Genomic DNA, 144,179 nt, shown 5'->3' on the forward strand with positions numbered 1-144,179 from the left:
CATGCTACCCAAGTCTCTCAGATTAATTACAATACGTTACTTTGAAGTACTAGCACTGCTTTGGTGGACATGCCATTTTGTACACAGCCTCTTCAGTCGTGCCTGCAGAGATGTGACCTCATGACTGGACTTACTATGGCAGAGAGGAAAGTACTGCTTCGCAATTCACCTGTCTCACAATGTTAGGGTAGAAGTGACATGTCCAGTGAGTAAGACTTGGATAGGAATCAGTATTGTTATGAGTCCAGAATTCTCTCTGAGTCCTCGTTCCATGACTTAGCAGGCGTGTGAACTTTGATCACATTACAGAACCTTTCCTGGTCTCAGCTTCTGTACGTGAAATGTGAGATGTGTATAGATAATATATATACATCACTATATATATATAAACTATGCAGACTATAGATGAAATATATATGAGAGAGGTAAGAATTAGTTCATTCTTGGAATTTTAGGTTTTAACCTGAGTGTTAGAGTTGAAATAAATGACAAACTAACATAGAATATGTCCCAAAGAGTATGAATGGGATTGTGAGGGAAACAAAAGTTTATGTATGTGACACTAACACCAAAATATCAGAAATATCAGAAAAGGAAATTAAGGAAACAACCCCACTTACTATCACATCAAAAAGAATAAAATACTTAGGAATAAACCTACTTAGGGAGGCAAAAGACTTGTCCTCCAAAAACCATAAGACACTGATGAAAGAAACTGCAGAGGACACAAACAGATGGAAAAATACGCCACATTCTTGGATTGGAAGAATCAGTATTGTTAAAATGGCCGTACCACACAAGGCAACTACAATTCAGTGCAATCTCTATCAAATTATCAATGGCATTTTTCACAGAAGTAAAACAATTTTAAAGTTTGTATGGAAACACAAAAAACCACAAATAGCCAAAACAAACTTGAAAAAGAAGAATGGAGCTGGAGGACTAACATTCCCTGACTTCAGACTATACTATAAAGCTTCAGTAATCAAAACAGTTTGGGGGGGCGGGTTGGGGATTCCTCAGCGGCAGAGCACGTTCTTAGCATGCACAAGGTCCTGGGTTCAATCCCCAGTACCTCCATTAAAAAAAAATTAATAAAATAAACAAGATGAGCAAAACAATATGATACTGGCATAAAAACAGACACACAGATCAGTGGAACGAGATAGAAAGCCCAGAAATAAATCCACATACTTGTGGTCAATTAATCTATGAAAAAGGAGGTAAGACTATACAACGGAGAAAAAACAGTCTCCTCAACAAGTCGTGCTGGGAAAACTGGACAGCTACACGTAAGAGAGTAAATTAGAACATTCTCCAACGCTCTATACAAAAATAATTTCAAAATGGGTTAAAGACCCAAATGTAAGACTGGATACTATAAAACTCCTAGAGGAAACCAAAGGCAGAGCACTCTTTGCGTTATAAATCACAACAATGTATTTTTCTCAAACCAGCTCCTAGAGTAATGGAAATAAAAGCAAAAATAAACAAATGAGATCTAGTTAAACTTAAAAGCTTTGGCATAACTAAGGATACCAGTGACCAAATGAAAAGACAACCTACAGAATGGGAGAAAATATTTTCAAATGAGGAGACAAACAAGGGATTAATTTCCAACATACGCAAACAGCTCATACAGCTCATACATGGGCAGAAGACCTAAGTAGACATTTTTCCAAAGAAGACATACGGACGGCCTACAGGTATATGAGAAGATTCTCAATATTGCTAACTATTAGAGAAATGCAAATCAAAACTACAATGAGGTATCACCTCACACCAGTCAGAATGGCCATCGTTAAAGTCTACAAATAATAAACGCTGGAGAGGATGTGGATAAAGGAACCTCCTACAGTGTTGGCAGGAATGAGCGTTGTTGCAGACACTATGGAGAACAGCATGGAGGTTCCTTAAAAAATGAAAAATACAGTCACCATATGATTCAGCAATCCCACTCCTGGGCACATATCCAGAGGAAACTCTAACTCAAAAAAGTACATGCACTTCAGTGTTCGTAGCAGCAGTATTTTCAATAGCCAAGACATGGAAGTAATCTAAATATCCATCAACAGATGAATGGACAAAGATAAATATAATGAATACTACCCAGTCATAAAAGAGAATGAAATATTACCATTTGTAAAAACATGGATGATCCTAGAGATTATCATATTAAGTGAAGTAAGTCAGACAGAGAAAGACAAATATTGTATGATATCACTTATATAAACCTAAAAAAATGACACAAATGAACTTATTTACAAACTGGAAATAGACTCACAGACATAGAAAACAAACTATAGTTGCCAAACTATGAGGGGAGGGATAAATTAGGAGTTTGGGATTAACATATACATACCACTATATATAAAATAGCTAAGCAACAAGAATTTACTGTCTAGCACAGGGAATAATATTTGATATCTTGTAATAAACTATAATGAAAAGAATTTGAAAAAGAATATATACATATATGTATATGCATAACTGAATCACTTCGCTGTACACCTGAAAATACCACAACATTGTAAATCAGCTATACTTCAATAAAATATTTTTTAAAACTTTATGTATTTGAAATGAACTTTGCCTGTTGAGGACAAGAATTAGGGGAGGGGGCCTAATCTTTAACTAATCAAAAGGACACTCCTGTAAGAAGAATTAAGTGTATAGAATAAAATCCCAGATGAGAGAATTAAAAATAATGCATAGAAATTATAGTGAGGAAGATTGTTTATCAAGATGATAATATGCTAAAAACAACTACAGAAAAAAAAAACAGGCTGAAATTCCTCTGGAATGCCTTTATTCTCACCTCTGTGGACATATTTAAGCAGAGAGGGATGGGCATTTGCCCAATATGTTGAACAAATTTATGCACCTTAGGGGGTCAGGACAATTAATGCTAGGTAATTAATTCTGATTATGAGATCCTAGCCCCATGATAAGTTATAATTAATTCATGATTATATTTAATAGAGTATTCAGGAACTGGATTAATATACATAATATGTGTATTAGCAGACATTAATATGCATAATATGCATTTCTTTATAATAATGATTTGTACCATAATACATATAAAACTTTCATTTAGGGAAAAACAAATAATTACTGACAAATTCAAAATAGCCTAGAGGTATGGATTCATTTATAAAATTATGTATGAAGTGTTAACAGTACTTTCTTATACTCAGTGCTGCTAAAAGTCAAGGCTAAGATATTTCATTTTACCTTTTATTTATTATGTGCTTATTTTTCTACTGCTATTAATCAATGTTAATGTAACTTAAACTAAACCAGCATTATTCATTTTGCTCCGCCTTTGTGAAACTTGGCTTTGCTAGGTATATCAGCGATTAAAGTTTTATGGGCAGTCCAGTTTCCCCTTGATAATCAGGATCAAAATCCCACTCAGTCCATCAGGCCTCTTCCTTGCCTCATTTAGAGGCACGAGGTGGTCAAAGTGAACAGTGGCTGTTGTAACCTCTCATCAGTGGAATCATTTTGTCTCCTGAAGGAAGCATTCGTCCCTTTGGAAGCCTCTAAACCAGGAGAGCCGAAGGTCACGAGCATAGGAAGCAAATGCTCTGCTAGTGGGTCACAGCATCACTGTACGTTACTACTCCCATTCTCACCCTTGATTCCTGAACTTATCAATCCTGGCTTTGGGAAAAACAGCAACATATTTGGACACTGGTATGGAAACTTGATGAACATGTCCCTGGCCCCACCAGGTATTACCCCTTAGCTGGCACTAAGAATCTTCAAAAGGCCATTGTGTCCCTCTGTCAAGCCAGTTGGACTAGCGAATTTCACGTGCACGGCTCCACAGATGCACTTTACTTACTGTGCAGTGAGTTTCACGATATGTCAGATTAAGTCTGCCATTTTATTATTTGTTTCTATTTCATTGAAGAGGAAATAAGAAAAAAAGAAGAAAGAAACAAAGTTCATGCCCAAGAAAATAATCTGCTTCTGTGAAAACATGTTGAGACTATTTCAAAGAAATCCTCTATAAAAAGTCAGACAACATTCTTACAATAACGTAATATTTTTTAAAAACGCAAGGTTAAGAGGATGAATATTCTTTCAAAGCAATCTGAGGTCCAGGTCTCAGATTTTTTGTGCTTAACAAAATTTGCTTCAAAAGGACACAATCCACATAATGGAAAATCTAATCATAAATCAATCTTTGTGTAAAACTAATTGCATATTAGAGAAGATGAGTTTGGCTGCATACTGAGTGATGCCTCATACAGTGTTGTAAATCTGATTTGTTTTATGAATTTTGTCATTTTTGCCAGGCTTTTTAAAATTATAAAAACAATATAAAGGAATGATGGGAACCCAAACCTATTAAGTCCTCAAAAAACATTTTCGAATGGCTGACTATCTGAATGAACAAGTAGAGATCACAAGTTTTATAATAAAATTACATGTTCTTTGACATGCTTATTGATAAAATTATTTTTATTACTCTCTTTTTCTTCTAATAATTACTTAGAAACATGTTGAATTATCTATAACAATTTTTCTTGGACAATTTTTATAATTTCTGAATTTTTAGAATTGAAGAAATTGGAAAATATTAAGAGTAAGTATTTAGAAATTTTAAAATCTAAAATATTTACATATGTTATTAATTCACAAAAACATAAAGTACCATAAAAAATGAATGAAGTAATTCTGAAAAAATGAAATAAAAATTACAATATGGAATAATTATACTTATGCTGAAAATAATTATTTTGAAAATTAAAATTGAGATGAATAAACTGGACAAACCCTAGCTAATCTAATACTCAACAAAAGGTTAAAAGTAGGAATATCAAATAAAGGTCAAGGAAAGCTCACAGAACAAAGAGAAACAAAACCTCTCTCTCTGTAGAAATCTGAAAATGCAGGTAAACTGAATGCTTTGGGGGAACTGCAGTATATAGAACCTGCAACCAGGAAAGACAGTATCAACAAGTCTTAAAAGTAGAAAACAATTTAAAAGAACTTCCCAGAAAAATTCAAAAGCCTCATAATTTTTTCTGAGGGGATTTTTAGCAGATCTTTAAAGATCGGAGAGTAAAATGAAACCTGAACTGTTTCACAGAATAGAAAAGAAAGGAAATTTTCCAATTTGTATAGGAGCATACTGAAGTGTAATTAAAGCAATGAAAAAATAATGCCATTTATGAATATTAGTGAAAATTATTATCAAGCAATCCCACAGAATATTAAAGATAACACATTATGACTAATGACACTTTTGAAATTCAATACTTGTACAGATTAAGAAATTCTTTACTATGATGCACTATATTTATAGAACTTAAAAGTAACATATAATCATTTTCATATAGACAAAAGTATATTTTTAAGAATTGAACTTCTTTGTCAAGTATCTGAGATGATGTCCATTTTACATGTGAAAAAATTGAGGTTCAGATGGTTTAAGGATTTTGTTGGAGATCACACAGCTAGCACGTGGGGGATGTGGGATTCCAGTCCTCATGTCCCTGATTCTTAATGTCACTTGTAACCCAGCTCTCACCTGTGCGCAAGGTCACATTCACATGCTGGGCATTTGCAGAAACCATTATTTCTCCTGCAGTGGCTTCAGGCATCAGCCCGGACACTGGCAGACATGAAGTATGTAACCCTCCTGGTTGTTCCCCTCAAATTTCCCCATCTGCTCTTATAGGCGGTGCTGTTATTGCCTGAAATTTTCTTGTATTTCTGCAAGTTACTGATTTTCTAAAATCTAAGACTGAGGTTGAGAGTTAGTAATTTTCCAGGCCTTGACTCTCCCAGCATTCTAACAGAATTTTAAGGATATTATTTCTTGTATTAAATACCTATCAGCAGGAAAGAGAGGTTTCTGTTTTTCTGTCTGACTCTGACCAAACTGCGCTTGATGTGAGAAATGGACTGAACCTCCCCGCAACCTGCATTATTTCTGTTTTAACTCTACTGATGAGAAGTACTTGTATGAGATCTGGAAAATGAAAAAGAAAAATTAAGGCAATTATTCTGGGAGTGGTGGGCAGGACCCATGGGCTTCTGTGGAAGTAATACATTGTGGCTCCCCTGGCTTTTTTTTTTTTTTCCTGCAAATTTCCTGTCCTTTGCTATAGGCATCTGGGATCATTGGCATTTTCCTAGTAGTTTGATAACTCTATTTCCTGAAACCACTCCTAGGAAAGGTTCTCCAATACTTTTGGAAATCAAATCTTTCAATAATTCTTATGCATTTGATTCTTCAATTACTTATTATCTCTTTGACTTATGCATAGTGATAAAAATCAAACTTTAATAGTTACATCACTCAGTCCTATAAATTATATCTTGCAATTACAAGATTAGGATATAGAATCAGAAAATGATGCCTCTGGATTTTAACAACAACAAAGTTGACAGTGTTTTTTATGATATTTTACTGATACTTCTCAATAGTGTGAATTCTGTGACTGTTTTTAGAAGACAAATACATGTTAATGAAAGTATCTAACCAGACTTCACCAGTTGATATCTTAAAGTGTAATAATAATAATCTTTTGTAGATTAACATTGAAACTTTAGCTTTCGAAATGTTTGTCCGTCAATTAAAACGTGGAAGACGTTTTATTATATTATCCGACACAATAAAGCTGAGAGATTGAAAGAATAAACTGCCTACTGCTGAAAATTACCTTTGCCTTGTGAATGTAGCCAGTTTACCACTTAAGTTTATTTGAACCTGTCAAACCCAAACCTTCAATTTATAAGAAGTCACGGGTGATCTTTCACCTGCTTGGCACTTTTTCCCATGTTCGCCGTTAAGACTCTATAAAAATAATGTTGGTGTAAATTCATGCAATATAAATGCATGGTGGCATGCAGGCTGTAGCAGTTCATTTAATTTTTACTGACTTGAAATAGGAAGCAACTATGACCCCCAAAGAGCAGTCATCTCTCTCAGCCCAGTATTAACTATTCCTCTTTTTGGATAAGTAAGTTTTGTAAGGATAATTTATACCTATCTTAAGAGCCTAATTTATGACTTCACTGATGACCTGTTAAGCACTCAGCTCTGTACTATGCCCAGTGATTATTAAAGAGATAACTTTTTGGCATGATAAATTAGGATCAATTCCGAAAGGAGCAACAGATAAGGATTTTTAAGTCTAAGCTAACTAGTGATAAAAAGATAAGAGACCACTCTATCTTCCTATGTCATGTAGAGTGTCACTATGGGACTTTGCAAATGAAGTCACTTGCATTTAATTCCTTTTCTAACTGCGCTTCCTTATGCATTTACAAGTTTCTCAAAAATGAAATTAGTTGGAGATAGTGCTTTAAAACTCTTTCAGAATATGCTCTGCTGGTGTTCATTCTGAAATCAAGAAGACTGATTCACACTGGACTATGTTTCAAAATAAAACTGCCCATAAAGCTACTTTAGTTCCATCCTGACAAATTCATGTTTTAGAGAAGTTTCCATAATTCTTTAGTAAAGCATTAAACCCACTTCACTGTTAAATTATACAAGGAAAAAAAAATGATCTACAGGCTTTTGCTTTAAAGAAATGACAGGGATGGCCACTACTTAAACAAGATCTGTATCTTATGAGAAGTGCTGTATATGATAATCGCTCTACCAAGAGTGTCCATTCAAAGGAATGGCTGTATTGGGAGAAATTATGAATGAAATGTGGAGTTACAGGCTGAAAATCTAGGTTATTTCAAAGTCATACAATCTTCTCTGAACCATGCCAGGTTAAAACAAAGCCAAACGACAAAAACCATGCTACAGAAGCATCTCCTTTAAGGGATCAAAATACCAGAGAACCAGGGATGAAAAAGCAACTGCTGATCAATTGGTTAATGATTGAATAGTGTATCAATTCACTGGAATATGTCCAATTGGAAGCTAAGATAATATGTATCTGGATATAAAGGACAGAATCTATTTCGTATTTGTTACTACAGTAACCCTTAGGTATCAAGTGTATCATTTACCAGATGTTTTCAGAGACATTTTCTAGTTTGATCTTCAAAAACAGGCCAAGTGTATAAATCAGGCATGTTTAATGAATTCCTACAAAGAACTATAACAGGCACAGGGAAGTTACGAGAATTTGTTTTCCTCAATTCTGTCCTCTTCTCTCGAAGAGATATTACTAGATTTGATTTTTCACATGAATAAACTGAAGTAGGGAATTTTAATTACTTGCCCATATCTGATAGAATTCATACTAAAACCTGTTCTTCAAGCATAATCCAGACAAATTCCACACCAGACTGTTTAACTCTCAGGAGATTAAAAAATATAATTATTTAAAGCTCTAAGGTACTAAAATATAGCTATAAGTGTACTGAATTTCCAAAGAACAACTTAAAACAAGGGTTAGAAAACTGACCTGTGAACCAGCTGCCTGATTTTACAAACAATGTTTTATTGGAACAGAGCCACGCCACTAACTTATGTATTGTCTACGGCTGTTTTATACTGTAAGAGTGAACACTGAAAACTGGCAATAAAGACTATGTGCACCACAGGCTAAAATATTTACTATCAGATCTTTTAAGGTAAGATTTGCTGACCACTGGCTGGAATTCACAAGGGCCACAAACAGTTTCCAATCACAACACAACGGTACAGAGAAGCACAGCCCATGATCAGGAGAAAAGTCAAAGCCTGAGCTCCTCTTGGAGGAGCCAACGGGTCTGACCCCACATTGAGCACCCCAGTTTGCTCAGTGGGTTGTTCACCCATTGAGACACCTGAGAAATGAGCCCCCAAAACATCCAACTCTAAAAACCAACGTGGCTCGCAAACATGACTCACGGCTCGAGACCACAATGCCTGGTAGGGAACTGAGAAACCGCTCTTAGAGAGCTTGCCCCGGAGTCCAGCGCATAAACAATCCTTTGAAAAGCACCCGAAATTTATACGAAAGAAGTGAATTTACTAACCTTAAGGCGCTGGTCTGAGGGTCAGGGGCCGCTGGGATACACTCCAGGGACAGAGGCTGGCAGGCGTCATCTTTTTGTTTTCTTCTCTCCAGACAGTTCCACCAGCTAGTGGACTCTATCTTCATGCTTTCTGCTTTCCCTCTGCCTTGCTTAAATTTTGAGAAAAGACTTCTGGCATAAGTAACAAAGGTAGGGAACCTGGAAGATGTCACCCCCATTCTTACAATAACAACAGCGAAAACTGAGCAAACTGCAATTCAAAGACTTTCCTTAAACCCATCAGAGAACTGACATGGCCGCTGATTATTGCAGGGCAAACTGCCACGCTGACTCCAGAAAGACAGGTGAATCCAGTTAATCTCAGCTCCTGGAGCAATTAACTGGTAGTTTGAATAACTGGCTGGGGACTGAGTGTGGACTAGCATGAGAGTGGGAAACTCCGGGAGCTGCAGTCTTTTGTGGATTTCCCCTCTGGAATGCTAGCAGGTTTTTATTAAGAAGAGCCCCCTAAAAGGAAAGGCAATGGAGAGAGGAGTGAAGAAGAAAAGAAAGGAGAATGGAAAGAGAAGGAAATAAAGAAAGGTTTCCTGTGTTTTCAGCAGTGGGAAAAGACAAATAACCATTGTGTGTCAAAGCAGGCCCAGAGGGTGTTTTGGTGGTTCTGCAGAACAGCTTGTCTCCACAGCCTGCTCTCCAGGGGAAAAGGCCTTACCAGAGACATACCCACCTAGAGGCAAGCGCATTTAGCTAAGTCTAGCTCCCACCAGCCTTCTGTCTCACTTAAGGGGTGGCAGGAGCTAAGAAATGTTTGTGAAGGTCACAGCACGGGGACAGAGGGCCACTAAAAGAAATTAATCGTAAGCTGGGACTTAATTATAACATTATTGAATGCTTCCCCTCCCCCACACCCTATTATCACATCATCAGAGCTCCAGTAAATAAGAGGGGGTTATAAATGAAATAACCACAAGGCATGGGCTTTATGTAAGGAGACAAAAAGAAGGACACCAGGGGAATTGGAAGCAAGAAATAGAAAATAACTACTAATATGATAGATATTACTCATATATATTAGTAACCACTTGAAATATGAATGGTATAATCATTGAGAACAGGATCATAAAAGTGGATATAAAAATCAGGCATTATATGTTGAATATATGAAGTCCATTTTAAATTTAAAGATTCAAATTAAGTTAAAGGTAAAGGGAAGGGAAAATGCACCATGTTAATACCAATTTAAAAAATCTTGAATTGGTGTATAAATTTCAGAAAAAAAAGTGGACTTCAGGACAGAGAAAATTATCAGGTATAAAGAGAGATATAGATGATACACATACAGATGCAGATAAAGAAGTCAGTTCTCCATGAAAATATGTCAGTCCTTAACATGTATGCATCCAACAAAAGAGCACCAACACAGGAGGTGAAAACTTATAGAACCTAAAGGATAAATAAATAAATCCATCATTCAGTTTGAGACTTCAACACCCTCTTTTAGTAACTGACAGCTCAAGCAAGCAGAAAATCAGTAACAACATAACTGACCTGAGCAACATTATCATTCAATTGAATTGATATTTATAGAATGCCCCATCTAACCACAGCAAAACACGTATTCCTCTCAAGCTCCGACAGAACATTCACTAAGACAGACAACATTCTCGGCCAGCAGGACATCTTGACAAATTTTAAGGAACAGAAATCCTACGAAGTATATTCTCTTACCTAAAAGGAATTAAAAGAGAAGTCGATAAAGGAAGATATCTGGAAAATTCCCAAGTATTTATTCCCAAATAAAGTTTCCACTTTAGGAAACTAAAGAAAAAACAATTTAAGACTAAGGCAAGCCAAGGAAAAAAAGTCACAAAAGTCAGATCAAAAATTGATGCAGCTGAAAAACATAAAAACAATAGACAAGATCAGTAGAACCAAAAGGTGAATGGATCAATATAATCATTAAACCTCTAGGCTGGACAACCAAGGAAAAACACAACTTATTAATATTAGAAATGAAAGAGGGGTGATCTGTATTAATTTGTGAACATTGAAAGAATAATTAGCAAACACTGCAAACAACTCTTTGACCACAAATTTGATAAATTATGTAACAAAGCAATTCATTGAGAGATACAACTGCCAAATTCATGCAAGGAAGAATAGATAATTTGCGTAGATTTATATTTATTAAAGACACTGAATCAGTAATTTTAACTTTACCGAAAAGAAAACAACAAGCCCAGATGGTTTCACTTGTGAATTTTACCATAAATTTAAAGAAGAAATGATACCAATTCTCTAATATCTCTTCTAAAAATCAGAAGCAGAGGGACACTTCCTAACTTATTCTACGCTCATTCTAGGAGGTCACTTTTACCCTATTATCAAAAACCAGATTAAACATGAAAGGAATGCTACCAACAAATATTGTTCATGAACCTGGATGCAAAATTTCTTGAACACAGTATCAGTAAATGAATGTGTAAGAACAAACATTAGCAGAACTATATTAAAAAGAATTATACACCATGACCATGGAGGATTTATTCTAGGAATACAAGCCTGGCTCAATGCTTGAAAATCAATAAACGCAACCCACCATATCAACAAGTTAAAGAAGAAAAATCAAACAATTATATAAATTATTGCTTAAAAAATAAGTGGCAAAATCCAAAACTCATTCATGATTTAAAAAAAAAAAAACAAACCTCAGCAAACCAAGACTAGAGGAGAAATTCATCACCTTGATAAAATACACCCACAAAAATCTTACAGCTAACATCACATGTAATGTGAGAACTAGGACTTTTTCACCCTAATTAGGAAAAGGCACTTTTATTCAATATCATATTGAAATTCCTGTCAATTGCAATATACAAGAAAACTAAAGGTATACAGTTTGGGAAGGAAGAAATAAAAATGTCTTTGCTTACTGATGACATGATTGCCTGTGCAGAAAATGCCAAGCAATTAGAAACAAACAAACAAACCCAGAACTAATAAACACATTTAGCAAGGTTGCAGAATACACAATGAACATAAACAGTCAACTGCTTTCCTATATACCAGTACCAAACAATTCGAATTTGAAATTAAAATGTATTACTATTTATATTGGCACCCCTCTCAAAATCCTTATGTATAAAATCTTGTAAAATATGTAGAAATCTACAAAACTCTGATAAAAAGAAATCAAAGATCTATATAAACAGATGTTCCCTGGGAGTTCAAGGAAAGAAGTCAGTTCTTCCCAGCTTGATCTATAGAATTAAGGCAATTTCAATACTAATTCAAGCAAGCTATTTGTATATATATAGGAGCCTAAGCTTTATATGAGAAACAAAATATTTAGAAAAGTCAAAATATACATAAGAAAAATAACTAAGCTGGAGAACTCACATTATAAATTTCAAGGCTTGCTTTAAAGTTTTAGTAATCAAGACAGCATGGTATTGTCACAGACTGGTGGAACAGAACAGGGAGCTCAGAAACAAAGCCATACACATAAAGTCAACTGATAGTTGGAAAAGGAGCAAGGGAAATTCAGCGAAGAAAGAATAGCCTTCTCAACAAATGGTATCAAAACAATTGGACATACATGTGCAAAAAAAGGACCTTGGACATAGACATCACTCCTTTCACAAAATTTACCCCTAAATGGATCAAAGACATTAATGATAAATGTGGAATCAAAAAATATAAAACTTCTAGAAGAGAACATAACTGGGCATGATTAACTAGTGAGTGGCTCCTCCAATTTCTGTATTTACCTCCAATAGCATCTGGGTTGTGATAAACGTACTGTTGCACACCTGTCTCTTGCGTAGAGCATATTTTTGGTGTTAAGAGACCGTGCATTATTCTCCTCGATTTTCTCAGCATCTACTGAATTTCTTGGCTTGTAATCGGTGTTCAATAAATATTTATTGATAAGGGTTTAAAAGTGAAAGTTGAATAAATATACTGGCTACATGTCATTAGAAAGAACCTAGGTTCTCACTATCCTATGGTGTGACTTCTGTCCCTTATGATATATGTTACTATGAGTTGTTATATACACATAATGGTATTTTTCATCACACAACTGTGTGGGTACTTAGGGTAAGTGTGTGTGTACACGTGTGTGTATCACTTAGTAAACTAGAACCAAATCATCCTAAAAATGCAACAATATAGGGATCTTGCAGCTATTGCATTTTAAAGATGTTTAACAAATTATTCAAAAGGATCTTTTGAAGAAAAGAATTGCTTAGGTAACAAAATATCTTTTAAAATTGGCATTTTCACCTCTTCTTGCTACTTTTAGTACTTGAAGGACCCTTTAGGGACATTTTGTCTTACAAGTAGTTTAACCACGATTTAGCTGTATGAGATTTAACTTTTGAAAAAGATTAGCAATGCTAACTACACACTGTATTTCCCCAAAGAATATCTACTAAATACTTGAGTATTCCAAACCAGTACTGCTTGGGTCTCATTATTAATGCAAAGCAGGATAGGTATGTTATTTTAAAATTCATCGTTATTCTGGTCTCCTCTCATCTGGGGCAATGTCTTAAGGCAAAAGCTAATTGTAAAAGCCACATCTCAGATCATTTCCATGTGAATTAAGGAACTGCCTGGAACAAGAGAAGCATCCTGAACTGCTTTATAAAGGTGTGATGTTGTTGAGATTCCTACTTCTCTCAGTGGGACTGTTGCCATGTTTAACATATTTGATACATTCAAGTAGCCCCCTAACTTTCAGAAAAGCAATTAGAGGTCATAACGGACTACTCTGATTTACTTCATTATATACAGTATGAAAATAAATGGAAGTGATGAGCGAAGGGCATGTTCGGGCTGAAACGTGCCTCACGGATTAGCGTACATGCCGCAGAAAGTGGCATTTGGCTTTTAGAAGTGTATGGCACGTGGTAAAACAGGATCAGCCTGAAAGGGAATAGCTCTGCCCCCACTAGGCTTTCTGAGTTCAAATCCCAAGGTTCCACAAGCTTTGTGCAACCAATGTAATTAGAAAAAAGCACATATTATAAAGTAGCAGTTGATTTACAAGGGCAGAAACCCTTCCGCAATCTGGAATGTTAAATACGCCAAGATGATTCACTTGTAAAAAGCCTAAGCTGTGACTGTCAGCTTCTGTTATTTCTATATATTTTAATACATCTATTAATTTTTATTAGTGTTGAAAACCAAAGCTGTATAAATGCTGAAAATGATAAGAAATTTAGGATTTTAATGTAATACAAAATTCCGTGTGTGTTGGTGCTACTTCCTTATACATACTCATTTTTATTCTCTTCCTCTGAGCTGATAATGGTAATGTTTGCTTTGGCACAAAACACAGAAGGGCCCACAGTCTTCCATCCAAGTAAAAATGGGTAGAATGCACCCTCTCCTGGGGCAGATTTACAGATGACTTGTGTACCCTGACTTTGCCAGATCAGAGTCAAGCTTGATTTCATCCCTAGAAATAAGGCATTGTAATCACTTGGTTAGAAACACGGTAATGATTCAATGCTAATAACTGCCCCGAGTTCTAGTAGTTCCTCTATAAATACTGGGAGGAAGGATTCTGGTTACTTTCTTCCCACAGGGAGAGTACAGAGAGAGCGGGGAGGACAGTCACTTCAATACGTTTGTCCTTTGAAAAAGGTCCTGAGTTATTCTCTCTCTTTCTTGTTTTCACCCTTTCCATGTTTATTATTTTAAAGATTTGCACATTTTTGGCCCTAAATTTAACTAGAAGACATTTTCAAAGAAAGACTTCCAAATTGAAAACTTGAAAAAATTTTAAAGCCAACTTAAATCAATTTGTTTCATTTTACATTGACCACCTTAAAACTCAGTACCACATTTGAGCGTGTATGTAGAAAGGTCAAAAATAAAAACAATTACAGGTCAGATGTGCAGAAAATCAGGTGGTTGATACGCTTCCTAGTGTGTTCATTTTATACAATGACCATTTATCCTAATATAAAATCACATATTGCTATGAATGAAATGGAGATTTCTTTTTTGTTTTCATCCTGAGTGAAGTGGACCCTGGCTAGAGAAATCAGTGGATGACCTGGTGCTCAATAGTAATGGTGCCTCTTATCTTGGCATTTAAGGTCGTCTATTGGTCAGGTACTGTCCCCTTTAATTGAGGAGTACTGCCTTCTTTGATATGATACAGACCATGAAGAGGAAAGATAAAGGAATATGTCAGGCTTATTATCTTGCTTTTGTTGCTAGAGCAGAGCTCATTGCTGAAAAATACATCAGGGGATCCTGTCTGTTCATGTGAATTCACTCTGTGCTACCCACAACTGCAGCAGAATAATTCAACAATTATGTGAGTCTTGATGTTCTTTGTCTCTATGAATCTCAAAGGTCATGGCTTCAAAACTGCTAATACTTGTCTCTGGTTGAGGATTAAATTATGCAAAAAATGAAGCACATTCCATTGTAAGTATTATATGATAAAGAAAATGCTGATATAGAAAAAAAAAAAAGCAAAGAAAGAAGTAGGGGGAGATAGCAAAAACAATGCAAATGCATGGTAGTTGCTCAAAATTCCCCAATGTGATGTTAATGTTTTTTTTCATATTCTTGACTAATCTTTCTTTCTTTTGCTCATGATTTATTTATAATTTACAACAGCAAACACACACATTTATTTGTATGCTCTTTATGGGGGAATTATTACTATGGAGAGGGAAAATATGTCATGTTAAGCAAATTAATATACCAGACTTACATGCCATTGTCTAATATAACAATAATTTAAGAATGCGTACCCTTAAATAATCAACTTTATTTCTGTTCCCACATGTGTTCTGAGTGTGTCATTTCTATGGCTGATTAGTAGCAATAATGAATGATACATAAAAATAATGGGGAAAGAAAAATATTTGTCATTCAATTTTGATAGAAAGCTCAGTTTCAGTAGTGATAATATAAAAATGGATAAATATGTTTTGAAAAAAGAATGCTAATCAACTCTTTATTCTATCCATGTGTACACATAATTTATATGCTACTGTAACATCTAAAGTAACAAAAAATCATTGGCAACCAAATAAAACAGAATCCCTAGATTAACAACCTAAGGAGGTGATGTACATTAGAAGCCAGTATGGTATGATGGGTAGCCTGGAATCTAGAACGAACTTGCCTAGGTTTACATTATCACCACTTATGTACATGACTTCAGATAAATTACTCAGTCTTTGTCCCAGTTACCTTATTGTATGATGGGAATAACATCAGTACCTTCCTTATATAATAGACATTTAAATGCAGTAACACTTTAAAATAAAAAAGTAGAATAAGATCTGGAAATATAACTGCTTAAAAAAAAAAGAGTAGAGAGAAATTTAGAGTTACAGCTTTGTTTGACATATCCACAAACATCTGAGAGAACACAAATCTTCTCACCATGAATAATTTCCTCTTTTTGGCCAGTAGCATAACTCAATGAGATCAGTAAGAGAGGGTGGCGCCTTCATGATGCACGGAGGGGAACAGAACTCAGCACTGAGTCTCCTCTTAGTGCCAACCGGTCACCCTGGTCACATTCCGTCCCTTCACCTCCACCTGTTCCTCACCATTACTTTTCAGGCTAGGACAGCATTCATTAAGATTCCACTCAGTGTTCATTATGCAACACTCAACTTGGAGATGCTCAGTAGATGCTACCAGTGGATAAAATCTTTGATGTTTGTTATTTATGTATTGAGGATGAGTGAACACAAGTGTGAGAAGTACTTAGGATTTTCAGAGTTGACACATTTTCCTAGCATGTCCTTTGGTATAGATTTCATTTTCAAGTATTTATGTGAAAAGTAAAGTAACATGACTATACTATTCTATAAAGAGAGGATATTTTTGCTCTTAAAAACTGTGTTGTTGGGACAAATTGTTTTAACAATGTATGACAATGCTAAATTACTATGAGTAAATATACTGTGTGATTTATCAACTTCTAATTTCATTTATACAATCACTAAAACTTAGAACATTTTCAAACAATTGGGTGATATTCTATGTAAATTGAATTTGTCAAGTGCAGGTATGTGTGAAGTTTTAAACAGAGTTAAAATTAGATAATTAGCTCTACAGAGGAAGCTTCCAGAATAATGCAGAGGTCATCTGGGATGAGGAAGAAGTTTCTGAAAACACAGGTGTCAGCAGGAGTTGGATAACTGCCTAGAACTTGACTGAGCCCTAAAATTGGATAAAAGGAAAAGAGATGATAAAAACTTATTTATCAGAGAACATATGGCAACGTGTCCCTAATTTTTGTTTTTAAAAAGAGAGAGGACAGGGAACTACAGATAGAAGCCAAGGGTGCAGCTTTGCATTTTGTATTGTCAGCGGTAATGAGAACAATCTGCTTTGTAATTTAAGTTCTTAATATAAAGTTAGAGCTGTGGGCATCCAATGGTAGATATTGACAGGTATGAAAGCTTTCTCGTGAGCTGTTAGCATGTGTCATTTATGTCTTCCACGTAGTTCTAACGGAACATAGAGATAACTCATTTCTCCACTAGTTACAAAAGTGAGCAAAACTAATCCTCTCTTTTTGATACTTTTGTTTTTCTAAAACATATACACCTAGAGAAAGTTGCCACAAACTGTGGTTACTACTTAACTTAGCCGTTTTTTCCCCTAAATAAATGTCATAGAGGAGTGACTTTCAATCAGAACATCTCATACGTAATGTATAACTTGAGCAAGTAATTTTTCCTTTGGTGATAATGGCATGTTACCATGGAAGGGTCAAGGTGGGCAGACAGGAAGGAACAGCGAGCTAATTACTGTCTTGCATTAATTCATTTTTTTCTTTCCTTTTTTTGTATTATTAACTATAGTCAACATACATTGTATCTCCAGGACTTATTTATTTTACAACTGGAAGTTTGTACCTTTTGACCATCTTCAGCCCATCTCCACTTCATTTTCTTTTTGGTCATATTATTTCTAGAATAAAGAGATCAGTCTATGAGCATTCCTAAAGATAAACTTAATATAATAATAATAATTATTATTTTTACAGTTGTAACAGGTAAAAATGTCATGTTTACTATACATTACACCCAGGTAATTCTTTATATGCATTTTTTCAGTTAATTCCTCCATTAGGATGATGAGGTATGTGTCCTTAATATTCCCATTTTACAGATGAAGCTACCAAAAGACAACATTTTAAATAACTTGACGAATTACATGAGAAAGAAATGTTAGCAACTGGAAAATAATTTAAAATGTACTACATAGACCACTTAATTTTTCTAGCATGTGAGACAACATTATAGAAACATGTGAATACTACATGTCATCTCTACTCCCTTTTCTAGGACAAAACGTTCTATAGAATTGTAACTTTATGTATCATGAATACGTGGTCGTTTCCATGTCCAGCCTTACTTGTAGCTGAAATAAATCACTTAGCACTGCAGAACTCAAAAGAATATATCACATTTTAAATATTAAAATGAATAAGAACAAAGAAACAGCATGAAATAAAGTTGTGTAAACTATTTTAATATGCTATCAAATGTCTTAAGAACACTATAAATTATATTCACTTTTTTTTGTATTTTGCTAACGGTTTATACTAGAAAGTTGAAAATTCAATTATTTTCAATAATTTTCAATTATTCAAACTCTATGAAATGCCAAATTTATTTGCTATGTTAATGTACCCACTTTATTGGCTAGTTTGTAACTTGAAAGAAACATCATCAAAATGTTTTATTTCATTCAGTTTTTAAGATACATTTCCATTAACCTTTCTTATGCCCACCTTGGCCAAATCTCAGACATTTGACAGCTCCTGGTCATTGGGAAATACTACTTTTAAAAATCTCTTCTCCTGGTACCAGAAGACTAATTTCACAAGCAATGTAAGGTTCTCCCTCTAGTTTCTGGGGAGGGATGGAGAGACGAGAGGTAAAGGACACATAACCAAGATGGGCACTATCATAATTTCAGAGTTCTGTGTGACGGCAGGCATCTGACTGCTGGCACTCTATCCTGGAGCTCATGCATGGGGTATTCAGAGATATTTTGAAGACTCGAGGTCCCTGTTTTTCCTTACCCTTTGGAATATATTCTTTGGATGACTGATTTAAGTACCCTCTCATCTCCTACGTTCTGTGGAACATTTCTAGAGCTGAAACCACTTGACCTATGGGACATACACGCAGCTTTGCTTTGTCAAAGGCTGGGAACTGCATTTTGCCAAGCTTCGGCCCTTTCTCCTCCCCTGTAGTTTCAAACAAAGCAGATTCCCATTCTCAGAGCACTCTAGGGAAAAAAGACAGCAACAAAAACTAACATGTCCCAAGGATCTCCTTTGTGATTGAGATGCTAGGATAGATAATTGATAGGTAAACAGATATATGGATAAGTGGATGGATGAATGGATGGATGGATGGATGGATAGATGGATGTACAGATGGATGGATGGATGGATGGATACATAGATGTTTAAGATAGACATAATTGGATATGTAAGAAGTCACATACTCATTTCCTACATTTATCTCTCTAATGTGGCTCTAATATGTCCGATTTTAGTGGATTTGATATCTAATGCCCATTTATATCATATAAAAGAACATGAAGCTACCTTGTAGGTTTTGTGTAGCCCTGTAAGCTTAAACAATGCATTTGTACCAAACTGTATTGTCAAATATGAAGCAGAATTCTTATGCATTGCAAAGGCTTTCCTATTCATCACACTTCATGGAATCTTATGCATATGAGAATTTTTACAGCAATCATCAAAGGATGTGTTTTGACTGAACAGTTTAACTTCATTACCTTTTCTCCCAACTGGAGATAATATCAATAAGTCCAAACAAGTTAAAATGCCAAACTCATATAATTTCTAGACAGATTTTGGAAAATTCCTATTGTATCCTAGAACTAACTGGTTTGAAAGTTGATTTGAAAAATATATCCATTCCATATTAATATTAATATGGAATGAATATTATGGAATTAATATTTAACAAAGTTAATATGGCTTCTATATATGACCCAGTAAAGTAGATTGGGATTCATTATTATATTCATTTAAGAAATATTTATTGGTCACATATTATGTTCTAGAAACAATTTCAGACAAGAATAAATGAACAAGGCAGACAATTCCTTGCCCAATTAGGGTTTACAGTCTAATAAGGGATATAAAGACAATAACAAGTGAAATGTATACAACGGAATACCAGGTAGCTGAGTGACTGGTGGAAAGAGACGCTGAGCAAGGGACATGGTGGGGGACAGTGGTCAGGAAGGCCTTTCTAAGGAAGTTGCAATTGATCACAGACCTGAATGGAGTGAGGGAGTGAAAAAGAGAAATGTTTGGAGGAAGACTGTTTCAGGGCAAGAGCATGACATTGGAAGAGTTCAGAGCACGCAGAAATAAGCTGGCCCAGGATAATACAGGACCTTCCATGTCAGATCAGCAAGTTGATTTACAGTTTGTATGTGCTGTGGGGCCCTCGGGATCACCCAGTGCTGGAAAAGACAGGGATCTGTGCCCTCCAGCAGAATGGCGTCAGCTGGGTGGTCGTACGGGCTGTTGTTAATTATTGAGTCCTTGCGTTTGGCCAGGTACTGCGTGTGCTTCCTGTTTACTTACTCTTCGTAACAATCATGTTTTAGTAGATGGGACCTCGTTTTACAGATTGCAATCTCAGACCTGGAACGATTAGACAGTTGGACAAAATTCACAGAGTTATTTAAATAAAAATGAACTAATTCAAACTCAGAACTGATAGGCTCAGGCCCATGTGCTTAGTGAAAAACTCATTGCTCATAGTTTCTGAACCCTCTAAAATTTTTCAGTGTTTTCCTGTTTCAGCCACTAGTAATTTAAGACTTACACATGAACCTGGGTGTTACTGAAGGGTGATATTTAAGCAGTGCAGGTTTAATATGAAGCTGTGCTATTTCCTAAACACCTGCATTAGTTTACCTTTGTTAAAACTTACAAAAATGAGATCTTAATGTCACGTTTTTAGTTTAGGATACAGCTGTGTTCTTGCAATATCCATGTGACCAGAAAAAGGTTACAATAGTTATTGAAATATTATCCAGTCTGATTTCTAGAAAACTGCAACTTCTCTACTAAAGTCAGGTAACATTTTTTGATATAGTTTACAAGGACACTTTTTAGACTAGCAAATAGATATCTAGCCCTGAATCTCTTTTCCTAGGTACCTTATGATTGACAGTCTCATCATTAACTAAACCAGAATTTATGTAACACATCTGCTTAATGTCACTAGACTCAAACGTCAAACCCTGTCAATGCAGATGTTCCATCAATGTGCATTTTTAAGAGGTGTTCATCCAAGTTGATGAACTGTTTATAAGGCATTCATCCCTCACACAACTGGCTGGGATCCCCAGAAGACCCTATTTCTTTTTTTCTAATCTATTTTCCATAGTATGCTTCATCTGCTGTTGGTCATACTTTCCAGTTCTTCAACCAAGATTACATAGCAATATTTTTTAAATACAGGGAACAATCATTCATGGAATAATTCATGAAAATTTCCCTAATTATACTTTTTCAATTTTTATCTCAATATGATAGGAATATAAATGTTGTCTCACCCCTTGTATTTCTATTTTACTTGCAAATTTTTGTTTTTGAAATTTTCTTTTGTTTATCATTTTAAGTAAATGATAGTGTTTAAGTAAATAATGTCATGTAAATAATGATATGAATGTATAAGGATCTACTACAGTTTATGTCCTCTCCACTACTTTTAATATCTTCCTAAATTGTATTTCAGGTCTGATTTTCTCAGGCTTTTGTAAAGTGATGATGTCTGTGTCGCCAACATAATGGTTCCTGATTGATATTGATTAAAAAATTGCCTTCTATTACATGGTATGGGTGCTTGTTTCAAAGTACAGAGAAGAAATATTGTAGCCATTTCATTCAACTACTCCAATTTTAGCTCAACATTATTTAAAAATATTTGATTTGAACATATGTGGTCAATTTGGTTCAGCTCAGTTTCACGTGCTATTAATAAAAAATGAACACAGAAAGCAATTTTGAGGACACAGTATTCACTCTTTCTGTTCAACCTATGAATTTCAAATTCCACTTCGATTTGAACAGAATAATAAGAATCATTCTTATAAGGATGATTAAAATTAAAGTGTTTTACTATCTTACTTACATTATCTTATAATGTTACCTTAAGGCTTTATGTCCAGCAGCTTAGCACACTTTCCTCATAATGTTACAAAAAAAGTAACTATTGCACCTAATTTTATATTCTGTAATAAAAAAAAAAATGACAGGGAAGAATCGGTTATAGTCTAAGGTCTTAAAAAAAAGAAAATGCTGAAAATTTTATCACGTTTTATTTTACTCATGGTAAGAGTATTGGAGTCGATAATAATATCTAGGATGAATATTAACTCCAGTCTGAATCCAATACTCCTTCCATTTATTTCTATCATGTTTTGTAGCAATGAAAAATTACTGAAAAAATTGTCATGCTTGCCATCATTTACATAAAGTTTAAATTTAATGTTGAGTAAATGTTGACACATATTTTGTCATTGTTCTGTAACATGACAAAATGTATTTTGGTTACATGTGAAAATATATGAAAAGCTCCTAAACATAGCTTGTGCCCCCTTTTTTATAGAAACCTGTAATATCAAAGGCAGTGCCAATGTGTACTCTGTCTTTGATTAATTAACATTTGCCACGCATCTAAATTTGAAATCAGTTTTAAAATGTGGTCTTTACAACAATTTTAAAATATCAAACTAGAATGAATCGTAGACTCTCAGTCAGAAACTTGTTTATTCTCAGAAAAGAAATAGTTTTTAAAAGTTTTATATAACTGCCCATCTTCTCTTAGGTGTTTGTCTCTGTGGAGGATCGGGAACTGAACACACATGAACAGTTTACTCTTCGTAATAGTTTAAAAAATGGATAAATGAAACACTATTAAGACAATCTAGTTCAGTGCCTTTTTCATATAAAACATTCAAAAATTTTGAGAATTTGTATTGGATTGTATTGGAAAAGATGCTGGAGGAGCATTTCAGGGGCTGCTGGAACTGACTTCCGCTGGCACCTGAGAGCTGATTGTGAGCTTCACGTCCGCTGTCTGCAGGCGGGACCTGCGGGGACCTTGAAATAATCATGGGGTATTCGCTCCAAGAAAACCAGAAAACATTATGAAGTGGACCTTTTTCTTTTCCCAAAGAACTGGAGTACACAGCTCTTTACCAAGAGACTACCAGTTTGCCCAAACGCACAGTAGCATTAAAAAAAAAAATCAATAAAACCCCCCCTAATTATTTGACTGCACAGCAGAACCAAACATGCACGCTAATCTTTTAAAGCGAGGTCCCAGTTCATTAAGGAAATCGTAATTTTCCTCCTGATCAGAGGCCGCTGATTCTAAGGAGCTCAGGGACCCAGCTAAGGACCCTGTTCCCTCGAAGGCGTAGGTCTGGAGGGAGTCGAAGGGCGGGGCACAGGGATCGGTGTCGGCTTCCTCCAGCTTTTCGAGGATGAACCTCCTGAACACGGCGCTGTCGGGGCCGACCTGCCAAGACCGCCCGCGCAGGCTCCGAGCCTCGGCGCCGCCGCTGCGCCGGGCCTTGCGCTCCCGCCTGACGGCGCGGCCCCTCAGCTCCGCCACGTCGAAGGCCTCCGTGTCCTCCTCCCCCCCGCCTTCGTCGTCGTACCGGAATATGTTCTCCCTCAAGTCCTCGCTCTTCTCAGGGAACAGGGTCTGCTTCCGTCGTTGCTTCAGCCCTAGGATCAAAAAAATAAACCCTGTCAAAGAAAGCACACCAGAACATTAATTAACACAGATACAATACAACGCTATGTATGATAAATATATACTTAATACTATGTAATACTGCTACTACATTATAAATAAATAACAAATAACAAATATTATTTTATCATAATGTGCTATTATATATTTACATTAAAATATATTAAATGTTATACGTTCACAATATTACTATATAAATTTATAATATTTATACTAAAATATTAAATATTTTGATATTTTATATGTTCAAATATTAATATATTATGTACAAATTATATGTAATAAATGTCAATAATACATTGTTATATTTATATTATGAAATGTTTATTTATATTATGAAATGTACAATTCTTGCTTTTGTTACAAGCTTAAGACATGTTTAAATGTTTCTGATAAGACAAAAAGATATATTTGCTACTGAAAATTTACAAATGGGACTTGCAGAATGACAAGGAAGTAAAACAATCTTCCCACCTGCTGATTTAGAGTAGAAAAGCATAAAAGTATAGTGAACAGTTTTTGATAATAATTTAAACTTTAAACATTTTCTTCATACTGCAAATAGAACAAAGTAGAATGAGGGGACATTTTCCAATCTATACACATTTGTCAATCTTAGTAACCAATGATCCATATTAGTGGAAGTTAATCACAACAAACTGGTTTGATTTTCAACATTGAGGCAAATTCTGTGGCATAATTGTTTTCTATGTTAAGATTTACTGATTACAAAAAATATGTGCCAGTCATTTTTCTAAAAGCTTTACATTTGTTCATTGATTTGTTATGGTACCCACATTTTATTATAATTCTCCCATTAAAGGTGAGGAAACTGAAATGTAGAAAGATTAAATCACATACCCAGAGTCACACAGCTAGGAAACAAAAAGCTGGCATTCAAAACCAGAAACCTGGTTCAGAATCTACGCTTTGTGATACCATGTTAACTTCAGAAACTCCAAGCCTATCAGGTTTTTGAATCATAACACTAATATGTCCACATCAATTAATTACATAAGATAATTTTAACACTGTGTACAAATGGAACACTTTCAGAATGCTGTTTTCTTTTTTTTTAATTTTAAAGAAAAGTGTGTGTATATGTGTGTGTGTTTCATGGCTAGCCAACCCATACACAATCTTGGGTCTTATGTAGCTGTTTAGAATTTTATCCAATAGAATTGAAGCAAGCAGGAAGTTATTAATATTATCACAAAGAGAAATATATTAGGCAATATTTTATATAAATCTTACATTGAAAGAAATTGAAATAGTGTTCTTGAAATGAGGTCATCCTGCTTTAATCCAGGCACTGTACTTTAATATAGCTGAGATATATGGTTGAAATAGAAAGGAATCTAATAAATAATTTTTCAATCTTCAAATTGGGAGAGTGTATTCATGGAACTTTCACAGGAAACTGCTATTGGTTGACCGCAACTTCTCACCTCCTAAATATTACTTATGCCCTTGACTGTGAGCTGCCCTTGGTTTTCTTGCAGGGTTTCAGGACCAGGTTTAAGTCTGTACCTGTGAGTAATTTAGTACTTGCCATCCTGCAAACATTATAATGTTTTTACTGCTTTTTGCTTCTGATCTCTAGCTATGTAGCTCTAAATTCAGCTTTATGATCAAAGATCATTAAAATTAATTTGAAAACCTGAATCTAGGTAGAAAAGAAGGGTGATGTTGAATGGAGAGAGGAACGCATGGTTTTTGAAGCTTTGGGAAAGATGAGAAGAGTGAAGGCAAAGCAAATCCTGAAACATTTTGTATGTCAGTTTGAGCTGTGAGCTTGGAATTCCAGAACTGTGGCTGATACATTTGCTGTCAACACTCACTAAAGGTGTGTTGGGTTTGATATGAAGTTATGGAAGCCAGAGAAGGGCTTAGATCACATGTACTGGTACGTTAAAGAAAGGGAAAAAGTTACGCTAGATGAATGATTAGTAGTTTTAACTAAAACATTTGGGGGCTCATTTGCCTCATCTGTAAAATGAGTATAACCTATTTTCTTGTGAAAACAACAGCAACAATAACAAACAAACAAACAAAATCAATTGGAACTATTTTACTGAGACTTCTTCTGTGTTTAGCACTTTTAAATAAGACTCTCTCTTTAACCTTTTTTTCATCCTAACATTTACTTTCTTAATGCTCCTGGGCTCTCGTGAGCTGCAGTTATCGGGTGAATAGAAGCTGTTACAGTTGTGGAATCTCAGTATTTCAGTTACTGGCAGCATGACCCCTTGTAAACTGAGTAACTCTTTTGAGTTTCACTTTCTTCATCTATACAATGCAGAGGATAATAGTTGCTACTTCTTAAGGTTATTTTGAGGATCAAATTGTATAATTTCTGTAAAGCACTTTAGACAGTCTCCTGGAGTGCAATAAGCACTTGACAGAAGGTCACTATTATTATTATTATTACTATTATTATTATTATTATTATTAAATTTTTATATAACTATGTATGTTGCAATGCATGTATCAAAAACAATTCCAAATAGACGTGCAGATGTGTACCCATATACTCACAGAATTCAAGGATCATTGATTTTCAACTTGAAATGCATATTCACTCTATTTTTCATTTACTTTACTTGGTTTCAGAATTGTAATACATTCAGAAGAGCAATTAAACACATGCATGTGCACACACACACACAAGCCCACACTACACTGCTATAACGGAATTAACTATTTTCTATTTGCATCATGTTTTTGTAAATGAATGAAGATGTGCTCGGTTCACACTACTTACCAAATATTACCATAATACATATCAGAACAGCAACGACGACTTCTGTCCTGAAGCCCATGGAAAGCATAGGGTCCCTGTCACTGCAGGTCTGCGTGCCGCCACTGCTGTCACAGTCGCAGACGTGGATGGTAAGGGTGTTTGTACTTGTCAGTGACGGGATTCCATTGTCAGCAATCAGGATGGAGACGTAGAAGACAGGCTCTTCTTGAAGGCTAAAGCCGTTTCTATTAGTCAAAATTACAGCTGTGTTATCTAAAACAAAAATCCATGTGCATAATTTTTTCAATAGTATAAAAGAAACTCATACCAGTTCAAGTACTAGAGGCAGCAGTACAGGGACCAAATTAAGTTCAAAAAAGGAAGAGCAATTTTCTGATAAAAAAGACAATTAAAAGATCAGCTGAAAAATTCATTATTGATCTTGATGTTGCCTGAATCCCAGTTACACAATTAAATGAATGATATGAATGAGTTCCAAGATGATTTTTTGATAAAGATAGGAAACATACATGTGGAACATAGAGAAGAAAACAGCTTTTTAATCAGGTATCAATATTTTATAGGGGCTACCAGCACTGAATTTATAATGACGGTGTCAGTTTCATTTGGGTTAAATACACATAGTGCCTTTTCCAATAGAAACTCATTATTTCACAAATGCTATAAATACACAAGATTTTCAAAATCATCTACCTATTTCAGCAAGTGATCTCAAATAACGTATTTGCTAAAAAGACAAAAGGATTAATTTTACTTGGTGTAAAAGATTCTATTAGAACATTTCATTTCTCTTTGACATTATTAACCCATTTTCTATTTAAAATTCAGAGAATCATTAAACCTTAGTAGTACTGATTCATTCATCTAGACAGAACATTCAAAAATTGAACAGAAACAAACAACATATACTTCAACACATTTGAAATTGTTTTTCCCCAAATTCCCAAACATTTTAAATATTTGCCTTAGGACAATGATTCCCTCTTTTTTGTATTGACATCCCCCTAAACGTTTTCTGTAGCAATCAAACAAATTTAGAAGACACAACAGTAAAATGCAAATAAATGGGAGTCTTTTGAAATATATGCCTACTTACGACTTTTCCCAAACCACCTTTTAAAAAAACCAAATTCTCCCTCATGCTCTTGAAGTCTATATAACACTTGTAATTTTATTTAACAGGCAGATTGAAGATGTGGGAGTTTATATTTTTTTCAATATATAGTTCCTCAAATTATTTGTAACCACAAATATTAAACCAAATCAATTATTCTCTTTATGTTTCAATATACTTATTTTACCCTACTAACTTATTTTATATTAACGTAAACAAATCTAAGCTACAGCTTATTTCTTGTATTGATATTTGCATTTTTAAAAATCCTAAGTCTATCCCAGTTCCCGTTTTTGGAGAATCTGACAAGGGCAAAAGGGAAAGAACATGTCTGCATTTATTCTATCATAAAAGATCCCCTTAGATGGCAGCTTAAAGTCAGTGGTGAGGAAGGACATTTGGCGGGTGTTTGGTGATAGATGCTTGAGTCATGAATCTTCTGGTGTTTCATATCTTTGAGATATAAAGCAAAATTAGAATAGAAATCCAAATGATGACAAAAGATCTTTTGCTGAAGTGAAGGAGAAAAGAAACAGAGTGGCTTTGTATAGAGTTAATCCACTTCTATATGGAAGAAAAAGGAATTCTGTCTCTTCACACAAAATCCTTCAGAACATTTTGTTCTCAGGCTGATATAATCATTTCGTTTTGAAGGACAGAGAATAATCTTAAATTAATTCCAAATACTTATAGCTGCTAATTAATGACTCCAAATCTTTGAATCAATCAACCTAACATGACTATCAGTAGATATCATTGTCTTCCCTAGACATAGATTGAAGTTTGAGTTATACGTAGATGTGAAAAAAAAAACAAAACCCCATGCTGTCAGAACTGCAAATATATTTGCAGGGTCAGTCAGACTTTACAAGGCCTTATAGCTAATGATGACTTGAAAAAGTGCTTCTAATTTAAAGAAATCCAGTGGGCAGTGGGGCTAGTATTTTCAGAACTTCACCTTGGGTTTTGTTTTCCATTTTCATTGCTACTCCTTGCTTTATTCCTCAACATTGTCATATTGCAGAAGTAGTATAAAAAGTAATGCTATAAATGTCCTTAAACTTAAACAGAATTCTTGAAGAAGAATGGGTGGAAAGCCATGTGAGTGAATGGTGTTACCTTCATTATCTATGATTGTAAAACTTGAGTTCTTTTCTTCCACAGACAGATTAAAGCGAAAATGGTGATCTTCTATGGATTCATCTCTATCCACTGCACTGATGGTCTGAATCACCTAAGAAAAGTAGGGATAATTTAAAAAAAATTATTCAGGAAAATGAAAACTGTCATTATTACATTCTGCTTATTATTTTAAATTATTATTCACTTTTATTAAAATAGCTTTACCAAAATCTTTATAGATTTGGCAGAGGACAACTCAAATTGGTGGAGAACATTAAACTATTCTCTTGGGTTTAAAATATGCTTGCTTGCTCCTTTCAAAAGAAGGTTTTGATGTTACATAATAAATAAATTGTTGTTAATGAGTAAAATAATTTTCTAAGTTTGTTAGAAGACTTCCTCCCATTCTTCCTCCAAGATTCCTCCTTTCCTTCTCCCTTTCTTACCTGAACGCTGATGGTTTGCTCAAGTTATGAATTTCCTGCTTATAGTCAGACTATAACTGTGGTAAATTTATCGTCTTACTAGAGTATTTGCTAAAGTAATGAGTTTTTTAATTGATTTGAGGAAATAATGCATTTAAAGCTTATGGACAATGATTTCCTCTGACCCATAAAGATTATAGGAAAAGTGTTCCACATCAAATCAATCTATCTCAAATCATAAAAAAGTAAAGTAATATAGTTATGAACAAATCAGCTCACAATTAGTTCTTTGCTTTCAAGACATGAAAGTGTCAGTCAAATATTTATTGTCAAAAAAGAGAAATGCTATCAAGATCACACAGTGAGACTGTGATTAATTCTGGAAATTAAGTTGATTAGAGAAATTATTGTTTTGAATTTTCTAGCATTAAAGTGCTTTAAACAACGTGTCACACAAAAATATCCTTAGTTGCAAGATGACAGACCCATAATTTATAATGTTATACTTCAAAGGGTATCTCTCCACATGCTTAAAGAACCTTGTGAAACTAATACAATTTGTACATTATTTCCCTACATCGATTTATCTTTTACCTCATAACACATTCCTAATTAAATCATAATCATATAGTGTTAATTAAATAATCTAATAAAAGAAAACATTTTCATTCAATCCACGCCTACAATAATAAATGTACATCATATCAGGGTAACACTTTTATTTTTGATTGTAGTAAGATCTTGTACAGCCAGGGTGAAGGGCAGGGAGGCTTGGAAGTCTGATATTCTGAATCCTGGCTTTACCACTTGCTAGTTTTCTAAGATTGAAAAATGGAGATACTAATACTTAACTCTTAGAATTCATTTTTAGGATTGTTAAGTCTCAGCTTGTCAAAATGCTTGTTATACAATCAGTGCATGTATTTATGTGCTTTCCTCCTGAAAACATTGTCTTGGGATTAACATATAGAGAATGGTGTCCTGAATATTGTGAGTAATCTCAGTATGTGTATATTTGTCCAATTAAGAGTGATAGCAAACTGTAAAAATTGATGTTATCTTGTTGGCATAAGCAGCCTTGAGTTTTAGACAAGGAATAATTTCTCTTGCTATCTGATTTTCTGTTTTAAAAACATGCCTCTAACTAAATGTTGAAAATGTCTCCCTTTCATGTAGGTATTTGTTCCTTGCATCAAACTATAGATGCAAATTCGTTCTCCTGGTGTCAAGAAATCATTGTCAACAAATATGAAAAAGACTATCAGTTTTTATAGCACTCCTCTGAGAAAAGGATCCCCCAATTTTTTGTTTTGACAAAATAAATCTATAGGATTCAGACAGGTTGTGAGTATCTGTTCGAAAGGTTGAAGTACTAATACAATAATAGAGCCAACAAGAAAAATCTCGTCTGTAGTTCTTGTTTTCTTTCTTTGTTTAGCATATTTTCAGGGAAAAAATGTAAGGATGCTCATGATAGTCTAATATTTTGGTCCTAGACAAGCAGAGACACACTGTTTTTTTAAAATAACTTCACAAATTTATATTAGATGTATTTAAATGCCATAGTATTGTAATGTTTTGCCATTAACTTGTAGAAATCTACCTGTATTCTGTTAAAAATTACACCTTCTTAAATTTTTTTATCTCAATGTATATTTCCTAATTTTCTTTTGTAAAATTAACTTTTAAAACATTCTTTATAAAAATTCATATAAAATCATCATATATAAATTTTAAAAGTTAAATTATAAAAGTATCTGCTTAATATCCCAAATGCATCCATTTAACAAATATGTCATTGGCTCTTAGAAGACATCGGGCCATCTCAGGTTCTGGGTGTCCAATGGGAGCTGAAACCAAGAGTATCCTTGTCACCATTGTTTAATTCTAGTGGAGTAGAAGTGCAAGCAGAATTGCAAACTTAAAGAGTGTTGAGGAAATACATAGTACCTAAAGTGCAGAATAAAGGCATACTACAATAAAACACCTAAAGTACACAATATCTAAAATAAATTTTTTGGGGGTCAGAGAACCTGGCATCTAACCTAAAATTAGAAGATTTTACTGCAGAGCTGAGCAGTGGCTACATCATGAATGTTGAAGGAAGGCTTATTACAGTTTGGACTTCATACTGAAGGCATCTCACAATTCTAAACTGGGAGAGACACAATCATTTTACTTTTATTTAGGATTGCCAAGATTTCAAATTATTGGGGAAAGAGTTGTATTTTTAAATGCTCATTCTAAGGACATCCCTAGTGTGGGTCTGGAAATAGTAAGTCTATTTAGCAAGCCTGATGATCATGCTGCCATGATCCAGGGAGCAACTGGTTGGTAATCAAAACTCCCTGATGTGATATACAAAAAGACAACAGTCAAAATTATAGGATGTAAGTTATTTTAAATGAGAAGTTCCTGAATGTTTTCATAAACTGAAGATGGTACAACATGCTTGCAGATGGAGATACAGCATCCTGAGTCCCCAAAATTCCCTAAGTGTATGCTGATGTCCCACCAAAGTAAGGTCTTTTAACATTTCTCAGAGGGCATTTATTGTATTCTTCTGCCCATGGCCCCACCACTTAAAACTAACAAGGGAGACTGTCTACATGCCTCCAGGCTTATCTAACAAAATATCTGACAAACAACAACTGTGGTAAATCCCTGCATGTCAGCTATGAAATTGGATAATGCAAGGTTTGATTTTTACAAGGATATCTCCCAGCAGAACTAAGGTTCACTCTAGAAGTGATGTTGGTCCCTTTTAGCTTAGAAAGAGAGAGGATAAAGTAAGATTGACAAATTACAGAGACATTTAGGAGATGGAATCAAGAGAACTTAATTTTTGATTGGATATGGAGACTAAAAGACTGGAATGAATGAATGATGATGATCACATGTCTTTCTTGGTAAGTTACAGTAATTTTGCTTGGGATGCTGGAAAAAAGCAGGCTTGGGAGCAAATTTGGAATAACCATAGATCATCTAAGTAGAAATTTTCTCCAATTAGTTGGATGTATAGCTTAAATATAGGAGGAAGAACTGGCATAAAGATTTAGAAGTTATTTGAATATGAACTTTGAGACATATTGGTGGATGAAAGCAGAAAGAGTAAGTCTGAAGAAAATAAAAAGGACAAGACACAAGAAAGAAAGGAAGGTGAGAAGAAAACCAGGATCACACTGGGGGATCACAAAAATTTAGACAAGAGAGTAATTTTACACGGAGACAATATAAATGTCTTTACATTAGACAGTATACTGGTATGAAAGAATCTAAAAATCATTGTACTTCTGAAAAGATATTTAGTACCAGCCAAGATAATGAGAATCATTAATTTGAAAAATGATAACTATTTCCACCAAACAGAAAAGGCAAATGGCCCTAATGTCAGCTCATTTATTACATCCGTATTCTGCAAACCACTGGGAAGTTTTCTCCTTCTTTCCTCCCCATCCTGGCCACTTACACATTACGAACAAAAATAAAACTTCTGTTTACCCACATAGATCATTACAGAAATGTCTAATTTCCTCCAGAACAGAGAACAGCTATTCTGGCATTTTGATTTTTTGTAACAAATGTATTATCTATCCAAAGCAGGTAGATTTAGGAGACCTTTTAACCTGTCATTTTGTCCTAATGTTTGACCCTGTGGGATGTAAGACGAGAATAATTTTCATAGTATGAGAAAATACATAAAATTTTCCCTGATAATTTTTAATTTATTACATATAAAAATCATAATGCTCTATATATACTGTATCAAAAAACATTAAAATTACTTTCATCTGCTTCTCTGTGAATGTGACTTTAAGAAAAAATTCTATCATATTTATTTGTCAGCACTTCACTAGATAATCTTTTCAAATAAATTTTCTTCTTTTCAGTGCCTCTATCTAATACGCATTTTACATGTTAGTGCCTGGACCTAAGCTTCGGAGCATTATGAAATAGTAGTGTGGAAAGCAGGAATTCCTTTCTCATTACTATTTTATTAAAGTATGCTGCCACATGTTTCAGTATGGTGAGATTTTGACTATTGATTTGAGTAGTAGTTATTTCATTTTACCCTTATGATATTTATTATGTGTGTATTTTGTCTTGTTTTATTTATAATTCAAAATTTAACTTTATCAAAGGGCTTTCTTAGCATCAAAATGAAAATTTATCCATATCTTTATTTTACATTATATATATATATTATATCAGTATGTCACAGAAAAATAATAATAGATTTTAAAAATACTGTTTTGTTCATCTCCTAAAATACTTTTTTTCTTGATATAATCTTTGAATACATTCAGAAATTGCTTTTAATTATAATTAAGTGTTAATAGTCATATGTTTAATAACATTTTTATGGTTGAGTTTGTGTATAGGTGGTTTAATTTTATCATTCCTTTTTTGCTGTGAGTAAAGCTACTTAGAGTAATTTTGGGAGTTCCAATTTTGAATATTTTGGGGAAGTTTATATAGCATGGGAATTAGGTGTAATATGTTTGAAGTTACTCAAATTTGTAAATCTCTTGGCTTAAAATATACTTAATAATATTAATGAAAAATAAGATCTCCTTTCCTATTTTTTTATATGATTTCTTTTGTATTTTATTTCCTTTTATTCCAGCCTGATGATTTTTTTAAACTGTATTTTAAAATAGTTATAAGTTCTCAGTAAATTGCAAAAACAGTGCATAGAGTTTTATAAACACTGTACCTAGCAAAGTGAATGGTTACATCTTACATAATTGCAGTATATGTATTATATATTGTAATATATATTTTTTTACTTTCTGGTCACTTTGATGCCAAGAATGATAATTAGCTAGAAAGAAAATGGCTTGTTGTTTAGTTTTCTGAAATTCTAGCACCAATAAGCAATCTCCAGTATCCAAAATACTTCATCATTAACAAAGTTCCAATGTTTATAAATCAGATTCCTATTTAAAATAAAAAATATTGTATATATAATATAGCATGTTTTTCAGACATAGATATATTCGTTGAAATTCATTTGGAAAATATTCAACTATTTAAAAATGCTATTCTCTTGCTCTTCCTACTTATTTAAAGATTTACATTATAAAACAATGAACAAGCAAAGCTCATGGAAAATCTCATAAACTCTTACACAGATAGTCACATTATAAGCTTTAAAAAACAAGTTTCACAATTCAAAGCATTTTTGGCCTTAACTATTTGTGAACACAAGTTTTAAAAATTTCATAATCTTGATGTCAAAATAAAGGTAAGGGAAAATGTTGCTTTTATAGGATGACTTATTGATTGTCTGGAATCTAATTGTCTTAAATTGTGTTACTTCAAGACTCATTAGTCTGGTTGCTCTAATAATCTAGGAGCTAATTAGAAAGGCTGCTTTTATTTTTAGTGGTTTTATGGTACTTTGTTAGATAATTGGTATCCCAAAACATCCTTTACTTTGATTGTTATTCCTAAATTAAGTAATCTATATGCTTAAATTATATTTTATACTCATTTTTATATACTCACTTTGTTGGTATTCCTGACCTCATAAGTAATTTATCAAACATGCTTTCCATAAATCAATTTTTTAAAAAAAGCACACTTCCTATGAATATTAGTAGTAGAGTCTACTATAAAAGACTATATAGTATAATGTGTTTTCTGAACTCAATAAAAAATAAAAAATATATTAACTTACAGGAATACATATTATAGAAATTGATTTGGCTAAAATTCAATAGGATTGATATATTCTGAGGAAAACATTCACATTGACAAATAATCAAAATGTCATCTGAACGGATACAAAGCACTTGAATATTTATTTATTGACAGTACTTCCAAAAGACCAGTTACTAAATCAAAACCAAGGAACCAGCTTTTTTTTTTTTAAACATTTTTTATTGAGTTGTAATCATTTTACAATGTGTGTCAAATTCCAGTGAAGAGCACAATTTTTCAGTTATACATGAACATATATATATTCATTGTCACTTTTTTTCTCTGTGAGCTACCATAAGATCTTGGATATACTTCCCTGTGCTACACAGTATAATCTTATCAATTCTACATTTTGAAATCCCAATCTGTCCCTTCCCACCCCCTGCCCCCTTGGCAACCACACGTTTGTATTCTATGTCTATGAGTCTGTTTCTGTTTTGTATTTATGTTTTGTTTGTTTGTTTTTTTTTTTTTTAGATTCCACATATGAGTGACCTCATATGGTATTTTTCTTTCTCTTTCTGGCTTACTTCACTTAGAATGACATTCTCCAGGAACATCCATGTTGCTGTAAATGGCGTTATGTCGTTGGTTTTTATGGCTGAACAGTATTCCATTGTATAAATATACCACATCTTCTTTATCCAGTCATCTGTTGATGGACATTTAGGCTGTTTCCATGTCTTGGCTATTGTAAATAGTGCTGCTATGAACACTGGGGTGCAGGTGTCATTTTGAAGTAGGGTTCCTTCTGGATATATGCCCAGGAGCGGGACTCCTGGGTCATATGGTAAGTCTATTCCTAGTCTTTTGAGGAATCTCCATACTGTTTTCCACAGTGGCTGCACCAAACTGCATTCCCACCAGCAGTGTAGGAGAAGGAACTGGCTTTTAAACAAGATGATTTCTTATCAACAAGCAAGTCCGTTTATATATTAATAACAGAAGGATTTTCTTTCAGTTTTTGTGAATAATTATTTCCCCTCTATCTTTTATCTTTATTTTTATTTAAAATTTGAGTTACCAAAAGGTATAGGACTTGCAAATATATTTATTTGTAATAAAAACATTTACTAAATTTGACACTGCTTTCATTTTATTTTTTCATAGGATTTCCTTCATCTTCTGTCTTTTAAGTTTCTGAGAGGGTGTGATGGATAAAATATTTTTTTCTCTTTTTGGTATCATCACCTTTTAATATTCTCCATATTAATTCTATTACATTTAAGAACAGAGAGAGTCCTGTACTATCCTAGGATTCATGTCTCTATTAAATGTTTAGATAAGGTATTTTGGTCAGGAAGCCGCATTATTTGCCATAATTTTTCATAGCTTTATACAAATTCATATATACATATTTATAGCAGATCTACCCCAACTCATGCTAAAATATAAGTGGTGTTATCTTTTGCAATTTGAAGAAAAATTATTTACCTCTAAATATTTATAAATGTTCCAATTAAAGGAAAACCTCTGAAAATTATCATATCTACCTTTCTCTAAAGTATATTAATTGTACATAACTGAAGAAAACAAAGAAATTTACAAGGAAATAACAAAATGAGATGGCGTTTTCCGTAGAGTGATCTTCAATATTATTAAAAATATGAGAGAGAAAAAGAGGGCTAGATAGTGAAAGTGAGAGAGAGAGAGCAGGGTTTTTCTTGGTTTACTTGGACAGATACCCCAGTTTTATTTACTGACTATTGCATCTGTACTTTCTGCAGTTCTCCACTAAAAATATCACAGAATATTGGAAAAATAATTGATTTTACATCTGGAACAGGAAATATAAGAGATGAGTCTATGTATCAGTCTGGGTCCAGTCGAGAGATAGTAATTAAAATGAAGAAACTTTAATATAAAGAATCATTAAGCTGTAATAGGAGAGTGATACATAGATGTAGTGAGAATTCCAAAGGGTACCCCAGGGCTCAGTGGAATTATCCAAGGACAGACAAATTTGGAAGGGAGATCTTCTCCCCAGGACAAGCTTCAGCATCTCTTTGGAGGTGTGGCTGCCATATCTTGTACGCAGGGCACAGACGTTCACTGAGCCAGAGCTGTAGCCCACATTCTCCAGCCAAGCATGAACAGTCCTCTAGGGTACAAGCGGGCTGTTGGATGGAAATGCAGAGGCAACTGGGAGGCCACTGCAGGTGCAAGGCCTGGAGCACAATGACTACATTGGCAGGGCTGCAAGACCTCATCTGGCCTGGGCTGGAGAATGTACATTTGGGACTTTGGCTGGGAAAAGCAACACATAGATTTACACACATTCACTCAGCTGGTCAACTGCGCAGCACGAGAAAGGGAAATGCCTAAATGCTACACTCAGAGAACCAGTAAGAGAAGCCCTTTTCCTTCTGCAACATGCATCCAGCGCCCTCAACCTTGCACTCATGACAAAAGATATTCTCACAGGGCCAATCCATTATCATAGTATCACAAGTAGGAACTTTTTAAGTAGGTACTGAAGGATGACTGTGCAGCTAGGAAGCAATAAACTGGTAGGTAGCAGAGCCTAGAATATACTGCTGGACTAGAAGTGATGAAAGCAATCAAAGACTAATAGGTCATGTCTAAAGTACAGGTGAACTGATGTGAATGTCTGAAGATCTATTTTTCTAAATATTCTTCACCCATTTAAAAATCTTTCTGTGATGTCGATTGCTTACAGTCTTTTGTTTTTACTTGTGTGTATGTATGTGTACCCATGCGTTTGCACTTGTATGCGTTGTTTAAGCTATCGTGGTACTGGATTTTTTGGGTGTCAAAGAAGTCTGCTTTTTGTGTGTCTGGTATGGGAGGACAAAGGATGAAATTCACTTGGGGATTCTTAATATGAACAAATTCATACCAAGTCTGTCTTCCTTGGCACAGTCCCCCCTTACATTTTGCTATTAAGAAGTTTTGTGTTTCCTACCCTGGTATTTTCTAAATTATATATTCTTCATATTTTATTTCTCTCCACTCTTCCTTCTGGTAATTTACTTTAGGGAACCTGAGGCTGAGGAGTGGATCACGGAAGGTTCCTCTTTCTCTTCATTACTTTACATTCCCATTCTCAGTCTGCAGATGACAGGTGAGATTTTTTCCTCTCTGCTTTCACCCCCAAATTTCTTGTTTGCCCTCTTTGGAAGTATATGTTGTTTCTGTATCTTGGCTTATTCAAGAATTTACACTATGTGACATATTTTCCATTTTATGTTTTGATGGTGCAGCCAGTTCCTTATTTTATTGAGTGACTATTTATTTTTACTTTTTAAACAGAGTAAAATGCATTTCCTTTGAAAAATTCTAAACAGAATGCTCTTAATATTTCGCTTATCAGCACCATTGGGTTTTCCTGTCAAGATTATGGCAAACCTTAAATCAAGTAACTTTTACTACTCTCGTAATATTTTTTATAAAATGTATTTATATAGGTATACAATTTAAAATAATTATGGTTTCTCCATAAAAACCATTTCAGTTATATAAGGTATGCTTTATTATCTTTTAAAGCAAATATTTTTGAGAGCTTACTGCATTGAGTTTTAATGTTCTCACATTACTACCTAACTTTTAGGAATAAGTAAGGAAAATTAACAGCATGTTTTAAAGGTTTTATTGGCACTTTGGGAGGTATATATTAATATCAGGTGCTTGGTTTTAATTGTACTTGAAGGAAAACTACCCAGGAAGTTTCAGACCAGAAATCTGAGTCCAAGTTCATCTGATTCCATGTGCAGCATCTTAGGAAACGATGAAAACCATGACAACCCAGGAGCCGTGAAACGCCCACATTATTTTTTTTCCACGTTATTAAAATTGGGGCATTGCCATGTTCTAGGAAGAAAGTATCTGTGGTAATAATGTTGGATATATTGGCGGCACTCAAATCATCTGTCCATTGAATTGATTCAATTCATAAACCACAGTGTCCGTAGCAGTGCGAGTTCCCGCTTGAATTTGTGCTCCCCTTGAATTTGAGTGGAGGAACACGGTTGGTAGCCATGCTATGGATCATTTGTTCAGGTACTTACAGACCTGGGAAAAACTCCTAGGTAGGGCAGTAACATCTGTTAGTCCTCTAAGGGCCACTGTATGATTTCTGGCCTCCCTCTCTAAAGGAAACTGATTGTAAAGGAGGGCTGACCAGTATGACATTCTGAGTTTGAGCAGTGCATATCCCAGGAAGGAGGTGAGGTTCAAGTTGTATTGGCCTTATTTTGATTTTTGTCCTTTAAATTGTAAATATAATTATTTATGAGTACAGAAAGAGCAAAACCTTTTTTTTTCCTATTTCTTTTTGTGTTGTACAGGTAATCCCAGGATAGCAAGGCTCTATGGTTAGCGGGGCATAGCTAAAAATCAATCTTAAGAGGACTCCATGCCACTGATTCCAAAGGACGTTTCTCTTTCTCAGGACAACTTAACTCTCAATATACCTTTAGAGTTCATTGCATCAAAAATTAGTATTTGAGTTTCCTTTTGAGTAGTTCTATTTATTTGTAAACATTGGTATTTCATGTTTTTCATTCTTAGAAGTGTTCCAAGTAATAAATAAATATTAACTTACCTTTAAATAAACTAATCCTAACTTTAAGTACTGAATAGGCACATTGGATACTTTTATAAATCTAGGCTACATTATAGAAACTTAGTGTTATGATTCTTTTTGTGCCTATTTCATCATTGCACTGCACATTATTTCATCATTACTCATAAGGGTTTCCCAATGTGCTTTTCAAACCCTTTTATGATGAATGGTCTAGAAGAATGATAAAATGATAAGATAAATCTTCTCCATTTATCATTCTCTTCTTCCTCTTGTTTTTAAATGTATTGCTCAAAGTATTACATCATCTTTCAAAAAGGTATAAGAGAAAGATACGGTATTTTTTAGTCTGATATTATTTTCCATTTAAAAAAATGGTAGATAATTCAAAATTTAAAATTTTATATCCATAATGACAGAGAAAGTAAAATTGACAGAAGAAGATATTTCATAGTTCTTTGGTGAATCAGAAGACGAACACCAAAAGCAGAAACCAGCACTACAGATTCAGGATGATAGTGAAACTGATCAGGTAAGCAACGCTTCATTCAGACTATGAGTCTTTAGGTGAAGACAGGGCACACGAATATTCTCACAATCAAGAATTAACGAGTGAAAAATACGATTATAAGGATAAAAAGAAAATAGAGTAATCAACTTCCTAGTCACTCAACAGGAAGGACTTCATCACAGTATATTTTTTGATAAGATTTAGACTGCCCCATTTTTTGCCAGAAATAAACATGATGATGTTTTCTCACCTTTTATAAAAATTTTGCATCAAAATCTACTTAATTTGTCTTGCAAATTGGTGAAGCTAGAATGTATCAAAATGTAGCTGGCAGGAAAGGGATGCAATAGAATTTTTTTAAGTAGATTGATTATTCTATGTGCCATTTATAAATCTAAAGATTAAATGCTTTGCAGTCATGGAACAAAGAAGATAGTTATTCTTTCTCCAAGAAATATGAGCAGTAAAAGATTTTTTTTTAAATTTCTGAAAGTATTACATATTGGTAAATAACACACTTGCCATGTTTACATTTTATTAACGTCGATCAGGAGGGCCATAACATTCCCGTCAGCTTGACTCAGTTTCAGGCAGGTTTCTTCCTGACCAGAGGCTCCTGATCAATATTTTCTTAGAGCAATTGCAGTAGAAAACATCTAATTGCAAATTCCTTCTCTGCCCCTTTGGAAAAGAGATAAATGTAGCCTCTTCCCATTTTATAATGCTGAATGGTCTCTCTCAAGGACCTGGAAACCATCCCTTTGAAATGTCATCATCAAGAAAGACAGGGCCCCTAGCTGTGTAGCTGTGTCTCTATAGGAGATGGTGAGCCTAACAGCAAACATGGATGGTCTAAGCACACAGACCAACCTCCTTGCTGATGGCCCTCCAGGACTTTTTCACCAGCTCACCCCAGGGAGTAAAACTCTACTGCCTTTTGTTTCAATAGATTTCAGTTCCCCTCTCTCCCCCATCGCAATAGTCTCGACCATTTGCAATTATCTTGAATAACACCTTCCTTGCTATTCTTAACTAGTGTCTGGGGCAATTTCTCTTTGACACATTTTAATAAAGTTTTTTTGCATGGTCACTTTATTCATACAGCTGTGAGTGGCTCATAAAATTACATAATTTTTAAAAAAGTAAATTGGACCAAATGGTAAGACATGAGAGCTATCTTCCCCTTGGAATAGTGAGAATTGAGGCTGTTGACACTTTCTTCTTCAAAAACTATCACCTCTGTACATGTTCATGTCAAAAATCTTTTTTTTTTTGTTTCCTTCCTACCTCTCTGGTCACACCTACTTAATATCTTCTGCTGGCTTCTCTTCCTTTACATAATCCTTAAATATTGCCCTTTCCAAAGGCTCTGTCCTATTTTTTTTTTTTTTCATATTCTCACTTTATATTTTCTTTCTGGGTAACATTGTATGTTTTCTTACCTATAAATATTCTAGTAAGTCCAAGATAACTATTGTTAAATTTGAGTGGATCTTCCCTTTTCTGCTTTTACCTGACCTGTAAGCAACAAATAAAACAAGTAATAAGCCCTTCCTCCTTCGAACACTTTATTTGGTTTCTAGGTTACAACCCTCTCCTGGCTTGCTCCTTACGAATTTTCTTTTCTGGTGTCTCTCAACTCTCAACACGTGACATGGAGTATCCAGGTCTCCTCAGTCTTTAGACTTGTTTATTTCTCTGTCTACACTCTCTCCTCAAGGGATCTCATCAACCCAAAGTTTTAAATATCATGTATAAGGCTGATAAATTCAAATGTGTATCTATGGAGAACTGGAGAGAAAAGTACTCTATCATTGCTTTAAGAAACATAGTCTTCATGCTCTGTTCATTTGTTCATCTAATTATTATTATAAAGAATATCAAAAAAACCTCACTCATTTGTAAGTATTTTATAATCTAGAAAACATGCAAAAATATGCAAAATATGCAAATATAATCTAGAGACAGCTCATTTGACAAACATGCAAGATCTACTCAAACTAGGTACAGAGAGAGAGCAAAATATAATGGTTATAACATGCATGGATTCTGATGCCAGCACTTGGGATAAAATATCTCTCTGTCTTTACTTAGGAAGCAACAAATTCTCTGAGCCTCAGTTACTTCACCTGGAGAATGAGGCATGTAACATATCTTCCTCACGTATTTTTTTTTTTTGAGAATTAAATGGGTTAATGTTTATAATATTGCTAGAATCATGTGTAGGACATTGTAAAAAAATACTTATTTGTTTAAAAATGGTTTGATTGCTTATGCTAAATTTGAGTTCAGTTTTGCAATATAGTTAAAATTTAGATCAGACAGAGGCATTTCCAAATGAAGTTTTGATAAGAACAAAACTATATGGTAGAAAGTATAATTAATGTTTTGAAAAAACAAGCGTTCAGAGTGTGAACAATAAGTTTTTTTTTTTTTTTTTTTTTTTAAACCGAGGTAGATAAAGTTGTGACAAATCAAAGAGAGTGTTAAATACCAGGCCAGGGATTTTTGCACTTTTATGTGCTGGTATTGGGAAAATCATTGACGTTTTTTAACAATGAATTCAGAAACCTGTTTTGTAGGAAATTTCATCTGCTCTGCCCTCTACTATTAATTCATCTGTGCCTAATGCCCAAAGCCTGCTATGATCACGCTTTCTGGGTTGGTGAGCAGTGAATAGAAAAAACAAACACTCATAACTCAAAATAGCTGATTGTTCCACTATATTACGAATGTTCTGACTTCTGAGTTCTTACTTATGAGCCAGGATCTATGAAAAGAACGAACAGCCCACTCAGTCAGTAAAGATATGAATGGCTTCTGGTGCAATACTGAAGGGAGCTAGTTTCTACCAGAAATGTGTATTTCCATCTTGTCACATGATGCAAGAGTTGAAAAAGGTTATTTTAAATTATGATTGTTATTATAAACGACAATTGAGAAGTTAGAAGAAAAGGTCCCCTGTGGTCACTGGACACAGGTAGCATTCTCCTAGAAGCATTCATCACCCAGGGCTAGGGCTCTGGTTCCAGTCTCTTATTGTGTAAATTGTGTGGTATTCCCAGATCTGCTCAACTCAGGATGGCTCAGACCACTGAACATGCAATTTTTTTGGGTAAGGGGACTTACCACCCAGGACATTTACAAAAATAAATGTTTAAGTATGAAGTAAATTAAGCCTTTTTTTTTTTTAAAAGTTTTGGACTACATTGTCCAATCAATGGGTTAATCTGAATACATTCATTTTTATGTAAAGTATATAAAATAACATACCACCTAGTTTTATACTTTAAATTTGATATATACAACAACTATAACGTATACTTTTACTTATAATTATAAAAATATAATTCATGGGTAATATGCTAATATAATATGTATAGGTTAGAAATTTGTAAGATAAATTGATTCCAAAAATTATGTGAAGTTTAAGGAAACTGGTTTACTACAAAGTATCACTTATTATACTTACATGAATTATTTAAATGATTTTTTAAAAGTTGCTTATTTGGTGATGTGTCAGGTAACCAGATATGTTTGAAATATTTGAGAAAATCAGATATATTAAATTTCTAAGTATATGATCTATTTATAATACCAAGTTCAAAGAATAACTAAGCTCATTTTCTGTAGAAGCTATGGGTCCCACTTCATTTGTGTTCTTTTTTTGTGATTCTTTCCATCCTATGTTGTATGTTCACACGTTTCTGAATTAATTTGCTTTTGGATCCAGAGAACAGTGCTGCATTGTGTCTCAAAAAGTTTTATATTCATGTTTCACTTTATCAGAAACACTGAGTCTTAATCCATTCAAAATACGTAGCTTAAGTTTAAATTCACTTGTATATTTATAATCATTTAAAAATTGTTTTCAAAAATATCTTTAGGAAATACTTATAGGCAAGATTTGAGAATTATTTCCAGAATAAAATGGATCATAGCATAAACTTAGCTGAATAAATTTCACAAGACATATTAAGAACCATTGATGATTTCCAGTATGTCACAGTTGAATAATTCATGACAGTTAAGATATATTTATTTTTTAAGATATGACAATTTTTTTTTACCACATTAGGAAATTGAAAGGAAAATATAATGTTGGCTACTACTATTTATTGGTAGAAAATTATAATTTTCACTTCTGTAAAATTCAGTTTGCCTCCAACTAGCTTCCTTGATACATTCAAGTCTATTTAAAATAACTGATTTCATAGGATATATATATATATAATGTATGATATACTTATTCAGTATTTTGAAAACTAATTTATAATTTTTTAAAAATGTTTTATGATCTTTAATAGGGTACCTAAGAAAAATGTAAAGTTATTATGTACTGGAACTGAGACATTCAAAGAAGAATCTAATTTAAACTCTACATTTTACAAATGAAAAAAGTAAGCTCCACATGAATAAATGCGTGAAATAAATTGTGAAGTAATAATAATGTATTTTACAGTGAGCATGCTCTTATAAGTCTTCACATATTTAGTACTTCTTTTGAAGTTGAGTTTCATTTGTGTGGATGTCTGATAGGAAAAAATTCCAGCTCTTTCCTTTACGTGTTTATGCTTATCTATCCTTTCATCTTTATCTTCATGATGAATGGACAAATAAACATTAATTAAAATTATTTATTCTATGGAACCACAAAAAATATTCTTTTCTATATTACATTGAGAAAGTACAAAGGAGTTACTATTGAAACTTGAGTGTCAGCAGATTTTTCAAACATTTGAGGAATTTGGAAGTAGAAAACTTGAAGTTTCCATTGTTTTTTTTCAAAAAAGAAATTTAAATTAGGCAGAACTTACAGCATGTAATTAATATAGTTAAATAAAGCCTATTTTTACTATTTCAACATGTGAAGAATACATAACAAAAGTTATTCTATATAACTCATGGCAACATGTAGACATCAGCAATTAATTACGGGCTCTTACCTGACCAGAGCCTGCATTTTCACAAACATAAGGCTCATAGTATTCAGAGAGCTCAGGAGCATGATCGTTGATGTTCAGAACTTGCACATACACGGGGACTGAAGACATCTGTTCTGCATTGGCTGCAAGTTGAGTACAGAGAAATGAAAATAAAGAATGCTAATGCCGTTTTTAAAGGGAAATGGTCATGAAAACTACATTTGAGGCTACTTGGTATATTTTTATTTCACTTGAATAAAAGCTGTCTATTACAGTTAAAAAGTATAAAGCCAATTAGCAAACAAATGGTCACTCCAACTACCTAGTGAATTTAGGATGAACTGTGTGACAGAGGGTGGTGTTAAGTCCTCCTACTTTAAGGCTAGTAATTCTTTATCTTGAGAACACACCTGCAGTGGATCTCTTTCTGATTTGGCAATCTCTTAGTGATTTACTGTGATGCACATCAAATTCTAGTTTAATACTTTTTAACTATAAAACTGTTTCTATTCCACCTTGTGGAGAGGTTTCCAGGTTGAGATGCGATTTTGTTTGTAATTATTTTCCCCAATAAATAACAGTTGCAATTATGATAGAAACTGTAAGTTTCAATTAATTAAAATTAAAACGGCAAGTTTTATTGCATACAAAAGAAATCCATGGCCTTTAGGAAATACAAAAAGCATGAAGAATTATCATTTGAGACTCTTTTCTATTGTAGTACATTAAATAGGTTAAAAAGCATACACAACATTGTAAATCAACTATACTTCAATGAAAAAAATTACAATATGAAAATATACTTCTAGAAACTTCAAGATGAAATTATTCAAAACTTAAGGCTCATATTTTATGGTTTAAATAAATATCCCTATAGAACAACTTCCTGCTTCAGTAAGTAAAATGGAAAAAGGATTTCAGTTACAAATAAATTTCAGGAAAATGAGTAAGAAATTTATTTAAAATTTTTATCTTTTTTCTGAAAATCCTGTTTAAAATTAAGTTCAAATTAAACCTTTGGCATGACTACGCAAAGCATACATATATCTTCACAGCTTCATTTGAAAGTAGTTAGTCATTCTATTCACTTAGTTGGCATGTTGATAAATAGTTTGGTGCTTGATTTGGGAAGCTTTCCAGGAAAAAGACTAAGCACATTGAACTTCATTTGCTGGGAAAACAAATGTTAAAATGGAACATCTCTTTCCCATAATCAGCATAACTATTATGCTGCAAACTTCTAGGTAATTAACACATGCAACAAGTGCTTTTGTAAAAATTTTATGTGATGCCCTGTTTTACACTATTCAAGTGGTTTCTTTATATTATTATATCTTCAATGATTCAAATGATCAAATAATTATTTTTGGTATCAGTATTATGGTAATAAGAAATTAGCACTTACAATTATTTTCTCCAAAATTGTTCTAAAATTAGCTTAACAATGCGTATTGAAAAAAAATCAAGAGCCAGAGAAAAAAAATACATGAAAACTGGTTACTCTAAGTGACAAAGTTCTAAGCAGTTTCCCTTGAAAATGGAACATTTTCAAAGTTTATCTTCAAAGATGAGTTAAATGATATTAACCTTGTGAGTTTCTCAGAATATTTATCTAATTATACTTTATTTTGGAATTTTATTTCCCATCCTGTAACTTTTTAGCTTTATGATACAAATAATAATGGGATTTATGAACAAAAAATACTGCAAACCATATCAGTAAGCAAAGAATGCTGAAGCCATCAAGTCATCAGTGGCTGCCGCCACCCTCCAGGGAAGACAAGCCTGCAGCCCGGCCTCTGCAGCCACTCACAGTGGTGCACCCTGAGGGGACTCAGAATAAGAAAGGACAGGACACTGGTCCTAGATAGCTGGATGCTTGTCAAAGGAATGAATTCAATGAGCCCAAATGTTTACTTCCTCCCATACATAGAAAAGCACTAAATTCTTTTAACTTGAGATGCCTGGTTTTCTTTAGAGAACAAGTAATCTTTTATTGTTCCAACTACCTGGCCTTTTTTGTAAAGTTCCTGTATATCCTGCTCCTCCCCAACCTCTGCGAGCAGTCCCTCAGAGCGGTATGAGAGGCTGTCATCCTGGCTCGGGTCTTCCCGTCAAATAAAACGTAACTCTCAACTTTTAGGCTGCGCATTTATTTCAGACAGGTTATATCAAATCTCTATATAAAAGTATTTTTTTACTATAAGAAAACTGATTTATAGCAACAGGAGCATATCATCATGAACTGTATAATTTCTGTACTTGGTAACATTTCTAATCACTTATTTCTGAAACAGTGATTAACTTCTAAGTATTAAATTCCACATAAAATAAATATATACAAGTTATATGCAGTTTGCCTTTCACAGACATTTAAAATTTCCTCCTTGACTGTATTTTTAATCTTATTTATAGATTTTAATATAATATTCTATAATCCACAAAATTTCAAGTTTAAAAATTTAGTAAATAAATGGACATTTTAGCTTTAGGTGATCAATTTCAACAATGATCTAATTATATTTTATGAAATTCTGTATTTGAAATTACATATCTCCTTTTATTATATCACATGTTTTACTTTATTTCCCCCTGAATTTACTTTGAAGACTTATTTACTTGCTTTTCCTCCAGAGAATTAGTGTTTTCCATTAATTTATTTTTTAAAAGTTACATGTATTTTGTTATGCTGTCTTCAAAAATAAAATTATAATTGCAATGTAAATACAAAAGCAAATTTATTTAAAAACAAAAACAAACCCAAAAAACCTCCACATGTTTCTAACATACTTCAGAACACACCGTGTTCTTTAAAATCCATTTAAAAATGTAACCATCTCCCGAGCTCCCTTGAAATCACTGTAACATTACTAGCCACACATGCTTTCACTGACATATGAACATAGGCAAAGCAACAGCTTCTGAATGAGCTGATCCCATCTCAGAGCAGAGGCATTATAACACACTTGCAGATGTCAAGTGTTTGACCCTAAGCAATCATACAGTGTGAACCCTCTTTCAACCTGACATTTGAATCATTAATTAAAGTAACTTTGCAATTAAACTTCCTTGTCTTCTAGGAGTAAAAAATGGAAAAATAAATCTTGGTAAAGATTATTGTGCATATATTTAAACCAGAAAACCCTGGGTAAGAGCAAGTTCCATTTTTCATATTCTCAGGAAGAGACAGTGTGGCATAAGATTAAGAAATAAGCTTTGGAATCAGATGTAATTGTGATTGACCCCTGGCCCCATCACTGAGGAGTTGGGCGTGCAAGCTGCAGATGTTTCAGATTCATCTTCTGTGTAACTGGAATAATGTTTTTCTCAAATTTTTATTAAGAGCTTTAAAAATGTTCTTACATACAAAGTTTCTCATAATGTATATATATATATTTTATATTCATATTATATATATTTTTATATTCAAAAAATGTAAAAATATTTAATAAAATGTAATTCCTTAAAACTTACCAATACTCATAATCACCTTGCAAAATAGATATTTTATAAATAAATATCTAAACATACAACTAAGAATTAAAAAGACTAGTTTTTTTCCTGGTCAATCACAAATGATACCCAGTTTTTATTGTCATTTTATTGTTTATTTTCCCTGACATATACACCATTATAGTATCTATGATCTTTAGTGTAAATCTATGTAATGAGTAATCTTGTAAAAGATTAATTGAAATAGTTCTACTACCTGAATATTATATGTATATATATACACACACACATATTATCTATGGTTTCCTTAATACTGTAGGGAGTGTTGATCCGCTGCTAAGCAGTATATAGCTTTAAAAACTAAAGTCTCATCTAGTTATGAAATATTTGGGTATCACCTTTGAACACAATATAAAGTGACAATTATAATAATTATTAGATCATATACTTTGTTTATGGTATATATGTACATATGCATACATATATTTAATTAATAATTTTTATGGTCAGCAGCTAGTTTCAACCCAAAGATTTGTACTACTGTTTTTATTTCATGTTGTGATGCTAAAATTTACTTCCACTGTCTAAAGAAAAAAAAATGGGGCACCAAAAAATACTTCAATGTTTCTCTAGAAATCTTCATGACATCCCTCTGATAAAAAGTAATCATGTAATTAATGGAATAGGATATAATTAAATTACCTTGAAAACTTTTCATACCAATCATTCATTCATTCTTTTTTTTTCACATTTACTCATAAAAGATTAGAGCATTTTGTGTCTCAGAAAATACATGATGGATTTTAAAGATTCTGCTTTCTAAGAATTAAATTGTAGCATTTCTAATTTAACAGAAGTCAATGATACAGACTTATAAAAAATTCCTCTTATATATAAAGTGAAATTACAATGGATAATTATTTATCTAAATTAATTAAAACATGCTCTTTTAATAGCTGAAAGCTATTTTATGGAGAAACACATTTTTCAAAGATGTCCAGTCTTCCTTTGAACTGATTTGAATTCTTTTTTCAACAGATTTGTAAATTGTGATATTATAAATAATTTGTTCCCTGAAATATCCAGTGGATAAAAGCTCCTTGATTTTAGAATAAACATCTTTGTGTTTTCTGACACCAAAAGCCTTGGCATTTCTTCTGCAGCAGCAGACTTTTACTCCCTTGCAACATTTGCTCCCCATCATTTATTGTTTAGTTAAACAGAAAATTCAAAACCCAGACCCTGTCCTCCTGCAGTTTCCACTCAATGTGTGACAAAAAATTTGCAAGAGGTGTTTTCTACTCCATTATCTCACCAGTCAATGCTCAATTCACTGAGTAGAAAGATACATGTTTAAACACTTAAAGAACAAGCCAAGAAAGTAAACAAGGGTGTTAAAAGTCTATGTAAAATCATTTATGAAAGGATGCATTCTGAAACATTGCAAATTCACAAATTGAATCCTTAACTGTACTATATTAAATCCATCCACTAAATAATGGGGATGATTTTGATCATCTTTTCTACTGTGTTCTAACTATTCTTTGAGCTTAAATGTATATGACTCATTTAATAACTGATTAATTAATAATTATGAAGACACAATCTAAGGAGTAAATTGAGATGCTTGTATCTATTTTTTACAACCTGAAAATGGAATCACCTACCTATCTCTGAAAAAAAAACAACAACTGGTCATTACTGATTCTGGGAGATGTGACTATCAGCAGAACTGACACTATGAGTTTAATTTGAACATGTTTCACTGTTTTTGTGATGTTCAGACAACCAATGAATGTTTGTTGTTTGAATCCTTCATAGTCTTTCTCATAATTTCATTGAAATGACTATGTTTGAATCCTTCGTAGTCTTTCTCATAATTTCATTGAAATGACTATTTTTAAATGCCCAAGTTTCAAAAGGCTGCCTTGGAGTGTCATCTTGTCCCCAATAGGCAACACTATTGCTAACATTTTATCCTAGAAGTAAAACAAGACAAAGTCACTCTGCCTCTGACTTCTAGGAGAGTCCTCTCATGAAGTAATACAGTCAGTCCAATCTGATTATAGTTAAATAACATTACTGGTCAATTTTAAATTATTCCAAATTTAAAATGTAAAATTTTAATTCCAACACAATAGTTTTACTACTATTTTAAAAGTAAAACAATGTACAATATTAATTAAACATTTCTCTATATTAAAAACTTTGCTCCAAGGGAAAGAGCACCATGAAATAATTATTATACATTCTTTGCAGCCATAACTATGTTTTAAGGGTGGATTTTTTTTTTTTGGACAGTACACAAGACTTTCTCTTTTATTAAACTTTTAACTTAAAAAGGAACCTACAGAGAATATGCATAAAAATTGCCCAGTTTGAAAAAAAACTTGAAACATTTAAATTCAGTTTTTAAAAATTGACTTAAGACTGCGTCCATGAGAAATAGAACATATAACTATATAATAAAAAGGTTTTAGAATTTCAAGTGATTGTTTTATTTTGTGTGTTTTTTCTGAATTTTCCATGATTTATTTCTTGAATTAAACATTATTTATTGCCATAATAAAAATAAAGTTATTTAGTGGTAAGTATATAAATAAGCTGTAATAGGAATGATCAGACATTGTTAACTTAAAATAGTAAATTAAATGCACGTTTAAACTGACATATTAAAATATCTGTTGGCAGCCTTAAGTGAGTAGGTCATGGGACCCAGGTCAAAGTTCACAATAACTTGCACATGGTAGGAAGTAAATGTCCGTATGCGCTAGTAGCATGAGTCAGCATTATGAACAATACGCGTGTGCCACTAGCATTATAAAAGGGCAGTGCGTACACCTGGGGCGCGCCACCCGCTTGTACTGCAATGAAGTGCTGTTTTGTTCCATGTTGGCTCCACACACCTTCTTCCAGTTGGGCAGCTCACCTCCTCGAATGCCTCTCTAGCCTCCCGCGGCTGACAGTATCATTTGATTCTAATTTCAGCAACACCTGAAGCTAGCTTTTGCTCTATGTTTAGAGATGACTGAATGGTTTAAAAAATATGGTGACCCAATATATGGCTCCCAAATGAGCACTTACCTTTCTCTACAGCTGTAACAGTTAGGTTATACCAGGCACTAATCTCTCGATCAAGATTGTTCGTTGTGGTGATTGTGCCATTGTTATCAATACTGAACACTTTGCTTCTGGTAATAGAATACCTGCACCAAAAGAAAAATACCTTAATTTTATTATTTTCTCTGTATAACACTTTTTAAGCAATAAGACCTTATTAAATACGTACTCTACATAGCTAATGTGATGCTGAATACATTTCAAAAAGGTAAATCCACACATCTAAGATTCGACTCAGTGGAGATAGAAATACAAAACAAAAACCTAAAACAACCCTGGATTTAAATTGGCGTGTGCTAAATCTAGATACATGTCATTCATTCTCATTTCCAAGAAAGAATTTTAATAAGTGAATGATTTGGTTAAGAAAAAATGGCAAAATGTCATTTGCAAAATGAAGACAAATTCACATAAATGGGAGTAAAAATTAAAGCTTGTGAATCACTTTTTCTTTTTCCTTTGAAGCAACGTAAAACAAATTCCCGGTCGAGGCTGCTGAGTCTCCTTCCTGTACCACGTAGTTACTCGCTAAATCTGTATGTCATATTATAATTATTTGATTGCTAGCGTATGAGGAATGTTTGTTTTTGTTTGTTTAAAGGAAACAATTTGATAATACTTAATGAAAATAAAATGCATATTTATTACATGTATGTATATATATCCGTATGTATATATTTATCTCCTAAAAGTTAAGGATAATAATTCTAATGTGCTATAAGATCACATATGGGATGAAGCCAGATAAAATTCTCTCATGCAAAAGCCTGGAAAATAATCTCAAACTCCACAATGAAAGAAGCCTTTGAAGTACTCAGCATGCCTTGTCCACCTGCAAATGATTAATAATAAAAGTTAAAGAAGAGTAACAGCTAGGGTTCAGTGATGGCTTCTCACTGCACGTACATTCCAGAAGACTTAGATGAGACATCAGTGAGGTTTGCCATAATTACGCAGCAAAAGATGAGAATATTTTAATCTTGAACTGACAGGTCTCTAAAAATATCACACTAATTTGTAGGTTGGTGTTCAGGGGAAAATTAAAATAGAAACTACAGAGAATTAAGCTTTAAAGGAATTCAGTCTTAGCTCTACTCATTTTTAAACCTTTATAAGAAATTTACTTACATATCCACTAGTGGTCACATTTCCTACTTAGATTTGTTGACAAAATGAAACAGTAGTTTAAGTTAATATTTCGTAGTAAGCATACAGAATATCCTGTTTCTATGATACACAATTCCAAATAAAACCAACCAAAAAGTTTGAGATTATTTCCAAATAAATTTTTTAAAAAAATAGGACCTTGAACCATCAGTAACATTTAAATAATAGTCAATACACACCATTTAGGAAAGGCAAGAAATGTGCAATATGTATTAGAAAGAGCTGGAACTAAAAAGCCTACAATGTAAAGTTTTGATGTTTAGATTAATCTTTGGTTCATTTTGCAATTCCTTTTTTAGGGACTCATTCCTCTAAAAATACTGAATGAATAGAATGTGGCTGTGCAGTTTTCTCAATGCCAACAGCTCTTACTAGAATGACATAAACAAATGATCCTTCCATGCATATAAAGATATCTTTATATCATGTTATTAATTTTCACACACCTTTACAAAAGTACTAGTCTCACTTCCCAGAAGAACTGAGGCACGTAAAAACGAAGCCTATACACGATGGCTACATCTTCCCATCTTTCAGGATTTTAAAGCACTTTTTTATGCACAGGGAAAAGATGTTTAAAGGCAGCCTCTCCCACAGGTGACAGACATCCTTGTCATTCTTGAGCTAATCACAAAACTGCTTCTTGCTCATGAGCTGGGTTGTTTCTCACAAACCTGATTACTTAGATTATTTGTCTTTTTATGTGAATGTCGGTAGTTTCTCTCTTTCAGGGAATTCCAAGGAATTGGTCTGAATTCATAGGCACAAAGTTGTTCATAGTATTTCCTTATAATATTGTTTAATGGCTATGGATTCAATAGTTACGTGCCCTCTTTCATTTCTGATAGTGGTCATTTCTGTCTAGTCTCCCTCTTATTTTTCCCCTTGGTCATCTGGTTAGATTGATCACTTTCACTAGTATTTTGTATTTTCACTAGTATTTCTTTGTATTTTTTTTTAATTTCAGTGCTTCTGCTCTAATGTTTTATATATATATATATATATATATATATATATATATATTGCTTTCTTGTTTGGATTTAACTTGCTTTTCTTTTTCTAACAGAAAAGACTATACAGACTTTCTCCCCTATTTACAAAACATTACAAAATTTGACTATAAGTTTAGTTAAAAAGGAAACTGTAATGATGTCTAAAGAATAAATCATCCACAGTAGTGGCAAAAGATTATATTCCTTGCATCTGTAATTTAAACAATATGGTAATACAGAGAATGGGATAAAATGGAAATTTTAAGGAAACCTTCTTATGAAGTTGTAATTTTATGATGGGATTTTTATTACAGACAATTTCTAGGCTCTAATTCCTAACACACTAGGCTCCTTAAAACAACTGTATCGTCTCATTTCCAGGTCTAAATGTTGCATTCTTCCTTCATACCACCCCTGATTTTCATAAGCATTTATCATATAGCTTATTATAACAGTTTATGACAAGGCATATCTTACACTTTTTCAAGCTTTTCTGCCCTTGACAATGACAAGAGTACTTTGTTAAACCGGTTCATTTATCTCAACTAAGACTAGCTGAAAATGAGCCTGGAAATCTCCATGCTTCAAAGAAACAGGTGATTCTCACTCAAGAGGAAAAACTGAGAAATATGAGTTACTGGAATTAAGTAGACACTGTTTACTGTGTGTTAATCCCTTTTCCCCAAGCAGTGGAACATCCCTGAGGGGAAAATACACTGCCCTGTCATTTCCTTGGCTTTCTATATATTTTGCCATGGGGTGAGTATTAAGGAGGAGATATTATCAAATTAAAACTCAGATTGAAATTATTTGATATTTTCTGGATCTTTTGGTTCCAGAAAAGAAAACGGGGGGGGGGGGGGTCGGGGTGGGAGGGACACTCTCCTGAAATGTGTTCTTGTGGCTGTTTTAAATATACATTTAATTTTGTTTTCATGACATATTTTGAACATTTGCTAAATCAAACTACACCACATTGAAACAAAATCTGTGATCCTAACAAATATATGAAAACAATATTATTTAAAAGGTACTTCTAAATGAAAGAATGTCCATAAAAAACATTGAAAGATATTACTTTGGCAGGCTGTCACAAACTATTTTTAAGAGTAATTAATTTCAGTATAGAGATGAAAATTATTAATCAAAATATTTTTGGTAGAAAATAAAATAAGTAACCACCAGTAGTGATACTCTAAAATGCAACCTGTGTTAATATTTGGGTGTGGCTCACTTATTTTTCTCATATATTTTACATAATATTTTACTTGTAGTAAACATACAACTATAATAACTTTGTATAATTTAAAAAATCATGCATGTCTTTAGCTACGTTCATAAGCATCATTGTATGCATTCATCATTCATTGCCTTATTTACACCGCTAAGATTAGATATTTAAATTGTTTCCACCATTTATTATTATGAAGGATAATATAATGAACACTTTTAAACATAAAAGAATTTTTTAAACTATGTATTCTTTAGTATTCTTTAAAAAACAAATAAGTTAATAGATATACTATTTATAAAATCTCAATTAATTTACGGTTATAATTGTATATAAACACACATATATATATACTACACTTGTAATTGTATTCATTACTGAATTTGCTACTAATAAATAGGAACCATATCTACATATTAGAAGGCAGCATTTTGATAATTAGAAACTACATTGGAAAAGTGAGAGCATCGTCTGTGTCAAAAATTTAAAGACGCTCCTTCTTTGTATTGGTAGCCCTTCCAAAGAGCAAAGCAATACCTGCATCTTAATAAGTACATGGAAGTTCGTGTAATTCTCTGGACTGTGAGGTATGGAAATTGGATGAGTAAGGGAAGGTGGTAGAAGGAAACATGTAACAGGTTTTGTTTTTATGTCTATGCAGATCTACAATGTGAGTATTAAAAAATGCATAGTACCTGAATATGAGACTATTTTAATAGATGGTAAATATTGTTTAACTGTAACACAAAAATTTATTTCTAACCTGTTGGACTTATTTCATTTTTAAATCCTTTAGTGGTATCCTGTAAAACCTTAGTTAATTTTTTAAAGTCATTTTAATTAAATAGTGTTTAGATGAACCACATTGTGATCAGTGTGGTTTCCGCTCTGACTTGGCATAATCAAGGGTTTCATTTCCCGCCCCTCTCTGCCCCAGTTACCAGAGTTGATTGCATCAGCTGTTGCAATTTGGTGACTGCCCTATTCTTGTACATGTCTGCAAGTACTTATTTCACTGCATCTTAATAGTAAGACTTTGTTTTATCTTGTTTAAATTGTTGCAATTTTTTTAAGTACCATAGAGAGAAATATAGATATAGATATATTCTTGTTATATTTATATGAAATCTTATTTCAAGCTAATCTGTGTTCCCTCATTCATTAATGCAATGCAGACATACCCGATGGGAGATTGCCTCTGATCTGGATCTGTGGCAGAGACGGTGCCCACAGATGATCCGAGTGGGCTTCCTTCAAGGATTTCAAATATGTAATATGAGAATAGGAAAACAGGGGGTTCATCATCATCTTCCACCTGGACCTTGATCAAAGTGGTGTAAGGCTCAGTGTGGTATTCCCTGAGGTGCTCAGCAACATGGCGGTTTTTAACTTTTGCTCTAACACGATAGTAGTTCTGGTGCTCAAAATCCACTTTCTACAAAGAAATACAATGTATGCAGAAGAAATGGTGTCAGTAACCTGAGGCATTACTCAGGAAAAAAAAATTACCCATTAAATAAAATCTCAGTTGCTTTTCAGTCAGGTTTTACTATTTATGTCCTTGGATCCCTCTGATATTATCATTAAGTAGTAGACAGCAACTCTCTATGTATATTTTGTCATTTACATCTATAATAAAATGTTTTTGGTTAATAATAACTATTTTTTACTTAGGATTAAAATTATTCTTTTCTGAGCACAAATATTTTATGGAGTTCAGAATTAATTTCCTGTTACTTAATATATCTTCAAAAAGTTTGTCCTCTATATTAAAATCTTGAAAAAAAAATTCTACAATATAATTCAAGGATCTCTGTAATAACTTTCTTACCAGTTATATTTGAGATACATAGATATAAATATAAATGAGATTTTTTCCTTCATTTTTCAGAAGTAACCTGCATAAAAGTGATAAAGCACTAATCATTTGTAGATTATTACTTGTAATTTATGCTAAAACATAGACAATAACCACATACGGTAATATTTCAAAGAATGAAATATTTTCAAATTTAAAAAGAAGCACATATATTTTTTCCTTCGCTCCCTAAACTATAAATCACAGGCTCTTATTTTAATTACTTAATAAAGCAAAGACTAACTGGTTACACAAAATAAGTATATGCCTTTCTTATTTGATTTTACATTATTATGCAAAGCAAATAATTTAATGCATCTACCTTTTTTAATATAATTATTCCTTCTTGGGTCTCATTATTAGTAATGACGTCAAATGTTTCTGAATCATCTTCAATGCTGTAATCCATTTCGGCATTCTCTCCTATGTCATTATCATAGGCCATGATTTTTCCTATAGATGTCCCAATGGGTGCAGATTCAGAGACAGTCAAGCGGTATAAACCTTTAAAAACAAAATTCCACTTATTTTGCACAGATAATTAGCATAAGAAACTCCCAATTATAACACCCTCCTTTTATTTATGGAACATAGGAAAATCCATACTCACCTTTCTCACCAATTACTTGTTCTAAATAATTCTCTCTCTCTCCTTTTGCCCCTCCCCCACCATTTATATATACATATGGGTGTGTGTGTGTACTTTACCCCTTTATTTTTGCAATCTGAACATTTCTTTCACATCCTATTGGAGCATATATTGTTTTAATCTTAATATATCTTAGGAAGTTCTTTCACCAGTATATATAATTTCCAAATTTCTATTCATCTGCATACCTTCTCAATATTATGGATTTGTTTTTATATTACCTTTCTATCAGGCTAAAGTAAATGTGATAAAAAGAGTTTTTCAGTTTCACTCAAGCAGTCTCTGATACCTCAAATTACCAATAAAAAATGTTTGAATTAAAATCAGGGAATCTGAAAGCAATTAGTTTGGTTTTGAGAATCTGAGCTTGGATTGCATTAGCACAGTAGAATGAAAAAGAAAGGTGGATTCAAAAACGTTGGTTGGTAGCAGAAAAACCATGTTGGAGTCAGGTGACCCCATTGTTTTGGTCATGAGAAAATAATGGCAGTTATTTATAAATATAAATAACTAAGCCTTTTTTCTTTACTTTTCAGAAGTAATTTGCATGAAACTTATAAAGAACTAGTGATTCATAAATTATTTGTAATTTATGCTAAAAGGTACAAAATAATCACATATGTTAATATCCCAAAGAACAAATCTTCTTATAATTAAAAAAGGAGCATGTTCAATATAATTTTTCTTTAAAGGGCTTCTTGATTTACTTGGAAGCTTACATCATGTCACTCCATGGACTGCCTTGCGAGATTTTCCTCTTTTTTTTTTTTAATGTGGGAGAAATGTTACATTAATGTTGCTAATATTTTGCTATTTTCAGGAAGTAACAGTTTGTGCTGCCATGTTTCTTCCATTGTGGGAAAATTAAAAGAACTGTTTATTTGATTGCACAAATTTAAAATAGCCAACAAATTAATCTAGAAAAAATAGTGATACTACCCTAAATTTAAAAGCAGATGCTTTAAACACTTTGCTAAATCAAGACTTAGTTTGTGCTATTTCCTATACCTCAAAAATTATTTTTTTGAACACAAATCCTTCATGAAGTACTGTCTTGAGGTTAAGGCTGTAACAAGAAAAGGTATGTAGCCTCGGCTAGCTTATATTCTTGAGGATGAAGCAAACGATTAAATATGATGCTGATAAGTACTAAGGTGGTGTTGTGGTGGAAAGGCTTAACATTTTCAATAAGGACGTCAAGAAAGTCCTGACTGAATGTGACATTTTGATAAGAACTGAAGTAAGGGAATGCGTATCTGAGGAGATAGAATTTCAGGAGCAGCCAAAATTCCACAAAGCCAGAGTGTCAGGAGTATCCTACGGACGGAGAGTAGGTCAATGGCCTGGTGTTGGCTTGTCAGTGAGCAAAGGGTAGGAAGCTAGCACATGAGGTCAGAGAGGTAATGGGACAGGACGGGATGAGAGCAAATCATTTAGGACCAGAAGGTTATACTAAGACCTTTGACTTTTCCTCTGAGGTGGTAAAACATTTAAGTGATATGATCTGATGGAATTTTAACAAGATCACTAAAACTGCTGGAAATAGATCAAAGGAGAACAAATGTGGCTGCAGAGAGACTAGAAGAGAGCCTATGGCAACACTGGGGACAAGTGAAGAGGGTGGCATGATCCAAGGTGCTAGAACGGAGTTCGGGAGCAATGTTCAGATCATGGATATTTTTAAAGACAGAGCCAACAAGATGTGCAAAGGATTGAATTCTGGATATGAGAGAAAAAAACAAGAGGGAAAGAGGACTTCAAAGTCTTCAAATAAGTTTCTATTATCAGGAGACATGTGTTGGGGGGCCGGGATTTGCTTATAGAACATCAAAAACATCTAGAACTAGGAGGAATTGTGCAGAGCTGATTGTCAATTCAGTCTGAATTAGAATTCGAAATTAGAAATTAGAATTGACCTATAGAGGTAGAAGAATGATTCCCCAAAGATATCCATGTCTTAATACCTCAATACTTACCAATATGCCACTTAAAGAGATGGAAGAGAATTAAGTTTGCAGATAGAATTAAGATTGCTAATCAGCTGACTTTGAGATGTGAAGATTGTTTTGGTTTATCCAGATGAACCCATTCTAATCACATGAATGCAAAAGAGTAGAGGCAAAACTCTAAGTCAGAGAGACAGCAGTGTGAGAAGGATCTGACATCCTTTACAGCCTCTGAGATGGGTGGGCTATGTACAAGAACCAGAAAGAGGTCTCCAAGAGCTAATGGTGTCCCCCTGCTGACAGTCATCAAAGAAACAGAGCCCTCAATCCTATAAATACAAAGAACAGAATTCTGCTAACACCCAAATCCAAAGAAATGGAGTCTCCTCTGGAAACTCCAGAAAGGAACACAGCCCTGCAGACACCTTGATCTTATTACCCTGGCGATACCCATACCAAACTTTCTTAAGACACTACATTTGTTTGGAGACACAGAGTTTGTGGTAATTTATTACAGAAGTAATTGAAAAATAACATATGACTCTTACATTTGTGTTTGACTTTTCACACTAATGAAGATAATCACACCTTAGAATAATTAAATTTATTTCATATAATTCTAGTGCTGTTGTAGCACTTTTAGGATGCAAATTCTAATACCTGCACATATTCAACACATTTATATTTACATTATAATGAAAATGCAGGATGCTTTTTTACTTACTGTCTTTAAATATAGGTTTATTGTCATTAACATCAGAAAGTTTAATTAATACACTTGTTGTTCCAGACAGTGCTCCAGGCAAACCAATCATGTCTTTGGCTTGAATAATTACCCAATACTCATCTTGCAGTTCTCTGTCCATTTTAGAAGATATTCTTATAACTCCTTTAAAAATATAATAAACTGTAATTATTATTTCACTATTAACCATGGCATCTTCCTAGTTAACTTCTTAAGAATTCAAGTGAAACCATAAAATCATTCTTTTAACACATTTTGAATCAATACAATGTACTAGATGCTGCCCTGGAGAAAAAAAAATAAAATGATAAATTAATCACCAATTCTTCCTAGAGTGGAGAATAGTCATCATAGTACTATGAATACTAGTAGATCCTTAATAAAATACTATGTTAAGATAAACCACAGGGAGAGAAGGATGTCTTATTTTTACCCCAGAAGTTTTCCTCTAAACTCTAAACTTAGAAGAAGTTAGTTTATTATGGGTACATGAGTAAATTATAATATTTATGCAAAATTTATGCAAAAAATGTGCACCTGGATATTAAAATCTATTTTGAGTCATGGTATATGAAGAAGGGCTGGTTTTTGACTCAGAGTTATTCATAATCCACCAACAGAGGTATTTGAACCTATACTGGACCATGATAAATGTTGTAATAAATGTCCACTTTCTATAAAATTATTTAGTGAAAAATTAATCATTACCAGAAAAAAAAGAACTAGAAAAAATTTAAGATGGTGCATAGGAGAGGGGGATATAATCCTAAAGACTCAGGGAACACGTAACACAAATGTAATAAAGTGAATGGCCAATCTTCACATACGTTTAGTAAAAAGTGTTTAGTAAAAAATATGATGCCTGTTAAAAAAAAAGAAGGCTAAATTAGACCACATTATGATGAGATTTTAATTGTGGACGAAAGTGTTTCATCGCTATTCTCTATTGTATGAATCGGCATGGAAACCACTGAATATAGTAAACAAATGCTGACTAATAGCAGCCTCAGTGTGACTCAAAAGAGAATCATGCTTCATATTAGCGAAGGAGAATAGTTTTAGAACTTCTGTAAATATATATCCAAAGGTGTAGAGATTAGTATGGAGGCTTCAGTGAACTTTGTCTACTTCATTTTCAACTTTTCTCCTTACCTTCCGAATGAACACAGTCTATATATATATTTATTCCTCGATCCTTTTATACGCCCCAAAACTTACCGCTTCAGAGTTTTGGCTCTCATTTATTTTGCTGCCCACTCCGCCTCTCCTCCATTAATGCAATTAATTGTTTTAACTAACTTGCTCAATATATTTACAAAGCCAGTGAGGGCTGGGGGAACAGACAGTGCTTAAAATGGTCAAGGAGATCCAGTGTGACCCAGCACGTGCCTATTACACAGACACCCCATGTTCCACTCTCCTCCTCTGTGCTTTCCCACACTGGTGTCTAGTTGTCCTAACAGCTTCAGCACTCTCCCTTCTCAGGAACTTCCCAGACATTCTTCCCATAACCCAGAATGCCTTCCACTCTCTCTTCACCTTGGTCCCAGGCTCAGCTCAGCATTCTGGTGTCACTGTATTCTGCACTGACCACACAATATGAAGTAGTCCTTACTTTCTTTCTCCTTTTGAACCTTGCTTATTTCACATCACGATATTCACAAACTGAATCTCCGTATCTATTCATAGCCAAATGTTTAATATTTATTTGTAAGTTCCAAGTAAAAGGAGCCCCTGTTGGTTTTTATTATTTTTTAATGTTGCAATATTGCACTGCTGTAAACCCTGTGTGCTGTACAATGCTTGTTGCATATTCAACCCTTCTCAACCACGATTGTGTAAGAGAATAAAAATCTAATGTCTTAAGGCATCCATTGCATGTATTAAAATAACTTTGTCTTGTGCATTCAGAATAATAGAAGCTAGGTATTATCCTGGGGAGAATTAAGAATATAGTCAGTCAAATCCTATTTTTCAGAATCTGATTTTCACAAGAAATACTGATTAATAAAGACTGAGACATTTAATATTTGCTAAATGAATGAATAAGAAATGCTTAAAGATCCAACAAATGTTTTAATGTTTTAAAGCTTTTCATGTCATCAAAATGGAAATAATATGTCTCATTAACAAGCACAAAATTTTACAGCAATTGACACTTGCCACATTCTTGGGTCGTTAGTTAGGTACTTACATGTTCTTTTCATCTTTAGAGACTATGAGCTCATTTATATGGGCTTAGTCTTTGTATTGACCAAAACAATCAATATTTGTTAAATAAATCAGTACCATGTAATTTTTATGTATTTTATACATATACATATAAATAAAGAGAATTTTTGTTTTATTTATTTTATAAAGGATTCAACTGATTAGCAGAAACTGAAGCAGGGACATAAAAATCAAATATTGCATTCGTGTGAATCAAAAATACATAAAATACAGAATTATATTTTTAAGTTCCTACTGCCAACCATAAACTCGGACTTAATCTCATTCTGGTTGGGTGTACAGATGGAACTCTCTGTGGTTTTAATCTGCATTTCAAAAATGACTAATAAGGTTGAGTATTTTTAATATGCTTGCAGGCTTTCTGTATATCATCTTTTGTCAACTGTTTGTAAGTGTCTTTCCCCCATATTTTAAAATTAGGTTACCTGCCTTTTTAAATTAATTTGTAAGAATTACCTGCTATATGTTTTATACCCCATACACAAATCATTTATGGTATGGATGTGGAAAATCTAATCTCTCAACCTTAGAAAAATCAGCCAAAAGATTAAAAATAAATGTTTAACATTACAACCTGTTTATTTATTGAAACATCAGATCCACTTTATAACACATTTGTAAGCAGAGAATTTTTGCTCTGATGTTTGTCTACTTAGATCTATGTTGAATTGCATTTTGTTTTGTTCAGAAATACCTGTTGTTGGTTCAATGGAGAAGTATGGTTGGCCTTGTAGTAAACTGTACAGGAGACGAGCATTATTGCCACTTGAGGGGTCATCAGCATCACTTGCAGTCACCTGGATGACTAGTGTTCCTGAAGAGGAAATAAACAGTTAAAAGAAATTAAGACTGTGGTCTTATTGAAAAATGGATTCAGTTCCCTAAGATATTCTTGCTTTAGCAAGCAAGATGATGATGTGCAATGAAAGACTAGTCTTCCTTGTTCTGAATTATAAAACAAATATCTTTCTGTATAGACAAGATAATATAACCTTATACAAAATAGCCCTAACTCCTATATACAACGTATAATTTTAAATATGTATATCCATGACCTAATCAATTGTAACTATTAAAAAATCCATTACAAGATGTAATTAAGTATCTTTCAAAGATGTGTTATTAGTGGAGGAATCAAAAGGAAATTAGAAAAGTTTTCTTCAAAAATCATAGTGACCTGTACTTCAAAAACTTATAGAATGATAATAAAATATTAATAAACATTATTGAAATTATCTTGACTTAGTATCAAGTTGAAGATGCACATAATTATTTGGCCTGTATTTATAAAATGCCTACTTGCTTTAAAGACTTTTTTTTAAGTGCAAAGCAAAATCTACCAGATATCAATGAGGTAAGCCTTCTCATTAAAATTCAGTAACAATCAATAAAACTCATGGAAAATAAATACTTGTACATTTAAAATTAATTCTGAAATTAAAACATTGCTTTAATTGAATTTTTAAATTATTTTTGTTTAAATATGGAATCCAGCATTATGTGTTGGAAATCCACACTTGTTGAAACACTATGTTCCATGTCAATAAGAAGGGCAACACAAATGGCACAAAATCAAACAGGCTGTGATTTTCTGCACAACTAGCATCATGAAGTTTTTCATTACAATCTAGTTTTATAAACTCAGAACTCTAGTAAGAAGCCACTCTACTCTGCAATAATAAAACTGTTAAAACTTTTAATTATTGTGGTCCTCAATTTTATGTAATATTTGCTGAAATGAGTCACATAAAATAATTTTGTGTGGAAAATACAAAAAGTCCAACTCTTGGGAAACTTAGTGGAGAAAAGCAATATAATATTAAATATATATCCAGAATAACTCTCTCATGTGAGTTTGTTAGGGAGCTCAATTTCTGGGAAAATAATTATTATTCTCTCATGAAGAATTTTGACACTTTTCAGTTGTAAGTACCAATCCTATAGAATCAGAATAATTCTACAAGGTTTCAATGTTTCAAACACTGCTTGATAATGAATCATGATGACTAACCAATGATTCACTCTCCGTATTTGTGCGTGCGTGTGTGTGTGTGTGTGTGTGTGTATGTGAGCATGTGCCCTGTGTGTCTCATCAAACACGTACCATGGAAGAAAGAAGTGTAAAGTACATTAAGATGATAAAAATATGCAGGAGAATTTCCAAAAATTCATTGCATATAATCTTGCTTTATACTCGTGATTTGTAAATATTTGCTGTAAAATTCAGAAGGGCTTTACTAATGTTCAATTCGTACATCATTCTAATTACTGATTTTATTTTCTTTAGTTTTTCCATCTTTCTTTTTTTTTCCTGTCTCAGGTTTATTAACATTATAATCCATTAGATACAGATGAATCAATTTTAAACCTTCTTAAATATTTTCTAAATGCTTTATTCTAAAAGAGTCAACAGAAAAAAGTAGGCCTCTATACTTTCCCAATCAGTAATTTAAATACTGTAGAAATCTTCAAAAAATAGTCAAGTAACACAAATAAATAGTAATAAATAAGCATCTTAAAGCTGTATTTCATGAAAGGACTTTATGAAAATAAATTGAAGACAATATGTGACTTTCCCCCTTTATCAGACATACTGTCTTGAAAAACATATTTTATGTAAGTGATACAGTTTGTAAACTTGCATCTAGTGCTTGAGAAAAAAATCACAGTTTCATAGTTTCTGGAATACGCATTTGCTGATACATTTTTTCATTTGCTATGAAAATTATAATGAGATAATGATATATTAATATAAGATAAAATTATAATTATTAATATGAGAAAATACTTTATTAAATATAAATTATGTTTTCTGTGGCAATGTTAGTAAGTGCTAAAACTTACAAAACTGTAAATAATTCTTGAAGATTGAAAGCATTATTGACAGCAAAACTTTATTAGATGATGTTGTCTCGTATTTCACACAGAATGTTTTATCATCTAGTGATTATGGGAGGCCCACAAGCATAAAAATGTAACAGAATGGTAAACATTTTGATATGCAGACTAGTTTCTGTATCATGTGAGAAATAGGGAAGTCAGCAACCTGTGGCAAGGACATTTTGTACATAGTTTATATTTATGATAGAATATGAAACACAGTGGTTGACAGAGTAATAGGGATATTCCTCTATTTCCATAATAGATGACATTTCTGATAACAGCTGACCATTATTCTGCTTGATATAATAAGGGCTCATTGATTTCACCACGATTCCCTTCAAAGCCCGAACCCTGGCACTGCCTCAGGGTGTACTGAATTACACAGGTTGACTGCGAAAATATGTACACACACCTCTAATGGCAAAGCATAAAGTGATCTATGGTAGCCAAATATCGTATAGATCAAACCAGTGCTTTGGGTTCTCTATCAAATCAACAACCACGAGGCTCATGTGATGCCATAATACAAATACTGTATCATGCACCCTGTATTTTCTTCTGTGGGCTCACTTTCTGACTCTGCAAAATGGCTGTTAGCTGTACTTCCTTTTCTCTAACTGAATTTTTCTCCCTTGCCTTCAGTTACTGCCTTTGTCTCATACTTCACTGATAAAATAGAAGCAATCACTTACTAACTAGTTTATTATCAATCATTGCATTGACCTGAATCGGTCCCTCTACTATTGCCCTAGACTTCATGGCTCCTTCCCTTCTTAAGAACAGTTTTCTAGCAGTTATATCACGTTTATTTTGCTTCAAAAATACTCTTCTTTTGGGTCATTCTCTATAATATATAACTGTGCTATTAAGTTTCCCATGTCAATAAATGATTAAACAATGATAAACAGCAACAAAAATCCCCTTAACCTTTATCTCCCTCTGCCCAGTGCCTCACATCTCTGTCTCCTCCCCGTCGTACGGCATCTTTCAGGTTGGTTAAATTCACTGGCACTTACTCTTCTCCTTCTATCCATGCAATGGAATAATCTCCAGCATGCTGAAGTTGCACAGATTCAACCAAATTGCTCTTACCAAAATTACTAGTGACCTTGAACTTACTGAATCAAAAGTCACTACTCTGTTCTCTGTCGATATTATTCGACCTCACAGCAGCACTCCACACAGCTAGGGAATGTCTTCTTTCACAACATCTCTTCTCATGTCTTTCTTTTCTTACATGACTGGCCAATCCCATTTATTCTAATTTACCAGTCAACTCCTTTCTGCTTAACAGTTCAGTCGCCCTGTAGGTTTTTCTTGTCTCTACCAACATTCTCTGCCAAGGGCATCTCATCCATTGCCATGCCCTACATGCTCACTATGTGGCAATAACCCCAATACTGATATATGCAGGGTGACCTGCTATGGGAATTTTTTCCCCTGGAACATGGCATGACTGGCCTCTTTGTATCATTTCCTTTAAGTATCACCTCCTAAAATGTCCCCACTTCCTCCAGTCAATAAATCATCATTATACTTTACCCACACTTAACACTTTAATAGCATACAATGTCAAATATTACCTGGTTTATTTAAAATATTTATGGTTCGTACATTATAACTATTATAAGTTATAGTTATATATAGTATATAACTAGTGCAAGTTCCATACTAGCAATTACCTCATGTATCTCTTTTACAACTGAATACCCAGTATCAAAAAACGTTCCTGGAACATGTTAAGTCCATAATATATGCTTGTTGAAGAAGGAGAAGGAGGAAGAAAAAAAGGAGGAGGAGCAGAATGATAAGGATGGAAGGGAAAAAAAGATATTTTATTGCCTAGCTATGAAATAGAACAATATTAATGTATCATTTACATCTAAAGATAATTGGTCTTGATACATGTTACACAACTAAATTTGTTCATGCTGTTGTTAAAAACCCATGTTCTAAACACATTTAGAAACAAGTCTTTAAATTGCTACTTGGAATGTTAAAAAATTGAAGAGTCAGGAAAATATATAATGGAATATACATTTTTAGACTTGTAGGCTAATGGATCAAATTGTTTAGGTAAAGCAGTTTTAAAGCATTTTAGCATAATTTAAAAGTGACTTATTGAATCACATTCAAGTTTAGCACACCTAGGTAAATATTATGAATTAAATTTTACTGTATGTTGTATTATTAAAATTTTGTGACAAAGAATGAGAGTACAAATTTTGTATAACCATACTGAAACTTTCCCCCATTGGAAAGACATTTCTGATTTCCAAGGTAGTCAATTCTTACATCTCATGAAAATTCTCTTTTATGAGTATCATATTCAAAATATTTATTTAAATGACACTGAGTTTGGAAAAGAATTTAAAAATGGATACAGCTGCACATAGGTCTTCAACCACTTTGCTTTACTTTTAGCTTCCATGTTCCATTGTTTGACACATACAGGATTTTTGTCTTATACACTGGTTTCTCCTGCTTTTTACATGTGTGTCTTTCAGGATGACCTAATGTGCTTTTTTGAGATACAAAATTATTTTTTGTTTTGGGAAAATTCTATTGAAGAAACTAATAAGTGAACAAGCTAAAGAATTTTATATGTCACTCAAGTATGTTTAACCTTTTTTCCATTGCTTTGCAGACTGACCTTATAGTTTAAGGACACAGTTTAGTAACATATAATAGCATTGTTTACAACATTTTAATGAATACTCAAATTTTTCAAATACTTTACTTAACACATTTGCAGAAGGAACTACAAATGTAGAACTTAAAATATATTCACTTCCAAAACATGCTTGGAAAATTTAAATCTGTTTTCATTGCTAATAGGTATATCTTTGATGTAAATTAATATGCAATACCTTCTGGAGACATCTCTGGTACAATGGCCTCATAAGGTTCATCTAGGAATTTGGGTTCATTGTCATTGATATCCGAAACTCTGATGACAAACTCAGACTCAGGTTCCACAGCCTTTCCAGTAGTGGTGTCTATTACCTGGGCTCTGAGAGTGTAGAGGGACCGTTCCTCTCTATCAAGCTTCCGCTCAGCATATAAGTCACCTGTTCTTTCATCAATGACAAAAATAGTTCCAGCTCCAGCTCCCAAAAGCTTGTACTGGAAAGAGTTGTTCCCATTGTCTAAATCAGATCTTAGCTGCAAGCACAAAGAGGGATAAATTTAGTTTCCAGACATGTTAAAATAGGCACAAACATTTTAATCATTTTATTTTTAGGTCCGTTCATTATTTCCCAGGTTAATAATTTCATATAATCGCCATATTATATTAAATACGGTAAAATGTTAATTTTAAGATTAAAATCTGTCAACAGGCAGAGGAGTCTTTGAATTTTCAACGCAAAGAGCTATACAAATTTCATTATTCTAAATAAATAATTCCAATCAGAAACTATAACCATTGAAAAACAAAGCCCCTTTTATAAATTATGCACAACCGAATTGGTTCATGTTTACTCATTTACTCTATGATTACATTTTTAGTTACTAAAACCATACTTTTCAGATGTTTATATTAGATTGGGACCTAGAGACAGATAGGAAAATAATGATCTAAATACATGTAAACAGTGATGTTTTATCTCTAGGCTAAAAACATAGAAAACATGGAAATATTAGTAAGAAAATTAGGGAGCACATTGAGAAGATAATACTAATGTCAATCGTCTATAAAATCTATAAATTGTTTTATATTAGGTTTTTCAATTAATCCCCGTAACAACACTGTGAAACACACAGTATTGATGTAATAAATACTTTCAATAGAGGGGGATAATGAGACTCATAGATTTAACAGCTTTCACAGAGTCACAAGATTTTACGGTAAATTTATGATTTAGACCAAAAGGCCTGTCTGATCTCAGATCCTCCCTGCAAACCACTATGTAAAGTGGTCTTCCAGTCCTTGAATTTTAGCCAAATTAGATCTAACTCTTTCTTCCCAACATACTCTATTCAATTCTCAAATGTATCTCTTCTTTTGCCTTCACTACTGCTTTTTAAAAGCAAATTTGTTTATTATTCATAGTGTTAATAGAAATTTGAATTTTATATATCAAAACAAGGGTTATTATGACATAGGTAACACTGATTGTATGATTTTTCACATCTAAATTATTTTTTACATAAAGAAAGGAAGCATGCCATGATCCCCTAATTATGTGAATCCATGGCTTTCTGGATTCACCATTTATGAATATGTTCTTTTTCAGAGTGAGAGCTTCTCTGAAAATTTGCAAGGTTAACCATGAAATACAATCTTAATTTCACAACTTTTCTGATAGTACAGGGTACAGTGTATTATTCTCGACTACTTAATAAAATTCATTTAAGTGATTGTGGAGAATATCTGAAGATATCTAAAATAACTAATCTTAATAATTTTAATAATATGCTGAATATCGGTGCTATTCAATGAGAGAAACAAATTGGGAATAATAAAAAGATAATAAAAGAGTTAAAGCTTTGTAAATTTGATAGTCCTTCATTACTCATAAGATAAAAATGAAGTCTCCATGTCCTAACGATAAGAAATTAAGGAAAATAAATGTATTCTCCAATAAATATATCAAATGAAAACAGTGTATGGCCCCTGGTTTCTAAATATCATTTGAATGTAGTTTGAAAATCTGATTCAACATTAGAAGGAAGGTAAGTCGATTTAGGCGTTCATAAATGTATTCCAACTATATTCAATTTAATTTTAATAGATTAGTGAGCTTGATCTTTTTAAAGACCCAGATTTAAGGAAAAAAATTAAATTATTTGAACATTTGCCTCTTAATGTCACAAAATGCTTAAGTTAAACACATGTCAATTTCATGGATTCTAGTATTATAAAATATTCTATATTTATTCAAAAATATTTTTCCAATTAGGTAAGTTACTATCAATTTGGCAAATCAATACGACTTTAAATTGTTTCTTAACTGTGCTTTCCAAATTTAATCTTTTAACAAATAGATAAAAAAGAAAGTTATCTTGGACACATCAGCTATATTTTATTTTCACGAGTTATGTCATTACAAGCATGTAAGTATTAATTATTAATCTCATTTAAACCAGTTATCTGTATGTTGTTTAAGCCTAATGAGGTTGTTTAGAGGAAAAAATATGTTACAGTATTTTCATAGAAAGAAAACGAAGCAAAACCAATCACAATGTGAAAAAAGAAAGTGGGAGATTTGTGTAGGGAGCAGAAGAACAAAAACTAGAAAATGTGAGCTAGCCCCTGAGGTAGTCTCGGTTCTCACTGCACTGATGCACTTCCCTGCACAGCCTTGCCCACTAAGCCACCTGCCACCTTCTTCAATGGTGGGAGGGCCTATGGAGCTCACTGTGAATACGGCTACAGATTCAGTTAACTAGCAGACATTTTTAAGAGTGGACCTCATTTATGCTATTCTGCCTGTGGTTTACCTGGAGTTACCTTAGAAAATAAAAAAGAATGAGAAACATTACTTACAGTAGGCATGCACACACACACACGTGTTTGAAATCTGTTTGCCTAAAATCTTAACCAAGGTTTGGTTGAATATTCTCATATATACTCAGCTGATGGGATAGATGGACTCCTGTGGAATCCAGACATCACACTAACACTGCAGCCCTCCTGAAAGGTCTAGAAAAAGAGAGCTCATGAATGCTGAGTTGTTGCACACTTTGGGCCCAATTAAATTTTAGTGTCAATTAGCAGTTAAACTTATTTCAGTTCATTCATCTAGAGAAAGACCCTTACAGAGATGGACATGATATTATAATTACTTCTGTTTAAAGAAAATCAAATAATAATAAAAATCAAAAACACAAATAGGAAATACTCTGTCTCATTAAGGAAATTTTCTTAAAATATATTCTTATAAGAAAGTGAAATAATTATTCATTTTACTTCAACTTCATTAGTTAAATGAAGTGTGTAGGCTCTTGAAGCAACATAAAACTGAAAAAGGATTTGCTATTAATCTGCTTCATTAAAAATTAATGAGGGGTACATCCACACCTACTTAGCATAATGGGAAATCAGGCTCAATACTGCTGGTAAACATTACTGTTCTCAGTGTGGTTGCTCTGATCCATTGCTACAAGTAACACAATCAAATTTCCAGATGTTGATAAACTGCTGCATTTTCGTATGAGAGTTGAAAGTAAAATTTGAAAACCAAAGTTTTCCTTATTCCTCAACTTTTGTGAATATTTTAGGTGCTTGCAAATGCGAAACCATCAATTACACCGGGGTCTGAAACTTTCTAGTGGTTCCACTAAGAAAATGGAGAAGTTATCCAACCCAGAACTTCCTCAACTCATTCGTTAAGATTTACAACGTTATTCCCTGTCACACTTCCAGAAAATCAGTACCTGGCCAATGTGATGTCTAGTCTTATTCATTTCCTCTGGTACAAAAAACTGGTTCCACATCCAGCCACGCTTCACTCTCAGATGAGGTCCTGCCGAGTGCTTAACTTCCTCTGTTGTAGAGTTTTCTATTGCTGTAAGGCAAGGCCATAGGAGAGGAATTCCCAACATAAAAGGCAGCAAGGAGCAATGATTCATTCTGCTCTTTGATTCCAACCGGTTCTCTTCAGAAGAAACAGTATGTTGCAAATAAAAATCTTATGTTCTCTTATAATCTTTTTAACTCTTAGGAATCTTTCAGAGTCCTAAAAAACAAGAAACAAAACACAATTTTTGACATTTAAAAATAACATTTTCTTACATAATTGCTAAAGACAGGCTACAACTTTCATATCTGTAAAAATGGAACAAAATATACATTTAATTTATCTTCCAAATAAGTTAAATTATATTTTGTGGTTCAGCAATAATTTGAATGGAATAATTATAAATTTCTGCTCAGTCACTGTCTTTTTTAAACCGTAGTCATAAATCTGCCCAAAGACTGAAAAGTTGATCTGGAAATCTCCTTGATTGATGAATGACATTGAGACAGATATTTCTAAAATGTTAACCTGCTTTATTCTTTTCTATCTCAGTAAAACTCAAACTACCCCATTAAAACAACCAACAAGCCAAGGAAAAATGCCAAAGTTCTCCCCTTTTTCAATAGAATTAAGTTTTCTCATCCAATTTCTCAAATTATGGTATTTACATAGCTAATTAAATAGACAAAATGACAATTCAGCTTAAAACCCAGGGAATTTAAAAATCAGTTAGACTGATGTAATAAAACACATTATGAATAGAAAGTCTGTTGAGGATATTTTTATACTGCATAAGGCTTGAAAGAAATGTTTTTTTCATCTTAACAAAGAAATAAAGCCATTTTTAGAAAATAAATGAAAAGTTACAGTGCTTGGGTAAAAATGGCTGAATGTTGATAACATGTAAGACGGGGATGAAAGGTACCTTTTAGTATTCAAATGTTAAAACAAAAAACTTAAGCTACTGACTTTTCCATTTCAAACATCACATATACATGACACTGATCATACCAACAAAATGATGTAAATAACACAATCTATAAAGTTTTTCTACCAAAAACCTTGAAAGCTAATTTCCAGGTTATAGGAAATTAACCTGCGATAAAATAATAAAGTAAATGAAAACAAAACAAACAAACAAATCCAGCTTGTGAATCTTTCTACAGATTTTCTACTCACCTTGTGGTCTGAGGAACAGCAGCATTTTGTTAAAAATGCTGAATCTTGAGCTACTCCAGGTACCCTAACCCTGAGTCTGCATTTTATCACACTATGTGTGAGATCCACGTACACACTGAATTTTAAACAGCACTTATTTACTAAAAAATCGATCTAGTTTCTTCAACATGTCACTGATTTGAGAGAAAAAAAAAGTGAGGGGTTTTTAAGAAAGATATTGTTCTAGATGAATGTACAGAAAATGTATAGAAAACACAATTCTTGTACAATGCTGATGAAATTGAAAATTTAGACAACTATTGTGGAGACAATTTATCCAAATTTAGTATATTTAGAAGTTAGTTTAATCTATAAACTAATAGCTATTTTCTACTGTATGATTCCTAGAGAAACTTTCAAATTTGTCCACTTAGAGGCAAATATAAGTTGGGTTAACTGGAAAAAAAATATGAAAAACAAAGTTCAAGTTAGGGTACTATATGATACCAATTATAGAAGTGTTTCAAAATTATAAGATGATGCCCTATGTGACTATTCTCATAAATAGAATTTGTAAGATAAGTCTAGAAAAAGAAAAATAACAGAAAATGTATTACAGTAATTACCTTGATAGGAGAAAGAGAAACTGGTTTAAAGTTTGAAGTTTAGAAATATCTGTTACATTTTCCTCCCTCTAAAACTATCTAAAGTAAAGATGTCAAATAATAACATTCATTAACTCTGGGTGATTTTTTTCTACCATATGTTATTTTTTTTCAGGTTAAGTGTATGATTGAAATATTTCACAATTAAATTTAAAGTTGAAATATAATCCTATATCATAACAAAACATATATGAATATGCTTTTATTTGAACCTCAATATAAAAATAGAAGAATGAACAGTGGCAGTAAGCATGTCTGAATGATGAAATATTGTGGCTTTGTTTACACTCTTCTATACTCCAAATTTTCTATAATGGTCATGCATTTCAGGGGAAGTAGAGAAAATATTTCAAGTAATGGTCCACTTCTGATTGAAGAGTGTTGGCAGCTGTCAGCAGTGCCAGAAAGAAATACTCAGGGCTGAGTTTAGGCTAATAAGGAAAACTGCTATCAATTACTATGTCTGAAATGGGCCCTAGAGGAACAGGCAGTGACATTTCTGCTCTACATCTGCAATCCTGGTTCTATTTTCCAACCAGGTGAATACATGGATACAAAACTGCATAATATTTCAATATGGAAAAAATGTTAATGTATCTCATGTTAGTGTGTTTGGATTTCATCCCATTGCCAGTATCTAGGCATATTTTTTAAATAGTAAATAAAATGTAGAGTACAGTATATTTCAAACTACATAATGTATAAAAATAAAATGGCATTGGCATTAACAAAATGTTACATTATACAATAATTACATTATTATTTGAATAACATTATCATAAGCATCAACATATTATATCCAAGTAAAAATCACATGATTTTAGTATAGAAAAGTGTATTTCATCTACTATATTACATTCACATATGAAGAAATTTATATGGAGAAATTTAAAATGACCTGCATATTACCAGACAGAGGTAGGACTGGAAATCTAATTTTAAAAGCATAGAGTGTACAATGTACACTGTGTTTTACTGAATGGAAGAATGAAAATGTATAGGCATCTAATACTGCATATGACATCTGTCACTGACAGTTCATGTTATTTAAGTTGAATAAAGATCTATATAAAATTGTATTTTAATATTTGGGCTAGTCTTGAAAATAGACATAAAATGTTTTCTATCATCTCCTTTTAGGCCATCATTTTCCCTCTTATTCTAAAGATTCTTGAGATCACAAAGAAAAAGGGAAACAGTAAGACAGAATGATGGATTTAGTGGCTGTATGTGGGAAGATAAAAATTGGAGCTGGGAAACGTGGATGGGGTGAGTTTAGAAACTTAATCCTATTTGTGATCTCTTAAAAATCAAGAGAAACTTGGCAATCTCTTAAGAGTGACATTGTAACTAGAGGATTTCAAATGGCTTTCTCGGAACTGCTATCAGGAATACAGAAAGAAATGAGCGGTTACAGCTTGTATATATAAGTGAGAAGGAAGAAAGACAACTTCTGAATCAAAAATTGTAATTAACCACACACTAAACCTTTTCCCATAGACTTTGAATATAAAAGACCTTTTCTTTGTCCCATTTATAAACTCTCATTAGACATATTTTGCATATTTACTGTGGAGTTAAAAGCATATGCTGCAGTTGAAGCAACAGCGTCAGAACACCTGCATATGAGTCTCTTGAGCCCTCCTTAATACAGCAGCCTTCCGCGTTCACTGTTTGTGTGGTGTCCCAGAATATGGCATCATTCTATCCCGAGGGGCTGTTGTGAACTCTGTTCTGGAGCAGTGGGGACGGCTGTGGATTAATGAACACCATATTTGTAGTGCTAAGCATTGACAAGATTGAACCTGACCATACAAAATATTCTAGAATGAGAAGAGACAGATTCCATTTGATGAAATATACACTGGCAAATTGCTCTTTCAAAAATCTGGTATCCCACCTTTTATTCCGCTTCCACAAGCTATCAAAATATGATTTCTTCTTCTTATTTCAAGGGTAAATCTCTGAATGCCTCTGTACTGAAGATTTGCCTAAATTCCTTTCAGATCACATTTCACATTACATGTTGCCAATGCAGTTAATATGTATAGAACTTAATGACGTCTTTACCATTTTTATTTTCAAACTTTTTCTTTTGTTTTGTTTTGTTTGTTTTGGTGGGAGGGGTAATTAAGTTTGCTTGTTTGTTTTAACAGAGGTACTGGGGATTGAACCCAGAACCTTGTGCTTGCTAAGCATACACTCTACCACTAAGCTGTACCCACTTCACCATCTTTATTATTTTTGTAATCTAATTTTAATTTAGCCATTGCATGTCTATAGGCTATTTCTAACAGTTTTTTTAATGTGTGACTTCAGTAAAATATTTTCATTACAATTTTTTTTATTTTAATGTTCTTGTAAAAACATGTAACATGCACAAATATATTATTTCTAATATATATAAAAATAATACCATATTATTTCAGGAGGTAAACCCTCACATATCTGTCTGTATTTGTATATTATTGTATAATTTAAAAACACTGGAAAATCCCTGAATACCCTAAATCTATTCGTTTGGAGAAGATACACAAAACTGTTCTCACAGTTGACAAAGAAATAAGTGAATAAAAACAAATTTCAAAATTCATATTAACATAATGTTATTCGGCCATTAAATGTGGTGCCGTAGTCATTCAATGAAACGGAAATATGCTGTATGTTTCTATTTTGCTTGGTGAAAGAAAGCTGGCTAGGTGAAAGAAAGAAATTAAATACATAGAAAATAATTTCATTAATTAAAGGAAAAAAAATATGGACAAGTTCAGAGAATAAGGCCTGGAAGACTATGTCCTTAAATGCAGACAGAAACCAGCTCTGAATTGAGGAATTATAAGTAAATTAAAATACACATGCATTTCTGTGTTTTGGTTTTAATGTTTATTTAGTTAATACATATATACATATAGTTTTATAACGAATTATAAAACTATTTTACATACTTGAAGGTTATGTAGCACCATAGTGAAGATCAAGAGTTTACTGTTTCCTGACTTTATTGAGATGCAGGGTCATAAAGGCTGCACGGTGAAGAGCGCCACCTGTGGAGCAAGGATGACTATGACTAGACCACCGCCGCCACCCACTAACTGTATGACTTTGGACAAATGGCTTAACCTCTGGGTGCCTCAGTTGTGTCATATGAAAAAGGATGATAAAACGGCCTATCCCTTAGGCTTGTTATCCTGATTAAATGAGTTGATGAGCCCAGAATATTGTCTGACACTTAGTATGTCCTGTGTAAGTATTTGGAACTAACTCTATGAGAATAGTTAGCTACACATGGGTAGTAAAGATCTAATGATTTCTTTATTTCTAAACTTCAAAGTATTTAGCTATTGTTATTTCTTCAAACTACAAGCACATATAAAAACTTTATAAATGACTACTGCAGACACAGTGTAGGAAACACTGTTCCTATTGTATGTGTTCTGCATGTATCTTCAAAGGAATTGAATGTCATTATTTTTTTCCAAGCATGCTAAGTGACTATGACAAATAAATACTGTCATGCTTGAAGCAATATGTGATATTGCATGAGCATATATAGACTGAAAATGATCCCACTGTGACTCAGAACAATTATGCTTTCAAAGAAGACTAATTATGACTTAAGGGATGAAAAATATTATAATCTATGCACTTATACAGTTTGTAACTGAATCTAATTAGAAATTGTCTTTTCTATGACCTCTTCTTGGTTACATAAAGATAATTATTCCATCTGTGAAAACTTATAAAAATATAATGTATTCTGAAAGGCTTGTGGAAATCTGAAACTAAGCTCAACTAAGCCAGCTTCTCATAGAGAAAAGCAGATGGCAATTAATATAATGGCTCCATCTTCAGAAAACCATTGTGTAGGCTTGGCCAAAATAATATATCAAAAGACACACTTTGCGACAATCAGAAAGTTTCAAAGTTTAAAAAAAAAAAAGAAAAACTCCTAAAATCACGGTTTCTTAAAAAAACTACTTTAAAAATAAGATAACATATCTCTCTTTATCAATTTAAAGAAGCACGTCTAACTTCTTATATTGGGATCTAAATGTATGAAGCAAGCAAATTCTACAAAACCTCAGTGTGAAACAGCAGTAGAATGAGGCTTTTGGGGCTGTGAGTGGTAACATTACTACAGAGAACGTAGTCAGAGATTCTTTTCCTTTTTGTCTTTTAGTTTGAGAGATTATTTATAAAAGGAAAAATAATGAATGCCTTGAAATCTCTTAACAGGTCTCCTTTATTCCATAGGCATGTTTATAATTCCTCGTAGAGCAGTAACAGTGGAAGGTTACAGACTGCACCTTGAAGTCTTTATTTTTTAAATGTTATAGACACTGTCTCAATATTCATTTCAAAAAAGGTACTCTATATTTGTGTCAACCTATTTAAAACCTTGTCTACTTACTTAAATGTAGAAGCAAGGATACTACGAATGGAAAAATATTAAGTTCCTGAAATGTTCCAGCTGAAATATCTTGGGGACTCTGTATCATCTATTATTTCCAATCTCAGTGTCTACTTCTGTATTTAATTTATATTTATTTTTATCTTATTAGTTAATATAATATAAGTTTTTAATGAAATAATTTTTCTAATCAGTGCTTGAAAGCATCCACGACTCCAGGGCTTTGAAGTGGTGGTTCAATTTCTCGCATCTACCATGACAGTTTATCGCCCACCTGAAGGTGCCGTTGCATCCCAGCACTCAGATAATCACGGTCCCCAGAAAGGGATGCAATGAGTAATACAGAAACAGAACTGACAAAGCTTGAAGGCTAATTGGATTTCAAGAGAGATTTCCTGTGTAGGGAGTGTCAAAGGTGGGTTTGGAAATACTGAAGTTGAGATACCTGCAAAAATTACGAGTAAAGATTCCAAGTGGGCACTTTGTGATTCCAGACTGACAGAACTGCAATTGTTATCACGACACCCTCCCTTCCACCCCACTGCTCTAAGAAAAATGTAGCTTTAATTCTGTAGGACTTCATAAAGTACCCCTAACTTCTGGATAATTAGTAAACTGAAATGGCTATGATTGGGACATGAAATAAGGGAAGATAAAAAGGAACTAAAATCTTTTTATCACTGTGGTAGACATACTAAGGTTTATGAGTATTCCTATTTCAACTGGGCAGGGTTATGTGACTCACTTTGTTAATAAAATGTAAGTAAAGTTATGTCTATCACCTCAGAACAGAAGCAATAAAAGACCTATGGATAATTCTTTTCTCTTTCTCTTTCCTTTCTTAGGCAACCAGATGCTGTGGTTATGAGACGGTGGAGTCTCATTCAAGCTTGGGCTAATGAGCGACTGTGTGGAACTGACTACTGCACCCCCACTGACTCGTAAATATTTGTGGTATGAGATTGCTGAGAACTTGGCTAACATAGCCTAGCACCCTAATAAAATCACCAACTATATTCTTAACAGCATGATAGGTATTCCATGCATCCTCCTGTTAATCTTCCTTGTAATTCAATGAGATACTAATTATTAACTTCCACTTAAAAACAAGAGAAAGATCAAAGTGAGCTTATATAAACTAATGAGAGAAAGGAGGTCACAAAGGCCAGCTGTAGATAATGGCTGGAATGAAGACCAGTCAGAGCAACAGAAGAGATAAAAACGCCCAATCCAAAAGGACACAAGAGGTTGAACAGGGTCAGAGTTCAGGAGAAATATGATGTGCCCAGGGACAAGTACATTTGCATATTAATTTCAAAAACATTATTTCAGACAGGAGCCCAAGTTAAGTCATTTTCAAGTTAAGATATTAAGAGTAGTTAAAGGCTATAAGTCTTTGTAGCTTGTATAATTGAGTTAACTTCTTCCTGGGCATACGTCAAGCCCTGGTTTCTCTAGTTCAGTCTAGTCCTGATTTTTCTGGGTTATTTTCTCTGCAATAATAGGTACTGAATTAATTCTTCGGCCATGTAGTCACTATTTTAAAGCAAATGCTTAAAATCTTGTATCTTGAGTTTTATTTTTCTTTGTGATTTCCCCATTTTTCTGATGTATTTGGATTTGGATTTCTCAAGCATTTAATACCAGGATATTTTACATTCATGTCCACAATCTATGAAATATTAAAGTCAGTTTTGGCTATGCCATTAAAAATAAAAACTTGAAAGAAATCTTAATTTCATCACAGTTATAATGAATAACTTTTAAAATTAAGATTAGCCAAGATAATGAATTGTCTGGAAAATGTTAGTCTTTTTTTCCCCCCTGAGGTGCATAACATATGTCTTTTCTTTCTCAGGTAATTAGTTACAGTATTATTTTATTTGGAGTTATAGCTGAACATAGACATTCTCTGTTAGCATTCTCATGACATGAGGTGGCAAGCAGAAAATATTTTTGTGTTAGCTGTTTTTAGTCTGTGATGTTAATTAACATTTAAAACAATAGCACTTAACAGAAGTAGGAAAAGTAGATGTTAAATTTTTATTGTAAATAAATGTTTTACCGTTGATTTGACTTTATGTATGATTATACAAATGAAAGGTAATTAAGAGCAGTACATTCAAAAGAAAACATACAACTAAAGATAAGTCTACATTCACACCTACATACAATAGTAGTGGTAAGTTCTATATCCCTAATTAGTGAGACTAAACATTTTTTCGTAATTATTACTAGTATGTCCTTTTGGTTCCCTCTGTGAGTAGCCTCATTTATTTTTGCTAATTTTTAATTGTTTGTATTTTTCTTATTAATTTTTAGGCATTACTTACAGGTGTTGAAAAAAGTGGCTGGTTAGGCACGTACGTTTAGATTTATTCTAGTCTAGCAGTGACTTCTCATTTTCTTTTTTTTTTTTTTTTTATCTTCTGTAATTCTTAATAATTTATTTTTCTTAAGTTTGAGAACACTTTCCTTTTTAAGACTTCTCATTTTCTTTATGGTGACTTTTCTCATGCAGAAAATTTTAAATTTCAACAAAGTCTAAATTATCAGGTTTTCTTTTTTCTTTATCAGTTGTCATTTCTGTGCCATTTTAAAGAAATCAAATATTATAAACGCATTCTACTCTCTTTCTGAAAAAAATTCCAGGTTTGCATCTCATACTTCATACTTTTCATTAGTTCACATGGACATTTTAATTTTTTTAATTTGAGTCAAGGAATCAGCTTTACCTCTTATCATATGAATAGTAATTTTCAGAACATTATTTTGGATAATCCATAATTTCCTAATATATTTATAATGTCACATTTGTTACAAACTATGTTAAAGGCTCTCTTTTCTGTGCAGACTAATGACACAGTTTTAATTACTATATAAGTATTACTATTTTATATTCGCCTAGCTCTACTGGTGCTAGTATTCTTTTTTTCCTTCAAAATTAGTTGGCTATCATGGTTCTTTAGCATTTCCTATACATTTTAACATCAGCTTCCAAAATTATATGAAAAAATCTAAATATGTGGTTGACATTTTCTTGATATTAGAGATTCATTAAGGAAAATTTTGTCTCTACTTTTATCATGTTGAATATTTTCTCCGTTTTTGAGCATCTCTCCATTTATTCAGGTTTTTAAATAATCTTTCAATCTGTTTTTTCTTTTATATTTTTCCATTAAGATTTTGACCATTTATGTGAGTCATTCCTTAATACTTCAGAGCTTGTTTTGCCATTTTAGATTGCACTGATATAACAATTATACTTTTTAGATTGATGATAATACATCTTTCTTCTTCCTTTTTTTGTATCTAACATATTTTCTGAACTCTCCCATTAGTTCTAATTGTTCTTTTATTCTGTATGAGTAATAGTAATTCTATTTCTTCCTTTCTAACCACATCTGCCTTGACCACTAACCCAACTCCTAAATCCTAACCTCCTAATGATTACCTGACTGACAGGTTCAAGAAGAATGAGTAGAATTATTATGGATGGACACTTGTATGTTCAGTCCTGTGGATTTCCACTTGCAATTTCAAACCCAGAGCCTATAACCACACACTTAATCTGAGTGCAGGAGAAGACAATTTGAAAAATTAGGGGCATATAGAATGCAGTGGGCAGCAGACAAGGGCTTTCCTATTTCAACAACGCCAAATAATAAATAATTTAAAAGTACATAATGTGCATAAGTACATACACACACACAATTCTAAAATTCTCACTTTCCCCCCTATTTTCACAAGGAAAAACTGTTGGTGTTTAAACACTGAGTGGCTATATATTGTTGGGTTTGTCATATTTATTTTATTAGGCTATGTTACTTTCCATTCATAGTTTTTAAAGAATTTTTGTTATGAATATGTCTTTTTACTAACTGAGATTATGAATTGATATTTCCATGTTTCTTTCTTTTAGTCTGATCTCATAATGTGTAGAACAGAGTAAACAGAATCAATAATGTTAAGGCATCCTTGCATCCTAATGTATACAAACAACTTTGTATATACGTGTGTTATGTATATAATACATAATAAAAAAAATGTAACATAAAATCTGTATAAGTAATATTTTCACATGTCAATATGATATATTTGTAGGTAGTATAAATATATAGAATATACATTATAAGATAATATAATATAGCATATGGGATATATATAGCACATGATGTTTTCCAGCTAATATCATATGCAGAATTATTCTGCTGTTTCTTCTCGATCCTGTCCTAGTTTGGCATTGGAATATGTTATCTATATAAATTGAGGAACTTTCATTATTTGGATTGCTATCTTACATTGTATGAGAGTGGACTTATTGTTAATTAGTCCCAAGTAGATACTATCTTTACCACTGGTTAGATCTAATTAATTTTTAATTTTTATGAATAGAACTAATCAAAGTTGCATTACAAACACACACACACACACACACAAATTGTGTCTAAACAAGTAGAATATGGTGTTTATTTCCAAACTCCTGCTCTATGTGTGTATGTGGTGGGGGGGCTGGTGTTTGGGATTTACGTGGGTTGAAAACTAAAGTGCAATTCATGCAGATATACCACTGAAATACTGATAAGAAAATACAACATATACCTTAGGTTTCCTTTATTACCAACCTAATCCTAATAAATTCACAGCTTTTAGATAGTCTATAACAAACAAATAATGATTTTCAATGCTAACAAAAACTAAAAGACAAATTTAGGAATCTAAAATTTTTAAACAAAGTATGATGAATAAGGTACACTTTTAAAAATTTCATAAACTTTGAAATAAATCACAGCAGTTTCACAAAACCATCAGAGTTGGAAACTCCACAATTACACAAAGTGAGGCATTTTTCAACAAAAGCATTGTTTCAAATAATTATAAAACATTATTACTTATTTTCATCATATAAGTATCTGTTGAATTGAACTTATATATCACTATAAAGACAAGATAAAGGAAAAAGTATTTTTCTGATTACCATCAACACATTCTACTCTCCCAAGAATTTATTACATTTATTTATTTTGTCCTAAATTTCCATTGTGAAGATATTATTTTGCTTTTCACTCGTTGAAAACCTTTTTAGCCACTGCTTACTACAGTAAATACACAGTTGTGCTCTATCTGACAATTTTTGCTGATGTTGTATTAGTAGCTACATTAAGCCTAGTCAAATATATCAACCGAATGTTCCTTCCGCCAATTATCAGTTGTTTCTGGTACATCTTTATAACTATAATATCTATAAATTTATTCTTCCATCAAAAGCAATACTTAGTAAGCACCACTGCCAAATGGTGTGGAAAATATGATTTTGTTATTGAAAAAGGCATAATATAAACATGATTTTTTAGAGCCCCAAATTTTAGTGAATGAAAAAAACAGTTTAACGTCATACACTCTATTTCACTTGTGTATGTGTTTGTGTTTGCACAGAATCAATGCAGAATTTAAAAATTCATAAAATAGCACCACAGAACCACACAGTAAAGGATTCAGATGAACTAGGTGAGATATTAAAATCATTCCAGTAAAAGCACTTTTTTGACAATAGTAGTTATAATTATTTAAAAGTATGAACATATGTGACAATACTATTATTAATTTAGCTGATAACATTTTCTCTACTTTAAAATTTTTACTGCACATGCAGAAAATCCCTCAATCTTTAAATGTGTAAATTAAACAATAACTTGATTAGTTCAGTTCTTCTATTTCTGGGAAATAATTTGCACATCCTATTTTACATTAGAATTAACTGAAAAGCTGGGTAAAATGTAGGTTTTCCACTCCACAGCTTCTGATTCACCAGTTAGATATTTTTAACAAGCTCCAAAGGTGATTCTACAGCAAACAGTCTGAGGACATTAACGACCTCCTCCTCCTCCTTTTCCTCCTACTCATCATCTTGTCTAACAAATACTGACTGCTTACTCCGTGATTATAATTATACAAAGAGTATGCCATTCTTTAATTGATTTGTCTTACAACAATTCCTTGGTGCGTGTTCTATTATTGTTGCTGTTTTATAAATGCAGACAATGAGCAGATGTGAGTTAACTAGCTTTGCTTTAGCCATGTAATAATTGGTGGGACTGGAGTTAAATCCAGGGAGCTTGTTTCCTTCAGAGTGGGTACCCTTAACCAATGTGCTGGCAGGATTCTGGAATATGGATGCCAGTTTGGAAAAGAAATATATATGCAGATATTGGTCAGGGTTTCTTTTTAAAGCAGTGGTTTCCAAACTTTCATATTTTATACTCCCATCAGAAAAAAAAAATGCTTAACGTGGACTCCAACATTTATATATGTATTTATATACTAATTATTTACTTCTACAACATTTACCTATATAGGTATTTCATAAAACACACCGAAAATTGAAATGCAAAAGAATGAGGTAAAGTATCAATACAAATAGAATTTTTTCTGTTTTCCCATAGCTCAGCTGATGGTCTCATGCATGCCCTGTGCTATAAACACCTATCAGGAGACTGCTCCGCGAGGTGGAGGAGCACTACGTGGCCATTCAGAATGCTCCAAGTCCGTATCTCCCACTTCACCCTGATTTTCCCTCTCTCCAAGATAATAATTTGCTCTGGTTCTCAGACTGACTTCTACTGTATAGCCCTGATTATGTAGTAGTAACTTTCTGGTTGCCAAATTATATCTAGAATAGATGGTTCTCATAAATAACAAAGATGAAGAATATGTAATAGTAGACAAAGGTATGCCATGAAGCAAAGAATTAAATAAAAACAACTGTATAATTTCCCTCTGGTCCTTTTTCTTATATTATTTATTTAAACCCTTATTAATAATATTTAATTAATGCTAACCATTATGAGAATCTATATAAAAAGTAAAGATTTGCATGAATGTAAAGATAACAACAGCATGGCACTAATCAAGGTACTTAAACAGGCTCAGATGGAGTTTCTCCAGCTGCAAAATGAGATAACCCACCTGACCTCTATGTATGCCGAGATCAGTCACAGAAAAAGATCGGGAACTGTACCTGGAACATATCAAATGTCCAAAAAAGGTAGTTAGTATTATGCCATAAAAACATGTCACTTATTTAAATATTTATAATCACAGATTTCTTCGGAGCACTCTAATTAATCTGTTCTTAGAGTGCATGAGAGAATTACTAGTCAGTCTCCATCACTACAGGAATCAAAAATCAAAGGAGTGACTGTCAACATGAATGCTGTTAAATCATGGAAGAAAGAGTTCCTTCCAAGACAGGGCAACAAAAAGTAGGAAATACTTCCTGCAGACTGTCTACAAATGATTTCAGGTTTATACACCCAAGGCTAATGTGTGCAGCTTCTACTATGTGAAATGTCAGGTGTTGGCAAGGGACAGGAGGAGAACTGCGCTATAGTTATGAGACCTAAGATACTTTGTAGATAGATAGGATCAGAACGTTAAAACCATTCCCTTACAGTGCCATTGTCACAACTAAATATAGATTTAGAAAAGTTGATTCTATTAACTTGTAAGTTGAAATATATCTACCTAACTCCCTTCCAATTTTCTTTAATAAAGAAACATATATCCTCAAGTAAAAAGCTGTAATATTTGGGGGTCTCTAAATCAATCACCTTAGTCATTGTCAGAAGAATATCTAATGCAGTCCACTCTTATGGCCACTTTTTAAAAAAAGGTGTGGGAATGGTTAAAGGTGAGTTTGAGAAAATCTCTTAGAAAGTAGGATAACAAGGAATGGATATAGATAATTGGATAGAAAACATCAGAAAATAAGAGGATTAATTCAAAAGACACAACATCCAAAAGTAATCTCAAAGAAATGGAGGGGAAATATTGTTACAGAATAAACGTGCAGTCTCTGTCTCCACATCTAATCTACAGAAAAAGTGCAAATCTGGCTGGCTTTCCCCCTAGTACTACAATGCAACCAGTCCATGGAGATCAAGAGGGATCCCCTTTATTTCTGTAACAAAATTCAATAAATACTTTTCTCTCTCTCTTTTTTCTTTTGGAGATTAACTGTACAGTGGCATGGCACATTGTTGCCTTCACCATAACTACGCTTCCTTTTAAAAATTTTCCCTTTATTTGGCTTGCAAAGCTCCACACACTTTTGTGTTTCTCTTCCACCTCAAGAATCTGTTTCATTTTATTGATCTATTTCTTAAATTCTGAAGTTCCATTCTTGAGAAACCTTTTTCTTTCATTCTATCCATTTATCTCCTGATTTTGTGGCTTTGGTTAACAGCTGTAGAGCGGAGCAACACAAAGCAGTCTGTACAATCCATGTGCATCTCTTTCCTGATCCATAAACCTACTTTCCAAGAGACATTTCAGTGTCCAAGTCCCACATAAAAATAATTATGCTTTATTCCTCATTTCACATACTCACTGTGTTATTTCTTTCACTGAATGAAACCAGCCTCCAATCTAAAACTCTCACTTGAGTAAATCTACTCTATAAAATGGCACACCATTTTAACAGATTAATGTGTGTGGTTTTAAAATGATCGAATGAGTATATATATGTAAATTTGAAATTTGTTCATAGACAAATATATAGACACACATACGTGTATATGTATATACGTGCACGCTTGTGTATAAACACATATGCTTCTTTATTATAAGCCAGTAAATTTGGAGTAAAATCCTGATATGCCTACAGAATTGTTATATTCTGTAGTCAATGGATAAGGACAGAAAATAAATAACCAAAGAGAAACCAATGTTTTTAAATGGCCCCAAAGATGACAGTCCAAATTAGAAGAAGGGGATTCACATTCAGTTGAAAAGCTACATTGTGGCCCTTTTATTTTTCATCTAACACCTTTGGAGAAAGTGTTACATTTTTCTTTACTAATTCAAGACCAATTTCAAGCACTGTCAAAAAGTATTTGCTTAATGACAAACAGTACCATTAAAATTTCAAACAAAAGATGCATCCATATCTTTTTCTCTTTATCTTTTTTAGTGTTCAGGTTATATCTTCTATTTATTACTGAATCTGATGGTATTATCTATTTATCAAAGGAGGTCACAGATGCTCCACTACAGATTTTTAAGAATAAAATAGATGGCAAGCTCTTGAAAACAATTTAGCTATAATCCAACTTAAAGGCAGAAAAATGGCGACATTTTCCTTTCCTATGATTTATGTATAATTTGCTCATTTTCACAGGAATGACATTTCTAAATTTTGCACTTAGAGAAAATTACCTAGGTTATTTTTAGCTGTAACTGATGCACCAAAATTATTCCCACTTTAATGAACTACCATGCTAATTTACAAAATTCATTTACCATGAAAATTCTTAGAATAAAGAAACAGATAAAATGTACTGATCTTATATACTGACACGTCACTGTCCTATAATAACATTTCAAACTTGACTTGCTATGCCAAGGCAGAGTCTCTGAAAATTATGTTTTGCTTTAACTTTAAGACATCTTTTGATGATTCTGAATATTTTTTACTACCTTTCACAGTATTTCTCTCGAAGGCGAACTGTTATGTTGCTCATTTGTCTGTTTTAAGTAAGGTAGACTGTTTCCAATATCTGAGTGGAAATAAAGATTTGTTCCCAGGATTTGTATCTTAGCTTTTCTTCTGGTTATGATGGTCTCTATCCATTTTGATGGCCAGTGGCTACCTACCTGCATTTCTGCCTTTTTGACTCAAGTATACACTCATAGCTATGTCCTGAGAAAAAGCATCAAAGTTGCCTACATGCCAGTCTTGGGGGAATCTTTTCGGGTTACTAATTTCTTTTTTTTTTATTTTTTAAAATTTAAATTTAATTTGTTTTTTAATTGTTAGTTTTTTTTTTTCAGGTGGAGAGGAGGTAATTAGGTTTATCTATTTATTTACTACTTTTGGTGGAGGTACCGGGGATTGAACCCAGGACATCATGCATGCTAGGCAGGTGCTTTACCACAGAACTATACCCTCCCCCTCAGGGTACTAATTTCATGACGGATGTTATATATTTCTATGGACTTATCTCTGCAGTTATTGAAATCATGTTTTTTTCTCCTGTAGTCTGTTAGCATGGTGATCTCCACTGAATGATTTTTGAGTATTAACATAAGCTTGCATTCTCAAGCTAAACTTTACTTGGTCATGGCATATTATTCTTTGCATTGTTGCATTTTTTTTTTGGATAATATTTTAAGGAATTTTGTTCTTCCTTCAATATTTGATAAATTTATTACAAAAACCATCTGGACTTGGAGTTTGTCAGAATTTAATTTATTTAATAAATGTTGGGTTATTTACATTTCATATTTTATCAGGTCTATTATGGAAGAATATAAAACACAGACTTTTCTATAACACAATATTAAGATATATAATTCAGTGGAATCCAGTGCACTCAGTTGTACAGCTACTAAAATTCTAGTTTCACAGTACTTAACACTTAAAATGAGTACAGGATAATCACTAAGCACTCACTCCCAGTAACACCTCTTCCACCCAGCCTCAGATAACCATCCACTTGGCTGTTCTAGCCTTTAACTGTTTCTCTTAGAGTCTGACAAAGATGATTCTGAGACTTTTTCTCAGTTTCTTGATGTTTATGTGGAAGGACAGGCTGTTGAAGCTGCCTATAGCTGCCATTTTCCCTTGATTTCTTAACTTTAATTTCAAAAAGAAAATTGATTTTTGTGAAAAGGGAGTTTTTAGAGCATGTTAGCTGGATTCTTTCAATTGAATGGTGGTGAGAAACTCTCTAATGGAATCAGTCTTAAAAAAAAAGGGTCAAACATCTTTCCAGTCATTATGGTAAAAGTAGCTCATTCATTTCTCAAATCTGTGAGCTATCAAGAAAGAAAGGACTCATATAGGTTACTAAGTTCCATATTTGTTTATGTTTCATCCTCAATCTGTTATGCCAAAGCAAAGATACAGATATTGGAAGATCATGGTTATTAAAGCAAGTCATCATGACAACAAAATATAAAAGTTCTATTTTCTCATATTCATCAGCATGGTTCTCAAACATTAGGTCAGTAGCAATAAATCCCAGTCAAAAGAAAGGTTTATGAAAAGATCAATATGTTCTTTTAAACTGTGTAACATATTTATTTCTATTGCATTGCTACTCAATAACATGTTAAATACTACTTTATAACACTTAGAATGTTTAAAGGGTACATGTTGAGTAGCAAAAAATTCAGAATCAATTTATATTTACTTACTGATTATCATTTATTAAGTTATATGCAGCCAAATTATGACAAATTCATGAAAGACAGGCCAGGTTTCTTAAGAATACATGGAAGGCATTTGTGCACATCATTTTAAAGCATCTTCAACTAATGAAAATTTAGTTGAATTATTTAAATAACTTCCTGGGGATAAATACCTTAGAAAGATTCCCAAGGGGAAAACAAAACAATACAAAAAAACGAAAGTGGGTAATATACGCTTTAAGAGTCTACAAATTTGTGTAAAAGTGCCTATGTGTTTAAGCATCAAAAGGCACAAGTAAAGAGCATACTAAAATTGAAACTGTAAAAGGCAAACATAGCTTACAAAATGACCTGGTTCATTTCAGTCATTGTTAAAAAGCCTTTGTAAAGTAGAAAACACATATAAATAATACAAGATCAAACAATTTCTAGATTTCATAAACTGGTTATTTTTAAAAATTGAATAAATCTAGATTTTAAATTTTGCAACATTCATTATTTTTTTAAAATATTTTTATTGGTTACAATATTTGGTAAACAGAAACGTTCAGATTATACTGCAATTTAAATACTTTCAAACTAAAAATTTTAAGTATGTGTATTTTCATACTAGTGGTACTTAAACATTTAAAGTATCTAGACTTTGGAATAAAGAATATTAAATGAATGTATTAATTTATTGTATTACTTGATATTGCAAATGGATCCAAAATATAAATATATATTACTAAATTTGCAAAAATTTTATATAAATAATGTCTTCTCTCCAGATACATTAATTTAAAAAAACTCATAAACTTGTTAATTTAAAAAAACCTAAAATATGAATTTATATAACCTAGAGAAAACATTTGCCATTCTATTTATGTATTTTTGTTGTTAACCTCTTTTGTTTTTTTCATGTGCTAGTTACAGATTTATTAAATCTTTTTGGCTAATTTACACTAAAATCTTTTATTTAAAATTATGATTCAATCAAATTATTTGTTAAAAATTAGAAGTGAAATAATACTAAATGTCTTACACATTTTGCATTTTCTTAAGTTTTATATATTTGATATTTGATGAATTAGCCTTATTATTTCATTTAGTGGATATATGGATTGCAAATTAATGTGTACATGTTTGGATGTGTATGGGTTTATATTTATAATATGCTCAATATCTCACTTTTATTAGCATTATTTTTATAACATTCTTAATTACTTAAGCTTTCTCACCTTAAGAATTTTCAAGAGTCAATAGAAAGTTTGATAGCTGAAAAAACTTGCCAAGAGGAAGAAAATAAAATAGTAATATTTCAACATTAGTAATAGATTGCCCTTCAAAGAAACATCTAGTTTTACTCAGATATGTGGAAAGCTGCATAGTAACATTTAACTAAGAAATAATTTACTATAAAAATATTTACTCTGTAAATAAATATTTTTCTTATATCTTTAAGATTGGTAACTTTACTGCTCATAGCATCTCATAGCACAGAGGTAAATACATTAAAAAATTAAGAAATAAAATCCTGGAGAAAGAAAAAGATGCAAGAGTCCTACATTCCTCCCAAGAAACTTAACTTTTCAAATGTTCTAAATATCAGCATCTTTTATTTTTCTCAGTCTGAACTGCAGAGGTGGAGAATTGCTCTTACCAATCTTTGTTTTAGAGAATGTTCAATATACGTGTCATAGTTTAAAATTTTTTAGAATTTTTTTCTTTATGAAGCATAAAGTAGCAAAGAGTTTTTCAACTACTTTTTGGTCCTATCTTCATTACAAAGTAATTTATATACTCAGTACATGCCTGATTATCAAATTCTTACCTGTGTATCTTCAAGTTCAGTGAGTTCTGAAGAAACTGAAATTCAAAATTCTCGTGAAATGCATGAGGAATAGTAGGAGAGATTGTTCTGAGTTTTGCTTCACAGGCCTCTCACCAAACCTTACATGTGCCACACTGCTCTGAGCCCAGACGCTTGTGCTTTTAGTACCAAGACCCTCAGTATGTCACTGCTTACTGAATGCTATTTTGGGTTTCTGAGTAGAGCCGTGAACACTGAGCCTTTGTGCAAAACATCATAAGGGCACTCTGATGTCCGTTCATAGTCTGGGATTCAAATGCAGACAACTCCAGCAAGTTGTATGAGCTGATTTTTTTTTTCTTTATTTTTCCTAACAACGAGCAAAAAGAAAATAAAGTACTTATTGGCTTGTGGTGATAAGGAGGGAATTCAACTTATGTAAGAGAATTCTGCAAGTGGAAAGGACATGCCCTCTACTTGAGGATTCGCTGATGAAACAAATGATCAGTTTAAAACAGGCACAAAAGTTACTAAAAAGAGAAGAGCTTTTTTACTGTGTGTCTATGCCTTCTGGCTGCTCCTTAATTCAGTCTTCCTGCTCAGGAATCAAATAAAATACAGAAAGAGAGGGCAATGTCTAAATTATAATCCTCATCTTTTCCTTTATTTTATTACCAAACTATAATTATTGTATTAAGTTTATAATTAGATTTATAGTTATCATTACTTATAATGAAATACATAATATTATACTCTATATTGTTTACCCAAGCTGCTTTTTGTTAAAAATCACTTTTGAAACAAATCAGAGAAAAGTTAAGAAGTATGAACAGTGTCTAACACTGTGATGTCTATAAAATTTAATGTTTTTATGGTTTACATATGTGATTGTTGTGAGGAGACAGCCCCAAATTTTAAAAATATACTTGAGCCCTGCAGTACTGGGAGTATACTGCACGTTTATTTTCTTTTTTATCATAACAATGGGAGGACAGTAGGAAAGGGATTACATACAACTAATGTTAGAACTAAATAGATTACATGATGTCTGATTCATGCTTACTTCATTTTTGAATTTATAAAAACCAAATTGCATTGGTTACCATTTGCTAAATAAATGTTAGATGTCTCTGCAACATGCAGCAAAACCAAACAAAACTAAGTGTTTTTCCCCCTGCAAGTTACTCTTTTTTTAATTTTGCTAAGAACAATTAACATGAGAGCAATCCTCTCAACAGATTTTAAAGTGCATAGTACAGTATTGTAAACTATAGGCACAGTACTGTACCGCAGATCTCTAGAACTTACTTGTCTTGCAAAACTGAAACCTTCTACCCACTGAACAACAGCTCCCCATTTTCACCTGCTCCCAGACCCTGTCAACCACCATTCTACTCTCTGCTAAGAGTTTGACAAATTTAGACACTTTATATATAAGTGGACTCACTCAGTATTTATCCTTCTGTGAATGCAGTATCTCACTTGCATAATGTCCTCTAGATTGATACACCTTCTAGCGTTTGTGTAAGAATCTAACATTTTATGGGATATTGCTTCCTGCCTTGGTACAGCGTCCACCTCCACTTTGAATTGCAATTACACTTTTCAACCTAAAAGCCTAGTGTTCAAAAAGCCCGAAGGCTTATCTTAAGGCATAAGGGAGCAAAGTGTGGGTCAGCATTGTCTATGCCAATTGTTAGAATACCAGTAAAAGCACAATCAGGACTGTAGAAACTCCACTGAGACAGGATTAAACTCTGTAAAAAACGTCCATGTTTATGTTGAAACTACATATTTATGTAGAATACCATTAACACAATTTTTGACTTCATTAAAAGTAAGATCCGGTCTAAAGCACCTAAGTAAAGTGTCCAACTAGGTTTGATTTTAATGCAGGCACAAATACTATAAATTACTTAAGAAATGCACTTTTGTCATGAGGAGAAAAGTCTTTTCCAGCTGTAGGAGGGAAAAGAAATTTTGAATAGTTGATGGAACATGGCTGTATAAGAATGGAGAGTCTCAGAATTAAGTACAGCGCTGGGAGAGCCAAAGCCATTACACTAAGGGTTACGGGAGGTCTGCACACCACAGAACAGACGTTAAAGGGGGGTGGACAATTCCAAGACACAGATGCTGTTTCATAACTACACAGAAACATTCTAGTAAACAATCATCTGCTTTCACATGCAGTCCGGGGGAATTCTATAAATGTCATCGGCCAGCAGGCTGAGGAAAGAGCACAAAGTTTCAGAGGCATTCAAGCCAGGACTGAACTGAGTTAATCTAAATAAAGATTTGAATTCAAATATTACAATCCATCTATGCTCTGAAGAGCCATCGATTTCTTTTTCTAAAATAAAGATAATTAAGGAATAGAAATCTATTAAGTTAACGGCAGACTGGACCAGCTAATGAAGTTAAGATCTAACAGCAGGCAGAAAGAAGACAAAAGCCAAACATTACTCAGGTTCTGACCCATCCCTTGAGACAACCCTTTAATCAGAAAGTTTAGGTCTACCTACATCATAGCACAGAGTATCCAGGTGACTTTAATTAGATATTTAGTCTTCGTCCAATCAGCTGTGTTCTGGATGGTAGGATCTAAGGTCTACGTCCTGATCTCTGTAATCCTGGAGCATACTACTTCTCAAACAAAAATTGTATTCATAAGCGGTTTTGAAAAAAATTTTAATATATTAAAATAGAAATAATCAAAAATATATTAACTGTATATATCACTGTATCAATTAGGATTATTTTGGCTGCCATATAGACAACAAAACCAAACCAAACAAAGTCCAAAAGATAGAGACGTGTGACACAATGGATTTAGGGTTAGTCGGACCCAGTGGTTTCTCACTGCAATCAGTTATTTGGGTTTGTTTGCTCTCCTCAAGAGTAAGTAATTTTCTTTTTTCAAAGTGTGCCCAATAACTTCATTTTTTTCTTATTAACTTAGATAATCATTTGTCTGAATCTGAACAAATTATGACAAAGAGAAAAGCTTAGAACTATCAAGCCATTCCTGCACCTGGGAATAAGAACCTTTTGGTAGAGAAACAGATTAATTTAATCAAATCAGGGCTAGACTGTTGAATCCTGTTGGTGACAAACAGTATTCACTATAGACATGTGTGGAAAATAGGTTTTTAAAAAGCTAAAAATAAAAATAATTTTTCCATGAGTGCTCTTTAGATGTTATTCTTTTCTGATAGTCCAATTTGATGCATTTTGTTTTTTAAAATCATGAGCCTATATTACAATGATAAATAGAAGAAAATAAAATAAAATGCATAATGATAAAAAATAACAATGAAATACTAGGTAATCCATATACTTCAAACAATGCCAAAATTCTTTTTCCTTAAACTCAGTAAAACTTGGCTCCCATTTAAGAAACATTTATTGAATATGGCAACATTTTGTATGGTCTTAGATTTATCTTTTAAATCCTAGCTGCAACAGCCATTAATTTGATATAGCTAAAATGCATATGTTCATATATATGTTCCCATTTTCTTCTTTTATTTTTCTTTTATTTTCTGTTTTGTTTTGTTATTTTTTTTTCCATGTGAGCAGACCTTGCTCTCTGGAGCTTAGCATCTAAGGAATAATTTTGTCTAATTAAACTACAACATAAAACCCTATGATAGAGTAAATTGACTTGAAAAAATACAGAAATAACAAAAGTCCCTGTTGATTAAAACTGTATTTTAGTAATTGGTAATACATAAACAATTTAAAATACTGGAATTCAGAACCCCAGAAATGCGAAATTATCACTATTGACCCCTGGATCTTGATGCATCCATCTATCTGTAAGTCATCTATAATCTTTACTTTTGCAAGATGCTGTGTTAGAGGTTATAGTTACACAAAGACAAGTAAGACTCTGAGCAACCATTTCTTGAAAATGAAAAGCACAAATCATTTTAAAGGATCAGACAGGATGCTTAACGAAATGAAATAAAACAAAATGAAAATCCAATAGAATCACTTCGGAAAAGAGGAATGTCAACCTCCACTGAATATGTGATGAAATGTGTTATTTAATCAAGAGCTGGTCGTGGGAGAATTTTAGAACATAACAGCTTGTTTGCAACTGAGCTGTAAGGTCCAACTCGATGTCCTGACTATTGTTTAAGTTTCCTGAAATACAGTGGTAACGTTAAGACATTTCTCAATTTATGAAAGATTTTGCATGTATCTATTAACAGAAAAATTCCGCTTAAATGGCATATTTTTAAATCAATGAAAACTAGTCATCAGAAATTAGTAGTGTTTTAATATAAGTTAAATGACGATCTTCGTCATTTACTTAATAGTAATTAGATGACAATCACAATCTGCAAATTCAGAAGCTGATGTGACAAATCTGCTCAGCTTTCTGTCTTTTAAAACAGAAGTTTTATTAGGATACAGCCACCTTCATTTATTCATATTGTCCAAACTGTGGCTGTTTCCATGCTCTGATGGCAGAGTTACGTAGTTGCAACAGGGACTCTTGACCCACAAATTCTAAAATACTTATTATCTAGCCATTTACAGGAGAAGTTCACGAACTTCTGCTTTTATTCACGTGATGTAGTAACTTTAAGTTAATATTTATAGCATAGTTTACTTAAAATTAAATTACACATATTTGACTAATAGATAAATACATGTTATAAACACATCCATAAAATATACAAAAATCTACATGGTAAAAATCATCTTTTTCTACATTATCTTGCCTGTCAGTGGGTCAATGAATTAATATAGTTGAATAAAATGTTTGTCTCTTAAAACAGAGCTTAAATATTTTATATTTACTTACATATATACATTAAGGTTAATTATATATATATTAGTGTATATATAAACATATATATTTATGTGTGTGTATATATATATATGTTTATATATACAGGGTGTCAAGGCATTTTCTTTGAAATACTATCCTAAGAATGGGTCTCTGCATGTTTTTCTATAAAACACAGTCGTCATGTGTCTATGTCTTCCAGTTTGTTCCTTAAGAAGAAGGACTTAAAAGAAACATGTGAAGACATACAGTTTAATGTAACTATTTTAAAGAGATAGTTTAGGTGAACAGTGAAACTGAGTAGAAAGTACACATCATTTCCATGTTCCCTCTGCCCCTACAAACACGGAGCCTCTCCAATTGTCAACATCCCCCACCAAGTGGAACATTTGTTGTAACTGATGAACGTACAGGGATACATAATTATCACCTAAAGTCCACAGCTGACATTAGGATTTACTCTTGGCGCTGTACATGCTATGGATCTGGACAAATGTTTGGACATGTATTCACCATTACAGTATCCTTTAGATTGGTTTCACTGCCCTCAAAATCCTCTGTGCTCTGCCTGTTCACCCAACCCTCCCCTTAACTCCTGGTAACCAAGTGATCTTTTTAATGTCTCTATAGTTCTACCTAAAGTTTTACAAAATGCCATACAACTGGGATCATAACATAAGTAGTCTTTTCAGATTGGCTTCTTTTACTTATAATGTTGATTTACGATTCCTCTATGTTTTTTTCATGGCTTGATAGCTCATTTTTTTAATCCCCAAATAATATCCCACTGTTTGTCATTTGACCCCCTGAAGGACATCTCTGTTGCCTCCAAGTTTTAGCAATTATGAACAAAGCTGCCATAAACATCCGTGTATAGGCTTTTGTGTGGACATAAATTTTCCCTACTTGGTTTCAGTGATTAGTTTTCATATCAATTTTTAAAATGCTTTTATTCATACCCTTCCACAGCATTTTAACACCTTGCTTTTAATGAGCATTTCTACAACAGTCATCTTAGGTTTAATAGAAAAATAATGGCTTGTACTTTTCAGACATATTTCATTTGTTATATTTTGTGAAACTATGTTTTCAATAATTACAAAACCTGGCATAAATAGTTTTGCAAACAAACAGAGCTGACTTTTTGGAAGAATATATTTGTATGGTTGAGAGGAAAAGGGTGCTCATATATTAGAGAGTATCATGGAAGGTCTGTTTTGCAGAAGTGGGAAGTTTCAGTTATTCCGTTTTACAGTACAGATGGAGTGACTGTGCTATGATAGAAACTATACATACATAATCATATTTAATCCTTACCACATTCCTGCCACGTAGTTCTGTGTCCCCCGCCCTCCTCTACTTTACATTTGAGTAAATATGAGACAAAAAGCAGAGCAAGGTCAGAGAACTTTTTTATACCAAAGCTTGTATTGTACTCTCTATAACACATTCCCTCTTTACCGAAGAAAACTTGAACAATTTTTAAAAGATACACTTCTTTTAAAAACATGATCAGCAATTTAATTTAATAGTATTATAATAGCCATGATCTGTAAAGCAGTAAAACTAAGCATATAAGCACTTAAACTAGGGTCCTTTCTTCCTTTATTGACTCCTTTTTTTTGTCCTTCCCAAGGAATTTTTGAGCATCTACCATTTTTAGGCATCTGTCTTAGTGCTGGAGGTACACTCACGAATGCTACAGGAAAATAGCCCCTATCTGGATGAAGTTCACGTTCTAGTTAAAGGACACAGTGAATACACAAGGTAAATTAGTAAAATATATACTATACTTGATAAAAGTGCCGAGTCGAGGCATAAAGCAAGTGAGAGTGGTAGTTAGCATTGTCATGGGGTAGGAAGCACAAAATTTTATACAGAAGGTTCAGGAAAGGTCCAGCTAAGGAGATACATGGCTAAGATGAAGGAGTGAGAACTGAAGTCACCCAGCCGATGACCAGCTTAGGTCACACAAAACTGTTAGCCAAAAATGCTCAGGGAACATCAAGGCATCCTCATGGCTGGAGTGCAGAGAAGTGGAAAGTAGCAGAAGGTGACGTGTGTGTGTGTGTGTGTGTGTGTCTGTGTGTGTGTGTGTGTGTGTGTGTGTGTGTGTGTGTGTGTGTTCACTTGTGCACAAGGGGGCAGATTTTATGACCGTGCTGACAATTCTGGGTTATTCGGTTTTTAGAACACGTGAGATGGGAAGCCAATGGACAATTTCAAACGTAGGGGGATGTGATCTCACTTACATTTTAAAGAACCAGTCTAGTTTGTACATTAAGATTAGGATGTCAGGGGTCATGATGGATAAAGAGGTAAAAATGTTAAGGGCTATTGTAAAAATCAGCATCTATCTTCTGGATTATAGTAAATTGATGAAGCGGAGATTCGTCAGGCAATTTGGGTTGTAAGGAAAAGAGATTCACTGTCGTTATGTTCGAGGAGACGTTCATGGGAGTAAAGGAAGAAGAGCCACGGCAGGGTTATAAGATAACAGTGAAGGCAGTGGTGGGAGCTCATGGTTTCCATGTTAGGTCTCCAGAAATGACTCAGCTCCAATTAATATTATATGATGTCATTAGCTTCCTCTCTGTGTATGGTTTTCTCTCCATCAGAGTTTCTGCTCTTTATAATTCATCTTATTTATGGTTGATTGTTACACCCATAAATTCACAGATTCTCAGCTTCTGCTAGTAAATGCCTATTTTCATCCTATTTTCCTATTAAAACTTCTAGGGGGACAATGTGTTCCAGTACATCAGCAATGATCCTATAATCACTTATTGTTTAGAATCACACCTCTTGTCTAATTTTCTATGACCAAGGGAGTAAATGGTGTTGTATGCAACAAATGGTAATTCTCCAGGGCATCCTTTCCAGCAGCGGCAGGATAAAGGGTGCCATGACTCTTCTCGGTGATACGGAATTGTCAGGCATCATGATGTATGCTGGCTGCTATTAGTTTCATCCTTGTGTAAGGCATGAGGAAACTAAAACACAGAGAAGGTCATGCAGTTAGGATGTGCTGCCGTCAGACCTCAAGCTTCTATCTATCTGATGTTAGAAACGACAGTTTCCACTCGATCACACACAGTCTTATATTTAGGAGTGCAAGTGAATATGCAGCATTCATTCATTCAAGGACTGTTCATTGAGCGTTGCTATGTGTGATGTACTGGGCTAGAAATAGATAGAAACAAACAAATAAAAAATCCCACTACTGCCTTTCCCTTCAAGAATCATGGCATCTACTAAAGAGCCATGCACTTTTTTATACTCTGATAAATTTATCACAGGGTAATATAAGACCATGGGAGCATGTAGCTTAATCCACTAATATTCTGCAAATGGGTGTGTGGAGGCAGTTGAGAAAGTGTTCCCCCAAGATGCGGTGCTCATGATGACCCTGATGGACAAGCAGGTCTGCTTACATCAGGGAAGGTTAACCATGCATGCAGTATCATGACAGAGAATGTCATCTTAATAGAATGCCGAAAAAAAATGGCATACTTGGATTTTAAGGTGGGTGTTGTGAAATGTTAGGAGTTAGACATGAAAAGATAAGCAGAACAAGCACTTGAAGTGTTTGATTTAGTTCTGAATACAGTAACGTCTTTGAGGAAGGATAATTTCACTAGCTCTCTCTTTCCCTCTCTTGTCATAGACAGAGGATTATCAATGTTACTAATCTTAAAAAATAGCCTTGCTTCTTTTGATTTACCTATTCTTTCTATTTTATTGATTTTCACCTTTATCCTTATCATTTACTGTGCTTTACTTACACTGGATTTAGTTTGCCATTTTTAGGAGAGGGCCCTCTGAAATGAGTCATTTACATGATTAATTTTAGACTTTCATCCTTTACCAATACAAACATTTAAATAAAAGTTTTGTAAGCTCTGCTTTAGCAGCTTCCCACATATTGGGAAGTGTTTTTCATTACCATTCATTTCAAAATATTTTATAATATGTTGTAGCAAATGTCTTACTGAATTTTGAAGGTCTACTACACACACACAGACACACATTCATGTTTTAAATAGCTTATGTACAAACAATGAGAAAATTGGACAACACATATATTATAGCTTTATATTCTATATATACTCTAATTTTAGAATTTATAGTTATTAGTTGCAAGAGATTTTGCCCAACCATTAATTCTTGGATTAAATTACTGGAAGCCTAGCACCTGAAACTTGCCTATATTTATATACTAAATGACATAAGCATCCAGATATGGAAGATATAGACAAGTATTAATTTTACCTCAATTACTCTTTGTTTTCTTTTTTTTTCCTGTAGGTACTGGGGATTGAACACAGGACCTCATGCATGCTAAACATGCACTCTACCACTGAGCCTTACCCACTTCCTTACCTCAAGTACTCTTACATGTTCCTTCTGTAAAATTGTTTTAATCTTCATAACAGCCCCATTAAGTACATAGTTTTCCCATGTTAGGTTTGCGTAGACTATAGATTAGAGAAGTCAAGTAACTTCCTCCAAGATATACAGAGAGTAAATGATAGCATCAGAATTCAAACTTAGGAAGTACGATACCAGGCGATATAATCTTAACTACTATATTGAGGGGTTTTGTCAAGTGTGATTAAGGAGTGAGAAACGTGCTTGAGTAGGCAAGAGTGAATTGAAGACATGGGTGGTTTCCTTTCAAATGATCCTCTTTACCAAATTATCAGATAGAAGACAAACCTGGATACTGATATTAATAATACATGTGAATTGTAGAATAATCATAAATGATTATAATGGTAACAAGCACAATAATGATAATAAACCACAATGATAATAAATAGGTACATTTATGTACTTAGATCTGAAACTAGTTTTATTTCAGTAGTGATAGCTCTTCAACTCCTAAAACTTTCATTTTCCTTCTTAAAAACAATGATTTTGATAAAATAATGAAATAGGATTGACCAGTGTTCACAACTGTCCATTTATCGCCCTCTACTTTGTCTTAGCCAAACTGCAGTCGGACTCCTCTCCTACCTACAGATCCCTGACGCTGTGTGCCTCTAAGCCTAAGAAGCGGAGAATCCGTCGTTATCAGCTTCTCCTGATAATCAGCTGACCACAGCAAGTTGTTTTTTCTGCCAGACCCCACAGGTCATTACCCCATGGCTGTCCAATTTATCCTGAAGAATATCTGTTAATCTTTGCTCACCTCTTCTTACTTAATTTTTAACTTGAAAAGCCCTTTCCTGTTTGATTTTGAGACACTGGCATATTTCTGGAGCACCCTCTTTACCACAACAGTCTTACTTCTGGATGAAGTCTCTCCTAATCTAAGTCTGGATTTGTTTTTTTTAATCTGACAATACAAATCCTAGTTCTAGCCTCTCTGGCATAATAGAAGCATGCCATGTGCCCCATGCCTTGTCCAATTACTGGATGCTACTGGTTCTCTTTCTAACTTCCTTTTGAACATTTCCTTAGATTTTAATATAATCTCCTTCATCCAGCTCATCAACGCTTTGTATGCTCTTTTTTTCTCAAAGAGAACAAAAAACTCTTTAAAAAAAAAAAAGATAAATTCATTCATTTTTGTATCAGTCCTCCCTGGAACATGTGTATTTTTGCAATGGACTACAAAAATAGGACACTAGAAGTGGAAAGAACACATTGTTAAGAAAGTATCTTCAGTTCTTCCAAATATAGCAAAGGATAACATACTGCTATAATTAATTGCAAATATTCAGTGAGAAAAACAATGCTTTAAAAGTTTAAAAAAATAACAGTGGAGAAGGAACAGAAAGAAATTTTTTTCCCTAATGAACTTTGAAAGTAAAATACTCAATATTCTTATAATACAAAAGATGTAAAAACTTTAAATAAGGAAGAAATAGTCCTGTGTTTCAGTATTTTTAAAAAAATTCACCTTAAGAAAGCAAACTATATATATATATATATGTGTGTGTGTGTGTGTGTGTGTGTATATATATATATATATATATATATATATATATATATATATATACTATAATGACCTGTCATTATACATGTGCCCAAACTCAGAATGCACAACAGGAAGAGTGAAGCCTACTGTAAACTATGGACTTTGGGTGACTATGATGTGTGAATGTCACTTCATCGATTGTAGCAATGTCCCACCTGGTGGGGGATGTTGGCCATGGAGGAGGCTGTGCATGAGTGGGAGCAGCAGGTATATGGGAAACCTCTGTACCTTTCTCCCATTTTTGCTGTGAACCTAAAACTGCTCTTTAAAAAATTAGACTCACAAAGTATAAAAAACTGAATATCACTGGCAGAAACAAAATACTGTGTTGCCCACTTCGATGAAACAAATGCACTGTGTCAGAGGCTGTTGCAGAGTAGAGTAACTGCATCACTAGAAGTGCTTTTGTGGGTAAGTGGACCTGTCATCCTTGGAAATAAAAAGACTAAAATGGCTACCATATTACCTATTATGGCAATTTTATCAAGTCATACTCAGAAATCTTGCCAGATGCTGGGGGAGAAACACTAGTTATTGTTCCTCTGAATCAATTCTAATAAAATGCAAGGCTTCTGGGGCTTTTATTTTTACATATCATAAAGTTTTGTATTGAGGGGGAAAAACAGGGAAATCATTCTGCCCCTCAGCTTTCATACTTTTTTATCTGCATTCTACCACGATGACAGTATCAAAGAATGAGCATTTATTAGTGATTGAGACAGAAATGAAAGATGTCATGACAAACAAACAAAAAGTATTGTAAGTATATTTTGAATTAAAATGTAAAAACAAGGGACCAGATGCTAACGTAAGACTTTTCAATATGGCAATAGCAAATATTAATATTTATAATGTTTTTCCCTGCCCAAAGCATGTTTCCTCTAAACTGATTTTGTTCATTTAACAATTTATATGATCAATCGTATATTTGTTTTTATGATTGAATGAGGACATATGGAGGAACTATATGTTTATTTTACCTCAAGTTATATCTTTAAAGTTCTTGCATTATTCACATTTGATACAATTTGGCAAGACTAATATAGAAAAACAACAACAAAAAAATGAATTAAATGTCTACCTTACATATATCTTCATCAGACAGCTTCTCCAGGAGACTGGGACATCCCACCATCATTGTCTTTACTCTACTGCTACTGATCATCAATTTCTATCTAAAACTCTACTGTGTTACCTAGGTTGACACTCCTTTTCTGCTAAAGCAGGAGAGGAATAGGCAGTCAAGGGTGTTTACTCATAAGCCTGCTTTAAGACCAAGAAAAAAGATGCCTAAGCTATGAATATGTCTTTACTTAAAGGAAAATTTTACTATGGAATTAAAATTTTGAAATGCTAAAGAATTTAACCGTCTTGAACTCTTCCCTGAACTTGAGAAAGACGAGTGCTTAGACTTTCCTGAATAGGCCATTGTATGCTTCTTTCCCTTCTGATCCAGCTCTGTTATTTCCACATTTTTGCTTTTGTTGCAATTTATTTGTCATTTTGTTTGACAGTGAGAATTGTCAAATCAGTTCTCTGCAGTCAACAGTACTTTTATCAACTTCACTTGCACTTCATATTAAAGTGATTACAGTGCACTTCAGAAAAGTATACAAACCAAAGTTTCTGCATATGAAAAGGAATGTCTTAATTCATCAGTTTAGATGTTTGCACGTAAACTCAACAAGTAAAGAACACTTGACTTAGTGGGAAAGAAATTGCTCTGGTGGCATTCAGTATATTCAATAAAGAAACAAAAATGTGAAAGCTTATGACATGATGCAGGCAGTTCTATGTGACAAGCTATGACACTACTCTTTATAAGACTGGTATTGGACCATGTGAACATTCCTACTGAGAAACATTACAGGGTAATCCAACATAATGTATCCTCAGGCTTTCTAACATTCTGGGTTTGCTTTCAAGTATTTCCATATTAATATTACATCTAATGTGAATATTCAAAATCAAACATAAAATCATTCTCCAGAAAATAATTTCAAAGGTGTAGAGAAAAAGATAAATGCTGTAGCACATTTTTCATTCATGTTCAAATAGAACTGATGTTTAGTTTATACAAATACTGAAATTTGAGATATAATTATATATGTAATATATATATAGATATAATTACATATTTACATCTCCATGGATTTATGTAATGTACTAAAACTCAACCTCATTCACATGTAACTGTTACAAGTGTATACTAAATCAAACTGCATCTGAAGAGTTTTTAATGTTAAATATCCAGTCAATTCAAGTATCATTTGGTATATGATCTTAATAGAGAAACATACAAAGTCATTTTAATTAAAAAGCTGGTAGTCTCTTGAAAAACTAAACTTAACCTCACTGCTCACAGCTGTTTTGATCTGTCTTAATAAATTTTTGCTTTCACTATATATTATAAATCCGGTTCCTAGGAAGAAACTTACTTTTACTTGTAGAGATTGATTTATGTCCAAACACTGACTTTTTTCCATTCCAATACATCTTTTAGAAAATCCCAAGAAGTATATTTTCTTGTTAGGGAAATCTGTAGCAAAAGTATTTTCAACCAAAACCAATGAATAGCAGCTGCTTTCTTCACCAATAAAATTGATTGCTACAATGCAAGCTATATTTTTGTTCTGTACTCCCTTGGTAGGAATTTTTGCAACAAGATAACAGTTGCTTCACTAATTGTTTCTCACTGAGAAACACACTTAAATGGGAAATGCACCAGCCAAGTAGTTTTTGTGAGTAAAAACAGCATTGTCACTGGAGGAAAGACGTATGCAAGATGTACTGTTTCAACATTTTGCAAAATTGTACTGGATCAGGGATGCTTGTCTGTACTTGAGTCCACAGTGCACTCTGCTTTGCCTCTCTTTATAACAAAATTTCCACACTCCCTTAATATGGCCTACAAAAAACGGTTCCTATGTTAACAGTTTATCCTAAATATAATGATAATTAAAGAGGTATGTTCTGGATAAGAAATCATTATAAGCCTATGACTAATGCCCAAATTAATTAACATGGAAATAATGTTGGACAAAAATATCTACCCTTTTTCCTATATTAAGTAATTTTCAGTAAATGACTATATCTAACAGGATAAACTAACTCAGGCTATGGCTCAAAAATTTTTTTTAAAAAATCTTAGTGGCTTAAAAACAAATAATTCTTTTTCCTAAACCTACATTTTATAGAAAGAATAAACTGGGACCCTGCTTTGTATACATTTGCTCCAGAACTCAAGTTATCAGGGCAGATACTGTACTGAATTGATGACTATTGTCAGTGTCTGGTAAAGAAAGACTGATGGGTTGTCCACTGGTTCTTTAAATTTCCACCTGGACCTGAAAAATGTCACTTCTGCTCAAATTTTATGGGCCTTCAATACAGCAGGGCACTGAAATCTTATTAGGTTTCTAGAAGTAGAGCCAGCAATATTAGAGGGACAGCCCTAATGACTACCATAGTGTATCTCCCTGTCCAAATATTGGGTCTTCTCCTTAACACATGAAGACACACTCACTCAGTCCTCTAGGGAAAAATGCAGAAGTCCCAACTAGTTATTATGTTCCAGCTCAGATTCCAAAAACTTTGAGTGAGGTCTGATTTTTTTGATCATGTCCAAATGTGACTACTCTTGGTCTAGAGACCTACATGCTAGAAAGATAAGTTTTCTCAAAATTAAAACAATGTGTAATCACAGAATAGATACAGAGCCCACAATACGCTCTTGGATTTGGAAAGAATACCAAGTGCACAGAGCAGTCCTTGATACGTTCTGAACTCTCCCACGGAAGCATGGCAAGTGCCCTCACCCTGGGCATGGGAAACGCTCCAGGGTTAGGTCTTAATTCTGCTCCCTAGGAAGTAACAGCCAATCAATTTTTCTCTGTAAATGTTGGCGTCACATTCTTTGCAGTATCTGTTTATCCTTTATTCTCCCTGCCCGTGTCTACATTAGATTAGAGAATATATCCCCATCAGTGCTAAGCAGATTTCTCAGCCCGCTTCCTGCCTCTGGGCACCTGGAGACCAAAGGGACACTTTAAGTTTTAAGCAGTCACAGTTGATGTTAATTTGAAAATGTTGGATGTTTTGGAATTACAACTCTCTCAAAAACCAAGCTGGCTTCTGTTCTATTTGATTCTAGTTGGATCCACATGCCAAAATGTACACTCACAGTACTTTATTAAGCTTACTTCCTGGATTTGCTAGGGATAAAACAGCTATTTTTTTTTTTAAAGAAAGACTAGGAGTTAAATATTCGAACAATTAGCACTATTCTCTTTACCCTAAGGTTGAACTTTAAGCATGCATGTGTGTACAACATTTTAATAGACTATTTTCAAGAATAAGATGGAATGTTTAATGGAAGATAATAGAGGACTACAAACAAAAAATAAAATACAGGATACTAAAAATAATATGGAAAATGCACTGTAAATTTATGCAACTAAAGCAAAAATATAGATTTCCCAAGTGGGATTATTCAATTGCAAATGGAAAAAAACATATTAGAGCGTGGATATGAAATTAAGATGCATATAAACAACATATAACATGGAATATCTGACACCATTTATTTATATTCCATGTTATAAACAGTGAAGAGATTTAGAAATGTATAGTTCTGGACTACCTTTTACTGCTTTATTTACTAATTTAATTTAGATACATGAATTATTTATATTCAAAATTTAAATGAGTATGTTGTGTGCAATACAAAGAAGGAAATAACATTATTAAAAAAATAAATGTATGTATTCGTACATTTCAGAAAGCAAATGAGAACGAATTAACTTAAAATAAACATGAAGGATTGGAAATAAATGTATGTTGAAAAGCAGGTTTTAGAGATAAATTACTTTGAGGCTAATATTTTCTACTTCTTATCCAAAAGAATAATATGTCTTGCTCTTGGATGGATTTATAATGTAGATTATCAAAATTTGGTAAAATACAAAGTTTGAATGTTTTAGAGACAAAATAGTAGTATGATAAATTGTATTCTAGAGCATTTTCCAAAAAAAAAAAAAAAGTAAGATGAGCTGGGTGTATTGTAACATCTAAAGCAACTAAAAATAAAGGACAAATTATAAAACAAAGTTTTTCTGATATCAAACATCAGGCAACACAGGACAGTGATTCCTGAGAGACAGGAAAAACCCAGGTGAGCCCTATGGTTGCTGTAATTTTATGACTGGAGGGTCTCATTCATCTTTAGGTGAGGACCAATATGATGCCAGGGAAATAGTCACCCACAAGGAACACAGGACTCACAAGGGCTAGGAATAAATTGTATCCTCAGCAGTCAGAGTGGAAAATTTGTAATTCATGGGATACGGAGTACCCAGAAGGGTTTTATCTCACTGTCAATATTTAGTCCTTTACTAAAAGCTTTTTTGGTTCCATTTAAAAAAATGTAAAAGCCAGCACTGATTTGCTTTAACCATGCCCTCAGAACCTGATCCTCCAGAACCAGATGCCTGACCACCAACTCAAGACTGGGAGTTGGAGTCTACCAGCTAGGATCTTCTGAGATAAACTGCATTTTCACTTGTATCATTCTATTTTCTGCTAAACACCAGGCACTATTCACTCATTTCTTTTTCTCTGCCTGGCCCTTGTTGGCTTGGGTGGTTCAGCTGACGACATCATTCATCCCTGCATCACCGTGGAGCTCTCCATGGTGCTCAAAGAGACATCAGCACAAAGGTTTCTATCTGTAATTGACAGACTTCCCTAGGTGAGGGCCAAAAGGAATGCTCGAGCCAAGACAGGGCAACCTAAGTGCAAAACTAAACCTTGGCCATCACAAAACAGGAGCCCAAAGACTGTTCATGTCCACAGCACCCATGACCCAGCAAAATCCTTAACATCCTCAAAAACAGTTATCCATGGTGGTACAGAATGGATTCATGGCAGAAGAGTGCTGAAGTGACTTAATTATCCTTTCTCTCATATTAAGGAAGATTTCGGAACGAATAATGACAAGCAAAAACCTACAACAGCAAAAAGAATATTTGGAGCCACTACCACCACACTGACAGCAACTTCATCACAGCAGAGTCACTGACAAACACAGCTTTAAGCAACATCGCTCATACCTAAAATAGGTACCCTGTTGCTGTTCATTCACTGCCATTTTTGGAAAACCCTTGAAGTCTGAAGTTGGAGGCCAAGACTGAAATTTCTGATGTGAGAAATAGTGCAATCTCAAGGTCGCACACCTCAATCTTGACTGGGAAACCTAAGCAAGAATTTTGCTACTTAATCACTAGGGGAATCAAGGGCACACTTACGACTCTTAGCAAGAATTACACTGGCTCATGTCCTTGGGATATCTTAGCGTGAATATTACATTACAAAATCTCTTTATTGACCTTAGACCAGACCTATGTTTAAGTTAACAAGGATTTCCTAAATTTCTGAGTCGCAATATATCACGGATTTCAAACGCATGTGCTATTTAAATTCTAACCAGCAGAGATTCTTAGCAGAGTTATGGAAACAGCAAGGAAATCTGTTAGTGTTGGGACTGAAAGCTAAGTGACAAGTGGTCACTTTATCTTTTCTTTATCATAGTACAGAGACATCCTAACACACTGAGAAAACTTTATTAGCTAGTGTTCTTTGTTCTTTCTCCTACTTTTTAATTATCATAATTTAACAGAACCTCATTTTGTGAAGTTATCATCTAAGTGCAAACTAATTGTGATGAGTTACAGGAGAAATAAATAAACTTGCAATGACAGTACACTCACAGTTTTGCCCTGTCTCCTTCCTCTATTATAGTAGCTTCGTGGTGATGGCTTATTTTCAGTAGTGCAAAATGGATGAATTCAATGTGACCTTCCCTATAGCATGTGTTCAGAAAATATGATACGCTCTGGGGAATTAATGACATATCATCACCATTACCCTAGCAAACACATCAATGCTGTAATTTGTACAAACCATAAACTGGTGTGGGAAGGCTACTGAAATTAAATTGACATTGAATGAAAGTTAAAATTGCAGCCCCTCTCACATGTGCAGGTTTGGCTTTCTTCATTTTAATAAGGCGTCATAAAGGAGCTTTCTGATTGATAGGTGTTTGGTATTTATAGACCATCTAAAACAGACAAAAGTTGCAGAAAACCTAAAGAAAACAGTCTTACTAACTTTTTAGAACTTGTATTTACTGATGCACATGTAGAACTTTCTGTGTTGGTGGAAACTGCACTGACAGTATGTCGACTCACTGCAAATCATTTGTTTGTAAGTTTTTTGGGGATAATGTCAACCAGATTGCGTATTTGTTCTTTAATTTCATTAACCCCAGAAGTCTGGAGGTATTAGATATTGATAATGTGTTACATAGAGATGTTAGTTAGAGATTTCATTTAGCTACTATTTGATTTTCATATTGCTACTTTATTTTGCTTCAAACTGAAATTGGAGGATAGGAATTTTGCTAATACCTTTCTTATTAAAAACACAGGCAATAATTACTTTAGTCTAGTGTACCACTGGCGATGATGGGAGTAGCTCTTCTGAGAACCATTATAAAAGCTAGATAAATGCATCAAATAAAAGCAAATGTGATGGAAGCCATCTAGGACTTGAGGGATCAAAATTCTGGAGAAAAAAGTAAGCCGAGTGAGGTGAGCACACCAGAATTCTGTACAATTCTTTTTTTCAGGGCATTTTCTAATACATAGCATAAAGGGAGAGAGTCCAAAAGGTCAGTCAGGTGGTAATTTCCAAGGGGCAGAGAAACCAGCAGAGCTTTTAGCAAACTCACAAGCTGTAGTGACAAACACTGGAGTGACAGATTCCAAGACAAGTAGGGCTTGAAAGAGTAAGAACATGGAGAGCAGAGAGGTTCAGAGAATGTACCTGATATTTGATATCTTGGAGGCATTTGAGATTCTTCAGTTGTGTAACGGGAGAGGCCAAGAAGCCAAGCAGGAAAGCTGCTGAAAATCATCAGAGAATTATTTTTAATTTCATACTGCTGAAAAAATAAATTTGGATCCAGAACCTTCTAAGAAAGGTGGACACTGACAATTATCCCAGATTCTCAGTTGGTACTCTGAAAGGGCTCTAACCTTTGAGCGATGTGACTTAGAGGTATGTTAATATATACAAAGACTGCATAGTAGGCAGCAACAAACTCAACCCCTGAATAAACTGAGATTTGTTCCCAGTTAGGGTTCTGGACCCAATTCCAACATGTGTTGGGGGGTTCTCCCCATACCACCAAGCAATTCTTCTCAATTCGGACACTATCTACCTGGAAATAGCATCAGAATCCACAGGATAAGGGTTCAGTCTTGCAAGATCACCTTCCAGTTCAGACGCCAGTCACAAAACCAGATCATCGTCTGTGCTTCAGACCCACTGGTACAAACTGGAGATTCTGCAGACTCCTTCCAACTCAGGATACCAATCACAAGTCCAGGCTGTTCCCTGCATGTCTGGCCTACTAGCTATAAATAAGAAGTTCCGAAGCCTTTTCCTTGGGTTCAATTAATTTGCTAGAGGGGTTCGCAGAACTCAGGAAAAAGTTTACTTACTTAATGTTTACTCACACATGTATTACAAGAGGATATAACTCAGGAAGACCCAGATGGAAGAGGTGCATAGGGCAAAGTATAAGGAAAGGGCCCAGAGCTTCCATGCCCTCTCTGAGCACACCACTCTCCCAAATCTCCACCTGCTTACCAACCAGGAAGCTCTTTGAACCCATTCTTTTGGGGTTTTATGAAGGTTTCATCACATAGGCATGATTGATTAAATCACTGGTGATTGAAGTCAGTCTCGAGCCCCTCACTCTTCCTTAGAAATTGCTGAGGTTGGTGGGGGACTGCGAGGGAGGGGGGACTGAAAATTGCAACCCTCAGATCACATGATTGGTTCCACTAGAAGTCAGCTCCCATCCTTAAGCAGTGTCCAGAAGTCGCCTAATTAACAGAATAAGATAACTTTACAGCTTACATCGATTAGGAAATATCAAGGGATTGAGGAGCTCTAATGTCAGAAAGTGGACAAAAATCAAACACATATATTTACTTATAAATCACAGTATCACATCCCCACTCAAGCTCCCTGTCAGTCAGCTCTGCCCTGAAGGAAGGTAACTACATCTAGAGTCTACAAATCTTTCATGTACAAAGATCTCGCATTTAAGAGACTATTCAATCAAAACATAATCAAGATGTTTTTAAAAAGACAATAGAAACAAACTCTCAATGAATCTACGTCTTTATTAGCAAAAGCCTTTAAAATTGTATTAAATATTGAATAAAATACATGACAAAATGCCAAAATCACCAAGAAACTGGAATACATATTAAAAAAATGAATTAGAAATGATGTATTTGAAAATACAACGATTTAAATTCAGAACTTAAATGAACAAATAATAGATTTGTCACAGCTGAAGAAAACAATCAATGACTGAGAAAAAAAAACAGAAGAAAATACTGACTTTCAAGCATGGACAGCAGGGGGGGTGGAAAACACCTAAATCAAGCAAGCGTAGAATATGTAGGTCAGGATGAGAAAGTTTGTCATACATTTGAAAGCACTCGTAGAAAGGGAGGAGAGAACAGGCGATCTCTCGCCATCCTTTGGCAAGGATGTCTCTGTGTACAAGGAATCTCATTGCTTCTCTAGCTGCCTTGCTCATATTGATGCATTTTAAAATTTTTTCTCTCTAGTGGTTCCAAATAGTCTTCCTGCTCTGCCTTTGCATTTTGGTTTATACCTTCCCAGTTCTGTGGGGTTTTTCTGTTCTGAGATTTCTTTTCATTAAACAAGCATCTTCTCCCTCTGTTTTGTTGTTGTTGTTGTTTTAAGACAAGCTGTATTAGGTCAGATTCTTCAGAGAAATATAACCTATATATCTATATCTATATAAATATTTGAAAAAACCCGAAATTCAGCTGAATACATTTAGATATTTAATGGGCTTTATTCAACAATTCATGAATCAGGCAACATCCCACCTAGCAAGAAAGGAGCTCCAAATAGGTGTTCAAAATGGAAGGCTTTCATAGACAGAAGAGGGTGGGAAAAGGAAATATCTAGCAAAGGGTGCATTTTTTCAGGCAAGATCACCTTCTTTTGTTGAGGGCAGGGGGACCTATTAGGCAGATTTTCTCACTAGTGTTGACCAGGTAATTGCAGATTGACTGGTTAAAGGTTATACTCTTGGACAAGGCTAAAACTGCAATTAGGTTAGATAGTATGTGTTTGTTTGATGACACGGGACTTAGCAAAGTGACTCTATTTGGGGCCTGTTGTTATTTTTTTAACAGATATAAAGAGAGCTTGCTCTGTCTGTCTATCTATCTATCTATCTATCTATCTATCTATCTATCTATCTATAGATTTATTATGAGGAACTGGCCCACATGATCACAGAGGCTGCAAGGCCCCACAGTCTGCCATCTGTAAGCGAAAGACCTAGGAAAGCTGGTGGTACAATTCCAGTCTGGGTCCAAAGGCCTGGGAACCAGGGGAGCCAGTGGTATAAATTCCAGTTCAAGGGCAAGAGAAGACTAATGTCCCAGCTCCAAAGGCAGGTGGAAAGAAAAAGGAGTAAATCCCTCCTTTCTCTGCCTTGATGTATATAGCTGATTTACTGAATACCAACAAACACAGACTATTTCTAACCCAGGGGCAATCATTTCTAGGAAATTAACTTCAAAATAGTGTGCTACTGCATTGTATTTGTGCACAAGCCATTTTCATAGAAAACTGTATCCCCATACATTTGACAGAGTTAAATAATGCAATTATGGAATGCAATAACAGAAGTCGAAAGAAAAAGATGTGGTTTTAGATGGGATTTGAAATGGCAGCTCCAATAAAGCAGAAAGACAGAGAAAGCCTGTTCCAGATGTTAGTCATTGCTGCAGAGAGGACTGGGAGGGATAATTTTGTGTGAAGTAACACAGGAGAGATAAATGGACTCCGTGTATTTTGGACATATCAATTTTGATTATGCAATTTCAAGCTATGAACCTAAAATTGGGAGAAAAAGCAACTAGTTTTATCTGAAAATACAGTTTGATTTGGAATTAGAGTCAATTGAACTTACTCAGAACTTACTCAGTGCTTGATAACATTCTGGAGTTTTAGATATATTGTTACTGTGGATATTGGAGAATCCCTACTCTAAAGTTATTGGGAAAAAAATAGCTATGGATGAATGCAAACTTAAGATATCCAAGTACACAGCATTAATTCTAATTATGGTCACCAAAAATAATTTTATTTCTCGATTTGAGAAAAAAATGTATTTTCTGATTATAAGCATAAACTATATTTATTGTAAACATTTACCTTGTACAGAAAACTATGACGAATACAGTACAAATAACCCCAAATCCCAGTTCATAAGTAACTACTATTAATATTTTTATAAAGACTTCCAGACTTTGTCTATATATTTACACACCTATTATATGTATACATATCATGTTGATAAGTAGACATGCCCATATTCCCAAACAGGAATATAACAGAGAAATTTTAATATTTTCAAACACTACAAGTATATCTATTTGAGATAACACAAGGTTCAGAATCTCAGATTTGAAATGCGGGATATGAGTTTAAATGATTTGTTGACACTCAACAATTCGGTGGAGTAACCATGACTAACCAAAAGAGCTAGTCTCATTCTGGAGCCCCACTCACACAGCTGGAGCCCCACATGCCTGGTTCCACCTGGGTCCCTCAGTCCTGATTAGCTCACTCCAGTCAACGCACATCACCTTCTGCCTGCTCTCTGGCCTTGTACCATGGTGCTCTTGGATGCCCTTTGGTACAGCAAGCTTGGCTTGTATCCATGCTCGAGGACAGCCAAGATTGTCCAAGTGCCTTCCCGGTCAGTACCTGCCCAGAAGAGAGTCCTCTCTGCCTTTTCTCTCTGGATTGAAGTGAATACCCGCAGCTCTCTGGCTGTGCTGAGAGCCTCAGGTCCCCACAGAGACTGATCTTTCCTAAGGAAGTGTCCTACTGACCTCAAATTTGTGTAAGAATATTTTTTTTTTTTCTATCAGGCTTTCCTTATGGTGGCAGATGCCAGGGTTGTCATGGCTTTTTGTGAAGCGTACCTAATCCTCTACTCTTATTAGAATACGTTCCTAACTGTCATGGCTTCAAGAATAAGATGACTCTCCTTTTAATCCAGTCTTAATGTTTACCATCTTCTCAGCTTAAATCGAATCCTATGTTTTCCACAGAGGCTTCTGACTGTCTCAGTATTTTCTCTAATTCCTCAGGATCACTGTGAAATTTCTCCCCTTTATCTCTTACACCAGAACATGCACACATACATCTTTGTAAAACAACTGCTCTGATTAGCACAACACCTAGAAGTCAGTCCTTATATTTTATATTTGTTTATCTAAGCATCCAGTGGAGTTTCTTGTGTAGAATTACACCATTCAGGATTTCCTTTGCTAGTGATTAAAAGCCAACTAGGATAAGATTAATTTTTTTTTTTTTTAAGGGAAGGGCAGAGGTGAAGTTAGCCTTGCGTTGGGAATCGAAGCTAGAACTCCCTTTTTTATTTCTGTTTCCATGGACATTATCCTTGACCTCTTTTGCTGCAGGCAGGTTTATGTGTATTTTTGTGTATATGAGTATATGAGAAGGTTAGTGAATATTGCCACAAACAATTGCTATGTTAACTTTCCAAGGTCATCGTGAGAAAGTTATAATGATTTTTTTTTTTTTTTACAGAAAATTCAGGAAAAGGAATGCAGCTGTCACACACTCATTTTGGGTTTATTTCAGCGGCAACGGGGAGGGAGAAGTGTTATCGTTAGCTAACCAGTGTCATGGGCCTGTCCTGTGGTCATAAGGACAGGCCTGTTATTCACATCTTCCAACAAGACCACACATTTGTTTTACAGTAAAAACGGCTGGCAAAATGCAACATTGAATTATTGCTTGATTTTATATTAATGCCTTATCCACTTGATTGATAAACTACTGACAAAACTATTATTAGTAAATGTTAATAGGTGATTCTAACCCTTCATAACAATGAAAGCACATTACAACAAAGCCTTCTAAGATGGGGGAAAAGAGCCTTTATCCAATCGTGTTAATTTCCTCCATCATTGCTTTGCAGTGAGAGAGGTTTCTGTATATGTGTTCATTTAGAGAAAGACCTCAAATCATAAGAATACTTCTGCCTTCAGAAAAAAAAATAACAGATGGCAGTAAGACCTTTCAAGGGCAATGAGAAACAAGGTTTATAAAAAAATGTATTCTATAAAATAAAACACAGTAATCGTTAAGGGCAGATTAGCTAGGGAATATTTTTCCCACTAGAAGTGGAGAAAAATACTTTCATTATTTACTGATTATCTGACAAAAGTTTTCCCTGTGACATTTTTAATTGTAAATTAGTTGACAGGTGCAATACCTCAATCTCATCCACAAAGAAAATATCCCCCTATATAAAACTAGTATTGCTATAGAAACTAAACACATTCTTTTAAAAATGTTAAAAGTTTTGGCATTCATTGTGTGCATTGATACTAACAAATTGTGTGAGAAGGGCAGAATGGTGATGAACATTCTCATTTTCCATATGAAGAAACTTTTGCCAGAGACCAAGTAATGTGCTCAAGAGCACATGCTTTAAGCCCAGGATCCAAAGCTCACTGTTCATTCCACTACCCAGGATTTTGTGTAGGAGCAGTTCATTTCCATCACATTATTCATCTCTGCCTGTGTCTTCTGTTATGTACATCATTTAAAGAATTCCTGAATTAGGCAGCTCTCAGACACATAATATGGTATGTTCTTCCATTTTAATTAGTGACTATATTTTTTAATAAAGTATTCTCATCCCTTTTTAGAACTCAGGAATCAGTGTTAACGGTTGATCTCTCTGTGCTTAACCAGAGCAAGCTGAAGCAGAAGAAACTGCTATGTTTTTGTCAGTGCTATGCAGTTATAATTCTGTATATGAGCTATTTTTACTGCTCACGTTCCATATCTGCTCTCTGTTTTTCAATTAGCTGAGAGATAAAGGACTATAAGGAGAGAGGGAAGAAGAACAATGGTCAATATTTTCTAGTCGAAATTTTCATTTTAGGATTGCTATTTGAGCTAAGTAGCACCTGGAGAATCAGGCAGGCAATAAATAAACGTCTTCTTTCCAAACGAAAGAACTTCTGCCGACTCCCAAATGCTTCCTTTACCACAACGGCCTGATGTCACTTTAAAAATTACCCAAGACACTACCAAGTGGAATGACTACCCTGAGTATTTCTGTAAATCTGTGCATTACATTATGTATAAACAACCCTAAAGATCTATGGCGTCTCTCCAAATGTAGTTATTAAGTTCTAACAAATTTATTACATTGAGACAGTCTTTTCCTCTGGTTCTCCTGTTCCCTGCAGAACTGACTGTTAATGGGAAGGAAAACAGTAAAATCATATCTACTACATGGATATTCTCTTTATAAAAGCGAACATTAGGGCTACTGGAAGTTGGTCCGTTTGCTGCAGGCAGAGAACCCTGGAACAGCAAGATCTCTCACAGGGAGAGGATGATTAGCATTGTCATTACCTGAGAGTAAAGTTAAAAAATGAACCTCAAATCCAGGATGATGAGGACCAGTTGCTCAATCAATACCTAGTACTGCCAAAGCCCGAAAACAGGGAGCGGGGAAGAGTCAGTCCACCAGTGCTGTGGTGTTTGTGCAGAAGAGTCAGGGAGAACCGAACAGTCCAAACCAGAGCCTATGAAGAAACACCACAGTGTTACTTTATTCCAGCTGATTTTCCCTTATTGCTAGAATGATTAAAATCTTTGGGTCTAGAAAGCTCTGTCAGCTATTAAATTTGGAGGATTCTCATAGTCGTATGATTGCATTCCAAAGAGATAATGTAGGCTCTGGGTGTGGGTATTTAAGTGGATTCTGTTAAACATACCTTAAGAGATGTCAAGAAATGGTGTAACACTATATCATTTTTCATAAGTAATTATATATGTAACATTTACAGCCAGTAAAAACCTTTATAAACTATACAAAATTAATAGTACAAATCCAGTTAGTGGTCTGAGATTGCTAATCTAATGCACTAAAATACAATATATTTTCCAATAAAATTTATTAGAGCATTTGTTGTGTTTCAGGTGTCTTCTCAAATATATCATGTAAAATATTTACAAAACAGGAAATACTAATCCTATTTTAAAGATGAGAAGACAAGCAAGAAAGAGATCAAACAAGTTACACTGGCAAAGGGAAGAACCTCCATCACTGAGAACTGTTCTGGCTCCTGCCCCTATTCTGAGACAGCCCCGTCACCCCATCACTCTGCCCTGCACACGGCTCAGTTTCTTACAGGATGGTTCTGGACAAACTAAAGAAGGTGCTTCTGGATACTGTGGGGGTAAACTAAGTACGTGAACATATATATACACATTATCAATAATCAGAATTAGGGATGCCAATAAGGATAATTGGACTTTCCAGAGGCTCACATTTCTTACTGATTTTAAATTTTAGAATTTTAAAACTCCCCAGCTCTACTAGGCAAATAATGAATAGTTACAATTTAAAAATAATTTTAGATCTTTATTTAAATTTTCAAATTTTCTTATGTGCTGCTTGAAAGACAAAGAGTTGTTAAACAGAACAAAAAAATTAATTGCTTTTCTCTATCATACCCTACTTTTCCTGGGAAAACAAAATGCACTTTTTCCCCTCAGTAAAGGATGGTATTTCTCTCCCCTAACTATAACTTTACAAAAGAAAACAAAGACACTTCCTGTAGGAACACAACTTGGAAACAAAAATCCCCCTTTTTTGCAGAAAATCAACAAAAATTTGACAATTTGGGGAATACAAACCTCATTACAAATAGAAAATGAGTTGCATGGAACCCTGTGAACCTGTAGAAAATCAGTTTACAAAAAAGTGATTTAAACGTTCAGACATGTAAATCCCGTACTAGTTGATCGACTTTATCACCAGTTTGTACTCTTATCAACAGCAGCAGGCATCTGACTAAATTCACTTTGATTTACTCTGCAGAGACTTTTTCAGATTTAAACCTACTTTACCAAGACAAATGGAGTGACAAATGCAATAAATTAGATATGCATTATACAAGCAAAGAAAGTTTAGCCCTGTGGTTACTGAAAAATAAAAGGCAAAGGAAAACAACACCTCAGACCTATTTTTCATCTTCACTGAAAGGACATGCCAAAGACCCAGCTGGGGAGAATGCAGTTTTGAAGTAGCCGTCAGTACACGGGAGATGATTCTGTGGATGTGGCTGATGCACGTTCCTTCTTTCTCCCCTTTCCATCTCTTTCTACCTCCCACCGGCCCCACAAGGCAGCTCAGAGGACTTTGGCAGGTGTCGCCCTTCCAAGATAGTGCCAAGAAGCCATCTCTCTTCTGCTGTGACAGCTTCCACAGCAGGGAAGCTGCTTGCCCCACTTCGTTCAGTATGTTTGTGAATATTTGATTTTCACAGAAGACAAAAGAGGGCAGGAGCTCTGGAATTCAATAGAAGGTCAGAATGGCAATCTTCCTGCCTGCTCCAGCTTCCTTCTATACTCTGACATCTGGCGCCCATTACCAGAACAAATTAGAGCAATTCCAAGCAGCAGCAGAGGAGGAGGACTTCCTGTTCTCCAGCAGCACAGTCATCAATGTGAACACAGGAACCGAGGCTCAAAACAATGCAGCCTTAGAAATAGATTTGTGACACTTGCTTTGCGGACTAAAAGCACAGCTCGTGGTGAGTGTAATTAAGGGGAAGATGTATTCTGTCGCAGAGCTGCAGTTATTAGCGAAGAGTTTCCGATAAATTTTCATCTTATAAAATGTGAAATCCAACTAACAATGTGCAATCCCACTACTGAAATCTAAACATTATTATATAATCAAATTTTGTTTTGTTTTATCAAAAAAGAAGCAATAATCAGAAATATTATAAAACCCAAGAATTTAACTCATGCTCTTAGAATGCTACAGCATATTTATGTAGGTCATTCATATGATCCATCATTTAATAGGTCTTTCTTCTGCTTAATTATTCCCATTTTCTTTATAACACATATTGGCTGTCTTCCCAAAATACCACTTGGATTTTTCATGTCTAAAAATTCAGTGGGAGTAGCTAAACTCCTTTAATATTTGTTTTTCCTCTTTGGAAGTAATCAACATCCTTTTAAAAATTCTCATTTATTAAAAAAAAAAAAACATAACCCTTCACGGAAATTGCTACAAAGGAAAACAGCAAGTAACACTGTTCAAAGAGAATACAGAAGTTAAATTTCTGGGTAGCTAGCTCAGTGACCATGCTATGTTTTCCTTTGATATTTTGTGATATGAAATATGCAAATCACAGGGCTAAGTCACTAAATGGTGGCTTAGGATGGAATACTGTCTCATAAAATAATTTTGTGATTTCTCTTAAAAATGTTTAAAATAAATAAACTTATAGTCATTGAGGGTGGATTTGATATATATTTTAAACCATAAGAATAGGTTTTGCTCTAATCAGTGAATAGAATGAAATATATTCTCAGAGTTTTAATTTTTCATTATTGATCATATATGTAAGATGCATTTAAACATATTCATATACCTATATGTATAAATACCTAAAGACATATGTACATATTCTTCACTTATTATCACAATATCTGCTTCTTTTTATACAGTTCTGTCTTGGACTCATTATGGACTAATTTATGTTTTTTTTTATATAAACCTTTGACATCAGTTTTTTCATATATATATATATATATATATCTGTGCTTTACATAATAGGATGGGAATTCATTAAATATTAAATGACAAATTATCTATCTCTTCTACTCAAACATACCAGTATTAAGTTTACATGGAGGAATCTAAATACTGATACTACACCTATACTTAAGCAAAAGCCTGATGGTACAAGAGGCAGAAAAAAAATTAGTGAGGGTTGAATGCCTTACCAAAAATTTTGTTCTTTAGTTTTTGTTTATTTATTAATTTTTAGTGCAGCATGGCCAATCTGTTGACTTAACAGAAAGGGATATCTGTACGATAGAGGAATGACCAATAGTCCAGCCGCTGCATTTGCTGTGACTCTGTGAGCAGCTGTATTGGGCAGTGGGGAGATGTGTGCACAGTGACTGAGTGGTTGAGGTTTTGACTGCTCTGCATTGTCTCCCCAGAGTCTATTAGTTTCTGTGGTTTTAAAGGATCATTTTGTCTCTTTGTTGTTATTTGTATCTGTCTACTAAATGCTTCACTAGTTGGGTCTACAATAGCAGGAAGATGGAAAATTCTTCTTGTATGTATCCTTTTATAATTTCGATACGTAGTCCATAAATAAAATGAAAACTCTCCCAAAATATGAAATATTTTAAGTTATTTAGAGGGGAAATTCATGTTTTACAATGGAAAAGTAATCATATGCTTCTATTAATTTTTCAAATAGTCTATATAATAATGTTTTCTCATTATGTGAAGTTTAGATTATTTTGACCAGTTAAAACAATTTAGATTTTATCTAAATCTACTATTGAATTTATTGATTTGTAATAGATCAATGTTAAATTTCGTATGTTTAAACCAATGTTTAAGAGTGAGACATAATGTATCTTATTTTTATTTTGTTATTTTACCATATAACTGTATGCAGAACACTATTTATACATAGCCTTACATCAGTGATTCACACATTTTACAAAGGTGTCTATCGATTATAAATTCAATTTCAAAGACTTTAAGGAAAGCATGATATAATTTTAATTCTTTAAGTTGCCAAGAAATTTAAGCTTATAATTAGCAAGTAAAGTCTGACTGGTATTCAATTTTACAGGAACATTTTTTTAAATCAATAAAACAATCATAAGACATTACTAAATCATGTTATTGAAATAAACAATTATTTCAGTTTGAGTGTATGGGAAATACAATTGAAATACTTGGTAACAGCAATAGCTAATTTGTGAGAACTCTCCTGTTATACCTTTTTTAAAGTTTCATATTGTTCCTTATTATGAGTGCAATGATAATAAGTACAAGATCAGAGAAAGTGACAAATGTTTTTCTGTACCTTTAATAGACTTATGCCAAAAGTTATGCAATTAAATATTTCCTCTTGTTTAGCTCAATTTTTCAAGTATGGAAAAACACATACACTTTTAGAACACTGATTCTGAATGAATTATTTTTATACAAAGTGATACTGAATGCCCAATAGTTGGGTTGCACCCACAGTCTTGCTCTGCTTTGCGGGGAGAATAGGGTGAGCACGTGACCCCTCCACCATAGGATCCCTGGCACGTAAGTACAGCCTTCCCAAGATCCTGACGCTTCCCCAGGAATTACCATGAAGTAAGAGAGGGAGGAAGGCTGGGTCTCTGATAGCCATGTTCTACTTCGTAAAACCAGACAAATTTTTTTTCATCAAATGCTTGTTCTTCAGAGGGCAGTGATCTTCCCAGTAACATCCAGGGCTGTACCACAGTCTACAGATTTTCACTTGGCAGAGCCATCTATAATTTCCAAAGTCTGATGAACTAGGCCATGGCTCAAAAAATGAGAGAGTGGTCAGACGATTTCAGAACTGGAGATGGATGAACTTGATCTCTGTCGTTCAGGGCGCTTGGTCAAACCCATCAACGAAGCATTCATTTATCCTCTGGACACAGTATCGATAACTTCAACTATTCCTTTGTTTGTTCTTCACCTCCTTTTTCAGGGCATCTTCTGACTTGCAACCCCTTCCATTTTCTGATGCAATTCAGCATCATCAATTCCTTTTCACTGAGGCAACAATCCACAGCGCCCGCCCGTAGAAGGGCAATTAGGCAGTCATTCTCTCAAGCCCTGCATCGTGAGACAGGATGTGTGCAGTACTAACAAGGAACAACTTCCAATTCCTCTCACCAGTTCCAGCTGCATTTGTACAAATTTCTGTGAATTAATTAAAATAGTGAGTGTCCAAGTTGCAGTTTTCTCACTTTCAGGAACAGGATTGTACCAGACAAAGGCTCGTTCCCACCTTTCTGTTTTCCTGTTTGAGGACTAATGCTCAGTATGCCCGTGGTGAGACTTTCCCAAGCTTTCTTGTCATTTACTAATTTACAGCTGTGCCATCTGGCCTGTGCAGAATAAGGAGAATGCTAGAGTCTTACACTCCACAGAACACAGCAAGTTTACTTCAAGATCCTGAAACCAGAGGCTAGTGCTGCTTCCATTCTGGGAGCCAAAAAAAAGGAATTTTGTTAACTCCATAAGCGGTCTCTAGGCAAAGAGGAAGTTCAGAATCTAGAACATTAAGTAATGGTCATATGTCCCTCACTGTTTTTTTTTGTTTTGTTCTAATTTATTTTTAATTATTTTCTATTTTTGAACTGAAGTGTAATTGACCTACAACACTATGTTAATTGCAGGTGCACAACAAAGCGATTCACTATTTCTATACATTACAAAATGTTCCCCACAAGAAGTCTACTTACCATCTGTCACCTTGTATGGACACGAAGAAACTACTGATTACATGTCACATGCTGTGCACTTTATCCCTGTAACTCATTTGTTTTGTCACTGGAAGTTCGTACCTATCAATCTCCCTCACTTACTTTTCTCCCCATTCCGCCAATTCTGTTTTATTTTTAACTAAAGTATAACTGACATGCAAAAAAAACTGTATATATTTAAGCTGAACAACGTATACATATGTACGTATACACATATACACACATCTGTGAAGCAAACCACAATCCAGACAGTGGATGCATCAGTCACTCAAGTTTCCTCGTGCCCTAAATATAATCACTCTCAGTGGCCCCTCAACCCCCAGACACAGACAACCACTAATTTGCATTTCTTAGAATTTTATATGAATAAAATCATATTAGATTTATTTTTGGAGGGTACGGGACGATTGGGTTCTCACAGAATAATTTTTTGAGATACATACATTTGGTTGCTTATATCAATAGTTCATATTACTGTGTAGTACATTCTATGGATTTAACTATTCACCACTTGACAGGTATTTGTGCTGTTTCCAGTTTTAGTTGCCACAAACAAAGCTGCTAGGAATAATTCGTCTATAATTCTTTGTAGAGATGTTAAGTTTATTTTTAAGACCAGCTTCTGGTTCATAGCAAAATTGAGAGGAAGGTACATAGATTTCCCATATAACTCCTGCCCCTAAAAATGTACAGCCTCTCCCATTATTAACATCCCCCATCAGAGTGGGACATTCGTTACAGTTGATGAAACTGAATCGAGAGACACATCATCATCCCCCAAGGTCCACAGCTTACATTAGGGTTCCTCATGGTTTTGTACATTCTGTGGGTTTGGACAAATATACAATGGCATATACTCATCATTATTATTTCATACACTGTGGTTTCACTGCCCTAAATATCCTCTGTGCTCCTCCAGTTCATTCCAACATCTCCCCTAACCCCTTGGAAGCACTGATTTTTTTTTTTTTTCACTATCTCTGTTGTTTCGTCTCTTAGAATATCATATAATGGGAACCATACTGTAGCTTCCAGCTTTTCAAATTGGCTGCTTTCTCTTAGTAACATGCATTTAAGTTTTCTCCATGTCCTTTAATAGTTTGATAGCTCATTTTTTTTTTGTAGCACTGAATAAAATTCCATTGTCTGCACATACAGACATGTGCTTTTTTATCTCTTTGGAAAAATACCTAGAGGGTAATGGCTAGATCTTATGGCAGGTATATGTTTAACATTTTAAGAAAGTAGAAAACTATTTTCCAAAATGGTTTTACCATTTTACATTCCTATCTGCAATGTATTAGCTTTCCATCTGACCCATGTCTTCATAAACTGTATATATTCATACAGTTTCATAAACAATTGCCATGGTCAATCTTTTAAATTGTAGATATTCAAATAGGTATGTAATAGCATTTCTGAGCTATTTTCAGTCTCTTAATATGGGTAAATTCCATTGAATTAAATTTAAGCATGTTAAGTCAATCTTGCATTCCAGAAACAAGCCATATTTCATCATGATGTTTTATATTTTTATGTATTATTGGATTTGATTTGCTAAAATGTGTTAAGAATTTCAAGACCCACTGTATAGGCATTTAAAAATATTTTCAAGACCTAAACTTTCATATCTTTTTTAGATTTTTGTATCTTTTAATTACAGTATACCTATACATATTTAACATCATTGCTGTTATCATTATGTAATTAATAGGTATTCATAATTTTCATCTGAGTGGATATATGCCTGTTTTATGATTGCTTCTTTAATTATTAAAGACTACAATGATAACATTCAGAATAATTTCCCTCTTTTGAGCAATTTTCATTCTACTAATTACTCTATAAAAAGAAAAGACTATTTTTATGACTCCCTGTATGTTCCTATATTTATATTCTGAAACATTTTATAATTTTATAACATTGTAAAACAGACATCAATACTGGGTATAATAATTTTTCTACATATAATTGCTTAGTTAATAGAACAAATAAATGAGACTTCATCTTGTTTTTTTTTCTATTTCTTGAAATATTTTACAGTCAAAATTATTTTAAGCACTTATTATCATTTATATTGTTCTTTTGTAAACTAAGTAATTTTGCTTTTTTTCCAATCTGTTCAGGAGTCTTATTTTTTTCTTATTAGTTGTAAGCTCATTGAAAAATGAATATATTTGAGATAAATATTTCCTCTGTTTTCTCATTGCTATTGTTATGGAAAAATTGGAGGAAAAGCAGAACTCATATTTTTATGGTTCCAGATTTCTTTGTTAAAAATTTCTTGAATTTTTCTCAATTTTAGAAAATGGTGTTTTTTCCCTTAGTCTTTATATTCAGCTTTATACTTGGCCATTTTATCATTTTATAGTAATGAATGTCATATTTTTACTCTAATTAATTCATCTGCTCCTTATTTTGTAGTATGCTGACAGGTATGTACTAAATCTATTATTTTCTTAATTTTAACCAAACATCTCAAACCTGTGTATTAAATAACCCTACTTTATCTTAATAATTTCATTTTTACCTCGCCCTTGTCATAGTGAATTTTTCTATATAATAGTGTTCTTTGGGGCTACTTTATTCCAATCTTCCATCTGGTTTTTCCTCTGCTAGTAACAGATGGTTTTAATTATTGTTTCATTACAATTTTCACTTTGAAATGTTGATAAATATCCACCACTAGAAACAAAGGAGAAAATAACTAGATAAGCAAAAGAAAAATTATTTAGAAAACACAAAAATTAGAGTCCCTTGTTGAGTAGCCATCCCTATAGCTTGAGAATTTGTTTAATTTGATTTATTATAATCTAGTTTTCAATTATGTTTAAATAAATGGTACCTGTTTACCTTCATCATGTAGCATGGAGTGTGGACATGTTATGACAAACACAGGATGGGAATTTTGTTATTTTATTAAGGGGAAAACCTTTTGACTCTTGGATATCTTTAATCTCTCCTTCTTTTACTTTCTCTGTTCTAGCATGCACTAGATATTTCTGTCACCTTCATGTGACTTACAATGACTGAGAAGTGATGCTATTTAGTACTAAGAGAGACTTAAGCTAAAACAATTGAATAAATAAAAATCTTGACCTGGGATTAAACTGACACTGTTACCCTTTTCTAGGTGTCATGTCTCCTATTAAAACAAAGAATAAAAATAACTCTTTATCTTTTCTACTTGCTAACATATCAAATATGATTATTTAGTCTCTGTTTAGAGATATATGTACAAAGTATGTTTTGACAACAAATATTCCAAAATGGAATTTTAAAATTTCCATTTACCATAGCATCAAAAAGAATAAAATACTTAGCTATAAATTTAACAAATTATTGCTTGTCTATTGAAAACTGTAAGTCATTGAAAGATAATAAATAAAACTTAAGTAAGTGGAATGACAGCCATAATTAAGATGAAAAGATTTAATATTGTTAAGACGGCAGTATTCTCTGTGCTGATCTATAGATTCAACACAATTCCTATTGAAAATTCTAGCTGGATTTTTTGTTTTGTTTTGTTCTGTTTTTTGCAGACATACAAGCTGATCCTAAAATTCAGAGGGGAATGCAAAGACTCAGAATAGCTAAAATATTTCTGGAAAGAAGAACATAATTGGAGGACTCACGTCTATCCCTAAGTTTACTACAAAGCCTACAATAATCAAGATTGTGTGATACTGGCATAAAGATAGATCAGTGAAATAAAATTCAGAGTTGAACTGTTGAATTTATGGCCAGCCAACAGATTTTTGGCAATCTTCCTAAACAATTCTGCAAGTCACAGGGGCTAGTCTTTTGAAGAAATGGCACTGAGACAACTAGATAATCACATGCAGAAGAACAAAGAGAGACCCCTATTTAACACCATATAAAATTTTTTTTCAAAATAGATAAAAGGCCTACATGTAAGAGTTAAATGATAAAACTAATGGGAGAAAATATAAGAATAAATCTCTGTGATTTTAGGTTAAGCAATTGTTTCTTAGATACAATACAAAAAGCACCACACCACCAACAAAAATGTAGATTAATTGGGCTATATCAAAACTCAAAACTATTGTGTTTCAAAGGACACCATTAAAAAAGTGAAAAGAGAATCCACAGTATCTTGAAAATATCTGCAAATCATACATCTGAAAAGGGACTTGCTTCCAGAAGACATTAAAAAAATCTTTAACAGTTCAATAGTAAAACAAATAAAGACAAACACCCACTTAAAGAAAAAAATTGGCAAAAAAATTGGATAGACATTTCTCCGAATAAGATATGTCAATAGCCAGCAAACACATCAAAGGATACTCAAGATTATTAGTCATTAGGGACATACAGATCAAAGCTACAGTGAGATACTACTTCACGCCCTCCATGACGGCGACAGTAGAAAAGACAGAGGATGGCAAATGTATGTGGAGAAATTAGGACCCTTTTACATTGCTGGTATGCAAACAAAATGGTGCAACTGCTTTGGGGAATAGTTAGTCGGTTTCTCAAAAATTGATAGGGTTACTGATAGCGTTAAACATAGGGTTATCATGATCCAGCAATTCCACACTGAAGTATATACCCAAAGAAAGGAAGACATACATCCACACAAACATTTGCACAGGCATGAAAATAACACCATACTTCATAACAGTAAACTGAGGAACAGATAAATAAAATGTAACACTTCCATACAATGGAATATTCAGCAGCAGTAAAAATGAATGAAACACAATGTGGAGGAAACTTGAAAACATTATGCTACATGAGAGAAGCAAATCACAAAAGACAACTTACTGTAAGGTTACAATTATATAAATTGTTCTAATAGGCAGACCTATGGAGCTCAGTGGTTGTCTTGGACTGGGGTCAGGGGTGTAGGGGAAGGGAGGTACTCTAATGGGCATAAAAAAATTTTGAGGTTATATATTGATGATGGTTGCACAACCCTGTGAATTTAAGAAAAAAAAAAAGCTTTGAGTTGTCACTTTAAATAGGTTAATTGTGTGGTGTTTGGAGCATAATGCAATGAAAAGCTATTACTGAAGGAACACTGTTAGCTGCTTTCAGTCTTTAACCAAAAGTCTTCTCTAAAAAATTAAGAGTAAATAGAAAAAGAAATGACGGGAAGAAATTTTCATTTTAGGTCAAAATTTTCAGTCTTGATTTCCAACTATTTTTTTTTAAAAAGGCCCAGAAAATAAATGTTAGATTAGTTTGAGTCTCAATATAACATAAATCCACATTAATAATATAATTACCATACATGAGAAAGAAAATAAAAGTTTATACAAATCATTAGTTAAATTGTTTACAGGCACTAACTAGAAGTTATAACTATCTTCTAGAAATTTGGCATACTATAAGCATAATATTTTGGACAAATCATTAAAAATCTCTTTTCCATTTTATTGATTAATATTTCCCTAAAATATATTAGACATGCTCCAATAAAGGAGCAGTTAACTAGTGGACAAATTGCAGCTGCTTTAAATATGCATGTTTTCATGCAAGTTTTTTATATCTCAATATAAAATTGAGATATAAAGTATAAAAAATAAAAAGAATCAGATGTAGAGATCAGCTTCCTAGGTGCTGTGAACAGTACTCATATAAGTGAGTCAGAGACTCAAATGAAAATGTCTCTCCTATAGCTAATGCTCTGAGGTTTACGTCTCAGAATAAAATGACTTTCAAATTACACTACATTTGGTGGTTTACTATGCCAAATGAATCATAAAAAAGGATCTGTATTTCTTTTCCAGGTACAGTAATATATTTTTAAAAATTTGTGTCAAATAAATATATCATTTGTCCTATTAACTTTTCTGGAAAAGTTTATGAATATTACATACAAAAATGAATTTGCTGTTGCCCAATTAAGAGTTTGCCTAATATTTGAAATTCCTTTCTCCCCAAATATACCTCTCTTCTCAGTGTAGCAGGATGTGTTGAAGTATCATTGACATATAAAACTCTTTATCATCCTGACAAATCTGGCGGGATTCTGTTTCTCTGCCCAACTATATATCAAAGCAGTTAGATCCGTAATAATTTTAATCATAAGAAATGTTCTGTTTACTTTCTCTTATCCCTTTGAAAGAAAAAAAATTAATTCTTGGTGAAGCTCTGATATCTCCTTTGATATTTTGCATGCAAATAATTTTTTTAAATAAAAGAAAAAAATAATAGCAAATACTATTTGTCAATGTGCCTGTAGAAACTTGAGAAAATTAAATGGCTTATTTATTAGCTTTTGCATGTCACAGAATGCTAGATTACTCAAGCAGGTGAAACAGGTTTTATTGCCTACAATTCACATCATGTTTGTAAGTTAATATGTCAATATGTATATGTCAATGATACGTGTTTTCTTTCATTAACCTCTTAGTCTTCCCAACACCTAACATAGAAAATGTTTAAGAATAAATGAGCTAATAGGAGGCTTGATGGTTTATGTATCTGAGGTCCCCAGATTGCTACTGAACAATTTATAAACAGTCTGCTTCGGCGGGCAGAGAGTTGTGACATTTTGGAACAGAGCATGAGTACAGTGAGTGCACAGGGGCACTGGAGATAGGACAAAATATTTTCCAAGTGGATTTCAATTGTTGCAGGTAGTACTGTAAACTCCACTGGAAAATACTAAACTTACTTTCTTTTTTTTCTCTGGCATCCCATTATTGTTCACAAGCTAAAGAGGAATATGATAGTAAGCCATGTGAAAGGACAGAATTGAGGATGAACATGGAGATGATAAAAGGTGAGAAAAGAGATGTCTTTTGAGAAGCATATCTCTGAAGTGCAGTAAGGAACAGTATATTATAATGTCATCTGTGGGTTTTAAAATGTATATATTTATTTATAGTTATATTTATAATTTAATTCCACATTAAGGATGTTGGTATTTCTACTGTTAAATAAATTCCTGAAAAATTGAGAACTAAAAACTGTGGCAACAGGATAAGGCAGCTCCTCAGGTGGTTCTGAGCTCACAGGGAGAGCCACCTTGCCTTCCTCCTGCAGTGCACTCCCATACACACCGTTTCCATTTCCTCTTTCAGGAACTGTGCTCCTTGTTACAGCATTTTTCTAACATTACCCAAGAATCGATGCACAAGATTATTTTATATCTTTCAGTCACACGAGTGGTTTCAATTAATGATCAACAGCAGTTCAATAACTGTTTCTCAAATGGCATGGATCGTACCACTGTGCCTGGAAATGCTCCAGTCAAAAATCCTAAATCTATCTGCTGAATGGTGAATGGTGACACTCACAAGGTTTTCGTCACAAACTCCAATCTGCAAGATAATGAGTTGCAGATACTTCCAAAACATATCTGAGTGTGGGTCAGAGGAGCCCAGAGGCATTGATTCAGTCACTGCTGTGTGCAATTCAGACGTGACCTGCAGTTATTCAGGCTGAAAAGCTTATGGGGAAAATAAGATTGGAGTAGCAAATCTGACACTTACAAAACTTAGGAAAATTATCTACCAAAACACCACTAGTAACAACCACAATTGGTTTTTGGGGAAGTACCTTCAACTTCTCCAAGAAGTTGGATAATGCTGGAGCAGATATTACAGGTAAAAACCTAGACAACACTCTTCTTAGAGCCCTTAGACAAGGAAGTGAAGGGACACTCTCAGCTGGGGGCAGTGACTGAGGCAGGGCACCGAAGGATGCAAATCGCAGACCAACAAGGTGGGGTGCCCGATTTTAGAGGGGAGGTCATTTGCAGGTACTTGACATTGTTTTCCACAAAATAGTGCTAAAAGTGTTTCTGCTGCCTGTGAGGATTCTGCCTGCTGAATACTCTAACTCTGTTGGCCCAGTGCTGGCTAATCCTGTCTGGGGAGAAATCACTTGAAAATCAACATGCTTTATTGTTAATTCTGATATAATTCCCATATTCACTAATCACATAAACTACTGATTTTGTACCAGTCTGACATTAATAATCTAGTAAATGCAAATTATTACATTGAAGAAATGAATCTTTTTAAAGATACTTTCTACCTGGATCTACACTGTTAGGTATAATTTCTTTTAATGTTCAGCCCTCGCTCACTCCCTGTAAACACCACCGCAGACTTTCACCACTCTCCTCAATCCTCCTGCTCAACTCCGGACTTCCTAATTTCAGCATATGACCTAGCTCCTTTTTAAAATAATAAAATAGCAATAGTAATAATAATAAACAAAAACAGTAACTTAAGGCGACCAATGAACTTTCCCTCAGATTTTTATCAGATCATGAGAGCTTCAAGACAAAGGGAGCAGTTTATTTTATTTTATTTTCTGAGGCTTGCATGGTCTCAGGCACATAAATTGTTCCATAAATTTTACTGAATAAACACATGGATGAATGGATGTGAGAAGCTGAATACTTCAGACTAGGTGAAAAGAGCGTGAGGGCGTAAGCCTGAAGACTCATCCTGAGGCTGCAGACTCATACTACTTGTAGCAGGTAACATGAAGGGAATAACATTTATTAAGCACGTACTACATGTCAGATAAGATAGATAGTTTGCAAAAAAACTTCAAACAAGGAGCATAAGGTCATTTCCAAGCTATTTAAAAAATATTATTTATCTTCTGCATATTACATTTGCCAACTGAGAGTTTTATTTGGGGACCTTCCTGAGGGCTGTAGTCCAGGAGACAGCTTCTCAGACAGCTCTGAGGAACTCCTCTGCAGAAGTAAGGAGGAGCCAGGATATACATGAACTTTTTGTTGGGAAAAATGTAGTCTAGAATCAAAAGATTATTCCTAGTCACAAAGAACACAGACATTCAAAGTTAATAATTTTAGTGGGTTTTTTTTTCCTATGCAAGGGAAGATGCAAGAAATTGGTGTTAGTTGGGGAAATTTTTTCTGAGATATGCATTCTAACTGTCTAAAGGGCAGTATAGCCAAAGCACAGAATGTTTCCTGTTTTTCTCCATCCTGAATTCCCCTCAGGGGGCACTGTAGGTGGGAAACTGCAGTAGCTAATGGCTTCATCCTTGCAGAATTAGAATGGCAGGCAATAGTTTTTTTCTTTACACACAGTTTCAAATAATTACCTGGCAATAATGCTGCTGTATATCCAATTATATTAAATCATCTCTGTGAAGTATTCAGTGTACACATGAAAAAGATTGTGATTTACTGTTCTTTGTTGACACTGGATTACTTCCTGAAGTTCGGGGAGCTGTCTTAACACAGGGAGAGTGTTCTAGATAAATGCTTTAATTTCTCTTTACACGGAGGAAGTATAAGTTTCCCTCAACAGGATCTTTTCAAAATACTGTCTCCAATATTACAGATTTGCTTTTTCTTACTGGAGATCTGTCCTCTGTTTCACGTTCACATACAATACTACTTTGCAGATAATTTGAACAGTGTAGCATATAGATCAGTGACAGATATTAAGGTCTAATGATGCCACATATAATTCTGCTACAGAATCATGTATATGTTCACATAATTCTGTTATAGAATCATTCATACGTAAGACAGGATTCAAAAACTACCAAGGGTGCATTAGCATCATTTATTCATATGAAAATGATGGCTAGGTCAAATTTGTACAGCTTTTCTTTGTAAGAATTCTGCCTTTAGATTTTGGTACCAATTTATAAAGGGATGCTGAACTTCTGTTAGTCAAATGAAAGCGGTGTGTGCGCGTGTGTGTGTGCGTATGTGTTTTCTCACTTGCTTTTATTTCATTAGTATTTCATTTCAGTTCATCATTAAACTTCCTATAGAGGTGAGAGGCTACATCTGTGATGAAAACAGAAATAAAGGTGACAAATCGTTCACCTGTCTCAAGTCCTTTATCTTTCAATTTGCAGTCCTTTCCATCTCTCTTCCTCCCCAATTCATTAGTTTCAAATTACTACAGGATCACTTTGCTCTTCAATTGCCTCCATTTATGGGAGAAAGTTGAATGTCTTGAGCAAGATGTCAAATCCATATTATGGTCCTAGTTCTCAAAACAAAAGCAATCAAAAAGTTTAAATTTAAGTCTAGTAAAATCAAGAGCAATTTTTTGAAAAGAAAAAGAAGAGGCACTTGTTATTTCTATGATTTCCTGAAATATGAATGACTATTTAATGGCACTTTTTTCTTTAGTCAAGACATGTTTTATAGACAACTTATTTTTTTTATATTTAAAATACAAATTTTCAATGAACATCCCTATCTTTTTATATTTGCTGTTCTCAACTAACAAAAAATTAAATATTAAGGAAAATAAATAGAATTGCTTTCATATTTAACAACAAACATTAATAATCTGTGCAGATATTTATTTCTGCCAACTCCAGCTTACCCTTCCTGTATCTCTCTGCTTTTGATGGATGTTGTTCAGGCCTGAAGATTTCTGGTAACAAACAGGTTTTTAATTTTCATACATTCCACCTCTCTACTGCCAGTCTTTGATGGATGATATGGTAAAGATTGTGCACTGCCTTTTAAGTCCTGATAGTAAAGCAATTAACACTATACAATTCAGTTGCTTTCACCTTCGATGACTCAATTGTCCCTCTTTTTTTCTTGGTTCCTCGTAGGGCTTTCCTCCTCTTGTTCACCACAGTAGTGCCAATCAGGTAGATTGATTCATATTGGCTGGTGCCTTTGTCAGACTAGCTGTTAAATATTTTCAATCTCTCTCTTGTCTCTGATGAGCATTAAAACATGTTAATAATATCATTCATTTTGTTTCATTCAAAAGGTTAACAACTGACTTTGCCCACTTTTACAGCATCTATTTCCAATTTCCCAATTGTTTAAATGGCGTGACTTAGAGTAGATTCTTTAAGTAAAATCTAAAGGTTTGGAGTGTTTAATTTTGTTTCTTTGTTATGGTGTACAAGGTAAGTACTGAGAAATATTGCACCAGCACTTCTCAGATGAGAGAAGATTCATTGTGTTATAATTAAAGCCACAAATGTTTAGTGATAAAATAGGTGTACATTGATAATACTATCTGCAAGCATGCACACTTCTAACTAGAAACAGACATAAAACACATCGGTAAATGGGAATAATGTTAATTTTTAAAAAAATAATTTTTCTTTCATTAATTAGGCAATTATGGCTTGAAATTTCATCTGTTTTCTACTCTCAAATGTAAGGAACTTATCTTTTCATACATTTGTACAAAACAGTTTATTGTTTTTGTGTATTATATTAACAGACATATGCCCTGTTAAAAGTTCACAACTGTACACACGTTTGTATACTTTATAAAGTTGGAAGCATATACATCAAATTTTAATGATCTTCTCCAGATTTAAGCATAACATCTCCCTCATAAAATTAACTTCTATATTATAAAAATATGACTGTATGTTTTATTAAATGTTTCAGTATTTGAAATATAATAAAATTCTATTCATGGGCTGAAATCAAATGTGCTCTCTCTCTCACACATAGATATTTTTATGTAATTTTTATAACAGCTGACCTTGAAAGAAGAAAAAAGTATAGAAATCTATTTCCCTCTCTAAAGACAAGATTGCAAAGTTCCCAAGGAAAATGACAACAGCTAAATTAGGTAAGTTAATTACTTGAACTTTATCTACTTAAAAGATCAAAAATCATTTAATCTTTTCCATCAAAATATGCTCTGAATTGTACTTTTGAAGCTGTTCAAATATATGTTGGTAAATAACTTTCTCAAAGTAAATTACTTTGGTTTTATTTGAAAACAATGCTTCTCCCACAAAGTTGCCTTTTCTTTCCCACTAAAGGCAATTACATCAGAGTAAAGTCTTTGTTGCTTAAGAATTCAAATGCTTTAGTGACTAAGTCAGACAATGTGGTCATAATTTCCATGCCATGAAGTCAGTCAGTCATTGGGAATTATAATAGTACGTTTTCTAAATTATAAACATTGGATAAAAATGCAATTGAGTGAAAGAACTGATAATTAGCCCTGAAAATCCAAATTTCTCCTCAATATCAAGAGGACTAATCTAAGTTTCCCTTACATGTCTTCAAATAATCCCACTCTTCTCTGATAATCCAAACCCCTCAACTCCTCAACTCCTCAACACTAGTGTAAATTAATGTTCTTTATCAGCAAATGTCCAGGGCACTGCTTTCCAAAGTCTTTTAGAGTGATCCTTGTGTACTTCTAGCATTACCCACACACTGCAGTTTCTGGATGTTAGATAGGTGACTTTCAATGGAAGCCAACCAGAGGAAGTTCCAGATACTGGAATTAGCATATAAAACCTTAGAGTAACTTAAAAAAAAAAAAAGTCTAAGCAATTAAAAAAATTAAAATTGAAATTCAAATTTGAGGAAAACCATAAACTTTCCAACCCCAATAAAGATAAATAGAAAGAAAACTACTCTCATACATGTAATAGTTCAACTACTAAAATACAGGAAGGAAGAAAACAGTTCTGAAATCAGCAAGAACAAAACTGACAGATGACATATAGAAGCTTCATGATACAAACCACTCCTGCCTTCTCAGCAGAAACGAAGACCAGAAGACAATGCAACAATATTTGTAAGGTTCTGAAAAGAATCAAACAAACACCATCCATAAGAAATATTCTTCCAAAGCAAAGTAAAATGCCATTTTAAAGATAAAAATTGGGAAACACTTTTACCAACAGATCTGTACTTCAAGAAACATTAAAAGAAGTTCTTAAGGCGGGGAGAGTATAGCTCGAGTGGTAGAGCACATGCTTAGTATGCATGAGGTCCTGGGTTCAATCCCCAGTAGCTCCTCTAATAAATACATAAGTAAACCTAATTACCTCCCCCCACCAAAAAGAAGTTCTTTAGTATGACTAATACTGACATCGGATGAAAACTCAGATTTGTAGCCAAGAATAAAGAGCATCAAAAAGGGAAAATGTGGGAAAGTACTTTTAATACATATTTTTGTCTTAATTTTTAAAATTATATAATTATTTAAAGCAACAGTGGTTAATATACACACACACACACACAAATGGTGGGAGAGCTGTAACTACTCTGTTTCAGTTTTTTCTATTTTATATAAAATAGTATAACAGGAACTTTAAATGGACTCTGACAAGTTAAGAATGCATAGTACAATCATTAAAGCAATCACTAAAAATAAAATAAAAAGTTAATGCAGTCATAGCTAAAAGTCGGTAAAATTAAAATAAAATGCTAAACTTAATTCAAATAACAAATTTATAAAAATTATTTGTCCCACAAGGGCCTCCAGTCCATGGAGCCTGCCCATCTCCCTCTCACAGCTCCACATTCCTCCTTTTTCATCTAGGATTCCAAGGCTCCTAAAATCAATCATGCCTTTGCCCATAACTTCAACTCCCTTGTCTATCTCTCTCTCTGTTACATTTATCTTGAAAGTGACCTCTACATACTCAGTGTCCATGTTTGAGCATTTTAAGGTGAAATGGTGACCATTCTGACTTACTTACATATAAATCTATCACCACAACTTCTCATCACGCATGGAGGAGACTTCTAATTTTCTCTAGTTAAAACACTCTTCCATTTTCAAAAAGCATTTGTCTCTTCACTATTTGTCTCTTTATGTCTCCACCTCAGCCCTTTCCTTTCATTCTCACAGATGGTGTCCTTGATTTATTTCCGAGGGAAAGAGAACCAACCAAAATGAATGGTTCATCTCGCCACCGTTAGATCTCCTGCTCTGCCTGGACCCATTACTGTACCCACAGACTTTTTGTCTTCTCTGTTGTAAACATGGACATATAAGGCTAACCACTTGACTTCTGCAATGGATCTCAAACAATTCCAGGAATTGTGAAAACATATTCCAGGAATGAGCCACAATTTTCTCTTTATCCTTTGCTGGAACATTCACATCACAATACTTTTTAATAATGAAAATCAATTAAATAAACAAGTAGCCATTATACACACAAACAAAAAAATCAAGCACAAATTGAAATGGTACTATTCTATTCAGGGTCTCTTTTAGATATAAAATTGGACTTCCTTTTAACAGGACACAAAGAATGAGGGACAATAACTCTGAAGGATGAAACTCTTTCAAATTTTCCTATAGATTCTTAAAAAATATTAATCTTATCATTGGCAAGGTTTTGGAAAGAAAACAAATACAACATGAGATGTCGGAACTGAATTATATAGATGTACGTGTCTGTGTGAGTATTAGTTTTCCTGGGTACAGTAAATTACTATGTAGATTTATATGTGCTTTATAGTCACAGAAAAATAGGACCCAGGAGAAGCTTATTTAATTGTAGGAACAGATTCATAATTATTCCTTATAACTTATAAATATAGCTTCTGTATCTTTGAAACATTAGTATAATAGAAAAGAAAAAATAGATTTTATAATTCATATGTTTTATAATCAACATCAGGGCATTGCACTTACCTTCTATAAATTACTTCTTATCATAACATCTTTTAATATTTTGACTAGGTATCATACCAAATTATTAATAAAAGGTCTTTGATTTCTTTCCAGTACTTTTTAAATACTACAACATCTTTGTTTTAATACAACTTTAACATCATTACTGAGTGTAAATTTTCCTAAGTATGAAAGGGATAAGTGCTCAAAAATGAGTTCTGTTTACTAAAGAAGATTGAACTTTTTCCTGCTTTGAATGTATAAAACGGCTTCTCTTTGCCTGCCTGTTAAATCTGAGCTGTTTTCCCTTTTCTGAGATGCTCCATGATTTGGTTCCACTTGACTATGATTTGCTGAGTCCTGTCTGTTTCTTCAATCAGACAAGTCATCTCTCAGCTCCTCACAGGCCACATGCCAGTAAGTTTCACATAAGGGTAAAGAGTCTCAGAGAAAGTAACTCTTTAAGTTGATAATGGTTGCATGGAGGACAGTAAAATAAGGAAAGAATTTGTTAAATGCATGAGGAAACTTTTTTTTTAATAAAATGTTTTGAACAATTAATCCTTTGAAATAATCTGTTTAAATTTTTTATTCAATAAATATTAGGCATACTTCAAAAGAGTATTACAAACTAATGATTGACATTTTTATATTATCCTTCTTCAAGCTGACTGCTGGTAGACAAGTAAAAAGAACATGTGGACTTTCACCAGGCTTCTCCCTGCCTTTACCCTGGTATGGTCTGAAATACCAGTTAGTAAGTGGCAGACGAGATTAATGGAGTTAACTGTAATCATACTCTCTTCAGCTGAACAACCAAAACCCAGAGACACTAAAGGGGGAATATATCTTACCTGTTTATCTTGGACTGAGCTGTACATTCACAGAGCTTGCCGACAGTTCATCTGAGGCAGGAAAATTGTTTCCTCCGCTAAAAAAGTAAAATGGGAGACACGTGAATTTTCATCTTATTATATTACACAAGACATACTTTTTTTTTGCAAATATATATAATTGATATATCAATTATATATACACAAAAGTTATATACATAAAAATTATATATGTATAATTGAAGTATAGTCAGTTCACAATGTGTTAATTTCTGGTGTACAGCATAATGCTTCAGTCATATATGAACATATATTTGTTTTAAGAGTCTTTTTCACCATAAGTTACTACAAGATATTGAATATGGTTCTCTGTGCTACACAGTATAAACTTGCTTATCTATTTTATATATATTAGCTAGTATCTGCAAATCTTGAACTCCCAATTTATTCCTTCCCACCCACTTTCCCACTGGTAACCACGTTTGTTTTCTATGTCTGTGAGTCAAGCCTTACATGTTTAATGTTAATAGTTGCATTAGTTTGCCTTGATGAGTGCTGTTTCTTTAATCTGCTCAACATATGAAATACTAGCATTCAGAAAGAGACTTTTCTGAATTTAAACCTGAGAAAGATTGTTTTCTTTAACAACTCTTTCATGATTTTAAGTTATTAATGGTGACTAAAGTTGATGCTTTAGATGGCATGGAAGTTGGATTTACCATAGTCCTTTTGGGTAGTAGTAATTCCAGTCTGAAAGGTGAATATACTTTGGAGAAAATGGGAGCTTTTGAGAGCCCTAGAAAGTATGACCACGTATAATCCAGGAAGGGTGGGACTCTTGTGGTGAGCAGGAAGTAGGGGAATAGAGGGGAGTGAGTTTAGAAGGGACCCAGGAGGCCTTTCTGGACCCTGTGAGAATCTTTTACACTATCTGTCTCTAAACTGCAAAAAGAAATGGAAATATGATTGCATTGTATCTCTGCTACATACTTAACAAAGTAGCACAACTAATTAGAGGAAGTTAGCTAGGTATTTGCTACATTAAAGAGTAACTGTTTTCTTTATCCCACTAGTTCTTTATTCTCCTCTCAGTCTCTGGTTATATTGTCAATAGATGGTCAGACTCTGTGAGGGAGGCATCTTTTCCAATGTCATTTTTTTTCAAAAGACTTTACTTAAAAACATTAACAATCATCTCCATTGAAAATGCTCTCTTCTCCCTCAAAAAACATTATCATATGAGATAAGCAATGTCTTATGGAAAATATTATAAACTCACTACAATTGCTTATATTTTTTCCACAGAATGAGCAAGTTTAACAATGACATTAAAAAACAAGGAGAGCGTGGGGAGGGTATAGCTCAAATGGTAGAGTGCATGCTTAGCATGCATGAGGTCCTGGGTTCAATCCCCAGTACATCCTCTAAAAATAAATAAATAAACCTACCCCCCCCCAAATTAGTAATAATTGAAAAAAAAAAAAGGTGAGAAAGAAATACAATTCCAGAAGGCAGAGAACAGCATATATGCTTTTATGGCTTGTGAATGAAGCTACACTTATATCACTGACAGTCAATTTCAGCACATGCTGTCCTGAAGTTTACAAGCAGGACAGGAGACTGAAAAACAAGATCAAGCTACGTGGCATAACTGTTAACTGCTGGGCATCAGTAAGAGGAGATAGTTTGTGCCGGCACATCTCAATCAGAACTGGAGTGGAAACACAGCAGGTGTGCCAAAGGTAGGTGGCTTGGCAAGGGAAACACCAGGAGCAGCTCATTCACTGGGTTCATTGATCTGCTCTCTCGAACAGCTGTTTATTATAGAACTTGGGGCTTTAGAGTAGAATTTTTCTCACTAAAGCAAAGAGATGTCACCAATTTTGGAAATATTACACAGAAATCATAGCAAGAATTTAAAATTGAGAGGACCCTCTGAAATATCAGTGAGATGGAGTGATTCTGTCTAAATTCATTCAAAATATGGTTAGTTCAAGCTTTTTAGGGTACTTGGTATGTGACAGAAATTGGGCTTAGTGTTAAAATTCCAAAGATGGATGAAGCTAGTTACTGTTCTCAAACAGCCTACTTTGCAAAGGAAAGAAATCCAGGGCAATTAACATTTCAGTATATTTTCGTAAACAATACAGTTGGCTTACACACAGGGCCCTGTGAGAGGAACACAGAGGAGACTAGTATGTCAAACCAGTGGGAGAGCTTTGAGGGTCACCCCTAGTGTAATACTTTGCTATACAAATAAATTTTACAAAAGGTGCATGCGTTTTAAAGCATGATAATGAGAGCAGACACTGCTATGACAAAAACATTCAAAAGACAAGGGGAGTGGGTGGAGAGCTGAGCCCTCATCACAGTGGAATGATGCAATCTGATGTGTATGAGGGTGCCGGATGCCCATTCACAGGTCTGATTACTAGGCCTCCTATGGCTGAATCTGAGTGTTTTGGGGGTAGATTAGGGTGAGGTAAACACTCCCAGGTGGTTTATCAAACCAAAGATGCCTGACCAAGATAGACTGTGTTAGTTTAGTCTAATCACTTTATTTCAGTCTAGCATTTTATTTATGTATTTATTTAGGATGGTGGTTTGTAGGTGGAATGAAATAACATTGATGCCTTTGTGACTCAGATGATAGTTCAAAGTGGATGGTTGGAAATATTTCCTCATGCAATTCAGGAACACCTCCTGAGAGCTTCTGCTGTCATTTCTGCATCCAGGACTAGGGTGTGCCAGGACATTTATGGGGGGCAGAGCAGCAGTGTCGAATGCTGCTGTGACAGATACCTAAGGCAGGGTGTGATGGGTGGGGGGTGGCAGTGGGACTCCTTTTTTTCCCACAGGGCATATACTATACTATTCCACTGCATTTTTGTTGTTTTATTTTTTTGTTTGTTTGTTTTATTCCCTACCCTACCTACATTCTTGTCTTTTCTTTCCTACTAGATTTGCGTTCCTAGAAGTCGGGTCTCTCTTCTGACTTGTCTGTCTTTTCCCGGCACAAGTAGGTGATGGAAAGATCATCCAAGGAAAATGAGGGGAAAAGTCTTCTGTGCCTGATTGGAGCCACATCCTGGTCACAGTGACCAGCGCTGCGACAGTGCAGGTAAGTGGAGCTCTCATACATGTAGTGCCTGGGTGATAACCACACACACAGTCGACAGGTTGTCTGCTGTTGATCAAATTCATACATGCAGCCCATGGAACAAACTGTATCTGCTGAAGCACACATTCACAAAGAATGACAAAAATACTGAAAAGTTAAATTTAGGTCTAAATTACAGATTTCTGATTTTCTCAACTGATAAAAATACCTATACACAGAATGATACAAAATGACAGATTTACACTTGAAGAGGAGTGGAGGGTACTGGCTTGTGGTCTAACAGACTGTGTTCAAATCCACACACTGCTTTTGCTGGCATCTGACCTCCAGCCGCCTGCTTAACCAAAGCCTCACTGACTTCACATGACAACTGGAGATGGCATCACTTAGCACACATCCTCACACAAGGTGAGATTCAATACATCTTGACTATTATTACTTTTTCAGCAAGTTGTTCCACTATATGTTTGTGAGGTTGAACACACAAGTTAAGTTTCAAGACATTAGAAGCAGTTTTGGAAAAGTAAGAGACATACATGAGATTATTAATTTGGGAAGCAACAAAAATGTGTATGTGTGTCTTTGGTTTGTGTATACTACTTTAAGTATATCAGAGGTAAAGATAGTATGTAGCATACGTAGCCATAAGAATAAAAAGATAACAAAAAATACAAGGAATACATGACAATGGAGAAAATAAATATGCAATCTAGCCTTGAAAAATGTGCAGAAAATTTCACCAATTTCACAAATACTGTGGTGCCTACAAGACCAAGAATCATCTGATTTTTCAGCCTAGATTGGGGTGAGTCAAAAATAACACCGAAGCTTACTCAAAATGAAAGAGTCTTAGTAGCAAAAGGGGCCCAAACACTCCTTAGCCTAGACGTCAAGACGACACTGAAGGACACTTCAATGGAAGTAGCTGGGAGTTCACCACCATGAAAGTATCCTGAGGACAAGGATGATTTCTGGTCCCTCCTTCAGAGGAGGAATTGAATATAGAAGTGAGTTCAGTTTGGCAGCACGTGGGCTGGAAAACGGGATAGTGTGTGACAGTGCTTCTTGCCTTTGACAATCTTAAGATACACCACTAAACTGAGCTTATGATGAAACAGCTTTTGTTTTTATTATACCCAAGTTTATTTTCCTGTAACAAGTGTTTTTTCACAACTATTTTCTTGAAGGATTTGAATACTATTTCATGGAGAACAGTTAGTGACCATGTAGTTGGTGTTGATATCTTTATAAATGTCCCAGTATTCCAAAATAGAACATATATATATAGTGTTCAAAATAAGTCCAGACTGGATATACCCTAAATACTTCAAAGCATAACTAATGCATACAAAATATAAAATTTTTCTTCATTTTCAGAAAAAATTAGTCAGTGGTATTCATTTTTATTTGTCTAATTTTACAGTAGAACTTTTTATGAGATTCTTATCTCAACCCACTCACCAGTCTACAATTTTCGAGAAAAATCATTTATTAGGGAAATGTATGGCATCAGAGTTACTTTCTCTAGCATCATTCTTTCTTCTCTTTTATTTATTTTCTCTCTCTCTACCCTCAATAGGGTCTTAAATCATTTCTGGTTAAAATTTATTATCTTGGAAGTATAATTTAGATTTCACCTCTGTTTTCCTCTCAGCAATATTTTAATAAAGGAAACAAGAGAGACGTCTCTGTTTACCTCACAGTTCATCATTTTAGAGGCTCCGTACCAGTTTTGATTAGACTTTGTACTGTTTCCTGTTATATCGCACTTCGAATCAATGTCAATCCATAGAGTTATTTGAAAACCTTATAAAATATTTCACTAGACAGAAACTCAAGGACCATAAATTTAACTCCCTCTTGTAACAGAAGAAAATGTTAAAGTTGATGGAGGTTATGCAATCTGCCCAATAGACAGCTGGCATAAGAACTAGAGATAAGACCCATATATTCTGAGTTAATCTATCAACCAGTCAGTAGGTAAATATGGATGACTTGCCAACATTATTCTAGCTTTTTATTATTTCCTATGAGTTTTGCATTTTCCCACTTCGGCTGCAATTTCACGTTGTGTCTTTTTTCTCTATATTTGATTACATAAGTTTGGCACTGATTCAGAGGAAAATAGCCAGGACAATTAATAAGGATGGACAAAAAGTAGAGAGTGTTAACTCAGAGGTGGTAAACATATAGCTCAGGGAATTCATGAGGAGATTTTTCCAGCAGCCCCTATCCTACTTGTGATTTCTTTTCTTCTTGCTTTTGCTACACCATTTCTCAATCATCAGTTCTATTACATCATTCTACTTAAAGTAGCACAGAGTTATTAACATTTGGGTGCATATTTTCCAACCTATATGTTTATATTTTAGTAACCACAAAACATGCCATAAACAACATACTGATGTTTATTTCATGCACATCTTCCCATCATTTCACTCATTTTATATTTTGTTTTTCATCTTGTGATGAACATTTCCCTTATTTTGGAATGTTGCTTGGAAAATGATTCATATCCCAAGGCCATGACCAGAGAGTATAAAGGCAAATTTGTTTCAAAATGCCATTATTGTGATCTAAAACCCTTATGTGTCCTAATCAGCAACTCGGGAACATTGGAGCCATTCAGGTTTGGTTCACAACAGTCAGTCTCTTCAAAGCCTGCATTGTGCTCTGCTTTTATGAATTACTTGTCTGGTAATATTACCTTCTCCAAACTCACAAGCCACATTCATGTTGTCCAAACTTTAGTATCATTCTACTCAATTCTCCTAACAAACAATAAAATGCAATTTTTCTTGCCTTCTCAGACAGGAATTACTAATTCTAAATGAAGTAAGAATCAGTATTCCTTACAGAATGAGATAACGCAAAAGTCATTTTGAGGATATTTCTTAAGTCTATAACATGTAAAATTTGGACCACTTGTTGACTAGGATCCTGGTTTCTCAGGAAGGTTTTATACATTTACCATTCAACAGTGGCAGAAGTCAACTTCATCTTAATGCAATAAAAAATAGAACAGGATAATTTAGAAACAGACTCATGTTTCTATAATAGATAGTTCCTTCTAATGTTATATATGAAAACTAATAATTTAGTGACTGATTTCATAATACTCTTTAGACAATAAGATAAGAGCATAACGTCCTTGAATTAAAGGCTCAAATTTAATACAAAGATCATGTTTTCTAGACATGAAAGAATAAATGAAAAAAATGTTCAGTTAATTTAAACAAAAAATAGCTATTCATACTGATAAATATACTTTTTAGCTACCAAGGAGTGGCAGAGCAAGAAAGAGATATATGCGTTTGAGAGGAAAAAACTTGTGAATGGAAGCAGTACATGAATTGACTATATAAGCTTTAGTTATTTCTAATATGGACACTGAACCGAGAGCAGCATTTCACTTTGAGTAAACTATTTAGCCAAGGAAATGCAATAGAAATTAGCATTTGTTTCTTCTCTATTTTGTTTTGTTTGTTTTACACACATTTGTTTTCTTCCTCCTGGGGAGTCTAATTTTCCTGTAACTGGGGACAGGAAATAGGGCTGTTGGTTAGAAAGCTGGTGCTTGCCCAGAGAGTCAGTCAGATCCTCTGAAATAAACAGGGGACCCAATGTTATGCCATGTGACATGTTATATTGCTACTGAATCAATCTGCTCAGTGCAAATCATGAACAAAATATTAAAATTAACATAAGATGCACT

General features: G+C 33.8%; 1 protein-coding gene across 2 annotated transcripts; it reads right to left on the reverse strand.

Moving 5' to 3' along the window:
- Positions 1 to 23,177: 23,177 nt before the first annotated feature.
- On the reverse strand, positions 23,178 to 91,010 carry CDH19 (cadherin 19). 2 transcript variants are annotated; one of them, XM_031441771.2, is made up of 13 exons: positions 90,871 to 91,010; positions 84,831 to 84,882; positions 71,548 to 71,849; positions 68,037 to 68,331; positions 62,978 to 63,097; positions 60,031 to 60,195; positions 57,034 to 57,215; positions 56,035 to 56,288; positions 51,428 to 51,549; positions 44,912 to 45,033; positions 28,778 to 28,892; positions 26,545 to 26,796; positions 23,178 to 23,752 (listed from the first exon to the last, which is right to left on the reverse strand). In XM_031441771.2, the coding sequence occupies exons 3-13, from the start codon at positions 71,740 to 71,742 to the stop codon at positions 23,283 to 23,285; spliced, it is 2,292 nt and encodes a 763-aa protein (XP_031297631.1). In that variant the 5' UTR covers positions 71,743 to 71,849; positions 84,831 to 84,882; positions 90,871 to 91,010; the 3' UTR covers positions 23,178 to 23,282. The 2 variants fall into 2 exon arrangements, with proteins under 2 accessions (XP_031297631.1, XP_031297628.1); XM_031441768.2 differs by having other exon boundaries at positions 23,178 to 23,773; positions 90,871 to 91,009.
- Positions 91,011 to 144,179: the final 53,169 nt, after the last annotated feature.

The sequence above is a fragment of the Camelus dromedarius genome, chromosome 28 (assembly GCF_036321535.1).
Source record: "Camelus dromedarius isolate mCamDro1 chromosome 28, mCamDro1.pat, whole genome shotgun sequence".
NCBI classification, from domain to species: Eukaryota; Metazoa; Chordata; class Mammalia; order Artiodactyla; family Camelidae; genus Camelus; species Camelus dromedarius.

Coding starts and splice junctions, on each gene's coding strand:
- CDH19 (XM_031441768.2), bottom strand. CDS start 71,742: ATGAATCATTGCTCCTTGCTGCCTTTTATGTTGGGAATTCCTCTCCTA. Junction 68,332..71,547: donor CTAGACATCACATTGGCCAG/GTACTGATTTTC, acceptor TTGTGCTTGCAG/CTAAGATCTGATTTAGACAA. Junction 63,098..68,036: donor ACCAGAGATGTCTCCAGAAG/GTATTGCATATT, acceptor TTTCCTCTTCAG/GAACACTAGTCATCCAGGTG.